Raw genomic sequence first — 144179 nt, 5'->3', positions numbered from 1 at the left:
AATTGCCAGTATTTCACTATCAGGACATGCCACACACATGAGGGCATGTCCTACCTTTCACATACAATGCACCCTGCCCGCAGGAGTACCATGGGCCTATATTAGGGATGACTAATATGTAGTAAAGGGACGTTTTAGGGACTGGCAAGTGTGTGCACTTGCCAAGTCGACATGGCCGTCCCCGACTGCACACAGGCTCTACAATGGCAGGCCTGAGTCACATTTTACAGGCTGCTTCTGTGGGTGGCACAATCAGTGCTGCAAGCCCACCAGCAGCATTTTATTTACAGACTCTGGGCGCACATGTTGCACTGTACCATGGTCTGACAAGTAAATCAAATAACTAATCATGGAATCACTAATTCATAACAATAATTTACACAGTGAGCATATGCACTTTAGTACTGATCAGCAGTGGTAAAGTGGCCAGAGTCATAAAACCAACAGAAACAATACCAGAGGAAGGCAAAAAGTTTTGGGATGACCCTGCAAAAAGGGCCAAGTCCAACAGTATTTATACAAGTAATCTGTTGATATGTAAAAGGCTAATTCTGTGGTAATTCCGCACATGTTGACTGCTATAAAGTAATGATAGCACAGAGGATTGCTGTCTATTTAGAAAACACCTCAAAACAAAGTCTTCAGTGCAGAGAAAATGTGAAGCTTGTATGCCGCTGTTCCTGAGAATATTTGAGAGTGTTATTAACATTTTAAGGATGCTAGCCATTAAAATAACATATATCAAAATCTAGCAGTCGACTAGACTGTTAAGCTAATAAAGCAAGTAGCCAAGTCCCTCTCAGTGGTTTCTGAGATCAAGAGGCACATGGCAGGTGTCAGAAACACCATACACTGAAATAAAATGGAATATGTAACCATAAAGATAACTGTAGGGATTATAGTCCTGTAAGGCATGGAGGGCTGCCTCGTATCTCACAGGTGCAGTAGAGGTACCGCGGACTCCCACTCCACACAGCTCCTGTTGTGCATTTCTAATGAAAATGCTTCCAGGGCTTTGGCAGAAGCAGATGCACTTGGAAGTGCAATGCCAGTAAAGCCACCAAGTGATAGTGGTTCACTCAGTCCTATTTTTTGTTTTTTAGAACCTCGCAAATAATGGTTACATTTCTGAGACTCAAATAATCACTGGCTCTTATGTGCAGGGAGGTTCGCCTATGCCAGTGCTTAATTTGAAAAAAAGAAAGTAAGGGCCAGGGCCCTCTTCGGGAGACCACTGCAGCTTGCACCATCCATCGCCCCAGAAGACACTGCCGGTGACATACTAAAAATCGCGGGCAGATTTACAGGAAGGTGCCGCAGCGTGGCACAGCAAGCCCTTTGGCTGCGCCATGCTGCGGCACTTTCAAAGCACAGGAATGCACCATATTTACAATGAAATGTCACATTCCTGTGCTCTTCCCTGCACTGGCGCACAAACAGCTGCCATGCACTGGCACAGGCACCCTTGCACCATGCAGCAAGGATACTTGCGTCATGAGATTGGTTTTGTGCAGGAAGGTACCTGTGTGTGTCTTTTCCTGTCCTTGTAAATACAGCCCCTTTACACTCAGCACTTTACGCGAAACGGGCATTCCAGGGGTGTTGCTGTGGGTGTTCCTACACAACACCCATGGAACCAGACATATTTTCAGATTTACGAGGATTCGTAAACCTGGAAATGCGCCAGAATGCTACCCCACCTTAGAGGTAGCATAGCGATGCACAACAAGGAGAAATGTTTTTATTTCTCCTCGTTTTTTTTCTCTTTCAATGCGTGCTGCATTCTACAGCACACATTGAAAGAGGAAAATGCCTGTAGTGATTGTTTTTGTGTAGGATGCGGCACTTTCTTAAAGGTCAAGGTCATGTCCAAGAAGTGTTTTAACCGAAGGAGTGGAGCAACACCTCCACCTGGCTTTAGACTCTTTTATCATACTTTTCCTTTTCAAACCAGTATTTGGAGAGGAGATTGTGGCAACCACCACTATCCTCTGCAACCAGTAGAAAAGTTGTCTTAATCCTTGGAATTTCTCCGATGTCATACCTTAAATTGACTCTTTCCCCATACCATACCACACAATTTTTTAAACAATTTAAAGTGAAAAAAGGTGCCCACATTCTTCCTCATTTAGTAGACCCAATTTGACAGTCAGCTATATGACTAACCAAGGCCTTCCATTCCTCACACGTTGGTTGTGTTTCTGAAATCCATTTTGAACAGATATCTCTCCATGACATAACCATCAAGATACAAATTAATTGGGCTCTACTCTTCCCCAAACGTACCCTTTCCCCATGCAGTGTTCTAGAAATAACTAAAGAAAGGCTTACCGGAATGTTTATGCCCATAATTTTAGTTTGTGTTTACCCTAATAGCCGGACACCACGAAAAGAGATGAACATCATCCGTATTTTCCATGGCACACTTCGGGCACTGCCTCTTCTTGCCTTTTTGCATTTTGCCGCACAATTAGAAAGAGGAAAAAGCCTCTTGTGTTTGTTTTTGTGCAGGAAGGTTTCTTTTTCTACACAAAAACATTCTTCCCCGCAATACAGGAACCCTTGCACCATGGTGCAAATGTGCCTGCGTTGGCACACGGCTGCCCATTGTACGCTGGTGCAGGGGAAAAGGACAGGAATGCGCTGTATCTAATAGATGCGGCTCATTCCTGCCCTTTTCTTTTGCCTTAGGGCAGCACAACAGCAAGGCCTGCTGCCATAAATGAGGTCCGTAGTTTTTCCCACAAATTCTGATCTAGTAAGGCAGCCGAGCCACACTGCTTCAAAAAACGAAAACCTATTTGAAGGAAATTCAAACAAGGGGAAATGTGTCCATTTCATAGTAACAAATAAGCATTGCATGTGTGCTACAGTGCACAGCATACATCTCGAGTATGAGACCGATCTGAGTTTGTCTATACATCCTGGAAGGCAATGCTTCCAATAACAAAGGGGCATATTATCAAGGGGGTTTATCTCCGCTTTTTTGGCTTTAAAAGCCAAGAAAGCGGAGATAAAATTATCTCCCTATTACCAAGCTGTCGCTAACACCAGTTAGTGACAGCTAAAAGGAGATAGCGACCATCTTGGGCCCCGCTTTGCATGTCAGTGATATTTATCACTAATGACATGCAAAGTGGGCGTGCCAAGATGTTAGCGACTGGAAACAGTCCCTAACATCGCTATCTCCTATTACCAACTTTTGGAGATATTCGCGCTAAGCGCGAATATCTCCAAAAGCTAACACCTGCCCTGAGCAGTTCTTAGCCATGTTATCCAATGGGAGGTGGATAACATGGCTAAGAGCATTTGCTCGATAATGCATGAATATCGCTGACTTTTCAGCGATATTCATGCATTGCGGCCGTTTTTTATCGCATTTGAGATAAACCTTGCTAATAGCAAGGTTTATCTGCGATAAAAATCGACGATGTGCGGCGATAATTTTTGTCTCTAAACAAGTTAGAGACAAAAATTATCGCTAGTTGTTGGTAATATGCCCAAAAATTCCAATGCCATAGAGCACACTCTCACCTGTGCACCTTGTACAAGGCAGCCGTGTTTGAGAACCGGAGCAGGGAATGACACTAGGACCAGATAACGATTGCAGTGAGCTAGTTCCCCGGTGCATAACATTGCATAGCAACACATTTGGTAACTGCGCTCAATTATTAAAAAATATAGTAAATCTGGACCTTATTGTTCTAAATTGGCCCAAATCTCCCCTGCTTTGTTCATAGCTTGGAACACATTTCAGATAGTTAGCATTGTGTAACTATTTGAAATTGGAAAGGAATATTTATACTTTTTACTCCTTTGAACATGTTTGAGAATATCGGAATTTAGCAAAACCTGGTTTGCAATTGAGCAAAGTATTCTTTACATTCAAATGATTGAAAATCTTTTGTAGTCAAATGCACAAACGATACCTCCAGCACTGTACATGGCTCTAGATTGGAGCTGTCTTCCTGTGTTTAAGAAAATCTCATTATTTGCAGCAAATCCTGCATTAACTCAGCATTTCCGAGATCTGGGGCCATATCTCCATATTTTTTTACTTCAGAAGCATAGACTGGAAACCACTGCTCTGTATTTCCCAGGTGGTTGTATTCAACTTAGACGTTATCTGCGGGGCTGTGACTGGACGTAATGCTGCTGTCTATATTCCATGCTTTAACTGTGGATTCTCTCCCTCCACCTCCGGAAAGCCTCCACACTGTCCGAGTACAGGAAGGAACTCAAGACCAGGCTATTCAGATGACCCGAGCACTCAATGGAGCTGCCCCTCCCCCAGCGCCTTGAGACCCTCACGTGTGAGTAGTTGCGCTTTACAAACCCTGATTGATTGATTGTTTGATTGAACTCGCTGAAAATCTTGAAGGTAGTCCCCGAGCTACAATAGAGCCCAGAAACACAGATCAAGAACCACAGGTCTGTTTCGGAGTCATGCTGTGTGATGCTCATGTAATAACTCGTACAGCTAGACAGTTAAGGCCTCATTTATGGGATTTTGGCGTAGGACAGTGCAGCAAGTCACCTTGCTGTGCTGCCCTGCTTCAAAGTGAAAGGGCAGGAATGCACCATATTTATCCAATACGCTGCACTCCTGCTCTTTTCCCCTGCACCGTTTCAGCAGCCTAGTGCCAATGCACACACCATGGTGAAAGGGTGCCTGGTTTGTCAATAGGATTGTTTTTGTGCAGAATCCTGGGAGGCTTTTTCCTCTTTCTATGTGTGCTGCAGAATGCAGCAGACATGGAAAGAGGAAAAAACAAAGGGAAATAATGTTATTTCGCTCGCTGTGCCTCCCATAGGGAAGTGTAAGGTTTTGCCGCATCCTCAGGTTTACATGGTTTTGAAAATCTGAGCAGTCTATTACAAAAAAAGAGCAGCAGTGGAAAAACTGACAACTGCATAAGAACCTGTCTATAAGTATGGACAGTAATTGGAACAATATTACACAGTGCTACCACACACTTAACCCCTGCTGCCATGAGCTACAAAGAAGCCCACTGCCTAAGCAATGACCTACAATGTTCCACTAATGTTTGGCGCACACAAACATTTGAAACAAAAATCATTTGAAAAAAAACACTCATTTGTAATTCAAAGAAAAAGAAAAAAAATATTTAGGACATTGGTAAAATGCACTTGTTTCTGACAATATAGTAGCTGTCGGAGCTTTAACATCAAACAGAAAATATACAAAAAATGGGCATGCATGAATTGTAGCAGAGAAAGACAGATTGGCGTGTGTACTACGTGAAGGCCATCGTGCAGGACCATAGGAAATAGATGACAAAAAGCATTACTTTTTCTGAATCAGTGGGCTAAGTGATAGCAAGAGGCAATGCAGGCACCCTGGTGACATGCTGGAATTTTCTCAGCAGTGGTGTCAAGAAGTGAATGTTACATCAATCTAGTCTATAAAATATACAATCAATTAAGCAACATGGTAAATGAGGTCCTTGTCTGAACTCACCCTTTCAGGCAGGGCAGTCTAGAAAGCTGTACAGCAGCCTTGAAATGTGTGGTAGGACCCTTTGTCACACAGTGGTTGTGTGGACCATGTTAAGAAAGTGCCATGTGCTGTGCAACACCAGTGTAAATTAGCATCGTTCACTTCTAGTAACACATGTTCAACACATCTGTGTAAGATAACCTGAATGAAAATAAGGTCTGTATCTCAAACTATGTACTTATGTCAACTTCCATCATAGATCATCATTTACATATTTACATTTCTTTGCAGAGGGACTAACAACACCTCTGTCCAGCAGCCTTCCCTGGATGGCCTATCTGTTGGTGATTACTCCCTGCCCACAATGGACGATGACAGCTTCCAGCAACTCTTGGACTTAATAGAATCTCTGTCTCTAGTCAAGGCATGGGATAATGGCATCACAGGATCTCCAGAGTAACCATCACCAACAGGACATTCCTCAACTGCCAGTCCAAGACCAGTTGCGTACTCTGAAGACCCCAAAGTTGTCTTCCATCGGTGAGTGGTAGGAGTCCAGTGAGTGTCCAGTGATATAGTGTGTGCGGGGATGTAGACCATAGCCGGCAGCCTAGAGTGAGTCCTTGGATGCCTCAGTCCTAATAGGGATTAAGCATGGGTGGATTTCGCAGATCCACGTTCCGCGAATTAGCGGATTTGTGGATTCGCAAAATCCACGAATTTGCGGATTTGCGGATTTTGCGGATTTTTTTAATGGGGGGGTCTTCTGTGCGAGTTCAAGTGCCTCTTGTGTGTATAAATTAACCCTGGGCGAAGAACTACGCTCCGTTCGCGGAGTTTGCGGAGTTTCGGCAACTCCGCGCTCCGCGGAGAACGCGAAGTTGTCGAATACTCCGCAAAGTGCTGCGTAGCGTAGTTCTCACGCGCTCAATAGCATTTTCGCGTGCGCGAGGATGCTTGTCGGTAAGATCGAGTTGCCGAACACGCAGAAACTGCAATCTGGCACAGAATAACTCGCGAACACGTTAGTAGTGACCGGAAATAAGGGGACGCGAGCGGGCAGGACAAACCTCATGGGTAACTTTGCGCGCTACACATCCCGAGCATGCAGGCAATCAATCAATCAATCAGGATATTTGTATAGCGCGCTACTCACCCAGAGGGTCTCAAGGCGCTTGGGGGAGGGGGGTCCGCTACTGCTCGAACAGTCATGTCTTGAGTTGCTTCCTGAAGCAGAGGTGGTCTTGGGTCAGGCGGAGGTGGAAGGGGAGGGAGTTCCAAGTCTTGGATGCCAGGTAGGAGAAGGATCTTCCTCCCATGGTGGATCTTCGGATGCGTGGCACGGCGGCGAGGGCGTGGCTGGTCGATCGTAGCTGGCGGGTGGGAGTGTAGATGGTCAGGCGGTTGTTGAGGTACCTGGGGCCCAGGTCGTGGAGGGCCTTGTGTGCGTGGGTGAGGAGTTGGAACGTGATTCTCTTGCTGACGGGGAGCCAGTGAAGGTCTCTCAGGTGTCCGGAGATGTGGCTGTGTCGGGGGATGTCCAAGATGAGTCGTGCGGAGGCGTTCTGGATGTGTTAGAGTCTTTTCTGGAGTTTGGCTGTGGTTCCGGTATAGAGGGTGTTTCCGTAGTCCAGTCGGCTGGTGACGAGTGCCTGTGTGACCGTCTTCCTGGTTTCGGTGGCGAGCCATCGGAAGATCTTTCGAAGCATTCGTAGGATGTTGAAGCATGATGATGAGACGGTGTTGACTTGTCTGGTCATCGAGAGGGAGGAGTCCAGGATGAAGCCCAGGTTGCGTGCGTGATCCGTTGGTTTGGGTGCGCTGCCCAGGGCAGGGGACCACCAGGAGTCGTCCCAGGCGGAGGGTGATGATCCAAGGATGAGGACTTCCGTCTTGTCTGAGTTCAGTTTCAGGCGGCTGTTCCTCATCCACTCGACTACGTCTTTCATCCCTTCGTGTAGGTTGGTTCTGGCGGTTCCTGGGTCGTTGGTGAGGGAGAGGATCAGCTGGGTGTCGTCGGCGTAGGAGATGATGTTGAGGTTGTGTTGGCGTACGATGGCTGCGAGGGGGCTCATGTAGACGTTGAAGAGGGTGGGGCTGAGTGATGATCCTTGTGGTACGCCGCATATGACTTTGGTGGCCTTGGATCTGTATGGGGGAGGCGGACTCTCTGGGTTCTTTCAGTGAGGAACGAGATGATCCACTCCAGCAGGGCTCGGATGTCGTCAGTGGCTGCGATGAGGGCGGTCTCGGTGCTGTGGTTGGCGCGGAAGCCGGACTGCGAGTGGTCGAGGCTGGTTGGGCGAGCGCAATTGGTGATCCACTGTGTGAGGTTGTTGGCTGCTTGGTTGGGGTCCGTTGAGCTGGCGGGAGGGTTCTGGCTCAGTGAAGTGGTGAGCTGGTCGGTGGTGATCTTGTTCCAGTTCCTGCGGGGAACCTGTTGCGGGTGGTGGTGAGTCGTGGTCTTTCTGAAGCTGAAGTGGACGCAGCTGTGGTCTGTCCAGTGGAGTCCGGTGGAGTGGCTGAAGGAGATGTACTTGCTGGAGGAGAAGACTGGGTCAAGCGTGTGTCCGGCGTAGTGGGTGGGGGTGTTCACCAGTTGCATGAGTCCGAGGTTGGCAAGGTTGTCCAGCAGGGTGGTGGTGGTGTTGTCGTTGTTGTTCTCCAGGTGGAAGTTGAGGTCCCCTAGGAGGATGTAGTCAGCTGAGGCGAGGGCGTGCGGGCTGATGAAGTCTGCGATGTCTTCACTGAATTGTGTGCGAGGTCCTGGGGGTCTGTAGATGAGGGTGCCTCTGAGTGTGGTCTTGGGGTGGGTGTGTATCAGGAAGTGAAAATGTTAAGCGGCTGTGAGGGTGTCGTCTGAGTTGGTCGTGATGCGGATGGTGTTCTTGTGGACGATGGCGATGCCTCCTCCAGTCTCGTTGACGCGGTCTCTCCGGGTGATCTTGTATCCGTCCGGGATGGCGACGGCGATGTCGGGCGCTGAGGAGGCGTTCATCCATGTTTCCGTGAGGAAGGCGACGTCTGGAGATGTGGTGTCGAGCAGGTTCCAGAGTTCCACGGCGCTCCCGAAGACGAAAAATGGCTCGAGAACGGGTCAAGCAAGCTACTACGCATGCTCGCGGAGCTATGCGTAGTTCGCGGAGTGCAAGTGCATCTTCGCGTAGCTCCGCGGAGTGCGGCTACGTGAACTACGCCCAGGCTTAGTATAAATGGTCAGAGACCGATCTGAGCAGTAGATGAAGAGAAAGAAGCTCCTGGTCACAGGAACAGCACAAGGATTGCGCTCGTGAAAGTCAATGATGCAAAGGCCTCTATCCAGCATCACAGTTGATTTTCGACGGTAGATTTGGGAAGAAGGCACACCTGCCCAGCCTCGACGACGCTCATGATTGTTTTTGGGCTGATGAATGAGTCACTGAGTTTGAGCTTCAACTAGTTCCAGCGACCATGTGTGTGTTACTATGCAATCGCCCCGAAGGGCGCAGGGGTCCCATGAGTGAGCTGTCCATCATTGTGGGTAAATGGCGGGAAGATGGTGCACACCCGAGTGTGTGAATGGGGCCAAACGGGCAGGGCTTCATGGGAGTTCACCTGCCTCTTGTGTGTATAAAAGGTCAGAGACCGATCAGAGCAGTAGATCAAGAGAAAGAAGCTCCTGGTCACAGGAACAGCACGAGGATTGCGCTCGTGAAAGTCAAGGATGCAAAGGCCTCTATCCAGCATCACAGCTGATTTTCGACGGTAGATTTGGAAAGAAGGCACACCTGCCCAGCCTCGACGATGCTCACGATTGTTTTTGGGCTGATGAATGAGTCACTGAATTTGAGCTTCAACTAGTTCCAGCGACCATGTGTGTGTTACTATGCAATCGCACCGATGTGCCCAGGGGTCCCTTGAGTGAGCTGTCCATCATCCTGTAACTATTTTAGGATGGCGCCGGAAAGCTGCCAGCGCCATCCTAAAATAGTTACTAAATTAGCTTCATCAGGAAGCACTAATAGATAAAATAAAGCTTCCTGTTGAACTAACTTAGTAACTATTTTAGGATGGCGCTGGCAGCTTGCCGGCGCCATCCTAAAATAGTTACATCAACTTCAAGCTTGAAGGCTTGAACTTTTGCCCCCCGGATCCACCGCTTGCGGATTTTCTGTAAATTTGCGGGAGTTCGCGGATTGCAAATTTACCGAAAATCCGCGAAAACCGCGAGCGGAACGGATTTTAATAGGGATACATCTGCTGCAATTAAAGGCACCTATCTATGGCTTCATAGAATGGATGAGTCCCTGGCTGACATTGCTGGTGTCATGAGGGAGAGGGAAGAACAGCAGGCCTCAAACTCTGACACCAGTGCGGTTGCCACCAGGCTGAGGACCATCATTAACATCATGGCATCCAGTAGCGGTCGGCAGTAGGTGTTTCTATAGGGCGGTGACGTGGGCAGGAGGAGGGGCAGGGTGGGGGGAAATAATGTATGGATTACGGAGTTTTACAGGTAAGTAAACATGTAAATACATAAAACGAATTTCGTTGCGCACACTGCATCACCAAATGTGATGCAGTGCGCGCAACGAAATTCGTTTTATGTATTTAAATGTTTACTTACCTGTAAAACTCCGTAATCCATACATTATTTCCCCCCACCCTGCCCCTCCTCCTGCCCACGTCACCGCCCTATAGAAACACCTACTGCCGACCGCTACTGATGGCATCTATGGAGCACAATTTGAACACCTATATAACAACAATGACTGTCCTCTATAGGGATGTTGTTGCATTGTTGAGAAGCCATCAGTGCCTTGTCAGCGCTGTGCTACCTTTCCCTGCAGGCACAGACAAATGCTGATGTGGGCAGGGAAAACACCTGATGTGCGTGTGCCTCAGATGCTTCCCAGAAAAACACCACCAGCTGCAAGGGAGGCACAACACCTATTAGGGGAGGAAGATGATAGATTTCATAAGTTTCCATTGCCAAACTACAGATACCATTTTTCTGTGCTTCTTGGCCAGGTTCCTAGTGGCCCTGTGTCTATCATCATGCCACCTTCATAGTCACCCAGCAATGTACCTTTCTGTTTGTGCACCTTTTAATCGCATCCACCTGTAGACTGTTAAAGAAGCCTACCTTTCCTTATGGCAATGTGAACTTCCTCACCTAAATTCTCCTCACCTCTATATGTCACATGACATGTCTCCCAGATGGACTCAGTCTGGACATCTTTTGCTCATAATCAATGTTGGTGTTTGTCAGCGGGTCGAGAGCTGTCCTGTAGGTAGCCCCGTAACAGACTTTCCCTCTCCTCAACAGGACTGGGCTGGCACCTTTAACAACTGCCTGAGCTAAGATGAGGCCAGCTCCGCCCCTGTGACACTGCGTCAGGACCGGCCTCGTCAGAAAGAAAGGCGGACACGGAAGACGCCAGTCTGTTCGTGTCCAGGGACTGCATCGCGACGGACCAAGGAAGGAGTGCAGCAGAAAAGGACCCAGAGGATGTGACAAGAGTGAGCGGTATCCACGTCAAGGTCCCGGGAGCTGAAGCGGTCTCGCCGAGTGAAGATACATCTATGAGACACTGCACACACAAATTGCTGCATAGAAGAAGAGCCCAGAAGCAGACACATAACAACACCTCCCCAGGGGAAGATGCCATGGGACCCTCATGCACATGATCAACAAATGTAGTTACCCAAAATGAACTTCATGTAGTACAATGCTTACCAAGTGGTCAGTGACAATGTTGATGGAGGTTCCAAAGGCAGGTGTGGATACATTCATGTTTGGAAACCAGTCAAAAACTATGACTACTTGCACAATGGTGCAAGTGTGTGGCTGCTACTGGCAGGCCCCACTTTGTTCTAGCGCAGCCTGTAATCTGTAATGCTAAAACTATTCCACCTATACTTGCTCTGTCACTTTCGCAAAGAGTGCAACAGTACTATGTTAACTGTGACCGGAGGAAAATTTTAAAAAGAGCACCCCTTACAGTGTCTAATGTTCTAAAAGCCATCACACTTGAGTCAATTGTCATGTAGACTATCATTTCTCCATAGGTCTCTGACAAAACAACACTTACCTACAAAGCAAGCAGGTCAATACCCACATCAAGTAATCAGCATTAATTTACTCTATGCTAGCAAAGCATAATTAAGTGTTTTTTTATACTTACGACAAATCTAATGTAACTACACCTATCTAGCCTAAACTAACTACCCTTAACACTACCTTATAGTATACTGACTTATCTAAAACTACCTACACCTATCTAACCTATCCTAACAATACACATACACAGCACAATACAGAAAGCAACCGCATCCTAAACATACCCTATGAACACATTTAAGTCTAAACAAATACATTTTTGTTTGGTATTATTTTTTTTCTAAAACACATAAACTAACCTACACTATACCTATCCTAAATCCTAACCTACACTATGCCTTAATTACTATAGCTAATTAATAACATGCTAACTAATGGGGAAAGAGAACAGTCAGAGGGAGAGTCAGATTTGCGCACTGATGCACTCTATTACCTCATGTAGCTTCAGCGAAAAGCCATGCAGGCTTGACTGCTCACCCTCAATTCTTGCCATCTGGATTTTTAGTTCCTGGATGTCTTTAAGGGCCTGTGCTTCACATAAGGAGCCTATGACAGAGATTGTTTCTATGGCCTGTGTGACTGGAACCGAATGGGCAGATGATAGTCCTGGAATGGCCTGAGGTATATCTGTCAGCTGTTGGGCCCCCTCCTGTTGTGTTTTGCCCTTTGACTGTCCTTGTTGTTCCTGCCTGTCTGCGTTCCAGGTTTCGGCTGCATTTCCTTGTTCATACAAGGTGCCCTTCTTCTTGTAGGCCTTTGTGACATGATGGATGAGGAAGTAGTGCTCCAAATGTATGTTATACTACTTTGCCCCTTCAGCTGTCATGTTGACTGGGGAGGTAAAGGAAATATGTATCACCTAAGTTGAAAATGTACATGATGTCTGCAATAATAGGCTACCATTTTCTGACCATTGCATGTGGCAGGCCAGCTCAAAAAATGTTTTGAGAAAGAGATATGAGCAATATACATCATGTACATTTTTTTTGTTCCTGATCAAACAAGGGAAACATACTCAAGTGCTGGTAGTGTACGTATATAATATGGCAATGTCAACACCAATGTACACTCATGTAACCATATCTATCCTGTGACTGAGTACACACATATTGCTGGGACCACATGGAATCCAACACATGGTCCACATATGGGCACTTTGGGGTTGGTTTTGCAGCCTGCAACTGTGTTTGCATTTGATCATTAACTTATGTGAAATCACTTGCGTCAAGCAAGTACAGGTAGAGTGTTGCTGCATTGGATTACTCATCTGGAGATACATAAGTCAACATACATTGCTGTATTGAGTGACTCTGTGCCAGGTAGTCAAAACATAGATGGTGGGTGGGTAGCTACCTCCCGTAAACATACCTGTTTTACACTTCACCAATATAGACTCAGGCAAATACCAAGAACGATAACATATAGCTTCTGGTATACAGTTGTAGCAATACCTTGGTGACCTTAACATATCTTAATGTATGAACACACATTTCAGCAAGGCTGCTTTCTTTAATGCCCATTAACAATTAGACTATGTATGTCAGGAGTGTGTGCGTGCATGCGAAAATACTCATTTGTACAAGTACTTTGTGCTGTATTTTGTAGGTAACCTTGCATAATGAGACAAGGGTGACACATTGGTGCTAGTTAGTAGAAGTGACGCCACCAGTACGTGAGAAGTGTAATGGGCTCTATGCTGCTGAAACAGTGCATACCTGCATGTGGTCCTTTCCACATTGCAAAAATGTGTAATCCCAGTGATGTCGGAAGTACAAAGAATTTCTTTCAAGAAACCCCAAAAAAACAATCTAACATCTAAAGAATGGAATACACTTAAAAATGTGAGTCAAGATCAAAGCCTCACTTTTCAAAAAGTAGATAAGGGCGGAGCCCTTATAGTCATGGACACTGAATTTTTTTCAATAGAAGTGTTACTGACCATGTGAACAACAGCGACATTTATCTTCCATTAGAAGGAGATCCCACGCAAGAGTACCAACAGGTCTTGCAACATATACTAGATCATGCCTTGTCAATGAAATGGATTAGTCAAAAAAAGCACACATTTTTCAACTTAAAATTTCCAAGAAGACCGCAGCTATATATGTTGCTGAAAATCCACAAAAGTCTCACAAACCAGCCATTCAGACCCATTGTTTCGGCGTGCGGGTCCATCTCGGAACCTATCGGTAAATTCATCGATAAATTTCTACAACCCTTAGTTCAAACCAGCGTAACATACATCAAAGACACTACAGCTTTTTTGAACATGCTGAAAACTGTAATTTTACAACCAGGAGAGACATATTGGTTATGTACCATTGACGTTATCGCGTTGTACACATCCATCCCTCATAAGGAGGGTATTGAAGCACAAGAATGGCGTCTATTGAACAGCGATCTGGAAGAGCACCAACAAATTTTGATTTTGGAATGAATGCAATTTTCATTGTACCACAGTTATTTTGAATGGAATGGAATTTTTTTTAATCAATCCAATGGAACATCTAGGGGTTTTGGGGGGGCCCCCTCATATGCGAACATTTTCATGAACAAATTCGAGACAGAGCATATTTTGAGCAATATAAACTGGACAAAAGGATTAAGGTTGTTCAAACGCTTCATCGATGATATTTTTTTGATTTGGCAAGGACCTAAGGATCAATTGGAAAGGAACATCGCCTGATTAAATTTGCATAACCCGAGAATCCAGTTTACACATACCTGTTCTAATGAAATGATTGCATTTTTGGATGTACAAATAATGTTAACCAACTATAGCATCAAAACTAAAGTTTTTTATAAGCCTACAGATCATAACGCCAGCTTGTTATTTCAAAGCTTTCATCCTGACGCCCTTAAAAAACATCTACCAACATCACAATATATCAGACTAAAAAGGATTACATCCAATACAGAGGATTTACAAATTGCACTGCAGTCACAAACCAGGAAGTATGATAAGAGAGGCAACCCTTCAGATGTTTTGCAGAATGCTTTGGATAAAGTAAACAAAACAAACAGAGAAAAGTTACTTGAGTCTAAAGTAAAAACGAGCAAACAAAAAACGGTGTGTGTAATGAAATATTCAACGGAATCATGTCAAATTAAACGTACTATCAATAAACATTGGCATCTCATTCAAAATGAACTTGATTTGAATAACCTATACAGTGAAAAGGTAACATTCGCTTTTCAAAGATCAAAAAATCTTAAAGAACTGTTGAATACGCCAAAAAAGGAGAAACACAAATGGAAAGAAATGTTAAAATGTTTGAATTGTATCCACTGTAACAACATAATAACCGGTACCATTATCATGTATCCTACCAAAGGATATCCCATCGAGTTATGCCACACCAGTACTTGTGACACGTCGAACTGTATTTACGCCATCAAATGCCCATGTGGCAAGATTTACGTTGGGCAAACCGAAAGAAAAATTAAAGTTCGTATCACAGAACACAAAAGCAATATCAGGCTTGTCAACTTAAAATCCTCTCTAGCATGACACTGGAAAGAAGCTGGACACCAAATCTCACAATTAAAGTTCTTGGTTCTGGAGACCATCTCGCCACGCCAAGACATGGACCCTGGGAAACAAAGATTAAGGGCAGAATTTTTCTGGATCAAAAAATTGAATTCGAACCATCCGATTGGTCTTAATGATCGTGTGGAACATGCTTGCTTTTTATGACTCTGTTGGCATATATTACATTGACTGAGGAATGACTCTGATTCCCGCTGTTCCCTTCTAATCAGTACATCATTTTAAATTTTTATGTATTCTGGCTGAGTATTAGCACATTTATTTTCAAGAGGACATGGTAATATTATTTTATTTTGTGTCATACTGTTCCCGATTTGAAGTATCGCCGCAATAGTCTCCCAAGACAACGATTATCTGCAGCGTTGTGTTTTGACTCCATTACACTCATGTCACATGGTGGGGGCCTCTGGTAATATTTGCGCACCCATTGGTTCAATTCGCGATCACATGACTCTTGTTCAACAAATAATAATCCTGTTTGTAAAGGGGTCTGGATAACATTGAAACTTTTCGAGGCGCGGTGGCGTCCGCATTTCGGTAAGTTTATCAACGTGAATCATTGCGATTATTTGTCTTGGCATATTATGTTGGGTCTTTGAATACTCGCACGTTGCTCTGAAGATGAGGGTGTAGATATTATGTAATCGAGTTAACGTATCGAGCATAGTGTGGGTCAAAGAAGTTAGATATTGCTAGTCACGATTTACTTTTGTTTAGCTCATGGTACAGTTTTGTTTATTTCAAGGCACTATTTCTAGGTGAACAGTATTTATATTTTCTTTTCATGTTTCTTGACCTTTTATAATTGATGTTGATGTCTAGCATTTCATTGTACAGGAGTGACTAATATGGTCCTGTTTGTCCCTGATTGCGGACCCCTGACGAAGGGTCAGATGTATATGACCCGAAATGCATTGGGTGAAGTAACAAGGATATTTTAACATCAAAATTGTGACATAAGAATCTACTTATGCACACAAGGAAACGATGTTGACACTTGATGGATTAATATTCTGTTGAAAATTTGGAACTGGATAAATAAATTGATGAACCAAGGATAAGAAACCTTGATGTTTCCAATTTGATTTTGCGCTCAGCCTCGAGGATAGATCATTCTACCCTCAACACTCACCCTTTCCACATTGCACCACAATGACCATCTCCCTGCCATTGTATGAATGCCTCCCAGAAATTGGACATAGGGTATATGAGGCCATGTGTTAGGCCCTTCACTGCATTTCCATGTGCAGACGGGTAATGTGCCCAATGCACTCCAACCAAATCTGTTTGCACTGAGGTAGAACTCCTTACATTCTGTCATTACCTGCCAAGCCAAATGTCCATACCCTGCCATGTGGACATCTCCACTCACAATGTGCATCAGACAGGCAGTCTGATGATGAATCACCTAACACCATGGTAAAATAGAGTTGCAGGCCTCATCCTTACAGCCTCCATGGCATCTGTGTAAGCATTACACTGTCATCCCATCTCACATATATTTTGTATGGACTACTCTAAGGGATGCTCAGGTACCACTGAGTCTGGATTACAGCAGTCATACCTCAGGTTAAGTGTTGCAAAAGAGGTGAAAGAAAGTAAATAATTCCTAGTAATAATTTGCTAACACCCTTACAGCAACACATGTTGAGATATCTTGTGTCCTCTGCAATAACTGTAATCAATGATTAGGAATCACTTTGCCTTTTTACAACAACATTTGCAGCATCTATCATAGGCAGAATTGTTGGCTTGTTCAAAATAGACATTTCAATTCACACAGAGCTACTAGACCGGTAAGGACCACAAAATATTTTAGTTGGCATGAATGTCTGATGGTGACTATGTTCTTTTCTACTGAACTCATTTTGAAGGTGACTTTAAACGTTTGCAGCATGTATGAGCATAATATGATGCAAAAAAACAATAGTATATGTTGCATTTCGACACACACTTACTGTAATTCTAATTACATGTGACTGCAATGCTGACTATTGGTAATGCTGTTGGGGTAATAGGTTCCACCTCGCCAGCACAAGACTCATGTTCAAATATGGACATAGGCAGTCATACTGTGTCCAGTCAAGCTCAGCCTAGCCCATTCCACCTAGCTGCAACTTTTGTTGATCTGTAGGTTGTAATGTTTGTTCCATGTTTTGGGTGTAAAACAATAGAAGATTTGACCATCTGTAGAGCCAAATGATGGTACATGTGCCATAAGCATCCAAACAGTAGGTGAGTAAACATCACAATACAAGGTAAAGAAGCATAATTCATGTGGAACTGCATACATTGCCTCTACATGCAAATTGACAAACGTCCTTGTCCACTTAATATTTTACTGTTTACAATTCAGTTGTATTTTTACACTGACTATAAATTGGTTACAGGTGATTTATATACCCCCATACACATTACAATGTTACAGCTATCAAAGATCACTAACAATCCTTACAGTGCTACAACCATGTACTATTTACACTTACTGGTAGCATTGGGATCCCTGAAGGTCACAACTTTGCTTGGGGTGCAGGTCCACCTCAAAACAGTAATTTGAACATTGCTTTGTGAATATTGCAAATACACATGGTCTACATATCATAAACAGTACTATGACAGTCCAGTGATCTGGTTTATTTAACACGTTGGACACACATTTGCATACATTGTCTCTATACTTGTGATGCAGCTAGTCACCTTACATGGCAGAGGTGGCTGGATGTTGACACTCAGAGATACCTCACATCACATGCCTGAAGCATGCCTCAGACTTAGGAAGTTTTATTTACTGCTGGGCAGCATCATCTCAGGCCATCTTGCACCATGACGCAAGGGGGGGGAACCCATTGGCCCTAGGCTTGGCAAAGTAGAGCTGGTATAGAAAAGGACAGATATGCCATATATGTAACATGGTATGGACAATATCATACTATTTATTTCACTGGTGCACAGAGGTCTGAGTAGCTTCAAAGCATGCTACCTTAAAACATAGTGCAAGGGTGTATACATTTGAAGATAGTATCACATTTCTATCCTGAATGGTCCACCCTCAGGAACAAATAAAATTGTTAAACTCTCTATGCGTGCTGAACAATGAAGTACACATAAGAATGTTAACATAATAGGAGATTGATGATTACTGTCCCCCTTACATGTCACCTGTGCAGGGTATTTAAAAAAAAGTTCATGCTCTGGACAAGGACATATGGGAAATCAGGTCATGTTTACAAATTGTAATTGTATTGGAATTGCATTTATATAGCACTTACTACCGCTGACGAGGCGTCAAAATGCTTTTTCGGTGAGTAGCACGCTACTCCGGGACCCATAAAGGATTAGTGTTGAATTAGTATAGTGAAATATGAAAGTAATTTAGGTGGTGGACAGGTTAGTCAGTTATTTTGATTCAGAAGGATAGAAGAGGAAAAAAGGTTTGTATTTATATAGTTCTTGCTACCCCTGAGGGGTTGTTGAAGCGCTTTTTTTGGTGAGTAGTATGCTACTCTGGACACCCATATAGAATTAGTGGTGAATTAGTATAGTGAAATATGAAAGTAATTTGAATGGTGGATATTAGTCAGTTATTTGGAGTGAGAAGGATAGCAGAGGGATAGAAGGGGGTGTTGAAGCAGTTTTCTGGCGAGTTGCACACTACTCCAGACCCATAAAGGATTAGTGTTGATAATTAATAATGTTATTCAGTTATTTAGATATCTTAGGCGGCGGAATAGAAGAGGGAAAGAGATTTGTATTTATATAGCGCTTGCTACCCCTGATGAAGTTTTGAAGTGCTTTTTTGGAAAGTAGTACACTACTCTGGAACCCATAGGGATTAGTGTTGAATTAGTATATGAAATATGAAAGTATTTTCAGTGGTTGATATGTTAGTCAGTTATTTGGATTGGGAAGGGTAGTGGAGGGGTAGAAAAGGGAAAAAGGTTGGCATTTATATAGCGCTTGTAACCCTGATGGGGTGCTGAAGCATTTTGTTGGCGAGTAGCAAGCTACTGTGGAATCCATAAAGTATTAGTGGTGAATTAGTATTGTGGAATGTGAAAATTGAGAAGTGAACATGTCAGTCTGTTATTTTGATTGAAAAGGATATTGGAGGGATAAAAGAGTGAAAGATATATATATATATATATATATATATATATATATATATATATATTCACTAAAAAAACCATAGGTTTCACACCGGTTATAGTTAGGAATTAGCATTTAAAAAACCTATTAAATTCACTGAAAAAACCATAGGTTTCACACCAGTTATAGTTAGCTGGAAATTTTACTGATATAAAACCATTGAAATTCCCACGTTATAGTTAGTCGGACTCACTATAACTTGCGCGTGCAATGCACTGCTGATGACATCACATATTACATCACTCATGACATGGTCAGTGACATCACTCATGACATCACTGATGACACCATCCTTGTGACACAGTCACAGACCTTCTCTCAGTGTAAAGTAACCCTTGAGACACATATTCAAAAATAGAAACTGAAATTTTTAAAAAATGGACATACCTATATCAGTTACAAAAAGCAATTCTGTACTTCCACTATCTATATACACATCCACTCATTCACCAACAGTTCTATATAGTCACTCATACATATACTCACTCATCATATGAAGAGATACACCTATACATCCTGTTACACACCGACATTCATCCAAAAGTTACTCACAGACATATTCACACGTGCAAATAAACTATTGAACAACCATTTATTTGAATATAGAGTTATACACACACTTCCACCTTACTTCTATTGAAAATTACACATATTTATTCTCTTAAACAATCACTTATAGAAACACATACTTATTTAAAAAGGAAATCTTACAATCTCTTACTCTCACATATACTCACTTATATACATCAATATTCATATATACTAGATTAAAACATATGTAGTTACTGATAAAGACACTAGTGAGACAGTCATTCACTCACTAACAAACACATATAGACACTCATCCACCCATACAGTCCTGTACATATGCTGTCTTCAAAACACATACAAACAAAGAGTCAGTCACTCATGCATCTATGTGCTAAGTAATACCCCCACCAAACCATATAGACACTCATACTGATACTAATAATAATATCAAATAACCCATATACATACGCATGTTGCTACTTATCAACACATGTAGCCACTTATACACAAAGTGAAACACTAATATATGTATTTAAATTTTTAAACATAACTCACTAATATTTATTTTTCAGAAAGACACATATTCACTGGATGGTGTCATCAGTGATGTCATGAGTGATGTCACTGACCATGTCATGAGTGATGTAATATGTGATGTCATCAGCAGTGCATTGCACGCGCAAGTTATAGTGAGTCCGACTAACTATAACGTGGGAATTTCAATGGTTTTATATCAGTAAAATTTCCAGCTAACTATAACTGGTGTGAAACCTATGGTTTTTTCAGTGAATTTAATAGGTTTTTTAAATGCTAATTCCTAACTATAACCGGTGTGAAACCTATGGTTTTTTCAGTGAATTTCATAGGTTTTTTAAATGCTAATTCCTAACTATAACTGGTGTGAAACCTATGGTTTTTTCAGTGAATTTCATAGGTTTTGTTAATGCTAATTCCTAACTATAAGTTTCACTTTATAAATAAGACTGTTAGCACTCTAGTTGTTCTTTTTAACACTCTGGTACATTCTGTCATTGGGCTACAGTTGGGCTACATCTAGTTGAAATTTGGGCTACATTTACAATTTTTGGTCTCTGGTGGCCATCTTTGGGCTACATTGGGCTACTTTGGGCTACATTTGGGCTACATTTTGGCTCTAACATATATTAAGCCCAATGTAGCACAATACATATTTTTATAAAGTTAATTTTTTTACAAACCACTTCAGAATAGGGCTACCTGTCCCTACAATTTTCCCATTTTTTTTTTTTAATTTTTGGGGGGAGCGCTCCCAGAGCGCGCCCCGGAGTGCGCCCCGAAAAGCGTATTTCTGAAAAGCGCCCCCGGGCGCGCTCCGAGGAGCGTCTCGTGAGCGCCAATATCGCAAACGAAAACATGATTGTGACGTTCGCGTAGCCGCGACCGCGTGATACGCACGGCGTAAGCGCACCCGGAAGTACTCGCGCGAATACGATCGTGCAACGTAGGCGTCTGACACGCTTACGCGGCGCGCCTCTGGCCGCGCCCCGCGGCGCGTCGCGTAAGCGCGTCGGGTCATGTGACCAGAAAATAACACTTTTCATTGGTTCATAACAGTTTTGGTTTCATAATGATGAAGCCCATGGTCATGTGACCTGTAAATAACACTTTTCATTGGTTCAATAATTATTTTTTTCTAAATTTAGAGAAACCCACCCATTTCTCTCACTATTGATTTTCACTTGGAGAGAGCAAGAGGTGTTTTGTGAATTCTCTACTCATTAATTTTCCTGATCTACAGCAATGGCTGCAAGGGAGTCCTCCAGCAGTGATTCAGATGGATTTGTGCAAGAGGACCCTCCTCACCAGAAAACAAAGAACCACTTCATCTGGAAATTTTATGACATCCCTGAAGGACAAAAAAAAGTTAATGCAAGTAAAGTAACTTGTAAAATATGTGGAAGTATTTTATCCAGAGGCAATCCTCTAAAAAAATACAGCTTTGGAAATGCCAATTTAATTAGGCATGTCAAAAGAAGACACCCCAACAATTACTCCAGGGAGAGTGTCAGGGAGCTGGCAGAGAAGGCACGAAGAGATGGCAGCAGCACCTCCACTGGTGGAGCAACACCTTCAGGTTCAACACGTGCAAGAATGGTCCCTAACATCCAGCCGGTATTTGCAGGAATAAAATGTTTATGCACAAACTGTGACGAACTACTCTGTTACGGGGAGCAGAGCGTTGAACTCATTGCAATAAAGAAACAGGAACACCAATGCTCTCCCCGTCCCTAAATTTTCTCATTTTTTTGCTCCTGTTGAGCATTTTCTGAATCCCTGTTTTTGTTTTTCCCCTGAAAAAAAACCAAAAAAAATATAAAATCGTTTCAAAAAGTATAAAAAAAATATAAAACAACAAAAACAAAAAAAAGTTCTTTTCAGAACTACCTCCAATTTATAAAAAAATGCTATTTTTTTAAAAAAAAAAAGTGCCATTCTTTTTCTCAATCGTACGCTCACCGGTGCGCGTACCAGGCGCTCCCTCGGCGCAAATTTTAAAAAAAAAATTTTGGGGGGCCCCGTACGGCTTTTTTATGACCCCCACATCAAACCTAGGGGGTCAGGGGGGGTGTACCCTGCCCCCTTTTGCTCATTTCCCCCTTTGATTTTTACCACCTCAATCCTACCGAGGTACAAGATGGCGGCCGCTGCGGACTGTTTCGAATGTTTACAGACACCCGAGAGCCAATCAGCTTTCCATGCGCACCTCGCGTGTCGCGCCTGGAGCGCACTCCGGTGCGCGCACCTGTGCGCTGCTATAGATATATATATTTTTTGGGACCTAAATTACTCAAAATTCACTGGAGCACATATCTTGAGACATAGCAAAGGCACATCGGGCTACCAGTCCCTACAATTTTGCCAAATTTGGTGGAAATACATTCAGCCGTTCGGGCTAAAAGTGACATCGACCGCCCTATGGAAATTAACATGGGGAAAACGCGTTTTGGGACCCCCCTTTTATCTCGGCCCCCGCTTAACGTATCCCCCCCAAACTTTCAGGGAAGGACCGGAACCCCGCGAGGCCATTTTCAGGAAATTTTCAGGCAGATTCGTCAACCGGCGCCAAAGTTATTCCAAATAGAATTTTCAGATTTAACATTGAAAAAAATCCTAACTATAACTACCTACTGGCGACCGCCAGTAGGTAATATATATATATATATATATATATATATATATATATATATATATATATATATATATATATATATATATATATATATATATATATTCACTGAAAAAACCATAGGTTTTACACATGTTATAGTTAGGAAGTAGCATTTGAAAAACCTATGAAATTCACTGAAAAAACCATAGGTTTGACACCAGTTATAGTTAGCTGGAAATTTTACTGACATAAAACCAATGAAATTCCACGTTATAGTTAGTTGGACTCACTATAACTTGTGCGTGTAATGCACTGCTGATGACATCACATATTACATGACTCATGACATGGTCAGTGACATCACTCATGACATCACTGATGACACCATCCAATGAATGTGTGTCTTTCTGAAAAATAAATATGTTTTATATATGTATATATAAAGGTTGATGGAAGATAAATGTTTAAATTATTGTCTTAATTAATGTTTTTTTTATAAAAATTGATTGGTTAACTGGCTTATTAAGTGTATCTTAGTGAATACATATATTGGCAAGTAATATTTAAATATTTAAATATATGTATCAGTGTTTCACTTTGTGTATACGTGGCTGCATGGGTTGGTGAGTAACTACATGTGTGTGTATATGGGCTATTATATGTTTTTTAGTATCAGTATGAGTGTGTGTATAGTTTGGTGGGGATGTTACTTAGCACATAGATGTTTCAATGATTGACCCACTGTTTGTATATTTTTTGAAAACTGCATTAGTGCAGGACTGTATGGGTGGATGAGTGTGTATTTGTGTGTGTTAGTGATTGAATGCCTATCTCACTAGTGTGTTTATCAGTAACAAGATACATTTTAATCTAGTATATGTGAGTATTGATTTATATAAGTCAGTTTATGTGAGAGTAAAAGATTGTAAGAGTTCCTGTTTAAATAAGTATGGGTTTCTATATGTGATTGTTTAAGAGAGTACATATGTGTAAGTTTCCTTAGAATTAAGGTGGTAGTGTGTGTAAATCTGTATATGCAAATAAATGGATGTTTATTAGTTTATTTGCATGTGTGAGTATATGTGTGAGTAACTTTTTGATGACTGTCAGTGTGTAACAGGATGAATAGGGGTATCACTACATATGATGAGTGAGTATATGTATGAGTGAATATATATAAAACTGTTGGTGAATGTGTACATTTGTATATAGATGGTGAAATTACTGAATTGGTTGTTGTAACTGGTATGGGTATATCCACTTTTTTTAAAATGTTAGTTTCTATTTTTCAATATGTGTTTCAAGGGTTACTTTACACTAAGAGGAGGTCTGTCACTGTGTCACAAGGATGGTGTCATCAGTGATGTCATGAGTGATGTCACTGACCATGTCATGAGTGATGTAATATGTGATGTCATCAGCAGTGCATTACATGCGCAAGTTATAGTGAGTCCAACTAACTATAACGTGGAATTTCATTGGTTTTATGTCAGTAAAATTTCCAGCTAACTATAACTGGTGTCAAACCTATGGTTTTTTCAGTGAATTTCATAGGTTTTTCAAATGCTACTTCCTAACTATAACGTGTGTAAAACCTATGTTTTTTTCAGTGAATTTCATGTTTTTTTTGAATGCTAGTTCCTAAGTATGTAATCACGTTCGTAACTAGATAGTGTCACCGCCTACACGTCCTGAGAAGCGCATGTAAAGTCATGTGACTTGAAAGCAAGACTTCCAATTGGTTCTTAGTAGTTTCTGTTCTGAAATTTACACGAAGCACTCCACCCACTTTCCTCACAATCTTTTCTACTCTCAAGAGACAACAACGTCGAGCATCTTCCGGAAAAGTTTGCTGAAATGGCTGCCGTTCTGCATTCATCTTCCGAATCAGAAGGAAATGAGCGACCACCGTTAAGAAGAAAAAAGGAATCTTTCCTTTGGCAATTTTTTACTTATCCTGAAGATCAAAAGAAAGTGAATGCGCCAAAAGTAACCTGCACGATATGCAATTCGGAGCTCTCAAGGGGAAATCCAAATAAAAAATATTCCTTTTCTATACATACCATGCAGCGGCATGTTAAACAAAGGCACCCTGAGCATTATGCAAAAGCATCGACAAGAGCCCTGGCCACGCTATTACCATCAGAGGTGGCCAGCACATCTTCTGGTGGATGACCTGTATCTCCATCGAGTGCTGAGATGGACTTGAGACCATATCTTGCGAAGGTACATATGAAATGCAACCAGTGTGCAGAAATTCTTTTGTATGGAGAGCAGAGCCTTGTTCTTATTAAACTCAAAATTGAAAGTCATAAATGCCCCAAGAAAAAATAAATTTCTTCACTTCATTTTCATACTATTACATACTGAAAAATGTAGTACAAACTTTAAGAAATCGAAAGCATCATACGACTTGTTTCCAAAAAAAAAAAAAGTTATTTTGAGAACTAACTATTTCTACCAAAACATGCTCCAAGAGCATCTTATGACATGTTTTTTCGCCGCTTCATTGTAGTGCGCGACCGGGTGCGCGCACCCTCCTATCGCGTACAGGACCTGACACTTGCATGTGAAGTCATGTGACTTCTAAACAACACTTCTAATTGGTTCTTGGTAGTTTCTATTCTGGAATTTACACGCAGCACTCCACCCACTTCCATCACTTTCTTTTCTACTCTCAAGAGAGAACAACGTCGAAATCTTCCCGAAGACTTCGCTACAATGGCTACCGTTCCGCATTTATCTTCCGAATCTGAAGGAAATGAGCGACCACCTTTGACAAGAAAAACGGAGGCCACGCTATTACCATCAGAAGTAATCAGCACATCTTCCGGAGGACGACCTGTATCTCCATCGAGTGCTGAAATGGACTTCAGACCATATCTTGCGAACGTGCACATGAAATGCACGAACTGTGGAGAACTTCTTGTATACGGAGAGCAAAGCTTTACTCTAATTAAACACACAATTGAGAGTCATAAATGCTCCAAGAAAAGTTAAATTTCTTCACTTTATTTGGATAGTATGACATACTGAAAAATGTCGTAGCAACTTTAAGAAATCAAAAGCATCAAAACACTTGTTTCCAAAAAAAAAAAAAAAAAAAAAAAGTTCTTTTCAGAACTAACTCTTTCCACCAAAACATGCTCCAAGAGCATATTATAAGATGTTTTTTCGCCGCTTTATTTTAGTGCGAGACCAGGTGCGCGCACCCTTCTATGGCGTACAGGACCTGACACTTGCATGTGAAGTCATGTGACTTCTAAACGAAACTTCTAATTGGTTCTTGGTAGTTTCTATTCTGGAATTTACACGCAGCACTCCACCCACTTCCATCACTTTCTTTTCTACTCTCAAGAGACAACAACGTCGAACATCTTCCCGAAGACTTCGGTACAATGGCTACCGTTCCGCATTCATCTTCCGAATCTGTTGAAAATGAGCGACCACCTTTGACAAGAAAAACGGAGGCCACGCTATTACCATCAGAAGTAATCAGCACATCTTCCGGTGGACGACCTGTATCTCCATCGAGTGCTGAAATGGACTTGAAACCATGTCTGGCGAAGGTGCACATAAAATGCAACAACTGTAGAGAACTTCTTGTATACGGAGAGCAAAGCTTTACTCTAATTAAACACAAAATTGAGAGTCATAAATGCTCCAAGAAAAGTTAAATTTCTTCACTTTATTTGGATAGTATAACATACTGAAAAATGTCGTAGCAACTTTAAGAAATCAAAAGCATCATAACACTTGTTTCCAAAAAAAAAAAAAAAGTTCTTTTCAGAACTAACTCTTTGTACCAAAACAAGCTTCAAGAGCATATTAGCTGATATTTTCTCGCCGCTTTCTTATAGTGCGCGACCGGGTGCGCGCACCCACCTATCGCGTACAGGCGTCGACACACGCATGTGCAGTCATGTGACTTTAAAACAACACTTCCAATTGGTTCTTACTAGTTTCTATTCTGCAATTTACACAGAACACTCCACCCACTTCCCTAGAAAACCAGTTTATCGAAAAACTTTTAAAGCCTCCTCTTATGAAATATTCGACATCAATCACATAGCAGAGTACTAAATAGCACTATATACACTCCGTCCCTTAATTATAAGAGACTTATTGCTATGTAAAAGCAACTTTTGTTTTCACGCGATAATGTGAAATGCTGAGCCTATTACATAATTTTATTTCACATATATGTTACTATTCTCCTTCGAGCACTAACACCGTAGAAAATACCACCAATAGCGGTGATATTTTTTACACCGAGAACGGGCGATTTCTATCGCTTAGAGCCCTTACAATTATAAAGTTTTATTTCCTAAGTCTCTGATCTCCAACTGTGCAACTTAGGTCCCCTGTGTGTCGTAATAAGGTCCATAAACAAAAACTACAGGGCCAGCATTATAAACATGCACAGAACCACAAAACGACAAGAGCCACCATGTTGATATATATCCTTAATATAATAAACCTCTGAGAATAAATACATATTTCCGTGGCACCCCATAACACAAATGTGGCGTCCTCTGACTCTGCTCCAGTACCAAACACCGTAACTCCCCGCCCCCCTCACTTTTCACTAAACTCCGCACTCCACCCCACCCGAACGCCCTATTACAAACCCCCAACCTACCCTCCCTGCCCAAACCCACCATGAACCTCAAACCGCCCCTAGAAAACTTATAAGACACAGGATTACTAAAACTCAAAGAATACGCAACAGGCAGATAATGTAAATAGTACATAAAGGCACATATTTTTTCCAAAATACTATTTAAAAACATGTTCTATTTTTTATAAATCTATCATGCATCTGACCCTCTAGAACTGCTTTCAAAACGTGAACTATAAACCTCTACTTTTCATTTTCAAACCATACACTTTCATCTGACCCTCTAGAACTGCTTTCAAAACGTGAACTATAAACCTCTACTTTTCATTTTCAAACCATACACTTTCAATTACATTATTTTTTTTTCCACAATTCATGTAATGTTACACACCTTTTCTAAAATACACCAGTCCCTATCATTTATAAGGATTTATTTTCAGTCTTCATCAGTGACACTTTCTTCACATATAATAGAAATCACTATAACTTTTTAAACGACAATGCTAACGCGGTAAAAATAACCCTTCATTTGCTTTCCTTTAAGAATGCACACTATGTACCCCACGCATGCGTTTCTTGATCTTTGTATTTGGCAGCGATTACCGACCTTGAATCGGAAGGCATGACCGCCATTGTCACATTTAAAACTGAACGTTGCATCTGCTCACACACATATCTTTCACTAAGCTAACATTCACAGAAAACAGCATTGATGTAAAAAAAAATGACCTTGCTTTACAACTCCCTCAAATCACTCCCTTATTTTTTAACGCATCCTCCAGTTCAAAAAAAGCTACTTTTTTGATAACCACTAAGCAATATATAAGTGACTAGACTCCTAGAAAATGTATCAAGTCATTCTGCTCCTCTCCACTGCATAGCCGGCGACCTAATTCTGTGGAGTTGCTATACAACCAGCGGTGCTGCGCCGTTTCCTTTACCATCTTGGTAAATTCAAAATGGATGTCCCTCCTGCCTTCGCAAACGAGCCGGGCCACTTAGAACTATTTCGACAGAGAATGCTTCTGTACTACGGCACCTTACCACTCTCAACTTTGAATACTTCATATCGATTATCATTTCGATATTCGTATTTCTCCTGTGTGCAGCCTGTGTTTCATTGCCTGAGCTGTGATTTCACGTGGGCCCTGGATTTATGTCTCTGCAATTTGGTACCTCCTGAACCGAATTACAATCACCTCATGAATCCGTTACTTGATCATGAACAGCTTTGTTACAACGGAGGGTTTATGGCCTTTGCAGCGATACAAGGAGTTCTGGGTCATTGGAATATATTCGCAGCGGCGCAAGATTTCCTAACAGAGAGCTACATCGAAAACCCACCGAGCTGCCCTATGATGGTAAAAGACGCTCCAATAATGACAGATCATGAATGCTCCTTTCATCTTCTCAATTGGATGGCAGACATGTTTTCAGATGATAACAATGATTTCATGTTAGAGGCACTTGCTGCATACTTTGCCTACACAATGGACGGTTAACTCTTTCCTAACAGCGAGCTACATCGAAAACCCACCGACCTGCACTCTGATGGTAGAAGAGGCTCCGATTATAACAGATCATGAGTTCTGCTTTACTCTTTTCCATTGGATAGCTGACATACTTTCAAATGATAAAACTGATTTCCTGTTACAAGCAGAAGCTACCTATTTTGCCTAAACAATACTTCAATAATTCTCAAACAAGCCATTGACGTCCTCATTTCCTTTTGGTTTTCTATATTCTTCACGTTCTTTTCCATATTTTCTTTTGAAGAACAGACCTATTTGCTTTACTAACAGTGGACATTATGATTTCGTGTTGTTTGACAGCTGATTCATAAAGTAATGATGTATAACCACTTGCATTTTCATATATCGTTCCTAAACTGAAAGGCCAGAGACCTTCTTCCATTTATTAAAATATAATATACTTCCTTATAAGAGTGTACAATGTTTTTTTCCAACTATATTCATTTTTCTACAACTATAGCGTTTGTATTCCATGTACTACTGACAATACCAATTACTGTGTTTTTTGCAATTTCTGTACTCATATTACATAATGATTTGCCTTTAAAACAGTACATTTCTAAATAAACATTTCAAATATTCACGGTTTCTCTTTTAATCCATAATCTCAACTGAAGTGATTTCATATTGAAAAAATATTCATGGGTTCCACATAACCCTAACTGTAGTCACTGAGGACCTTATTTATGAAGACCTTCCGCCGCCGGTGCCTCATTTTTTAAAATGGGAAAAAGTAACGCACCGGTGGCGCAAGGCCTTCATAAATAAAGTCCTGAATGTTTTCTTTTCTCGACCTCACTTACTGATACTAGAACCTGCAAGCCAATTACGGCCCGTGAACTCTTTCTTAGTAGGTCGCGCACCGTAAAGACAGTTATACCACTGTTAACATTTTTTTTACTGTTACTAAGCACCGACACAGTTCCGCTTCACTCAGAGTTAATCACTGCTCCCATGCTTCTACAGGCCAGACGCTATGTCGTATTTCTCTCCTTATCACCCTTTCATCTCCACAATAACAAACAGTTGTCCGCCTGCCACCAAAGAACAGACTCAGATGCAGAGGCACCAAAGAGTGAACCCATCACCAACTGCCATCTCCGGCTGTTTCCATGGTTACACCTCATTCTGCACCTTGCTGAAGGCACAGGTCAAAAGTTCATGTCTTAACGTTCTACAACAAACTGAGAACACTATTTTCCCTCCAGAAACACCTGCCAATACACAGCTCTGTTACATATCTTGTTTTTTCACACCCACTAGTACTTTTCGTTTAACATAAACATTAACCTGTTCAATCTCCACTTGTTACAATCAACCAATCATTTTTATTTTTTAAACCACACCCAGCCTCTTCCTTTTTCTTTATTTAGAATTTCAACTTCTAACTACCATTCCACTTCCAGAACCGATCGGAGGACGACTACAAATCCCTTGAAAATGAAGGTCTGGCTAATAGGACACAGTTATATTCACTGGAGTGAAAAATATGCAGTAAGCAGACGAATTTGCAACCTCAGCTTACCAAATGTACACATAACATGGATTTCCAAAAGAGGATTGAAATGTCACCAATTGATTCCATTGGTGAAAACTTTTATGCATCTCCCAGAACCAGACCTTATAATTGTGCACTGTGGTGGGAACGATCTAGGCACAATCACTGGAGTAGGTCTGGAAATGCTTCTAAAAGACACCTTTCGACAATTGATGACACTTTTTCCTCGATCTGCCTTGGTATATTCCAATATATGCCAAAGACAGAAATGGAATTGGTCCAATCAACATTGTACACAATTTGAGAAAGCAAGGAGACATGTAAATAAATCTGTTTCTGCGTTCCTCAGAGATTATAGCATGGGTTCTATTTACCACAACAACTTGCGATACCACATGCAAGACGTCTATAGGAGAGACGGTGTTCATTTCACAAATGAGGGAAACAGAATCTTCCTCTGCAACATCAGGCTCTGCATCGGTACTTACTTATAAATGCAGAAAACACTCAATTAACACAAGGGCTCTTTTCAGAGCCACCTTATATCTAAGCACTCAAACTTTTGATTTATCTCCATTTTCACACTCTTGTAAATAGGTGTGCACGACCGGGTGCGCGCACCCCGTATTTTTTTCGGGGAAAATTTATATCTTTTCGCATTTAAGGGCATTACTGCACACCCCGAGAAAAGCTACGCAGCAAAACAATCTCTAACTTCTCCCCTTTCCATGTTTCAACGCTTTGAAATGAACAATATATTTACTCGCAGTGACAAAATGGCGGACAAAACTTCCTGATTTCCTTCGAATCGAACGTTAACAGACGTCACGCAGCCAAAACAAATTCCGCTCACGCGCAGCCGCTTGGGTGCGCGCACGTGTGCGCGCCTATAGATATATAATTGACTTTAACTTTAATTTTCTCAACAACTACTGAACGGATTTACACCATTCCAAAAAAAGCGTAATCTGCGAACAAGACTCTACAGTTTTGGCAAATTTCTTATAAATCCATTCAGCCGTTCGACCTGTAGCCGAGTCTAAAGGTCCTATGGAAAATAACATGGAGAAAACACGTTTTGGGACCCCCCTTATATCTCAGCCCCCACTTGACCAATCCCCCCCAAACTTTCAGGGAAGGAGCGCAGCGGACCGAGCCATCTTCTTTGAGAAATTCGCAAAGACTCATCCACCAGGGCCAAAGTTATTCCAAATAGAATGTTGAGGATTTGCTATGGAAACTAGGTCCTAACTATAATTACCTACTGGCGACCGCCAGTAGGTAATATATATATATATATATATTTTTTGATTTAAGGTCATAGCAGTAGGCGGAGGCTTTTGGATGAGTAAAATGGGGTTGTGGAGGGGAAGTGTCAGAGGGAAGAGTTTAGAAAGGTTTATTTTGGGGGATCGGTATAGTAAAAGAGGTGTCAGATGATCTAAGGAGAGGTAGAGTAGGAGAGAGTCTAGAAAGGGATATTTTGGGGGTCATAGCAGTGGTATGGGGTTTGGGATACATGAGAGAGTGGATGAAGACAACAAATTGTATAGGGTGAAAAATAGGGGTAGTGCATTGGAAAGAGTAGTAGAAAGAAGTTTAAGATGAGTCAGAAAGTTGGGCCAGCAGATATGTTGATAGAGGTAAAGGCTGAGAAATAGGATAGTGCATTGGCAATGCTAAATTAGAAGAAATTATTAAATGTATTGATCCATAGGTACATTGAAAGTATATAGATACATACAGGAGGCAAGTATATGTAGATTAAAGATATTGATAGAGGTACATGATGAGAAATAGGGTAGTGCATTAAATATGCTTTTTCAGGAGAAAAGTAAGAAACACACAGGTCCAAGTACATAGAAGGTACATAGATGCACAATGGAAACAAGTACATTGAGACCAAAGATGCACCGGATAAACTCCTGTTTTCAATTGTTATTATACTTTTTTTTAACCACATAATTATTCTACATGTTTATACAAATTATTACACAAAGATAGGTACATATTTGTACTCAAAATAAATGCTTATATACAGGGGATATGCTGAAAATTTCTGTTGGCATATGGTGCTTATGTGGGGAAGAGCCAATTCTTGAGTAGTTTTCTGCAGATAAGGTGGCTGTCAGTGGATCTTATGTTGGGGGTAAAAAGTTCCATAGTTTGGCTGCTTGAACAGAGAAGGATGTGCCACACATGTTTTTTTCTTGTATCTTGGGATTTTGAGGCGAGGTAGCCCTTTAGAGTAGAGGTTCCTTTGTTGGATGTGTTTGGTGATGTTATTGCTGATGAAGAGTGGTATCATTCCATGTATTGCTTTGTGGGTGATTCAAAGCAGCTTGAATGTGGATCTTCTGGCAACTGGTAACTAATGCAGGGCTTTCAAGGCAAGGGAGAAGTGGTCTCGCAGTTTCATATGCAAGAGTAGTCTAGCAGCCGAGTTCTGAATCCATTGTAGTCTTTTCATGGTAGTTAAAGGTGATCCATAGTAGAGGCTATTGGAGTAATCGAGTTTGGACAGAACAAGGGAGATGGTAGCTTGGACCTTGTGTGGAAATCCCAAATGAGCTAAAATTCATTGCAGCGTTTTTATTGTGTCAAAGCTTAATCTTGATAGTTTGTCCACTTGGGCAGTCATTAATAGCTTGGAGCAAATGGCCATTCTGAGGTTTCTTACTTCCTTCGATACTTAGTCGATGATCCCAGTTTATCAGGCCAGGCGGCAAGCGGGTCATAATGTTTCCAATCACCGCACATGAGTATTTCCATTTTGGATGCATTCAATTTGAGATGACGCAAGTCATCCACTGATCCATGGCTCAGAGACAACTGAAAATTGGGGATTTTCCAATGTCTTTGGGACATTCCATTTAAAGGAGCATTTGCGTGTCATCTGCATAGTTATAGCACGTGAGGTGAAATTAATTGATCAGTACCCGTATTGACTTCATGTAGATGTTTCAAAGCATGGGCGCGATGATTGAGCCTTGAGGGACTCCTTCTTTTGTGGAGTATGGTTTGGACGAGAAAGGTCGGGATATGGATGACATTAGTTCTGTTTCGAAGGTAGGACACAATGCAGTCTAGAGCGGTCCCCTCTATGCCGGCTTCATAGATTCTTTGTTTCAGAGTGTCATTGTCAACCGTTTCAAAGGCAGCCGGGAGGTCCAAGAGGAGTAGTGCGGGAACCCCGTTGCATTCTGCTGTTTTCTTTAGGTCATCCCAGAGGGCAAGGAGGGCAGATTCAGTGCCTCTTCCCGGACGGAATCCAGTTTGGAAGTCTGAAAGTATGTCATTCCCTTCAATGAATTATGACATCTGGGCGAACACAGCTCTTTCTTTTTTTTTATAATATTTGTATTTGTATTTTCACATTTACAACCTTTGACACTTAACATGTATAGTCTCTTCATGTTTGTTCTCGCAGGGGCCCTCGTCATTGAGTTTTGGCTGTCTGTTTAAATGGGGTTTTCAATTTGTCTATATCTACCTGCGCTTACTTGCCCCTCTGATTTTTAAATATTTAACATAAAACTGGTAGGTACTTGCGATTGTTCTGAGATTTTCAGACAAATCACACATACCATATAAGTATTGCCGCCTGTTTTAGGGTTGACCGTCAGCCTGGTGGGGGTGCATGAATCTACTGTCTATCCAATCTCACTGTCACATCCGCTACAACGGCCTGCCTCAGCCGCACTTTTTGTGGAGTTGCCCTCCTATTAGTGCAGACTGATTTTCGTTGTTCATGGGGGTTCGTATGTGTTTAGAACTTGTCTAGGGTTGCCCACAACCCCCTGTTGGGGTTCTTCCTTGGTGCGTATCTTAGCACTGTGTTGTCGGCTCCTCTAAGGAATGTCACCCAATTCAGCCACCCCTTGAATGTGGCTTTGGCTGTCTTTCCATTTGGTGAGCACTGTTTTGGCTGCTGTCGTTAGGAGGAAGTCTAAGAGGTTTCTGCTGCTCTTTCTATCAGTGTGCCCAGGAAAGGTCCATTTGTAATGGGCCTGTAGTTGTCAGGTTTCAGCGGGTCCAAGTTTGTTTTCCTCAGTAAAGGCCGTATGTGTGACTTTTTGAGTTCTTCTGGAAATATTCTGGTAGTTAAGGAATCATTGATGTTTCTCCTTACTGGAGTGGCAGCAGATGTTGTTAAAAGAATTGTCTTGAAAGTTTGTGGTGGACACGGGACAGAAGGGCTGCCGGCAGGCCTGCTTGCTTTGACCAGCTCCATAAATTCATTGTGTTAGATGTGTTGGAAGGAACGGAGAGGCTGGTTTAGTGTATTCTTGTATTGTTGTTTTGTACAAGGGTTAGTGCTGGTGCTTTGTTTCTATTTTAAGAATGAGTCCAATGTGTCTGATTTATCTGTGCAATGATTTGCCAGTTTGTCTGTGAAATCTTGAGTAACAGGATGAGTTCATTTGGGGCAATTTGGTTTGCAAAGTTCATTGAGTATTTTATAGAATTCTTTACTTGCACATTTAGCATTTTGAATTCTGTCTGAATAGTACCTTTTCTTCGTTTTTTTTATAGCTGACTTGTATAATCTGTTCATTTTAACTTTAATTTTAATTACAAGTTTGACAAATACATGCATGTTAGTCAAATTGAAAACACCATAACACCTTGAAGAGCCATCTGGGGTAGAGTATAGCAATTAGACGGATGTACACTGGATTTTTGTATCCTATCACTCAAATGGTCTGCCCCTTACATGTAAAACAACAGTTTTAATTAATTGTGCTAGGGACAAAATTACATGCAGAAGGTATATATACATACATACCTACAGGGCCAACAACTCGGAAACCAAGGTGGTGTAGGAGATCCGCCTTTCAGGACTCCGCATCTGTCCATCAATGCTTAAGCTGGTGGAGAGGGTCGCGGACCCCAAAGAGCCAATACATGTGCCACCATGCCCTCTCCCTGTACTCCTTGCATTCCTTGGTGGGGTAGCCCTGGCTGGCCCTACCTCCAATGCCATCATGTTTGGTACATAATATGCCAGGAGCCAAAGCAGGTCCCAAACTCTCCATCGGAAAGGTTTTTTGCCCTACCCTTCTCCAACCCACTCTATAGACCCTAAAAGCAAAATTAACACCCCTTAACCTAACCCCTACTCCTAAATTAGTAATCCCCTAAATGGATAAATGCCCAATAATACAATGACAATAACATTTGCAAATACAATACGCAATAAGCCCAAGACAGTGACAGAGCAGACACCGACAAGACCAAAAATCAGCACAAACCACTCTACAAAACACCTCCAACACTCAGAACAAACTAACAGTCTGCAAAGTGAAAGTGAAACTAACTGTCATACTCCCTAGTGTGCAGCCTGTCACACCCATTGTGTAATTACCTGGGTGTATTCTACCCATTTTTGACATCTGCATCATATGTTTATGACGCATCAGAACTAAACTGGCCAATGTGATGTTCCTACACTGGACATTAGTGCTTCTGCTGTCATTTCCATATATTGGCTTAGATGCATGACATCTGATCAGTGCAGGGGTTGCAATGCACTGATCAACAGGGGAAATGCATGGGTTGTGATCAATGCAACTGGTAAATGTGCTGGTTCAAATTTAGAGGCCCTTGTGATGCTGAATTAAACTTCTTGAGCAACCTGTCATTTGGCAAGAAGTGATGTGACGCCACTTTGCAGCTTTGTGTGACAGAAGGTAGTATCCTTGTCGTTAATCGAGGTGGTTGTAAGTCTGCCATGTGTCTTTCACTTTATGAAAGGTGAAGCAGCATTTCCACGTGGGGCAACAGATTGCCCATAGAGTCAGCATGGGATCATGGAATGCATGTAAAATCCCTATCATCATGCAATGGGAAAAAGTATGCAGCATGGCAGCACAGCAAGGAAGACAGTAGTAGCTGAAGGATCACACATCAATTGTCACTGCCATAACTAGAGTACACACCTGATTGTCCCCTACACTTATATGTGCATATTAAGAAGGCTCCTGGGGCCTATGTGCAACGCTATTGTATCCCCAAATCACGCTAGGCTCTCTATTCATGCCTGTGGGGGCAATCTGTCATTGTGACGTGACACAGATGCAACACACACTTAGGGAAGCTCAAAGACAGTCTGGCACACCCTTACTACAGTTTATGCCCCACCCAGCAAGTACATTTCCAGCATTTATGAACACAATCAGGTGTAATTCCAAATTGCATCATGTTTTTGTGAGTCAACCATGTCTTACGCACAGAGCTAGGCAAGGTCTTCCATGTAATGTAGTGGCACAGGCACTTCAGCACTTAGGGGGATATGTATAAACTGAGTTATGGGGGTGTTCCACAATACAACATGGTACATCTGTGATGTACATCTTAAATGATAGTACCTCTCCAATCCAAGGCCACATTGTATAGCCCTGTGAGTGCTCATTTATCTTTTGTGATGCAATGCTTTAGAAAACACTGTGTTGCTTTACTCAGCCCAAGAGAGAGGTTCCATGGCTTGTGTGCCATGTGACACACATACATGCCCTAAGGGCCCTAAGGGCATGTATGTGTGCCACATGGCACAGGTGTACATGCACAGATGTGCATGTACACAGGGATTCGTTATTTACCACGAAATATTATTTCATGGTAAGTAACAAATTCTTAAGGGCCTGTGGCACTTATTTCAGTGCCACCTACATCTAGATTTACTGATTCGGTAACTTTACCGAATCGGTAACTTTACCGAACCGGTAAATTTACAGATTCTGTAAATTTTAGGCCCCCTACATATCAAAAACCAAATACCGGTCGGTAATGGCCGAAATCGGCTGATACCGACCGGTATTTGGTGTCCTACATCTGGCCCCTATTGCAGTATAACATGAGACAGTGTGGTGTGAAGTCTCAAACCTAACTCAGAGATATCTACTGTTCAACCTTTTACTGAGGTTCCCTGGTTAGGATAAAATTATGAATCGGCGACAAAGGTGTTGGGGAAGAAATTAGGACCCCTTCTTCTCCTGTACTACTTGTTATGTCGACATGCTTCAGCCGTGTAATTAGCCCCACCTAGGGTCATGCTGGCCTTCTTCAGGATTAGCAAGCCCTAGTGTAGAACACTCCCCTTCCTGATTAGTTGCCAAATCTTCAGAGAAGTGTTTGTGATTCAAATGTGATAAATATAATACCAATAATGACTTTGCTTGTCATTTTCTGTGTAGACACTCATGTTTGTTACTGAAAGACATAAATAAAAGACTTAACAAACACAACATAACACAAAGAATGTGATGACAAATCCTGTGGTTCCCAATGATGCTTATTCATGAGTATGAACACGTGTTTCAATTTTTACACTACTTATCTATATAAGTAAGAATGGAAATTTGTTCTTCTTACCGAGTTTCATATGTTTAGGTGCTCACATTAGAGCGCAAGAGGGGGCACCCCCTGTAGTCACAGACTGTAGAAATTGCCAATTAGGGAACAAGAAGGACATTCTGTCAAATTAATTATCCTCATGGGTCAGCGCTTGTTGTAGGATTATGATTTTTCTCCACAAGTTTGTCATTCATGTACCCAGTGTGCTCGGTAATAAATATTTGTTTTGATATCATCAGGTTAATTCTGCCTGAAAAGGGTCAAAGTGTAGAGATAAAAATTTAATTAGATAGAGTTGAAACATTGGAATGATCTGAATACTCTCGATGTGGGGTAGCTGTTCGTCTCGCACATAAATGCATTCAAACATTGAGTAAAAATTGCTACCTTTAACATTTATCCATTTGCCCTTAGGTTAGTTCAATTGTGTGGCCGCTCTGGCGGTATATTAGTTCCGATGTCGGGAGGTGGAAATAAAACTCTGTCTCCCCCCCTTCTTATCCCGTTTGAATACCCACTTGCTTTCTGTGTGGCTGGTAAGGCTGTGTATTTGTGCCAATGTCAGGAGGTGTAAATAAAACTCTATCACCCCTTCTGCTTCTCCCGTTTAGATCCCCACTTACTTCATCAAGGGATTGGATACCTCTCCTGTCAATGCCGCTCGCAGTTCCGTGTAGGTACTGTGGGTGGTTTTGGTGCTGCTTTTTTACCTCTTCCGTGGTCCTGCTGGATCTGAGTACTTCTGGGTCGCAGTTACTAACACTTTCCCTTTCTCATCAATGTTGACTAGACCATCAACCTGACGAAGGTTGGTATCACTAAATACCTACTTCCTGTCATGTGTGGACTTTTCACTGCCCCATCTACTGTAAACTGGCAGCAGTACTTCATTGCGTTTTCTGGGTGTCCTCCATCTTATTATGATTTCACAAGAGGTATTCCTTAATACTTTTTTAATTCATGTGTACTATTTGCTGGATGTATTAGTCAAAAATGATGTAGATACTGTGTATTATTAGCAATGATTACATTCACCATTTGTGCACATTTCCATGTTGTTGTGTACTCTAATCATGGCTATAGTTGTCACAAAATCGTGTATTATTTGCAAATTAAGTCAAAGTCTCATATCTATGGTTATAATAAAATAATTATGATATTTATCAGTGAGACCATCGCCTATTCGTTCTTCGCCTCAGCATTGTGGCTTCTCTACCACTCCTGGTAACAGGGATGAGATTGATTAACCGGTTCTCTGTTCAAATCTTAAGATTACTTAATTGATGCCATGGGATTTCATTGTTTAGTCCATTAATGTCACTCCGAATTCTGTAAACCCATTTTGCACTCATAAAAGTAATATTTTCTTAATGATGCCAGTGTTGGGAGAAATGAATGGTTTGTCTAATACCGCCTAGTGGATGTCTTCTACTTTATGGTTGGCTTCTACAAAGTGTGCCGCAAGATTTGTTGTAATCTTTTTGCACTTGATGTTGATTTTATGTTCTGTGATACGTATTTTCACTTTTCAGGTGTTCATCCCTAGGCACAAACGGTTACAAGGGCACCAAATGAAATAAATACAATTTTCTGACTTACAATTAGTGTGTCTGGTTTGGACCCAAGAGTTTCTGAGTCCTACTACAACTGTCTTTGTTATACATGTAAGTGAGCTGACCCCGCAGCCTCTGGGTGGAGTATAACCCGACACAAGAGGTAGTTTCCAAATTCTTGGTTGTTGTATCTTTTCTTGAAATTGTGGTCTCGTGTGCACCACCATGTCTCCAGCACTATTTTGTATGAAAACATAGGAGTTGGGACATGTAAAGCATTTCAGTTGATGAGCCTCAAGTTCTTTGCGATTATTTTTTTGATGTAGTTTTGGGCAGTATTGTAGGTGGTTACACATGTTATCTTATCCTCCTCTATCTTTTCTTTGACTTCTAGTAGGGCCTCTCTGTTGGAGTTCCTGACCCTCCATTGGACTCTGTCCACAACTTTTTCACGGTAGTCCCTTGCTCTCAATTTCATCTGTAAGTTTTCTGATTCACGTTTATAATCATTTATTTCACAACAGTTCCTATGGAGACACAGAAAATGTCCTAAAGGTAGGCTCTCATGGAGGGACTTGGGATGGAAGCTCTTAAAAGAAAGGAGATTGTTCCTGTCCGTACGTTTATGGTAAACCTGTGTATTTAGTCTTTCTTCCTCTGCTGTGATGGTATCTGCAATAACATTAGTTCTAGTACAGTGCTGCCATTCTGGATGCTACTTCATTAGTGAGACATACTACAATGAAGGGCATGTCTCAGGTATGGACATATTGGGTGGTTTGTGTTCCAACACTCAGGGCCCGATTCACAGAATGAACTTAAGACTCAATCCTAAACGTACTAAAATGTGGGTTTTTCTCAGTTTAGGAGTCCTAAAGTTGGGAGTCCTAACTTTACTCCTACTAAATTGAGAAAAATCCTAATTTTAAGACTTTTGGTATTCACAGAAGGCATTTAGGAGTCCTAAAGTTAGGAGTCCTAACTTTACTACTACTAAATTGAGAAAAATCCTTATTTTAAGACTTTCGGTATTCACAGAAGACATTTAGGAGTCCTAAAGTTAGGAGTCCTAACTTTACTACTACTAAACTGAGAAAAATCCTAATTTTAAGACTTTCGGTATTCACAGAAGGCATTTAGGAGTCCTAAAGTTAGGAGTCCTAACTTTACTACTACTAAACTGAGAAAAATCCTAATTTTAAGACTTTCGGTATTCACAGAAGGCATTTAGGAGTTCTAAAGTTAGGACTACTAACTTCTGTGAATACCGAAATGAGTAGGTGCCTTCTGTGAATACCAAAATGAGTAAGTGCGTTCTGTGAATACCGAAATGAGTAAGTGCATTCTGTGAATACCAAAATAGTTGTAAGTTTAGGATTGAGTCTTAAGTTCATTCTGTGAATCGGGCCCATACTGAGTACCATCTGAAACCGACTTTGCGGGTTTTGAGCACAGCAAGATTTCTAGCTGTGTAGCACTGCACTGCTCAAGTGCGTGAGGAGAGGTATGGTAATTTTGGATGTTAATTTATGGCTAGTCTTCCCTATCCCATGAATGAAGTACAATGCATCACTTTGCATCTCTGCATTGGTAGATTCTTTTTGATCACCTTGGCCCCATGTTGCTCAACAGTTCGGTCGACATGATTGTTACATGTTGAGGCCTACTTCTAGTTGAGAAGATGGGAGTGGTTTGATGTTTACAGTGACTGTGACATAAAAGCCATCACTATGAATGAGTTCAAAAATGTACCTTTAATGTTGTCAAATTCAGTGAATTGCTGACATATTAGGCATCATGTAACCAAAAAGTTACGAAAAATTATTCAAAATGTGGTTGCGTTGCCGCCGATGAGTTATTGCATATTAGATCTCTTCTCTATTCTCCTAATCTTCCATTTGCTCATGGTCATCATGCTCCAAGTCCCAGGGGACATTAATATGCACACAGATATTGTGGAGGATGGCGCATATCAGTATTATCTTGCAGACCACAGGGGCAAGCATAGCAATAACCACCTGACATGTCCAGGCATCTGAACCTTTACTTCAGTACACCAAAAGTATGTCCAACAACAATTTGGGTCATGACAAGTGCCTGGGTGTACTGGCGTTGGGGTTCCATGTGAGGATGTGAAATTGATGTCATGACCCATGGTTGCAGATGATATCGTTGATCAGCTAGAAGTCAAGAAAATAACAAATGTTGATAATTAGGCACATTGTGATAGCCACATTATTGTCCATACGTGTTATGTGTACTTAGTAACTCATATAGATTTCTTGCAGTATTTGACGAAATGTGTTATATATACTGTTAAACATTGGGTTACACATGTTTCTTCCAGTTCTTTCTGTCTTAGAAATGTTGACTGTGCCCTGATAGTTTGGACTCTTTTTGAAAAGTTATTGAGTACTCCATGTTATCTTCTCTCACTACATGAGCAAATTGCCAAAATATTTAACTGATTTTCTCCTATATGTTCATTCCTAGGTAGGTTGTGTGGGCCAGCATGTTGGACAGTCACACAGACGTTGTGAAACCTCGGATGCAGTTACTTGCCTACATAACATTGACACAGTCTTTGAATTTTTTGCTTACTTTAGATTGTGGTTTGGCTGCGTACATGCGGTGTGTTTCCAATACATAATAGAGATAGTTGTATACTTTGTTTTCAGCCTTTAGCTAATAGCTTTTGTCTTGCAAAATTGTGTTATGTGGTTTGTCTTCTTATATCACAGCCACTGTGTCATTTCCTATGCCTCAGTTGCAAAAGTACAGGGATTTTGACAGATTCCAGCCTTCATGGTAAGAATTCTGCGAATCGTTTTTTTGAGTGTTCAGAAAATTGGCGCACAACTTGTTACGGTAGGGTAGTGGTTAATAGATTCTTGAAAGTATATTTTGGTAGGTGCTTCTTGGCCAGAGGAAAAACCTTAACCTCTGTGAAGAAAGAAGGACAGAGACCTCCTTTTCAGTGAATTAGGCAAAAGGTCCAGAGCACACAATATGTATCAATAGACTGGTTTGTCTTAGAGTAGTGATAGTAGGGATAGACCGGGCAAAGCATATAGTTTTCAAAGGTTTTATTCACCCACAGTGTTCCCCACCTGGGAATCACTGTAAATACAAAAATAATTTGCCTCACTGCACACTTGCACCTTTATGATTATGTAACGTGTATCTTGTTATTGACCTACTTTTACACCGATTGCGCCGAAAGTCACGACACATTGGTTCTATCCCTGACACTAGGCAGTTATATTACTTTTGGTTAATAAACTACAGCGAATGCTGGAAAAATCACTAAAGAAGTTTTCCTGTTCCTACCCCTTCTGTGTTGGTTTACACTTCACAGGTGTTCCTTCTTACCACATATAACGCAATTGCATTTATTTTGACTTCTTAAGTAGTATTCGATTATTTTTTTCCAGCCCTGAAGAGTCACAGCCATATGTTGTGACGAAACACGTGTCGGCGTGATTTGTATTTACAGTGATTCCCCGGTGGGGAACACTGTGGGTGAATAAAACCTTTGAAAACTATACGCTTTGTCCGGTCTATCCCTACTATCACTACTCTAAGACAAACCAGTCTATTGATACATATTGTGTGCTCTGGACCTTTTGCCAGATTCCAGCCTTTGCTTGCTGCTTGCCGATGATGCATCAAACATTGACATTCCCATAAACATCATTGCTTTGGATTTATGTTAATATTTGCATCGGGAAACCGACCTTGCATCTTTTATGTGGGGTAAAGCTAGTTTAAGTGCAGCTTTTTTTCGATGCAGGAGTCCAAAAACTGACACATTTGGACAAATCTGTCGTCTTTTAAATATGGAGTACTACTTCTCCCACCATTGTGTCAAAATAAGTGGCACAACTCTGGCTCAAGCCTCTCATAAATTTACCGATAACTGTCGAATCTCTGAAGAACCATTGCTGCAAACCTGAAAAATGAAATGGCAACAAGAGTTCAAAAGATAAGTGCATTAAGATTCCCACCAGAATAGGATTAGAACAACATGAATAGAAAATAAGTGCAGGGGGTCATAGTCCAACAAAAGATATGGCCGAAAAAAGGCCGATAAACTGGCGATAATTGCCTATTGCACCCCTTGGTAATATGCCCCATGAATCTTTGGTCATTCTGGCAGTCACTGAGTACAGCATGAGCTGTGTATATTAAAAACCATACACAGAAAGCAACATGATTCAGCAACCATTGCCAAAATACTGTAGCAATAAGGAAAAAAAGGCAAAGCTTCCCAATAAAATATCGCAGGGAATTTCATATTATGAGTTCTTCTATGGATAATAACCCTATTTGCAAGTTAAGTAAATATTTTTCTAGTCAACCTCAAAGCTGGGGAACCAGGTTCTAGTCTCAGCAGGGACGCTTAACATCCTGTGATTCTGGGCAAATCACTTAATCTCTCCATGCCTAACAAAATTAATGTATTCATCTGTAACGCAACTGGTGCTCGTGTAAAGTGGTCTGATACCCTCCAGTCGAGTTTGTGATACACAAAACAAAAATAAAATCCTCCGGACAGAAAACAAAAAGATGCAGTGTGTTAGCTGCCTTGCATCCATTAAAGCAAATCATTACAGTACTGTTAATCAATGTCCTTTAGCCTTCATAGGTTCATAAAGAATAAAGTATAAGCTCCTATGTATGTTCTCAATGTCGCAATATAGAGAGCATTATTTGAGGAAACTCCTTACAGAAATGAAGTCTGATCTAGAATGCTTATCTTCATGTTAAAATGTAATGACAAGATATACCATAGGCAACGGCATGGACAAACTGCAAGCACACATATCGGCCAAACACTTTGATGAAAAGGAAATCCAAATAGGCCTGCTTCAAATGCTGGCCAATTGTGTTATTTTAATTGATACCAGGCTGCAGAAGTTGAACTACATAATTGATTGAGCCTACGGCTAGGCTATATATCACATACAGCATTGTAAATGCTCCCTGCTACTTGATAAATTAAATACGGTACCAGAGATAATTCAAATGATGCTGGATAATTTGAAAGCATAGACTGCAATATAGCAGCTAAATACTATCAAACTCACACCTCTAATTCGAATCATTTGAGTAGTGAGAATTTCACAGCGAAACAAATGCAAACGACTGCAGCAGTTCATATTGCCTTTGCTTCATCACAGAGTTGTTTTAAATCCTATCACTCCAAGTTTTCACTCAACAGCGCTAATTGAATTAGAAGCCACAAATACAAACTATTTGATCAGGAAAAACCTTCCGATCTTTATTCTGTAAAAATTGGAAACAAACAAATAAGCAAAGAAGAAAGAAGCGAGAAAAGACTCAAAGCAGATGGACTCATCAAAGAGCAAAACGAGTTTTCCACTCCAATGTTTCAGCTTCTTCCTTCCTTTAGTATTTTAAGATTGTTTGAAATCCACAAGGTTTAAATGATTGACTTCAGGCTGGTGAAGTTTCTTATGAATTAATGAATTATTGCTGATATGTGGTTCTTGGATCGTGTATGGAGGCCATTCACTGTTTGGCCCATGTATTGTTTTCTACAGCTTTGCCATTGGCACTGAATCATATAAATAATGCATGTTGATTGACATGTAAGACTTATGCCATAGGTTCTTCTTGTAATAGAACGTATCACCGATGATAGTTGTAAATGGTACTCACATGTGCTTTTAGTATCACTACATAAAGGGTTAACCGATAAAAGTACTGGGACCTGGGTATTAAATGTTGCAGGGAAAAGTAGTCCCAGTATACACTTTTAAAAGAACAAAAACAATTCTATGTGCTGTACAAAAGGAAAGTATACATTGAATTTGTGAGGGATGTTATTTATTCACATCCTCATCAAAGCACATATGTGAAAAAAAAGTTTCATTACATATGAATGTTGTGCCCGGAAGAGAGGGGGAGGTTTGTGGTAGTGGGGAAGGTAAGTGGTTTTGTGAGGATTGAAGTTGTGTAGACAGTTCAAAGGGTACGGTGTAGTCACAAAATCAACAGTTGACATCCCATAGGCTTATCATTAGGCCACATAAAAACTTAGACAGTTGGTAACCATGCCCATACAGTAAAACACAGTAACAATGATCTGTTGTTCTTGGGGTTGGCAAGATATTCAAAAGTCAACGTTTCCACCCCGAGCAGATTAGGCTGAATTCCACCTTACTATGGGGTCTTTCTCAAACTAGGTTGTGTGGAGGCGGGGAGTGGGGCACCAGTGAACAGCCCTACATGGAGGGCTGAATTGAAAGATGAAGGGCCCACAGGCTCCTAAAACCAGAGAGCGCACTGGAACATAAGAAGGAACCGTTGGTTTCCTTCACCAATGCTGATTAAATTAGTATACTGGTCATTGCATCTGAATTTCTGTCCAAAAGTAGGCACACTATTATCCACACGAGGGCATACAGTCGCTCCTCAGCGGTTCAGTTAACTTGAAACTGACAGGCCAGTGCCTGAATAGTGGGAAAGAACTGTTACCCCTCGGAATCGGGTTACAGTATTGGATTCTAGATTCCGGTTATAGTAATCAGGATTATTTTAAGGTTTCGCCTGGTACAAATTGGCCACTATTTGAGTTTTGTTTTGTCTTTCATGATGTTAAGGCTTTGTTTTCAACCTCTTTGTGCAGTTTTTATATACCACAAACTCAACACAAAGTAATTTAGCACTTTCATGAGCACCAGTTACATTATACAAGGTCACATTTATTTTTCATAGGCACATGTGAAATTAACTGATTTGCCCAGCAACGCAGGCAATTCACATGAGAATTACACCTGGTTTCTCAGTTTCTAAATAGGCAGCTCTGGCCATAACATCACATCCTTGGTGCAGGGAGGGTGGCAGGATGAAGCTGGGATTGGAACTCTGAGCCTGATTCGCAAAGAGCCTCCATGCTTGTGGCGTAAGCTCTGAATTTATGGGAAAGTTAACACACTCGGGGTGGAATCTGCTCAATGAGAATTCTTATTTCAGATATTCAGCCTGAGTGCAGAGACTCCCCCATGACTGAAGGGCCTCTTCCACGAATGAGGGGGCCTTTGTGAATCCGGCCCTCTATTTATTGTCCATTTATTTTAGACATATTGCTGAAAATTGCATCAAAACACACCAATTTTCAAACCTTTTCTAGGAGTTCGTACACCTCCAACCCTCCCCTCATAAACATTGGCCTTGCTCATGCTTGGATTCCCCTTGTTGTCTAGTTTTCAAAAATGTACATGTCTGCTAAGTTTCCCTAGGTGCTGACTGAGCTAGGGCTCAAAATCCACAGCTAGGCACATTGCAGAAAAAAGGTCAGTTTTTATTGGAAAAATGTGATATGTTTACGCTATGTTTTGGGACGTTTCCTGTTGTGGGCACTAGGCTTAACCACTCAAGTGAGGTACCATATTTATTGGGAGATTTGGGGAAATGCTGGGTGGGTGGATGTTTGTGGCTCCCCACAGATTCCAGGACTTTCCATCACAGAAATGTGAGGAAAATGTATTTGTTTTACAAAGTGTGAGGTTTGCAAGGGATTTTGGGTAACAGACTTGCTGAGAGCCATACAAGTCACACCATCCTGGATTCCCCTCGGTGTCCAGTTTTAAATGTACAGGTTTGTTAGGTGCTGTCTGAGCTATTGTCTGAAACCACAGTTAAGAACATTGCAAAAAAGGGTCAGTTTTCAGTGAAAAAATGTGATGAGTCTACATTGCGTTTTGGGCCGTTTCCTGTCGCCGGCACTAGGCCTACAGACACAAGTGAGGTACCGTTTTTATTGGGAGACTTAGGGGAACACAGAATTGTAGAACAAGTGTTATTATCCATTGTCTGCCTTCCAAAGGTAAGACAGTGTGAAAAAAAGAAGACAAAAAGAAGACATTTTAAAAAATGCCCTCTCAATCACTTGCTAATATGGTAACCACTGCTTCTAAACTCCATATCTTGTTCTCATTTCGGAAATATATAGGTTACCTTGGTATATATTTTTAACTCTTTATATTTTACCAAATTAATTGCGGTATAGGCGGTACACAATGAAAAACCATTGCAAGGTGAAGCTCAGTGTTTGGCTTTGGGTACCTCAGGTTCTTGGTGAACGTAGATGCCCTATCCCCACAACCATTAGGGTCCAGCGGACATAACAGCATATTGCTGTAAAAAATGTGCCATAGCTAGACTATGATACAGGTGAAAATTCAGGCACAAATGGCAGTTTTTTTCAACTCAATTTCAATATTTTAAAATTTCAACAGTTACTTTCTGTAGGATAACCTTGAAGGATCTTTGCAAATGACCCCTTGCTACATTTATACGTTTGTCTACTTTTCAGCAATGTATAGCTTTCCAGGATTCATTATTGGTTTCAAACCCATTTTTACTACTAACTGGGAAGAGGTTAAAGCACAAAAAATAGGAAGAATAGGCTAAGTCGAAATAAAATGCCAAAACATTGTAAAATGTTGGCTTTCTGACAAAAGTCTGCCTGTTCTTGGAAGCTGGGAAGATGATTATTTTAGCCCAGCATACCCTTCATTGACACCATTAGCAGGGAAAAAAACAGAGGCTTTCTTCTGCAGCAATTTCTTCCTAACCCTCCACACACAAAAAAAGATAAATTCATCTGGATAATGGCTAATTTCTTGATCCTCTCTAGGGGAATCTGCAAACCCGGGTACCTTTAGAATCCTCCTATGTTGTAAAAAAAGGATACAAATTTGAAATGGATACCTTATGTGGACAAAACGTTATAGGGGCCTAAGAGGAAACTACCCCGAATAACGAAAAAAAGGCATGGCACGAGGGCAAAAGCCTGGCAGCGAAAGGGCTAGATCTGAAAGTTGTCCCTCTGGAACCTATCATCCAAGTCCATTACCTTGTGGAGCAAAAAGTCTATATCTTGTCCCAAGTCCGCCAAGCGATTTATTTTTATTTATTTATTTATTTAAGCTTGTACCGCGCACAGCTACCCACAATGGGTTTCCCGGCGCCAGGGATAGACTGTAGAAGAAAAGAGAATGTCACCTTGACTTAAGGCCTCTGCCGACTATTGGTCACGCTTAGTAAAGAGCAGGGTCTTCAAAGCCTTACGGAAGCGGAGTAAGTTGGTCTCAGATTTTAATGCCAATGGGAGGGAGTTCCAGTATTTAGGACCAAGAGTGGAAAAGGAGCGGCCTCCCATTTTTGCCAGCTTCCATCTTGGTACTGTGAAATTGCCAATGTCCGATGACCTTAATGAGCGCAGGGGTCTATAGGGTTTTACCAGCCCCTGAACATATACTGGGGCGCTACCCTGCTTAGCCTTGAACATATAGCAGAGTGCCTTGAATTTAACGCGTTCTGGGATGCTCAACCAATGGAGGTCACGCAAAGCGGCAGTGGCTGAGGTGCGTCTGGGGACATTCTTTAGCAGGCGCGCGGCCGCATTTTGCACCACCTGCAGCACATGTATAGTGGCTTTATCTGCGCCCAAATAGAGAATGTTGCCATAGTCCAGGCGTGATGTTACAAGTGCCTGGACTACAGTTCTGCGAGAGGAGAGGGGGAGCATCCACAAAATCTTGTGAAGCCATCGCAAGGTTGAAAAGCAGATGGCTGAGACCTTAGTAGCCTGTTGTCTCATAGTTAGCCTGTCGTCAATAATGACGCCCAGGTTGCGAACTGCAGTAGATGGTGTAGGCGCATTTCCCAGTTCGATGGGCCAATGGCGAGGACCCCAAAGATGTTTGTTCTGTCCCAGAATGACCACCTCGGTCTTCTCCCCATTCAGCTTGAGACAATTTCTCCGCATCCAGTCGGCCACAAGAGTGAGGCCCGACTTGAGTGCGGAGATGTTGTTTACGTCTCTCCCTGACAAGGAGAAGACAATCTGGGTGTCATCTGCGTAGGAAAACAGGGTTAGCCCAGCTTGTTCGACTATGGTTGCCAAGGGTTTAACATAAATATTAAATAATAAAGGGCTAAGAATTGAGCCCTGGGGGACGCCGCGGGTGGAAGGACAAATGGCGGAGGCAGCTTTAGAAGAAAACACTTGGAAGCTTCGGTCACTAAGGAAAGACGCCAGCCAGGCCAAGGCCTGGCCTGCCACACCTAGAGATTTCAGAGAGTCAATGAGGATGGAATGTGACACGGTGTCGAAAGCTGCGCTCAAATCCAGCAGGATGAGCGCCATGGTGTTTCCCTGATCGACACCGTGCCTAAGACTCTCTGTCACCCCCAGGAGGGCTGTCTCGGTTGAGTGCCTAGGCCGAAAGCCCGACTGAGAAGGATGGAGAAATCCAGTGTTTTCAACCAGTTTGGAGAGCTGAGAATTTATATGTCTCTCCAATATCTTTGAGAAAATTGGCAACAAAGATATAGGGCGAAAGTTAGCAGGATTTGAAGGATCTGCACCCTGTTTTTTTAATAACGGTACAACCATGGCGTGTTTCCAAGGTTGTGGGACATGGGCCTCGCTCAGAGAAGCGTTGAGTAATTTAATGATGGGGGATGAGTGAGGGGGTCTAATTGTTTTAATATTTTGGCCGGGAGAGTGTCCTGTGGGGAGCCCGATCTCACACTATTTAAACAGGAGAGGAAAGAAATGGCGTCTAAGGGCTGCCAAGTAGTGACTACTGCATCAGTGTCATTGTTTTCCAATTTTTGGACTATGTCAAGGGCAGTGTACATAGTACCTGGAGGTGTAGTGAAATTTTCATAGATAAGATCAACTTTATCTATGAAGTAATCCGCTAAGGACTGACACTGAGTGCCATCAAGTGCCGGGGGAGGAGGGATCGAGTTAGCACCAGTCAATTTTTTGACAACAGAGAATAGCACCTTTGGGCAGTTTTGTGCATCAGTCACAGTTTTCCTTGTGTAGTTTGCTTTAGCAGTTTTACAACTGTAGTGGTATTTTTTTAAGGCTTCTTTATATGTGGCTTTACGTGAAGGAGAATAGCCTTGTCTCCATTTACGCTCCAAGGTCTTACAATGTGAGCGGAGGCTTTTAAGTTGTTCCGAATACCATGGAGCAGGAGGGTGGTGTGAAAATGCGGGCTTTGATGTCATTGGAAGCGCTGTATTGACTGCAGTGGTTAGCCAGAGTTCAGTGGCGCAATTGAGAGCGGCAGTTCGTAGTTCAACACATGGAAGTGTTTTGATCAGTAGTTTATTGAGTTCTGGCAAGTTAATCTTCCCCCAATTCCGAACTGGCCGCGTAGTTTCCACCTCAGGTCTTATTACTGTATCAGCCATGTCATAAGAGAAGGGGACAGCTAAGTGGTCGGACCAGGTGATTTGTAGGGCTTCACGAGAACAATCTAGGGACAGGTTAGATAGGATCGGGTCCAGTAAGTGACCGGCACAATGAGTGGGACCTGTGTTTAGAAGTTGAAGGTTAAAAGCTTCCAGAATAGGGAGAAGCTGATTCCTATTAGGGCACTCATGGTCGTCTAAATGTATGTTTAGGTCCCCTAAGATTGTGAAATTAGGCGCTTTAAGCAGTACTGGGGCTAGGAAGTCCGGTAACGATGTTATCCAAGGGCTTGCTGTCCCAGGGGGACGGTATACCAGTAGCCCTGACAGCGTAAATTGGGGGGTAATGGATAATTTAAAAAGGGCTGATTCACAATCTTTTTGAGTGGTGTCTACCAATTTACAAGTGTATACATTTTTGTAAATAATTGCAATTCCTCCACCCCTACCGGAAACTCTATCCTGACGAAGAATGGCGTAGTTAGAGGGAATGGCGTCTGCCACATCCGGGCCCGAGCAGTCTCTGAGCCACGTCTCGGTCAGGAATATAGCATCAGGTTGATTTTGATCTAGAAAATCGTGGATATTGTATCTGTGTTGTGGTAAGGATCGGCAATTTATGCTCCAAAATCTTAAGAGGGGGCGAGTGGAAGTTGTCCTAGAGCATACCTGTCTCTTTCGTCTGCCTTGATGTTGGAGGGATCTGCATGTGGTAGGGGTTTTTAGTGAAAAGTTGCAGCGAGGACAGCTGAACTTGTGAGGCGGGAAAGGGTAGGTGGAGCAGTTATTATTGGGAGCACCACGTAGCGCAAATAACTCTTCGGAGGAGTATGTAAGAGTCATGATGGATATAGTGGCTTTACTCACCAATAAAGGGTATGCCAGAGCCCAGAGCCCAGCCTAGCGCGGACGAGCGCAGACGGGCAGGACCCTCCAAAACATCCAGCCGATAGTCCACTGTGTCCAGGGAGGACATTTCCTGGCTGAATGGCCCTCAGCCAGGAGAGTTGCCACCATGAATCCAGGGCAGTGAGTGTAGAGCAGATGGCTAAGATTTGGTTTCCATGCCAGCATCAGATGCCGAAATTGGTTCTGATTTGGAGATGGAATTGAGTTTGCTTTTGATGCTTGATTCATATTAAATGTGGGGTTGCCATGTTCAGTAGGGCCATTGGAGCTTGTGGGGCCTGCATCATAGGGACTGGTGACTGATTGGTGCCTGAATTCGCTGAACTGGGACCTGAACTGGAAAATCTTCAATATGAGCTAGATCAGAGGTCTTCAAACTTTTGTAGGTTGAGCCCCACAGACACATTTTTCAAGATGTCGGGCCACCCACCACCTGAAAGAAATTTATGGACTCTGGTAGACTACGTATTTGACCGCCACCCGCATATCCCCGGCCATATCCGGCAAATAATGTTCAAAACAATAAGAGTGTTTAGTAAACTGCAGGATTGTGAGTGGGTGTGGTTAAATGACAGAGGATTTTTACACAGCTGAAAAACAATTTTCCAAGATAAAATGTGTGCATATTGTTGTTACTAGGATGCTTTATTTTACACAAGACATAGATTGATAATAACACCCCCAACATTAATGTGAAATGTGTGCCTATTTTTCGCCACAGAGATGGTCAATCCGTGGATGGATTTTTGGTACTGCCATCCTCAGGCTGTTCTCCACATCCACTAAATTTACAGCGAATAATATCTGTGAAATCCCCCAATTTCTTATTTGTGAGGGCCCTTTTTGATCTAAAAAAACTTTTTATGGTTGTTGCATTAAACAAACACATTTCTCTGCAAATAGTAATAGACTCTCCCACATCAATCACATTCAAAAGAAATGATAAAAAACAGTATTCACAAGAATCTGTTTGGGAATTATTCCAGGCCATCAGGGCAAAAACAACAGAGCTGTATCTATCAAGGAGCCACCTGAAAGGCTGGATTGCAGTGCATGTAAATGTGTACTTTTGTATTTTAGGATGAAAACTTGATGGGGCACGACATGCCCATACTTGTGTACAGGGGCGCAACTAGACCCAAACCTTGTGGGGGGGACTAACACTCTCAGCCAGTGATGGCCATAGCACTAGTCGCTTACAGTGCAATAGTATTTGTGGCACAACCTCCCCCATTTCCTATATCTATGATTTCCCTCACTACCACTCACCAACAGTGTACCTTATTCTCTATAGCACCTTTCTGACAACATTTTTTTATGGCACTACTCATAGTTTACTCAGACTTTATAGCAGGCACATTATCCCTCTGTGCTGTGTGGGTGGCAGGAGTGCCCATGTGAGTGCACAGTGAGCGATGCATCTGTGTGAGAGTGAGGTGAGAGGAGTGACTGCAGGGTGAGTGAGGTGACCATATGAATTTGGGTGTGGATGTAAGTGAAGAGTGGGATGAATGAATGTATGGTTAGTGATGGATTTGCTTGACTGACATTGCAGATTGAGCAGTGTGGGGGACAGGTGAGTGAAGTGTTACATGAGTGCAGGTTGAGTAGTGTGCTTGTGTGACTGCAGGGTGAGGTACAGGGTGAACAACACAAGTGCATTGTGAGTGCAGAGTGATCACTGTGAGTGCAGGTTGAGCTGGTGAATGCTGTGAGTGCATGTGGATCGATGTGAGGGCATTGTGATCGTGAAAGTGAAGGCCAAGAATGAGGAGAGAGTTGTCTGATTGCATGGTGCGTTCCCAGATACTTGAGGTAACTTAGCATGTTATTGATAGTGGTGAAGGGTTTCAGATACAAGTTAAACTATTGGTATTATGGCATTAACCAGGGCTTGAATGTGGAGGAAATAAATAATGTGCTGATCCTGCAACAACTTTCAGTTTTATCATTAGGGTGCCAGCTCAATATTTCAATTAACTATTAAATAGGCTGTATTTTCAGTACTTAGCTGTGCGTACCTTGAACAGAAAAGATAAATAGAAAGCACTTTTGATTTTGTTCTATGGCGGCCTGAATGATCCTTGACTGATAATTAAAGGGGACAAAGACAGAAAAGTCACGTTACAAATGAATACAAACTTCTTTATTTGTAACCTGTATTTAGTGTCAAGACAAGCAATTTGCAGGCTCTTTAAACCACACATGGCATTTTCTTTTGGCAACTTGAAGCCATTTTAGTCCTGTGGATATTGTGCTACTGCCTGTGTAATTTTAAAAGAAACATGGTCTCCTTTCTGGGAACAGGAGGGGGTTACATTCCTAGGGATGAAATGATTCAGCTGTAGTGAGAGGCAAGGAGTCTCTTCTGCTATGAAACCAAACACGAAGTAACAGAGAGTCCAAAGTGCACTGTCTGTTCGCTCACTTTGGTTTAAGCAATGGAGACTCCTTGCCTCACACTGCAGCTAAAGCATTTAGGAATTAACCAGCTCATTGGAAAATAGATTGTTCTGGCTATTTGAGCTAGTGCTCTGTTCTGGAAGTTTATTTCTCCTTCTGTTACTTTGGTAGTTTTATCGGAATCAAGGTTTGCTGTGCTTGGAGAACGACAGAGGCACCTCCTGCAATTGTCTTTTATTATGAATTTGTAAAATTCTTCCTGCATGTTGTCAACAAATTGTTCTGCTGTGCTCAGCCAGTGATACGTTATTGCTTTTTTATATGTTCTCCAGAAAAAAAGATCTCTAAAGCTTGTGTCTCATTGCAGGTTACTATGCAAAGGCGATATACTGGAATGTATATCAGTTACACATATCTGGTGTTTAAAATTACTTATGGGTGTACATTCAGTGCCGTGATTGCTTTGGTTGTGCCCCCATGTTCTGAAGTTTTACTGAGTTACTTTGCTAGTCTAAGTAATAAGATCTGAAAGATGATTAGACTGCTTCAGGAAGGTTAGCTCATGGAATTAAAAAAGAATGAGCACGTCGTGCCCCATTGAGTTACCCTCCCTCCCCCTCCCTCCAACCCTCCGTTACTGCCGAACCCCCAGCCAATTCCAACCAACCGCACCCCCACCCCCTTTTAAAAAGCCCCCTTATCTGATGTAGATATTATTTCAGCAAAGTCCTATTGCCAGGCGACGGAAAAACTCAGCAAGCAGTAGAATGCAGGAACTTTAAGCACGTGAATTTTGTGGCGCTTCCTGCAATCTCTGCTGCTGTCCCATCATTGGTGGAATGCCAGTGGTGACGTTTCTACCTGCTGATTAGCTGCTGCTGCTCCTGAGGTCTCCTATCAAAAATCTCCATTTGAAATGGGTGACGACTTACGATTGCAGCACAGTACAGAATAAACAAAGGTAGGATTTTACAGTGAAGTGCGTGCCCCCCTGTGATGGCGTTGCGCCCCCCAAGAGGGGCACGCCCCACAGATTGAAGAACTCTGAGTTAGATTCACACCTTGCATTTGTTCATCTTCATTTACTCAGGATTTTGTCTACACTCCATCTTCCAATGTCCAACTTATAACAAACGTGATAAAGAGTCAACTTTTTAAACGTTCCCTGTTTTTCAATCAATTGGAATACCTCATCTGCTTCCTTGTGAAACACTAATTTTACCTTGTGCCATCTGACCTTCATTCTGAAAATCAACCTTTTGCATTCCACCAACATCCTTTACATACAGCTGGTTTATGAAACCCTTTCTGAGTAAGCTTTGTTTGTGCCAGCATGCTGCTTCATCTCTTGATCATCACTACAGTATTTTGCATACCTCAGGATCTCTTCTAGAGCCTTTGTCTACCAGTAAATATTTTTGTTTGCATGTGCATACTGACTTATGTTTGTAACCCAAGAATGAACTGTGATACAAACTCCCTATAACCCCCTATTTGTGATGTTCTTGTCCACTATGCTGTTTAAACACATGTAACAATGTTTCATAATAAGCATGGACTGACTACTTAGCTTTCTGAGTATTCCTATTGATCTTTATCTAATCAATGTTCCTCACTGGAACTTTTATCATCAAAAAGGCAATCACCTCATTGTACTTTGTCATCACCATAGGTGAGGGTGCATAGGTACAAGCATCTCTTGGGGGCTCAATATGTGCCCATTGCACAGCTATATTACATTCAGCTATAAATTCACTCTGTACCACAATCTCAAAGGAAGTCACCATTCAACATTTTTACAAACCTTTCAACTTGTGTATACTACAGGACAGGATTCTCTCTCAATGTTGGAAATGTGTTCATGGATGCCGCAAAATCAGCTCTGCTACATGGTACATAAACATAGTCAAAATGCCCTTCAACTGGTTCCTCCCTAATACGGAAAGTTGGAGCCTCATATTCATTTGGAGGGAACTGGGGGTGACTTACTGTTTTCCTCTGTAACATCTGAGTCTTTCTTTTTTTGTTTGTGTTTATGTGCCTACTTGCACTCAAATCTGTCCAAATCGCTCCTTTACTAAATGCACTTCATCAATCCAGCAATGTGTGATTTTGTTCCTGACGATCACATGACCACAAATGCTTTGTCATTTAACTGTGCCATAAAGTTTTTCTGTAAGGGAACACTCATAGTGAGTTCTACCTCATATTTACCTGCCGATTCGGCAAATATTTTATATGTGGCAGGTGTACATCCCGTGATATCCGTACTCAGATATATTAGCTTATTCTCCTGAATGGATTGAATAAAATGAATTGAATCAATAAGTGTGAAAAAATGAAAAGAAAAATGAAAGGATTAAATTACGAAAAAGTATGAATAAGGATATGAACTTAATTCATTGGATTCAATGGGCTGTGCAGCTTTGCGGGACCACAGGGGGTTCCCTTTGTGGTGGAATGTGGGTTTCCTGCACCATCTCTCTGTTACCCAGGGACACTATGGTAACCTCCACACTGTTCTCAAAAATATCTGGGTCCATTTGCTTCCCAAGCATTATTCTAGCCAACCCCGGTGACTGCCTACTGATGAGGGGCTGTGCCCACCTGGGACACTTGACATCTCCTTTTTTTTTTTTTTTTAATATTTTTATTGAGAGTTCATACCGGTAAATACATATTCATAAATGCGTACATAAATACATAGATAGAAGCATTACATTATATCGTCAGGCGAGAAAAGCAGAAAGAATACTATACAGTACACAGTCAGTTGACATGTTAAATAACTACACAGCCAGTAAATCATTCGTTTGTAGTTTTGCTGTCCTCCAAGTAGCCACTGGGGCCCAGAATCGCTTGCCCATATCCCTTAGCTTCGTTCCCTTTAAATCATATAATGCTTCCTCAATATTATGTATACCCAACATTCTACACAACCACATTTGAAAAGTTGGGGCTTCTGTATCCTTCCAGGCTGCGCAAATTAAAATTCTAAGGACTGCTACGGAAATAAAAACTAAAGCTTCGGCCTCCGTACTCATGTTTAATTTCACATCACAACCAAATATTATCAAGGTTGGGGATAGGTTAATTTTGACGTCGAGTAGCCCCTCTAAAAACCGTGTTATTTCAATTTTAATAGTTTTTAATTTTTCACAGCCATAGAACATGTGTATAAGATCTGCTGTACCATTTCCACATCTGGGGCAGTTACTATCTGTCGCTTTCCCCCAAGAGAATAATTTTTCGGGCGTATAGTATAAATTAAATAGTGTTTTAAAATGTTGGGCCCTGAGATTCGAGGAACGTAGAAGCCTCTTATCCATATCTAGCGCTTTATCAAGGTCTATTTCGGGATCTCCCAATTTTTTGGACCATGTGGTTTCAGTTTTTTCAATATCGTCGATTGATGCGTCGTTAAATATTTTATATATATCTCTAATTCTATGGCCCCCTGACTTCAAATACTCAATTAGTTCGAATTTCCCAAGCTGAGTGATACGTGGCCTAATTGCTTTAATTCTATTTACAATCTGTAGGTATTTGAACCCTTGATAGCCTTGTAGTGAATATTGGTGTGTGAGTTCTTCAAGCGTTCTACAGTGATCTCTAATCATTATTTGCCCCAACTCCACAATACCATGGCTCTCCCAATGACGCCACGTTCCATCCCTACTAAGATTTGGAAAGAGTGTTGAATTCCAAAGTGGTGTGCGGTAATGGATAGTGGGTATATCTAGTGCTTTTTTAACAGTTTTCCATATATACCATATACCTTCCAACGTCTTGTACCCAATTTCCTTATAATAACTCCTCTGGGTCCTCCTTAATAAAAGCCCTACGGCTTCACTTCCCACCAATAGCTGAAAAATTGATGGTATCACCGCCTGCCTGAGGGTTGGGCCCCCCGGATGGAGTAGGATAGCCATGTCTGCCAGGAGACATGCAAAATGATAGCTCTTAATATCTGGCAATCCCAACCCCCCTCTATCTTGTGGTAATGACATATATCTATTAGACCTCCTTATTTTACCATATTGCCATAAAAATTTCATGAAAATTGACTCAAGCTTCTTAATAATTTTCTCGTCAATTTTAAATGGGATTGACCTTAATTTATAAAGCACTTTAGGAAACATTGTCATTTTTATGACATTAGCCCTCCCAATCAGTGTTAACTTTAATGAGTCCATTCTTTTTAGATCTGTTTCCATAGATTTAATAAGAGGGGTGTAATTGTCGTCAATTATTTTACCTGGTTCTGCGTTTATTGTAATACCCAGGTAAACTACAGATTCTACATATCTTCCATCCACCTTGGCTATTTTTTTAGAACATAGTACCTGTGTTTTGTCCACATTTAGTCGGTAGCCGGACACATATCCAAAATGACTGGTTATATTAACAACCTCCCTCATTGCTAGCTCTGGATCTTTTGTAATGACTGCTAAATCATCCGCATAGGCGAGAAGTTTAGTGTGAAACCCATTTGATATTACTGGTTGGATAAGTGCACTGTTCATTAATTGTGTAATTAAAGGGTCTATGTAGAGCGCGAACAAGATTGGAGAGCATGGGCAGCCCTGTCTCGTACCCCTTGTTATGTTGATCCTATCTGATCTTTCCCCCATTGATTGAATTCTTGCCGTAGGTGATGAGTACATAGCCTGAATGGCTTGACAAAATCTAGGGCCAAATCCCCTTGCCTCCATAACCTTCCATAGGAAACTCCATCTGACGCGATCAAATGCCTTCTCCGCATCGAGGAGGATCATTGCAACCTCCTCCCCCCTAGCAGCACCGATGTCAAATAGTGTAATTGCTCTCCTAATATGGTTTGTGGTTCCTCTTCCTGGGATAAACCCATGCTGCCAGGGGGAAACCAAGGACGCAATGATCCCTCCCATGCGAGTGGCCATGATTTTGGCATATAGCTTGTTATCACTGTTAATCAATGATATTGGTCTGTAGGAGCCCGGGTTGGTCTTAGGTTTCCCTTTTTTGTGAAAGATTACTATATTAGTTTCTTGCCAGGACTCAGGTATTATTCCGGTATTCATAACACCATTGAATAGATCTAAGAGCATTGGTGTTGTTTCCTCCCTTAGACTTTTATAAAGCTCTACTGGTATAGCATCTGGGCCCGCCGCCTTTCCGCTTGCAAGATCTTGCAGAGCTTCCAATACCTCTGACATTGTAATATCTTGTTCCAGTAGATCGATCTGGCCTGATTTTAACTTACTACCCATGTCTAACCAGCATATATTCGGGGCCTCTGCAGCTGCTTCCTCCTGATATAATTCTTGATAAAATTTCCTAAACCCCTCCAAAATTTCCCCAGGTTTGTCGTATATTTGGCCCTGATATTCGATTTGTGTCACAATGTTCTTACTTGCCACCTGCCTAATTCGCAGGGCAAGAGCTCTACCTGCTTGCTCACCAGTTTCGTAAAGGCGTGATCTTTGTGCCTGATAATATGCTGCCGCCTTTCTTGCTAGTTGTTTCTGGATCTCAGCTTTTATGGAGTTTACTCTATGTAGGCTCTCGACAGATTGGGCACCTGTAATTATATCTTGTCTATGTTGTGTCTCTGCCTCACTCAATTTTCCCATCAATGCTTCCCTTTCCCTATTAACCTTTTTCCATATGTTGGTGGTATAACTTATAGTCTCTCCTCTTATTCCTGCTTTGAAGCTATCCCACACGACTCCCCTTGATGCACTATACCTATTAGCATCAAAAAAGGACTGGGACCATATTTTCATATGGGTGATGTAGTCGGCATCCGCTAATAATTTTTTATCAAATGACCAGGGTCTAGGAACCTTGTATGGTTTATTGATGACCATATTTAAGACTAGGGGATTATGATCAGACATGATTTTGGGAAGCTTATTTATTTGTACACTCTTAAGTAGGGTAGTCGAGATCATGAAATAGTCCAATTTCGAGTATTTATTAAAAGGGTATGAAAAATAAGTAAACCCTGGGTCTCCAGTCAGTAAATTTCCCCAAACATCGTCTAAGCCATGTGACTGCATCATTGACTTGATTGCTCTAAACACCCTTGGCTTCCTACCTATATATGCGCTACCATCCATAAAATTTGCAGAGATGTTAAGGTCGCCACATAATACTATCGGGGTATGCCAATCAATTAATTCGTTTTCAATATGGCTAAAGATTTCTGGCTCGTCTGTGTTGGATCCATATACTGTGCAAATAGTGAAACCTAAGTTCATTTCGCAAATTGCCCATCGTCCTAATGAATCCGCCTTACTCCTTTTGGCGCCCCCTAACCCCACTTTGCCAATTATGGCCACACCTCTTATCATAGAAGTCTGGGATGTACATGACAGCAATTCATAGTTTTTAAAATTCAACCAATGTTTTTTGCACCAGGGTAAGTGGGTCTCTTGTAGACATATTAAATCTAAGTTTATCATATTTAGATATTGTTCAAGCTTCCCCCTTTTTTTCCAATCATTTAATCCTCCTATGTTGAGAGATCCAATACTTAGTTTAGGCATAATTAATTTTTAAAAATTTCCATAGCATCAACCTGTCCAGATAAATGATGCATACGCAATATACATAATACGAGCATGTCCTTTGTTTCAATTTTACTCTTTCATTCGAAATCACTTTAGCAGTACGAACTCTCTTCAGTTTTTTATTTTTTCCCCCCACATCCCCCACCCAACCCGTTTCCCCCCCCTCCCTTCCACACCCTCTTGCCCCCCCCCCTCCTGCCACCCTTTGAGGCAACCTGGGTTTAGACTCACCCAGCTGTAGGTGGCCGTGTGTTCCGCGCGCCTGGACCTACCACCTGGCCTGATACTATTTAATCCTAATGAGTGTCAACCTTGACATCTCCTTTGAATTGCCATTCCTGTTTACACACAAAGGACTTCAGAAGTGCCTTCCCTCTAGACCTACACTCAGGGAAAAATGTCCTCTTCTTTTCCGGTGCGGGGATGGGATCCCTGACCCACAGCTTTTATTTTTGTCCACCCACACCTTCCTCCAGTGAAGACCTTGCCCCCCTTCTGGAGACCTCTTTCCCAGACCTTCTTGTGGACCTTGGCATTGACCGGTGGTCCACCTCCATAGCAAGCTCCCCGGGATCATGAGCTTACGATCAAGAAGGAACAGATATGGAAAACAAAGACTGAACAGGTGCCTTTGTGCAATTAAATTACACAGCCCCTGGTAATCCTTTACTTCACTGCCACTCATCCTGCCATCCAGTGCCCTGCAAAAGGAATCCACAAAATCCACCCAGGCCTGTTGGTATAGTTTCTGACGGCCTCTGTATTGCTGGCTTGTCTTCTCTGGGGTTAGACCAAACTTCTCGATCATGACCTCATCCTATCACTCCCTCTAGGGCCAGTAGGGTGTCCCTCCCTTTACTAGGGATGTGTCTCTACAGACTGGCTACCCAATCCTCTTCAGGGATCTTGTGAATCTGTGAAGCAATCTCAACGGCCTGAACCCATCTGACTATGTCATCTTCCACCACAAAGTCAGAACCCAAATCCTTGGGTATGTGGACAAACCTGTCAGAAGGCACTGAGGAATTGCTGCCACCACTGAAGTCTTTAGGTCCATGTTAGAAATGGGATCCCTGGCTGGCCAGGGCTTGCGCCAAAGTCAGTCAGAGACCACCACTCCTAAGTCAGGGCAAGGGAGTTACACGCCAAGATAACCCCTGCTCACCCTCTAGGTAACGTGGCGCGAGCAGCAAGGCTAAACCTGGAGGCGATATGAGTTAAGTATTTGCGCACGCACCCCAGCAACAACACCCAAGGCCCACCACAAAGGAAACTCCACACAAGGTTATATGTAAAAATAGCCTTTGTATTACACCAAAACACATTAGATAAAACACACACTTTACAACTTTACACTTTACAATGTGCCAACAGGCACGGGCAGAATTTACAGGGGATATGTACAAGACAGGGCCACAAGGACCACTGTCAGGAATCAGCACTTTTAGAACTTAGCACTAGGTAGTATTAGCACTTAGAACATAGAATAATAAATCACTTAGCACAATATAGAACACAACCAGTAACTACTGGTAATCAGGTAAGTACCACCTACGCAATCCTAACCACCTTAGGAACAGGTCACACAGGGAACCAGGACCTCACTAGCACCACCTGTACTAGGAGAAAACAACCAACTAAATATCACCATACATTTAGGGGTATAGACTTGGGAACAAAACACATGACGCCTAAACACATTCAGAGCTGCAGATAACACATGATGCACAAAATACATTCAGCGGTGTAAGAGCAAGGCACATGATGCATAAAAACATTCAGCGGTGTAGAACAAGGCACATGATGCATAAACACACATTCAGAGGTGCAGGTGAGGAAAACACATGATGTATCAACAATACATTCAGAGGTGTAAGAACCAGCAACTACGCAACACAGTCACGTAAGCCACAACTTGTGGCAGTCCCAATGTCAGGGTCCTAAACGGAGCAACTGCCCACAAAGTGCTGGGCAGCTGGATACACTGTTGGGCCACTGCTGGAGCCTCGCAGGCTCTGGCCAGAACAATGTGGGCAAGGAGGGAGCCTCTCAGGGCTCTAAAACATCAAGGGGCGCAGGGAGCCTCTCTCCGGCTTTAAACAAACGAATGGCCCCAGAGCCTCTCGGGGCCCAAAACACAACTGCGGCGCTTCGGTGGAGTCCCCCTCCTGGGGACTCAGGAAGACAAATGGCAGCAAGAGCCTCTCTGGGCTCTAAAATAAGTGGGGCTGAGAGCCTCTCTGGCTCGGGTTAGAGTCCCCCTCCTGGGGACTCGAATTACACAGAAATGCCCCCTTTCGCTGGAGTCCCTCTCGGGGGACTCGGGAGATACTGGCCGCCTAGAGCCTCTCAGGCTCTCAACAATTACAGGCACAAGGTCGCGCTACGGGGGAGGGGCGGACACCGACAATGTGTCCCGACGCCCCTCTCCCTTCACTGCCACTCACCGGGTGTCTTCGCAGCAGCGCGGGGCTCCTCTCCCCTCGGGGACGGCGGGGCTCTTTCCTTCGCGTCTCTCCCTCGCGGCCTGGTTGCGGGGGCGGGACTTCCGGCTGCCTCTCCCGGGCCGCGCAGGGATTGGCCGGCCCGGCCCAATACTTCCGGGTCGTCCCGGGCAGGAGTGGGCTCCCTCGTGATAAATTAATATCTCAGGACGGGGCAATGCCGGGTGGGCTCCGGCTCCAATTTCAAACCCCGAGCGAGGTGGGCACTCGCTCGGCACAAAAACAGCGGCAATGTCCCGGGCAGGGTGGGCACCTGCCAGGGGAATCTAGAATCGGCAAAAGCGGCGTGGGCAGCCGCGGAAGGACAATGACAGCGATCCCAGCGCTTAGCCGATAAATAAAGTGCTTCTGAGGGCTAGGGCTGCAAATAAAGTGCTTTCAACACTTCAGGGGTAAAAGAAAGCGCTCTCCAGCGCTAAGGGCCACAAGGAAGCGCTTCCAAGCGCTAGAGGCAAAGTCCAGGCCCCAAAGTCCCTAAAAGTCAAGCCAAAGTCCTTGTGGGGTCCATCAGCAAGCCAGGGGCTGGGCAGGGCCCAGGGGGGGCAAGACTTCCCCTGGGCCCAAGCAGCAGCATGCCCCTGGTAGATCCAAGTCAAAAACAAGAACATTTTCATGGGGTCTTTTATACACCTTTTCTTTTGTCTGTAGGTGCACGGTGGGGGCAGAACCAGTCGCAGCTGTTTTGTGAGCACTGTTGATTGCTCAACCACCCCTTTCATTCATCAGGCAGGCTAGGGTCATCAGCCGTACCACAGGGGGCGGAGCCAGCATTGTGTGGGGGAAACCCAGCCTCATTCAGGACACAGGCGCAGCCCCTCCCTCACATCAGCATGCTAATCTCTCCATTCACCACCGGCGCAGACCCACACAGCCTTCCAGGAGCCAGGCTCACCAGCCAGCTCCAGCCAATCACACGCCAGGCATATTTTACACTAATATGCCAACTCCTAAAAGTGGCGCTTCCGCACAAGACACATACATGCCACATACATCGGTACGAAGCATTCACTCTCACGAGTTCGCACATACTAAACTTGAGCATGCACGCCTCACGCATCAGGAACTACCAGGGACACAGACATTCCCCATGCATTCCTATGGGAGAGCAGGCCAATCTCACACACGCACTCAGGGAGCGCACGTACTTTACACTGCGCCACAGTGTCAAAGTGCGCAAAGACCAGAAATCACTATCACTGGGTCACAACCACAAAGCAAAAAGTTCAGGGGTGAACCTGCAAAAGGACCAAGTCCAACAGTCCAAAATCTATATTGTGTAAACAGGCCCGCTTGAAATACAACCTCCTTTTATATAGGCGGAAGAAAATTGTGAATATCAAACAGAAACAGTAACTGAAGGATTATTTTTCACCGCTGATTAAAGTCCTGATAAAGTTCAATGTACGAAACGCATTGGCTGAATGTTCTGGTTGCTGGATCGTATAAATTTTTTAAGGAATTGAATGAAAATAATAAGGACTTCTTTTCTAATCTTTATCTGTGTGAGTGCACTGTTCCATCTTTGTTTTTTGGATGTAGAGATGACCTTACAAAGTCTTTATGCATCCTACTTACCTGGAGGTATTCCATTGGTCTCACACAGACATGTGCACTCCCTTTGTCAGATAATTGCCTTCAGAATGCGGCATGTGCCTGAATCCTCTGAGAGCCACTAAAGTCGAACCCAGTGTTCAGCTTCTTGTCTGTGTTCCTCCCATCTGTCTATGATTAGGCACAGCTGATCATAGACACGCCAGGCAAGGAGAATGGCATGAATGCTCCTACATCACAGACCTGCATATCTCTGCATGTAGTGAACTAGAAACCCAACACTGAGAGCTTTTGGAACCCAGTTCATTGTCTGAGGCTGTCATTTATGTCAAACATCGACAAACAATATTCATGCTTTACAGTTGGTCACAGTGGATTCTGTTAATCCACATCCAATTAAGTGTATAACTGTATAAGGGGGTTTGGCTTGGCCTTGTGCGCTGCCCTGATGTGGGGGCTGCTCATTCACAGACTGCATCAGGAGAGTTTACCCACGCCGACGTTCTGCGGGCGGGCCTTCCTGCCCTTCACTGCTGCTAGCTCCTGAGACTGCCTATTTGCCCTGGACCCCGTGCGTGCTAGGCCTCGCTCCCATCCTTGCATCCCTGTCACAACGCTCCCGGCAGCTGCACTCCTCTGTCAGCACCTGCATTGCCACCACAATTGATGCCCCTTGACGAGTGCTCCCAGGACTCCACGTCTGCCTCTATCACCGGGCTAGAACTGTGATTCTGGTGCCATGTGCTGCAGAACCGCTGCTTCCCTGTTTGCTGGCTAACCTGACGGCCCTGGAAAACTTGTTGGTACATCTTTGTTCCCTCCTTCTGGTGTCTTCCTGGGTGCCACCCCTTACAATCTCTGCATGCCCTGTCTGACAATCTTGCATCTGCGGACATTGTTGGTCCACCACCAAGTGGTGCTTCCTACTCGCCTTCCTTTTGGCTAGGTGACATGGGTAAAGCTGACCCCGAACAGCCCAGGCTCACCTTCGATCAACGCCGCCAGAAGCACCAGGAGGATGCGACCGCCGACTGAGGCGATTCAGCTCCCACTGCTGAGATGGCCGCCTCCTGGCAGGACAATCTCAAGGCCATCATGTTGGAGGTCAAGTCTGCCATCTCTGGCATCGCTGCACAGCTGGACCAGCTCTCCACATGCCTGGATGTGGTAAAGTCACGAGTGGACTAACATGACAACCATCTCCTGTATTCTGAGACAAGGATCTCTGACGTTTGAGGATGTTGCCACCCAGGATCGCCAAGAACTACTCCAGATGGACAAAATCCTGGAGCTCAAACGTACCAAAAATCGATGACCCAGACTTATTTACACTGGTGTGGCACCACATAACATCTCTCGGCCTGGCTGCGCTTCTTTGGGGGGACTTTAATGTCGCGCTCTCCACTGATCTGGACCGTTCGGGTCCTCATACTTTCCATCTATGCGCTGCGGCCCACCTCAATTCCATTCTCACCGAAAACTCCCTTTATGCCACGTGTTAGACCTGGCATCTTTGGAGTGGTTTCCCCTGTCTTTTTTCCTCTACCTCATGTATTTTTGATGCTGTATTTCGTGTTTGCTGGTTTAGATGCAAGTGCTCCCTGAGTAAATTATAAGTGTAATTGGTTATCCATGATTGGCATATGTGTATTACCAAGACGTCCCTAGTAAAGTGCACTGAGTGTGCGTGGGCTGGTGATTTAAATGCTACTAGTGGGCCTGCAGCACTGATTGTGCCACCTACATGAGTAGCCCTAAAATTGTGTCTCAGGCCTGCCACCGCAGTGCCCGTGTGCAGTCTGTGAACTGCCATGTCAACCTGGCCAGTGTCCCCACTGACCAGACCTAACCCTTCCCTTTCTGTACACATTAGGCAACCTTATGGAAGGCCCAAGGTACCCCCCTGGGCAGGGTGCAGTGTATGTGAAAGATAGAGCATGTTCTAGTGCAGGTGACATGCTCTGGTAGTGAATTACAACCATTTTCCTGCATATTTTACCATAGGAGCAAGATAAGACATAAAAGTCAGGTATCCCTGAACTCAGAATTTAATAACATATCTTTTAGGAAGGGTGGTTTTTAAATCCTGTGTTCGAGAACAGAAGTGTTCTCTTGTCTGACCTTTCTGTTTGCCTGGCCTGTTTGTGAATTGGCTGTCTGGTTTGTGAGTGACAGGGGCTGGGTGGCTCCCAGAGGCTGAGTGGGCCATCCCTGGGCTGAATAGCTCCATCTGCATCTAGAGTGGTGGGTGGGGGTAGCACCTGGGCCTGAATAGGGCTGTGCCTGCCTTCCACAATGCTGGCTCTACCTCCTGCTAGCCGGCTGACGACCCTGCCCCTTTCTCCAAAAGAAAAGGAGAAACCAGGAAAACAAAGTGCTTAAGGAACACCCAGAACAGGTTCAGACCGGGCTCAGAGCCCTCCTGCACAAAGGGAACAAAGACGTTTAGGGGTATAGGACCCCAGACTACAGAAAATTAGATCATCATGGACTCAAGAAGGAACCTCTGCCAAGGAGAAAGCTGGAAGACTGAAGAGGAAGGACTGTCCTGCTGTGTACTTGTGGGCTGACCTGCAGTTGCTTTGCTGCCATTGAGAGGGGAAAGACTCTGCTTTGTGCTGTGTCCCCTTGCTTGAAGATATCTCCAAGGGCCTGAGTTGAGCTGGCTCCTTGTTAAGAAGTCCCAGGAACAAAAGGACTTCACCCCCAGCTTCTACTGAGAGAGTTCTGTCCTTCCTAGAGTACTTGGTCCAGTTGTGGTGACTCTGGAAGTTGAACATGTTGTTTGGGAAGCTGGACAAGGAGAAAATAAAACTATCTGCACATTATCACGCAGTGCTTGCTTGCAGAGCGCATCCCTGACAGTGCGAGGAAATTCCAGCCACTGCAAAGACCAAGATCGTTGCAGTGTCTGTTGCCGCTGCAAGAACCAACGCACCCTTTGCTTGCGGAACGCATCGCTCCGGTGCGGGAAGAGTACCATCGCTGCGAGTATCGTCGCAGAGCCTGTTGTCGCTGGGTGAGATCGCCGCGCCGCTTTCTTGCGGACCGCATCACGTCACTGCGAGTGTCATCGCAGAGCCATCGCATCGAGGGGCCGCGAGAGGAGAATATCGATGCTGCTCTGTGCATCGCCTTCGCACCTGAGATCGTCGCAGTCCCGAAGATCATCGCATCGTACCTTTGCGAGACGCTTCCTACGAATCCTGCGCACCGGAATATATACAAGGTATCGCATCTCTCCCCATACAGACCAGAGTCACCGCAACACGCCCGCTGCATCCAGCAGGGTTGTCGCATCGCCTCCTCAGGGTCTCAGGAGCGACACATCACTTGTTTTTCAATGCTGCAGCTTTTACTTGGAACTTTTGTCTCATCTAAAGGTACTTTTGGCTAAACGTGACGCAACTGTGTATTATTTTAACGCAACCTTAAAAACTCTTTTGAAATTATATCCTTGAACTGTGTATGTTGGATTTTTTGTGGTTTTGGTCTTGTTTAGTTTGGATTAAATACTTCTATTTTCTAAACTGGCGTGGAGTCCATTTGTGGTGTTTTTACCGTGTTACTGTGAGTTTTGGTACAAATACTTTACACATTGCCTTTGATAAGCCTGTCTGGTCCTGCCAAGCTACCAAGGGGGTGTGCAAGGGTATCCCCTTACCCTGACTAGAGGCTAGGGCCCCTATTTGTCACGAGAACCGACCTGTGCCAACTAGAGACCCCAAAATCTAACACCACTGGGCGTCATTTGCGCCCCAAGGCTCGCGAGGGCACTTGTGTTACTGGCACCCATGGCTGCTGGACCCGGATAGACCTCTGGATCACCTCCTCCGATGTCCTGTCCATGCTCACCTCCCCCAATCACATTGCACGCACTCTTTCTGATCACTCACCGGTCCAGCTACGCCTTTGTCTCCCCCTCTCTCCTCGGCGTGCGTTCTCATGGAGGCTTCCAACTAACGCGCTGGGCAACTCAGTTTTCTTTGATGAAATCCAAACAGCAATCATGAATTATTTTGAACTCAATGAAGGCTCTGTGGAGTCTCCCTCCAAGCTGTGGGAAGGCTTCAAAGTTGACATCCATGTCTGGAGTCTTACAGGCCATCCGTAGTACGCTCGATAAATTGGAATCGGAAATCAAATCGCTTGACTACTCCCACACCATCAGCCCTGGCCCTGACTTGCTTGCAGCAAACACACAGAATTCACTGAAGAGGCCAATAAGGAGCTCTCCTTCCTGGGCAGGGAGGCTCGAGCGTGCCGCTTTGGTGAGGGAGATCGCCCCGCCGGGACCCTGGCCGACCTGCTTCACCCACCTCACACTGCATCTTACATTACTGCACTTGACAGGACAGTGGCACAGATCGTACCAAGTACCCTGCTGAAATTCAGTCATGTTTCACTGTTTTCTACACGCAACTATACACAGCTAACACCCTTCCCTTGCCAGACGTTTTTGAACAGTACTTTGACACCATTCAACTTCTATGGCTCAAAAATCACCATTGGGAATATCTTGATATGCCCTTCTCCAAAGTAGAGATACTCACAGCTATAAATATCAAGCCTGGTGACAAGGCCCCTGGTCTGGATGGTTCGCCTGTATCTTTTTATGAGAGTCTTGCCCGGATTTTAATTCCACATTTGGCCTCTATGTATAACAAATCATTCGAGTCCGGTTAATTTCCTCCATCGTGCCGGGAAGGCATGCTGACCCTTCTTATCAAACTGGCAAACCTCCCGAGCTTCATGACTCTTATTGCCCCCTTTCCTTTATTAATACAGACAACAAACTCTTCGCCAAGCTGCTTGCTTCTCACCTTCTCCCTCTTATGCAACGTATGGCCCTCCCGGACCAGTCTGAGTTCATTCCCGGATGTGCGACCTCCTACAGCATTCGGACCATTTTTTCCGTATTACATCAAATCAACCTGTCACTCCCTGCATTTGCTGCCCTGCTTGATGCTACTAAAGCCTTTGATATCCTTGAATGGTCTTTTTTATTTTCACTTCTTACGTGCCTTGGATTTAGCCATGGTCTCATACGTAAAATCTCACTCCTGTACACCCTCCTCACTGCTCGTCTCCGGGTTAATGGTCAAATATCCCATCCCATCCCCATTGCGCGCGGCACCCGTCAGGAATGTCTGCTTTCACCCACGCTTTTCGCCATTGCGATGGAACCTTTGGTGGCCAGACTTCGCCAGCACCACACTCAGAGGGGCATCGGTTCACGGCCTGTGCCCTCCTAGTCTCCATATATGCAGACGATGTCACCTTATACGTCCAAAACCCTCAGGACAACCTCAGCCCTCTAGTGCGCGAGATTATTAGGTTCAGGGGTTATTTGGACATACAGGTGAACTGGAGCAAGTAAGTCCTGTTCCTTCCTACCGACGCCACTGTGCCATTCACCCCGGATCACCCTTTTGTGTGGGTGTCTGGCCCTACTCGTTACTTGGGTATCTGACTGAGTAGGGATGTGGACGAGTTGTGGAGGGCTAATTTGGGGCATGCGGATGACTGGCTTGAGTCCAAAGTCCCCCATTGGAATCAACCGCCTCTATTGTTATTGGGACGGATAGCAATCACCAAAATGGTGTGCTTCCTAGGTTTTATATTTATTTCTTGATGTGTCTGTTCTCGTTACTGGCCTTTTTTTTGAAGGGTTCGTTCGTTGCTCATCTCGCTTATTTGGCCTAGGATTACTTATGACATCCTCACCCTTCCGATGTCGTGTGGCGGTCTTGGGGCTCCCAAATTTAAACTCTACGCATTCTGTGCTCGGGCCAGCTTCCTGCATTTCTGGCTACATGCAGCTCCTTTTCACGCCCATGTTGCTGTGGAGGCGGACTTGGCCGCCTCGTGGCGGCTCTTGACTGCCTTGATCGCTTCGGCCCCACTCTCGCACCTGGTCCTTGCCTTGGGCCTGGGAGGGACTGCGTCACTTTTCTAGCTCCCCCTACTCTCAGCAAACACGATGCCTATTGTTCGTCATCTGGCGTTCCCTCCTTTTCAGCCCTCTGATATGCCCAAGCAGGCCTCCTGCTAAGGGCTTAACATGCTGGCGGAACTTTACCCCGGGAACACTTTTTTTTTGCTCGCGGACAATTCCAGTCAGAAGGACACCTTACTTTTTTATCAGCTTCGGGCGATCTGCAGGGAGTTACATCCCTCATTCCCTCAGCCCCTCCCCTCGATGGCTGCTTTTGACTTTCTGTATTTGTCCTCCTCTCCTCAGAAGTTGGTGACCAAGCTTTATGGCCTCTCACTTGTGGCTTCCTCTCTTTCTGCTGAGCGCGCATGAGTGGCGAGGGCAGCGGACCTTGGCATTGAGATCACCCAAGCTGACTGGCTTTATTGCTGTAACCAGATCACGCGTCTGTCCCCTAATTACTGCCTGCGCCTCATCCATTTCAAATAATTACACAGACTCTATCGCACTCCCATCCATTTACACAAGCTAGGGGTCATTCCCAGTGACAGGTGCTTGCGTTGCTCCACCCCTGCTGCAGACTTCTGCCACCTTGCATGGCTCTGCCTCAAGGTCTCTGACTACTGGCGAGAGGTCTGTGCCGCCATTTCCGAGATCACTTCCTTCATGGTTCAGCCTGACCCCCGCTCTGTATTTTAGGTTTTGTTAAGTTCTGCCCGGATGCCTCTCGCCGCTTGACTGTTATGCTGCTGGTCCTCGTGCACCGCAGTGTTTCCATGTGCTGGGGCCGCAAACCTGCACCCAAGTTCACTCACTGACTTGAGGACGCCTCACGCTGCCAAACCTTACTGTCTGAATTTTCGGACTTTATGCCTGCCAGATCTCATCCACTCGCCATATGGGGTCCCCTGGTGCCCTTTCTTCTTGCCCACACCCACACAAATCAAATGCCCTCTCCCGCACCCCCTGCCTGCACTTTGCCCGCGGAGGTTGGCGGTGCTGGCCTGCAGTCCACTCTTCCCCTCTCCCCTCTCCCTTAGCTTGGGCCTGCTCCTTCTCCTACTAACTGTGCTCCTCCATCCAGTTAACGTTTTGCACTCTGCTGTCTTTGTTAACATATGTAATGTGATGCAGCCACTTGATGTGTTTTATTTACTGGAACAACCTTATCAACGTTCTCTGTATATAGGCGCATGGTGCTATAATTTGGTGCTTCTCTGTAATCTGAAATTGCAATTTCTTTTTCAATAAAGGTTTTTTAAAAATAAAAATAAAAAATGTGTATGACTGTATAAGAAGAGAAATATAGTATAGTGGTGAAGAAAAAAGTTATATGTAGGAGTTACGCCAATTTAATAGTAGTAGTGTAAGAAATTGGGTCTCTAATTGGCAGAGTCTATGCACCCTGTCCAAGTAGGGACGACAATCCTAGTTAGGGTAACCTAGATACACACTAAAACATAACCTGTACTAAACCTCTGGTAGCTTGCCACAGAGCAATCATACTTATCTCAAGAGGCAATGTGTAAAGTATTTGTGCAACACACACACAGCAACACAATAAAAACAACACAAAAATACTCCATAGTGAAGTACTGTGGCTCACTGGTTAGAGGCGGCAGACCCGAGAGCAGAGGACGGCCCGGGACCAGGGTTCGATTCCTGGCGCGGCAGGTTTCTGGACCAGGGTCAGCGGACTCGATAATTCTCTCGCCTCTGTGCCCACTCTGATCAGCGATCACACTCGGCAACTCTGGGCATTAGCTTGCCTCATCTTCACTAACGGCCCCACCAGACCGCCGGGGATGCCTGGTCTCACCCTGGAGATACCCATTAAGGGACCATCTCTCAGGGAAGCCAGGAAGGGTTTCGCAGCGGTCGAAGCGCCTTGGGACCCTACGGGTAAGTAGTGCGCTATATAAATGCCTATACATTTACACATACATTACATTTACACATTTACATACAGGTTTAGAAAAATTGCAAGTATTTGTAGGAGAAAATCAAGATAAAAATGACAAAAATCTAATATGTAGAGTCAGAGTTATTAATTCATAAAGAATAAACCAAAAATAGTGCTTAAAATTCAATAGCACTAAGGTGTTACTTGAGGTCTAGCTAGACCTGGGGTAAATTCAAAGTTCAGGCTGACCAAGGTGGAGGGCAGGCCGACTTTAGGACTCAAGACAGCTCCCACTGACAAAGAACCTTGGATGAAGCAAGCGTTGATCTCGAAGACTCGATGTGAGAAGTCACCACGTCCTAGTCGATCCTGTGGATGGAGGCAAAGTGTTTGCGCTGATCCACACAGTCAATGAAGGCTTCAGTGCAAAACCCCTTTGTGATGCATGTACTGCATCGATGTTGAGCCATTCTGTCCGTCGACGTCGATCCTAGCAGTCTGCTGTGGTGAAGTCATTGATCGACTCCTGTGTCGGTTGAAGGGAAATGTATCCGTTATGATCGATGCAAAGTCATCATTGTGTCGATTTTGAAGCAAAATCAGCTGCAGAACCCACTTCTAAGGTCCAAGACTGGATTGGGACCTCAGGCAGAGGAAGACTCACAGATGGCAGATTCGAGCAGCAGGGTTATTGGACGTCTTTGATGGCCCTGAGACTTCAGAACAGCAAACAACCCTTTGGTGTCACTCTGGGTACAAGAGCAATAGGTCCAGTCCTTGTTCTCAGCAGGGGAGACATAAGCAGGCAGGAGGACAGCACAGCAAAGCAGAAAAGCAATTCTTCCAGAGCAGCAGTCAAGCACAGTCGCGATCTTTGTAGCACAGCAGTCTTTACTCCTGGCAGAGTTATCCACAGGTCCACTAGTGTACTGCCTTGGTAGGCTCAGAGCCCAGTACTTACACCCAGGTGTGCCTTTGAAGTGGGACATACTTCAAAGCAAACCCTTGAAGTGCACAGGACCAGTGTTCATAGACTCCAGACTATCAGAAGGGGATAATAAGTGATTTGTGTGAGAAACAGGACAATGGCTGTTCAGGTGTAAGTGTCAGCTCCTCCTCTTTCTTCCTGTCCAGGAGGAGCTATCAGAATGTAGATGAATGCAGATGAGTCTTCTGTCACACCCATCCTTCTTGTGTTTGTGGCAGCCTAGATGGAATGCACAAAGTGTAGCTGTCACCCATCCTAGATGTGTATTGGAAACAGTCAACAATGCACGCTGAGCAGTAGGAGCAGAAAAATGACCATTAAAGAGAATGTGTCATTACCATTCCAAAGATAAAAAACATGATGCAGTTACTCCTTTCGGATCAGAAATTACAGCTTAAAGGTGTTTTAAAGCAATTCCCAATGCTAGCCTATCGGAGGAGTAGGCCTCATAGTAGTGAAACACGAATTTAGCTGTTCGTCACTACTAGGACATCCAAAACTTACTGGTGCATGTCCTACCTTTTACTTACAAAGCACCCTGCCCTTAAGGCTGCCTAGGGCCTACCTTAGGGGAGTCCTATGTGTAAGAAAAGGTGAGTTTAAGGCTTAACAAGTGGTTTTAAATTCCAAGTCGAAGTGGCAGTGAACTGCTCACACACGCCTTGTAGCTGCAGGCCTAAGATTGGTTTGAAAGGCTACTTGTGTGGATGGTACAATTACTGCTGCAGGCCACCTAGTAGCATTTAGATTAGTCGGCCCTGGGTAGATGGTATACCAATTTACAAGGGACTTATACATCAATGTTCCCATGTTTAGGGGAGAAGCACATGCCCTTTAGCGCTGGTCAGCAGTGGTAAAGGCCAATAAAAATAATTCAGCAACAAGAGGAGGGCAATTAGTTGGAGATCACTATTCTCTGAGGGCCATTTTCAACAAATAGTAACACAGCAAATGTACATATATAGCACAATTTTCACTTTTTATTCAAAATGTGTGTTTGAAAGTTGCCCAGCGTCCAGAGTTGACACAGCTTTATGCCCAATAAACATAATTTGCCAAAGAGCCAGCAATGCACAAACGTTGATAATATAGTTTTTGCTTTTTTAGCATATGGTTCACAGTTTGTATGGCTCGATGTTTGTACAAAGGGTATTGACAGCTAGCACATGTGTGTCTATGAAACATCTTCAAGGCTATGACACATATTTAAGAATTTAAAATGGGTAGAAAGCAAGGGGTGATTAGAAGTGTGTGTCCCAAAATCCGTAATAGAATTTATTAAGGTGCCCCAAAACCATCAAGAGCCCATCATTTCCTACTCACTGCAGCTGATGGACTGCTACCTGAAGTGCAGAATTTTTCAGCAATCAGTGACACTTTCCTTGAGCAAATAGTAACACAGACAAATCTGTATGCAGAACAGTTTACCAGTGACATCATGATTTGCCTTTATATGCAATGTCACAGTCATGGATTCAACTGAGATAGTGTAAACGAAAACGTTTGGGTATTAAATGCATGTAGAAAGTACGGATGGGCAGAACTCAGCTAGTTTTATTCCTCATAACTGCGCAGAGTTGCACAAAAATTCTGCAAGTTTCTTCAGAGTTCCACCCATCTCTACTTGCCTTATTATTGGGAAAATGTGCAGCTCTGGCAGACAAAACAAATCTCCTGCCTAGGAGCAGAGTTAAAGCTGTGAAATACACAAACACACAAAGGAAAACATTGAAATGTCACACATAAGCAAACCGCTGTGTTGCACAAGAAGCAATTTCTAGTGAGCAGATGTGGTGCAACACATTGTAGGAAGCGCCTCCCAAAACTAAATGCCAGGCGGCTGGACTACTGAATAGCCACCAAAACCCAAGAGCCAACACTTGTATGGGTAATGATGGTACCAACCCACCTCTAAGCGTGAATGCCCCTCTACCAGCTGAGAGACTGTCAAAGACAAATTTACCCTGACTGTCTATGAGTAGAGGCATGTCTGTGGGAAGAAACAACAACACAGTGCCTGCGAAGGAATCAGATATGGAGAAGAGAGGTAGGGTGGGCAGAGACATAAAAGAAGGGCTTAACAACAAATGCCACATGAGAAAACCCCGCCTACAGTCGCAGATGAAGGACTAGACCGCTACTAGTCTTAAGAAAATAGAAAAGTCTTTCTTGAAGGTTTTCCAAATATAAACATGCTCTTCCCGAGTCCTCCTGAGTCTTGTATTCTGCAAGTAGCAAGCAATAGCAACTGTACCCCTATCTTGGCGATGCTTCAAAGTAGTGTTATACATATCAATGTGGACCCCTAATTAATCTGCATGTGCAAACAACACACTGCTTTGCATGAATCTCTATTGGTCTGGAGTACCCCATCAACATGGAGTGAAAGCAAAGTCAAATATGCTTATCTGATAATTAAATAACATATAAAAGGCAACACTATTGTACGACATCCACGATCAATACATGGCACATGACCTTCCCACAGTTTTATGTTCACGGTGAATTTTAAAACCATGTTACCTGCACTGTGCTGCCGATGACGTGGGGCTCACTCTCAATTCAGGAAAGCCAATCAGAGCTCCTTTCTGAGGCTAGACTGCACCTAGACTGTACCAAAGGGTTCAGCCATCGGATGGCACAAATGCCTGTCATGTTTCATATCCCTCTCTCCTCAGCCTTTCATGTTTCATATCCCTCTCTCCTCAGCCTTTCATGTTTCATATCCCTCTCTTATTAGCCTCGCCTCGTCCTCCCTGCCATACAATGACTTCACAGGGCTGTCCTGGAGCTATGTGCATGTGAAACTACTGGTCACAGGTTATTGGTGCTCATTTACTTGTGGTAAATATGATTTAATCTGGAGAAGGTAGTTTACCTTAATTAGGGTCTGGTGCCCGTAAACACCACTTCATGGTGATCTGCAGTATTTTTGCCAAACTCTGCGCTCCTAAAAGAGCGCAGTGTCAAAATCCACTGGCGGAGCGTAGTTTGCCACTCACCCCTTGTTGAAAGACCCTACTACATATTTCGTATTCCCATTACATATGGACTCAAGCAGAGCCATTCATTTCTTGGAGGTATGCAAGGCCCTCAATATTGTGCAACATTTACCGTGCCCCTATCATCTGGACTCATTTTACCTGTGGCAGAATGGCATTCGGAAAAACAAAACTGCCAAAATGTGCACAGAAACAAAGTTGAAGTAGCCTGAGTCATTGGCCCTTTCCCTCACGAGCATGGGAAGGAAAAGCCTATGTTAGGCCAATAAACCACAGTGTTTTCTAATGTACATATGACTAATTATGTAATTGTGGATATTGTAGAACATTAATCAAATCTGTCAAAGCCTTCCACTTACATGTTTTTGCAGCATAGCCTCAACTACCCAAACCAGCCTGTCACAACTTTCAATCTGCAAGTTTTCCTCTTTGATGTCATTGGAAAAAACTTTTCAGGTATTGCTTGTACCACGTATATAACATCCAGGAGGATGATTTGCATTGCAAATGAACCTCTTAACCCATATAAAGAAGGTGTGAAGGATAGGGTTTAGTGTTGAAAAAACTTTGTAAAAGATCCTGTGAATTTTGACAATGAAGGAACAGCATTTTGAGACAATGGACTGCCTCATTTCCATAGTTTTTACCTACATAATACAACTGAAGGTGGAAAGGTGGAGAAAGGAAAAGGAAATAATGAAATGCTCAGTTGAACATCCATGTCTTGAGTCTTTTCCGGAATTCCAGCAGAGATGCTGAGTTCCACAGGTGAAGTGGGCGTTCTTTCTGGAGAGTTAGGCGAAGGAGCGTCCTCCACTGCTGCTTTGGCAGATGCAGGGGTTGTGGATGACACAGAGTGAGGCAGAGTGCAAGTGTCTGGAGGGAAGGCGGTTGTGGAGGGCTTTGAAGGTGTGGATCAACATCTTGAACTAGCATCTCTTCTAAATAGGGAGCCAGTGGATATTTTTGAAGTGGGGGGTGATGTGGTCTGTTTAGGGAGGTCTCGGATGAATGTGGCCACTGAGGTATGTATAGTTTGCAGTCTTTTGAGGAGGTGGGTGGTGATCTCTATAAGTGTATTGCCGTAGTCCAGTCAGCTAGTGACCAGGCCTTGTGTGACAGTGCATCTGGTGTTGATGGGGAGCCACTTGAAAATCTTGCGAAGCATGTGAAGGTTGGGGAAGCAGGCGGATGAAACTGATCTGTCTTCCCATGGTGAGCTTGCTGTCCAGGATGATGCCAGGTTGTGGTTGTGGTTTGTTGGAGTGGGTGCAGGTTCTTGTTTGGGGAGACACCAGGTGTTGTTTAATGGGGAGGTGTTGTTCCTGAAGAACAGCACTTCTATCTTGTCAATGTTGAGTTGTAGGCAGTTGTCTCTCATCCAGTCGGTGATGTTCGTCATGCACTGTGGAAGTTTCCAGAAGATTATTGTTCTCCAGATTTTCCATGAGTTGGAGTTTGATAACCTTCTTGAGGACTTTCGTGGGAAAGGTGAGCAGAGTGAGCAGAGTGATGCCCAGTAGTTCTTGAGTTTCTTGAGTGGGGCTTGATTCTGCATGCTTACATTCTTTAAGGAATGTGGGTGTGATGATGGCTGCATGGAGATGGTGGTTAGCTCTCAGCAGGTCATCTCTCTCCTGAGTTTGAAAGTGTAGTGGGGAAATGTTAGAATATTGGCCTGTTGATGCTCATGCAATGCCATGTTTTAATTAGCATTTGCTGCACCATTTTCATTTTAGACTGCAGTTTGCATACTGATAAAAACTAATCTTTCCTAGTTCTGAGAAATGCCCTTTGCTATGTTTTGTTTCTGCAATAATAGTCTGTTAGTGCCAGCGCATAGCTTTCCCACTCGATAAAGATCCTTTCCCACCTGTCTGGCCGTTTGATTGCAGCGAGGGTCGAACAGCCTTGGACTGTGCTGGGTTGTGCAATTACGAGACAGAAAACCTTGTTTGTGCCTTTCACTGTAAAATCTACATCTGCCTGGAAAATTCCACTGTGGACATATTCTTGTCTAACCATGACATGTACAAAAGTATTGCTATGCTTACTGTTCCTTGGTTCCCTCTGTAGCACTCTCTTGAGGCTGTGTAGGCGGGGCCTGCTCGGAGTGTACATGAATAAACAGTTATTGGCATATATTCTCCACTATCTCTTCAACTCTACATTTGGTACGGTAGACTGAGAGGTGGTCAGTGGTGACCCGGGTGGCCCTAAGCATGTCACTTCCTCAGGAAGGGGTCTGTGGGTGCTCCTAAATCGATGGACATCATGATGGCTGAGGTGTCCTGCAGAGTGAACTGGACCCAGGTGGAGAGCGGGTGTTCATAATATTCATTTATGAGGTTGAGGTGGCTGAGGAGGTCGTGGGTTGGGGGGGTCAAATCTTTTGTAGATGGTGGAGAGCTTGTCATGGAAGAAGTCAGTCAGGGAGTTGCAGAGTTCCTGTGAATTGGTGATAGGCTGAAGGACTGGAGATCTCTCTGACGATTTTGAAGAGTTTCTGGCATTGGTTGGAGCTTGCTTCGATGTGGACAGCCAGGGTGCTTCTTTTTGTATTTTTCAGGAGTGGTGGTATTTGGTGAGGGTAGCTTTAAATGTTATTTGGTCCGTGGGCTCCATGCTGGTGAGCCATTTCCTTTTCAGTCACTTGCAGTAGTTTACAGGTGCGCTTCATGGTTCTTGACCATCCGTTCTAGGTTGGTTAAGATGTGAGGGCTGTAGGTGTTGAGGGCGTCGGTCCATTGGCTATCTGAGATCTTGTTCCAGCTGTTGTGTGATGTGCTGAGCAGCTTGGGGGCGGTGCCACAGTCTCCATCAATGGTGAAGTGGATAATGGTGTTTTCAGTCCATTTAAGCTAGGTGACATAGCTGTTCTTGATATTGTTGATGTCCATGAAGATTGGGTTGAATGTTTGTCCTTCAATGTGAGTGGGGTTGGTGACCAGTTGGGTGAAGACGATGTTGCTAATGCTTTTGAGGTGGTTGGTGGTGTTGGTATCATTGGGTTCATTGAGTTGAAAGTTCATGTCTCCGAGGAAGACGTAGTTTTTTGAGTTTAGGGCGAGTGAGGTAATGAAATCGGGGAGGGCATTGCAGAATCTGTGGCAAGGACCTGGAGGTATACAGGCAACTGTGCCTCTGATGGTAGTTTTCCTGTTGGTTTGGGTCTGGAAGACATTGTGCGCAGTAGTTGTGCAGTGGATGTTTTCCTTGTGAATGATAGCAATTCCACCTCCAGGCTACTTGATGTGGTCTTGGTGTGCAGTCTTGTAGCTGTCCTGCATGAATGCAGGGTTGAGCCATGTCTTGGTGACGAAGATGACATCTGGGTGAGGGAGGTGATGGTATCACTAATCTCTTTAGCATTCTTGCAGAGAGATTGTGCATTGAGCAGAAGGCAGTGGAGTTGGTTTGGATTGGTCATGAAAGGTGTGGTGGTGGCTGCCATGCATACTGGAGCTTCAGAGTTGCAAGTGACGAAGCAGTGTTGGCAGGTGTTAAGGTCTCTCCGTGGTCTGGGGAGAGGTGTAGCAGCAGATGTTGTTGCAGAGTCCTCGGTCAAGGGCTTGGAGCTCGGCATTGGTGTATCTTCAGGTGTTGGTGGATCCAGAGTTCCTGGAACTGCATGCAGTCCAGGCAGGGACGGGCACAAATGGGCTTGCCTTCGGCTCACCTCCTGGGAGGTCGGAGGGTCTAGCAGGAGGCCGGAGGGCACGAAACGGGAATATTCAGTGTTAACGGCGAGGAAAAACAGAACAACAAGAAATGTAGCAAAAGCAAAATACAATAAAGAAACAACAGAACAGAGAGTTACAGCACTATGGAAGACTCAGTACTAATGAGCAATCAGTAGCAGTGAGGGAGCGGCACACTGACCAAGAGGTGACCATATAAAAAAGTAAGGAGTCATCTGGGTTCTGTAATGTATGAAATAGCAATAAGATGGTAATTCTGTGAGTTCTCTGAACCTCAGCCAAGTAGTTTCGGAAATTATGATATTTTGCCTGGTGTACCCCCAGATGTTTGACTTGGCTAGTTTTGATTACTGTAGAACTTGGTGTTCTTTATCCTTGATAACCAAAGGTAGAGTGCCTGTGCTCCCCCTTTATACATAATGGAATTAGCATACCTAGAATACGGTACAAGAGTGTACCTAGGGCCTGTAAGTAAAGTCATTAGTGGGCTGCACTACGCTATGGGCTAGCCACTGCAGTGACCGTGCAAACATGACTGCAGGCCTTTCTGTGCAGCATTAATTCTACAAAGTTGCCCTGTTAAAAATAACCCTTTTCGAAACGCCTAAAAACTTCATTTTAAATACATAGTATTAATGAGCCACCCCTAAATGGGCGTAAGGGTTGGGGTTGAATTGTGGGGCAGAAGTGACCACGGGTCACACCAGAGGTATCTTTTTATGTTCTTTTATTTAAACCTTTTTAAACCCCACGAGGGGGGAGAAAAAATCAGGATAAACTATAATGTCAACAAAAAAGTCTATTACAGAAGACAACAAAAAGGGGTTTGGACAGTTTCTTCCACAGCTTCTTCAGGTTGGTCCTCGGTCTCTTGGGATCTCGTGGTAGCAGGGTCTTTATGGCATCTCTCTTTGGCCAGGGTGTGGAGAAAAGAAAAGTTAACGTTGGGTTTCTGTCTCTCTCTCTTTAAGTGCAACCATTTCCAGATGTCGGAAAGGGAGGGAGGGAAAGCGTGAGGGAATCACAGCGGTGAAGGATTAAGGTAACACATTCATGATCTAACTTCCAGTGCCTCCCCACCCCCCACCAAAACAATCCCCTCAGAGGTAGTCACCTCAAGCCACGACCCATGTCCAGGTCCATGGCATTGGGACCCTGGGCATCCTCTCCCTCCTGCGGAACACCGAGATTGATAGCAGTGTACAAGATGTTCTCCGTGGTCTTTGTCCCTCCTTCACGCTCGTCCTCTTCCTCCATCCTTGTTTGGTCTTTCACTCCTTGGCTCCATCTTAACCACCTCCGTCTGCTCCTTTCTCATCCTCTTGCGCTCTTCGATCTCCGTGGCCATACCCTTTTGGGAGTCCCCATCCGATGACATCAGGGGCTCCTCCACGGTGCTCCTGGCTGGCCGCTTCCAGTAAGCCTCAGCACTGTCCTCCTCACAGTAGGTCTTACTTCCCAAAAAGCAGGGTGCATGATATCTAAAAGTAGGACATATAAAAGTGCAATGTGCAATGCCACAAATGTCCTTACAGTGAAAATACCACAAAATCTATTTTTAGCACAGTTGGTTGTTGCATCGGAAAACATTGGGGTAGAAAATTTCATTTAATAATGTTATCTCCCCGGGCGTGTCCAGCAGCCGAAGGAAACGGCCGCTCATGAACGCTGTTCCAAAACCCTCACACCGCATTCCCACAATATCGGCTCTCAAATCTGGAACTGAAGCATCATAAGACATTAAATTACAGTCAACCTTGTAGCAGCTCTGAGGGAGAGTATTGAGTTAAGCGTGCCTGTCCCGGCGGAGGAGAAGAAGAAGAAAGTGGCGGCACCCAGAAAATCATGCGAGACCAAGAAGACATTACTGGAGCCCACAATCAGAGATGAGCATGAGCAGGGTGGTGAGTGTGTGACGCATTGTTTCTATGCCCAGTGGAGCAGGAGAGGTGCCAAAACAGCCCAACGTGACCGACCACAATGGCCGACGTGAAGGAAGCAGACAGTGCTTACGGAGCCCTGGCAAAGTGAAATTTTGTGCACCTTGGAGCAGGAGGGGTGCCGAAACAGCCCGCCCGGACCGAGCACAACAGCAGATGAGAGGGGAGCAGACGGAGCTTACGGAGCTCCCACTGAGTGAAGGTACACACGCATTAACATCGCACTGACACAGAGGCGGCCCAAAGGAAAAATGAATGGCAGATTGCTACAGTAAAGTACGGACAATTGGAGGGGGTGATTAGCAATGTTTGAATTTGGCAACGAAGCAGCAAGGTCTACTGCTACAACAGTTGATGAGATATTTGTGAAACTGCACCACGCTAGAACCAGGCCTGGCACAGAGAAGAGAGACCTCCATGTTGCTCAGACCCTCTCCTCAAGGTACAATCATGAAAGTCACCAAGCACACAGCCTGATAGAAAATACAAGGAAAGACTCATATACCACAGAACAGAGAAGTGGAGAAATCACGTCACACTGCGGGAACCCCTTTAAAACAGGCCCCACTAAAGCTAAGAAGCACAGTGGCTACACAACTCGTGAGATATATTAATGAAACACAACAGGTCGAAAAGGGCCAACTGCCCCGAAGCTGGGACTACTGCATGAGTGACACAACCAAACAGCCACAGGAACAAAGCGGGCGGAAAAGGTGGGAAGGCCGCACTGCAGACCAAGCTAGATAAACATGTGTGGCAAAAAGTGGGGACGAACCAGAGACGGTAAATGCAACCGCCCAAGCTCAAGCCCAGACCGCTACCGGGCAAAATCTAAACTCACCCTCCAGGACATAATGGCAGCTATCAATAATGCAAGCACCTCACTGAAGTCGAGACTGGACACAGTAAATATCGAACTCTCACTCATGAGAGCAGATCTGCACAACATGGATGCCAGAGTTAAAGATGTGGAAGACGCGAATAACGCAGTATCTACAGACACAACCCATCTGAAAGAGCAAGTACAAACACTACAGACCAAACAAAAACTGATGGAAGCACAACTGGACGATTATGAAAGCAGGACATGCCAAAATAATGTATGCATCCTAGGAGTGCCAGAAGGTGCAGAAGGGCCAGCAACATACGTCTTTGTAGAAGAGTTCATTACAAAGCATCTTCAACCGAAAGGCCTCTCAAATCACTTCTCGATTGAACATGCTCACAGAGTACCAAGAGGAAGGCCGAAACCTGGAGTTTGGGGATAGAGAAATCCTCTTACAAATGGCCCACAGCGCCCCGCCAACCAAATTTGAAAACAGCAGGATAACATTTTTCATAGAATGTACTATCAGATTGCAAAAGCAAAGGTGGAGTTTCCTGGAGGTAAAGTAAGCACTCAGGGAAAGCGACATCAACTATGCACTGTTATGTTTGGCAAAACTACAAGTGGAGGCGGAAGGCAAAACATGGTTTTTCTCAACACCGGAATAGGTGTGGGAATGGCTGGAAGGATGGAACCTAGTAGGAAACCACATCAAGGATGGACAAATGAGGCAGAAATGGAACTGGAAAAAATAACCTCACAACACTCTAAAAGACTCAGATCCAGGTACTGGAGACACTGACATAAAAAAGGAACAATGAAACTCCTGAGAAGAGAATGTGCTGATCAGACAAAGTATTGACACTCTGGCACTTCCACTAACACTGAACCAGTATACACTGTAGTGTGTCAGGTGTGATGAACACCAAAGTACATAAACTGAAAACCACGCCGAGACTGGTAACGAACAAAGGGTAAGCCACGAATGGTGGAAGAGTGACTCAGGGTTACTGATCAGTCTAAAATTAATACAACTGTCTTAAATAAGGGGCTGTAATGGAATGGGGGAGTGTCCAGCATGACTACGAACCCTAGGTCTTATGGGGAGGGGCAACAGGCAAGGTGCAAGTTTGGTGGGTATCAGATCAAAAACCGCCAACCTTAACAGAGAACTATTTACAGACACTGTCACATCATACAACATCTAGACCTATATTGAGGGCTACATATGGTGACATTGCCCTTGTTGCCAAGAATGACTCCAGTTGCGTCCCACTTGGCTCCAAGGTAGCAGGAAAAAAGAGAGAGAGTTTGATTGCAACAGACCTCTACCCAAATATTGTGACAAAATCGGTTAAAAGCACACTTAGAATGTAAACTTAGAATGTAAACGGGCTGGGAGATAAACTAAAAAGAGGGATAGTCCTGCAATATCTCAAGTGCCAAACCCCTGACATTGTATTTATGCAGGAAAATCAACTAGTGGGGAACGCGTGCAAGGCCATGAATAGATGGGGATATAATTTAGTAATACACTACGGTTTTATGTCTCGCTCCAGAGGAACAGGCATACTGATCCGCAAAACTCTCCCGCTAATAATACTGAGGACGTGGGCCGACCCACTGGGTACATTTGTGGCAATATGGGTAGGAAAACTGATCAACCAAATATCAGCCTATGCCCCTTCAGTGCTTCATAAATTAGCCTTCATTGACCTAAGTAAATTAATCCTGGCATTACCACTCGGAACTCTAATGTTGGGAGAAGACTTAAACATGACAATGAACAACCACATGGATAGGCGGCCACCACAAGCCCAGTCATGGGATAATATGCCTCTATCAGACTTCCTTGGTGCCATGGGCCTTACAGATGTATGGCTCCACCTCAATCCTCACACACTGCAATTTATGTTTCACTCTTGAGTGCACAACAGCCTGTCCCGCATAGACTATATACTAACACACATGACATAAATCAGCAGCTATAGAGAAGCCCGATGCCTAGCACGCAGTATATCGGATCACTCCCCAGTCTGGGCTACTCTCACTTTTGAAAAATTTCACCAAAGGACCACACTAAAACTCAATCATGGCTTCTTAAAATACCAACTATAAGGGAAAATCTTGTGCATTATTTAGATCTCGACTTTAAAAAAAATGTGGATTTGGTCAACTCAGCACAACATTAGAGGAAGCCTTTAAAATGGTGTTAAAGGGCCAAGCACTCTCACTTGAGGTAGGAAAAAATAAAGAATGGAAGGGAAGAATAGAACAGCTAGAACAGGAAATTAATAAGGGAGAAGACAAATACATGCAGGCCCCAAATGAGTCCAATAAACACAACCTAGACATCAAGAAAACCGAATATAAAGCTCTAGTGACGGAGGCAGTCAATGCCAAATATAAAACATTTCAGCATAAACTATACGAAACAAGGGATAATGCAGGCAAACTCCTGGCCAGGTTAGCTAGAACAAGCCCAGCGATGGGTACCAATATTAAAAATAGATGACCCGGAAGGGGTATTAGAGGCATTTTCTGATCACTTTGAACAGCTGTACACACCAGCCTCCAAAACCTCTGCAGAGAATTCTAGAGAACTATTGGTTGACATTACCCTGTCGACTCTATCCTCTGGCGACCGGGACTTGCCTGAGGGAGATCCCACAGAAGAGGAAATATGCTTAGCAATCAGCAGTATACGACCCGGGAAAGCAATGGGACCTAACAGTCTCCCATTTGAATTCCTGAAACTCAAGGCATCCTGGGGAGCACCCTATCTATGGGATATGTTCCTGGCAAGCAACAAGAAGGGGCCATACCAGGTGATGAAAGTCCAGCTTCCATAGTTGTAATACATAAAAAAGATAAACCAGCCAAGAGCTGTGACTCCTATTGACCAATTTCATTAATAAACGCAGAGGCCAAAATCCTAGCGAAGATACTGGTGTCTCGCCTTATCCCTATCATCTCAAAATAATGTATTTAGACTATTCCAGTTTTATGCCCGGCCGCAACACAGCCTTGAATATACTCCGGCTATCTAACATGCTGGGGAGAAAGGACATGATCACGGAAGACGCAGAGATACTCTTGCTAGAGGCAAAAAGGGCATGTGATACTATCAAGTGGCCATACCTCTTCACGGTCTTAGAGCGCATGGGATTCAGCCCTAAATTCCTAAAAGGGTCAAGCTCCTTTACACAGACCTCAGGGGGCAAGTGAGAGTAAATTACCACACCTCACTGACGTTCCCATCGAGGAGAGGAACACGGCAAGGGTGTCCCATATCACCGCTGATCTTCTCCTGATGCTAGAATCCTTTTCAAACTGGGTAAGAGGAAACCTAATATTTAGAGGGCTAAAGTGGGCAGAAGGATATGGGGACAGAGTATCCTTGTATGCGGATGACATCTTAGTATACATAGCATCACCAGTGAGACCAATCAGTAGAATCCTCCACATATTCACAAACTTCAGCAAAGAATCAGGCTTCCCCATTAACTGGTCCAAATCAATAATATATGAATTTCGAGTAACGAACCAGAAACTACCATCCAAATGTGAAGCCTCAATCCCAATAGATGGTTTCCGCTACATAGGGATATACATTACCCCCAAACCAGCGCTCTTCTACACTAAAAATCTCATGAGCCCCTTAAGCCGATTGCAAAACGATGCACAGCACTGGAGAGAACTATCACTGTCTTCACTAGGGCCAGCAGCACTTTTTAAGATGATGGCATTGTCGTGCTTCCTATATGTCCTGCAAAACAGCCCATTTAAGGTTCCTGAAATCTACTGCAGAAGCATAGATAGCAAAGTAAGAACATTGCTATGGGATGGACAAACCCCACGCATTGCTACATTCAAGTTAATGAGAAGCTGATACACCCGGCGGGATAGCCCTGCCTAACATATCGATATATTACTGGGCATCTCAACTACTAATCATTAACCATTGGGTCTACCCCTCGCAAACTGAACCCGCTTATCAGATGGATAGGCTATTGCTGGGAAAATAGGGTTACTTTGGGGTCCTATACATAAAATCCAAAAAAGGAAAATACATCACCCCTACAGCCCTCACAATTAATCTATGGCAACTAACCAGCAAAACACTAGGATGGCAAGCGACAATTACCCACGATTTACCATTATGGGTGGCTCAACAACTAAGCAAACTGGGCACACAGCCATGGTTTGACAAATGGGACACCATATGCATCGCCACAGTAGGTGAGCTGAGGAAAAAGGGAACCATAATCCGATTCTCAGAACTAGAAAAAGAGTTTAGCATGGCTAATCAGAAAGTGTTCTGATGCATGCAAATCCGTCATGCACTCGTTACAGCTATCCCAAAAGAGGGGGAGGCGGCAGAAGCAGCTCTACTTGAAGACAGGCTACTGTTAGAACCCATGGTACTGTTGTATACATTCCTCATGGAATGTGGAATTTTGGCTGTCTTCTGTGTCCAGATCTGTGTAGCTTTCCCACTAAGCATGGGTGAACTCTCGCGAATTTACAGATACAATATCTTGGTGATACAATATTGCGGTATGCCGCGTTCACTTACCATCATTCAGCGTTTGCCGAGTAGTTTTTCTCAATATTTTGCGAGTGCTGCACCATTTTGGATCTTTCTGCGGGATCCGCAGGAGTTTGGCGACACATCGCAAGAGTTTGCAATTGCGAACATGTAGGTGCAGCGGGCAGCAACAATCTCGCAATCGCGAATTTACAAAATTTGCAATTCTGCACAAGAAATCCACTAGCAAGCAGCATAGACCTTCTGAAAATGATGATTTTTATCAGAATACCTCCTCAGGTTGACATTTGCCTGCACTTTTTTTTGATTTGAGGCCTTTTGATTTTTTGGATCACTTTTGGATTAGAAATCAACTTTCACAAGTAAGTTTGTTTGGGGCATTACATTTTCTGTTCTGCAGAAAAACGAGTTTTGCAAAACTGAAAGCACTCAGCAGGTGCAAAAGTTCACTCATCATTAGTAACCATTCCCTGTAGTACTTCCTGAGGGGCCCCTCCAGAGTTCAGTTGCCTATGTTTGTTTGGGGCATTACAGTTGCTGTTCTGCAGAAAAACGAGTTTTGCAAAACTGAAAGCACTCAGCAGGTGCAAAAGTTCAAACTCATCATTAGTAACCATTCCCTGTAGTGCTTCCTGACTGGTGCCCCTCCATGTGAGAAGTTGGCCTGGTATATAATGCTCACTAATTCTAGTGATCACTTTGTACCATGCCAAGCAACCCTTATGATGATCGGTTGTAAGTCAACCTTATAGACAAGTTATCCAAGTGGTAACGTGCACAAAGCAGTCTTAGGCTAAACTCTGAAAGGCATGTGAAGCCAGCTGTATTACCATACAGAACCCCCTTGAATACCAAATGAAAGGACACCACACAGATATATATTGAAAATATATATAGATTTATTAACTAAAAGTATCCCCTGGACTCTTTATGAGCACAGAAGCACAAGCGTTAAACACAAGACAGTTTAAAATACACAAAAGTTGCACAATATGGATGAGCCCTAGGGGTCACCTAAACCATATACTAAGAAAGTGGTATAAGAGATACCAATCTAAAAGGAAACAGGCCTAGGGCCTTGGGAATCGCTGGAGCTGTTCGGGACTAGCAGTGACTAAGTCGGGAAAGGCCAGCGGGACTCGGGTGCAGTGTTTAAAGTGCACGCACTCACCAATGCAAAGTCTATGGTGGGTAAAAAGTACAAAGTTAGTTAGTTCGGAACCTTCCGAGTGACCTAGAAAGCTGAAACTTGAGACACAGGCCCTAGAGATGTGTACCAGTGTAGAAACACTGGCGGAGCTGAGTTACCTCACCCACAGGAAGCGGGTGCACAGGGTCGAAATAGTGTCGGGTTTCGTCACGCTGGTCGATGGTGCTTGGAGCTGAAGATGCTGCAGGCGGCTCGAGGTGAAGAGTTCCGGTGGATCCAAGGGTGGATCGGAAGTTGTGAAGACCTGAAAGCAGAGGGGACAATGTTCAAAGTCACTAGCCAGTGACTACCGTGGAACCAGATTGGAACCAGGCGATGTCGGGTGCAAACAGGCACTGAGGTGTAGTTTCTCTCTGCAGCCACGTGGACACCGGGGGTCGAGGACATCCAGGAGTCGGTCACGAGCTGTCCTACGTAGGTTTCTCGCTGTTAGCGGTGTCGGCAACTTGATCGGAGCAAACATGCCTTGGCTAATGCAAGCCATGCAGGAGTTGAAAAAGGCTTCTTACTCGGACCAGCAAGGTCAGAGCGGGTGCTCCTTTTTACAGGCGCTACGGCATGTCTTAAGCAACCAGGCCCGCAGTGTAGTTCTTCGGTTTTGTCGCCAAGATGGCCGCTGACCACGTGGCTAGTGGCCAGGATGGCGCGTCAAGTGGCACAATGCAAAAGGGCCCCACGCAGATCGTGGAGATGCTGGGGGGGCTGATCTTCGATGCAAGGGCTGCTCGGTGGTGGGGGCTCTCAGTTCCCAAAGCACAACGTCGTGGATGCCTCTGATGCTGCGCAGTCAGCTCTTCAGGGGTCTTCCAAGATGTCCGGTCCCACGTCTCTCTATGCATCCACGGGTCCCTTCTTTGCAGGGACTGTGGATCGGGCTGTGAGAAGTCTGGGAGTCTAGGTCTTGTCAGGCTCTGGGCTCGGGCTCCAACGGGAGGCGGCGGCAAAGCAGACATCGATTCGCTGGTTGGTACCTGCTTTCACAGGGTGGCCACTCCTAGGCCACAAGGGAGATTCTCTTCAGTCTTCTGTGAAGCAGAATGTCGAAGTCCAGTCGCCTTCTTCGTTTAAAGTTGATTTCAGGATGATCTGCTGTGCAATGGCACTGCTCCCCCTCTTATTCCCAATCTGAGGGGTGGATCACCTACTAGGTCCCTCCTCTGGGTGGAACCAGGAAGGGGGGTGGTTACACCCCCTTTCCTTTGTCTAGCTCCTCACCAGGCCTGGGTCTGGAAAGTCCCAGGACCGGTTTGGACTGGCTTATGCACAGGGACAACTTGTGTGCCCCGGGCATGTCTCAATCTATTCAGCCCTGCCCTACCCAATACACAAAACCCTGTCTGGGGTGGTGCTTGCACCTCCCAAGGCAGGAAACCCTTTGTCCAAGCCTCCCTCGCTGGAAGGACTCCCAGCAGCAGGAGGTCAGACTTGTGTCTGTGGCGGCAGCATCCATTTTGTGATGCTGAGGCTCTGGTTAACTTTAACCGGGGTTAAGGCTACACACATGTTGTGTCCCTCTAGAAGGGTGGAATGCTATCCCCGTCGACAGAACTGTCGAGGGGATAGTATTCCAATTCGTATGACACCTTACTCAACATGTTTTGATAAAGCCAAACCAAAGTTAGCAAATAACCGCGAGGATTATAATGCACTTAAGAGTATATGGTATGGCAATATCCCGGAACAGCTTAGGGAGTGGTTCCCGACAGCTGCAGACAGGCTCAGCTCATGCTAGAGCTCCATCTCACATATTTCCAAGCACTCTGCCTCCAGGATTGATGAGGCCTTCCATAGGAGTGGCTGCTAGGAACATATGTGTCCAGTTTAAGGTTAGATATTGGGATACTATACCTAAGTAAGAGGTGATTACACCAACTTACCCCAGCTGAGTGATCAGCCAGTTGTGTCAAATATGGAGGCCAGGCCAGGGGTGGCACAATACATGCTGCAGCCCCTGGTAGGCCTTGGAAACACCTATGCCCTGGGTACCTAGGGTACACTGTTACAGGGGCCAATAAGGTGAACCAGTTCCAATTCGTAATGCACCTAGGGTGCACTGGCTGTAATTTAGAGAGAGAACAGCAGGCTGTGGGTCTGATTAGCAGGCCCACAGCCACATTAAGTCATAAACCAGTGAAGCAAAAAGCAAACATTTGGGGTGACCATAGGATAGCAGACCCTACTCTCCTACACTCCAGAGCTCAGTTGCTAGTTGCAACAATTCTATGACCCTGCTCTGACCCTCACAGCAGGCTCAAAGAATAGCTACAAGTAGGCCACAAAGGTCCTGGAAAAAAAAATTGCACTGCAACAGAAGCAAATTACAGATAAGGAAGCAGGTGCCAGACTGGAATTTTAAAACAGTGACACATTAATAAATCAACCCCAAATTAATTCATGTCAGTTGAAGCAGGGCAGGTGTGCTTGCTTCCCCCCCCCCCATAATCTACAGTGATGAACCAGAGGGTGGCATTGATGTACCAGAGGGTGGCATGGGTGAAACAGGGTGGCAGTGGTGAAACAGAGGGTGCTGTAAACCTGTAATGATGAACCAGACGTAGAAACAACATAGTCGCGACCGTTGCGAGCCGACAAGTAAGTTCGCAATTGCGAACTGGTACAAAACCCTCGCGAACTGGCAGAAACCCTTGCGAACACAAAAAAAGAAATCCGCAAATTCTTTTGGGGCAGGTGGGGTGTTACAAGTTGTTTTTTTTGTTCTAGCTATTTACCTTTTTAATGTTGGAATGGAGGGTAATTGTCCAGTTACATGTTCTGGAACTCGGGGTAGGACGTCCTTTAGTATTTGTGTTGTAGGTTTTTGAGAAATAGTGCTAGCTTCCTTAAGAATCTCCCAAAAATCTCTAACTTCTATTTCTGCAATGTTAGGGGGTGGTTATGTTTATTAACATTTAATACAGTAGTTTATTTAGTTGTAGCCCTCCCATAACATGCATTTGAATAATATTTGCTACATTTCCAAATAATTGTGGTCACTGTTTTTCTTGGGTGTAGACATATCCAATATAGTGTAAATAAAGCTTTCCTTTTTGAGAAGTGATGAATTTTTCACCTTCAGTCATTTTGATGTGTTAACTGTTATGAGAAATATATATAAAACATGTTACATATATTATAATTTTTTTATTATGTTACAGTATTGTGAAATAAAAATATACTTACACAATTTAATATGTAGAACTTTTTTGATACTTAGATGCTTTCTGTTGGTGCTTAGCTTTAGTGTTTTGTTTTCATTTCGGTAGAAAAAAAAATATTTTTAATTCATTTGTTTAACAGTATTTTCTGTATTTTGGGGTTTGTGCGGTTAGTTGGGCGTTTGGCTTGGGATTAATAGTTATTAGATTTATAAAATAATTTTAACAGTTGTTTCCTCATTTGGGAAACACTAAATAATGTTCGGTTAAACATTTTAAAAATTATTTTTACCTTTAAAAATATGATAGTATAAGATTTGTAAAATATATTGTATTTAAGGTATTAATTAATGTTCTTATTTTATATTTTTGTTTGTAAAGAGGAATTAACTTTGTGGTGTTAATTATGTTAAAGTTATTTCTTTTTATGTATAACTTTTTTTAACTTTAATTTGACATGTTTAATACATTGTGTGTGTTTGTGATATTGTTTATACTTTTTTGTTTTGTATTGAGTCATTTGGATTATTTTTAAGGTGTAGATATTTCGGTTTGACGATAAATATGTGGTCTATATACGAGCTGTTGTGAGACTCTATACTGTTTCTTACTTTCCTTGCTGGTTTTGGGCTGATGCGCACCAGGAGCCTGTGAGGGTTTGGAGAATTGTGCAGTGTGGCCACTTCTGTAGTTTGCTATAAATTCCAGAGCCTTCAACTTAACCCTGCAGTGGAGGAGACCTTCTAATTTACGCTGGACTGCTTCTACCCAGCTAAGTACATTTATGTTTTAGTTTCAAGGGTGCAGCTCCTCTGCCATATAGAATACGTGCAATCAAGCAAAAAGGGGAGAAGCATCGTGTCAGGCTTGCTCTGGTGGGACCGTCATCCCACAGCTCTAGTGAAATCACCCCAGCCCGACCAGCACCTTCAACTTTAGACCCCAAGCACAGCAACACCCTGGGAAGGACCCCATGTCCCAGGGTGCAACGCTCGCCACCACCTGCAGCTGATTGTCAGGGGGAGAAGTCATCATTGTGGGCGCCTTAAGCAGTCAGTGTCTTTGCGGCGTGGGATGAGCTTGAAAAAACCCGGGCCAAGGCCGGGCCCGTCATTGTCCATCATTTCCCGGAAGAGGCTGGGCTGGGCAATCCCTCTAACACTTGTAGCACCTGATACAGGTTTGCACCCACAAGGTACTGATACTGATATGAATCTTATATTGCCTTTTGCTTTTATTCTTTCTCCTCACTAACTGTGCTGTACTCCGGTTGTCCAGTATTCAGTTTCTCTCCTTTGGAACACATTTTTTTACTGCTTGCACTCCTGCTCAGTGATCTTTTTGTTTTTTCCCCTCCATTACGCTAGTGAATTGTGAATTGCGTTATATGATGCTGCTCTGAGGTGCTACCAATAATGACTAAATGCAAGGGAGAGACAGGCGCATTGGACGCTTTCATTGTGAGGGCGGAATCTATGATTTGCCACGAGATTGAACTAACTGAGAGGCGCCTATCGTTAGACCCTGTATCCTTGCGGAGGAACTCATCTGTAGGCCCCATTGGCCCGGGAGATGCATCTTCAATCCGCTCGCATCCTGTTGTAATTTGGTCGCAATTAGGTTAAGCATTAGCAGAAGACATCCTGCATTTTGTGGAATCCATTTTGTATTTCTGTCAGCCATTTTGTGTGCCATGTGCTTCCATGTGCTCGCCATGTGCTCTGTCCTACCTTCCTGTTAACTGCTCATGAATTCTGCCTAGAGACGAGATATATTTAGCATCCTCCACCTTCGCACATGCTCAGTTGAGCTTGCAGCTGCTGTAGTCTGTAACTGTCAGGATGTGTCCACCAGAATTAGCAAACTGTTAGCTCCTCCCACTTGCTACCTGTACACTTTCTGTATGACGTTATATGTACCAACAACCAGCATTTTGTACTTGTACCACCTTCATTTGAGCCCCTGTGTGTGTATAAATGGACCAAGCTTCTTCCATTCAGTGTGCTACTTCATACATTACCAAAGTGTGCTGTGTGAATGTAGTTCCACCTCATGAGGTTTAATAAACTTTGTACTTTCTATTCCAGTTTCTGTTCCAACTTCTTATCTATGGTCTGAGGACTCTGTACAGAGAAGGGAGAACCCCTAGCACTGGTAGGCCTTGCTGAGGCCCACTACCACACTCCCATCGTCCATAGCCAGCATCAGCCCGCTCCGAAATCTGACACTTCCCCTACGGACTTGCAATCTGGATCGATGATAGCATCAAGGTCGCAAACTATTACTCCTCTTACCAAGGACACTGAGGACAGTGATGACAAGCAGTGAGAACTTGCAGAGAAGTGAAGGAGAGGGGCAGGCATCCAAAAACCCAAACAGCAGAAGCGGATCTGACAAATTAATCCTGAGATGCCCCAAAATTGCACTATTGGCACACAAACGGATGTTGCACCTCCAGTATGCAACTCTCTTTTGCATACTGCATTGGATTTGGGAGGGCTACTGCGGACTCAGTTTGCGCTCAATTGAAAGAACTGATTGATAATAGCCTTGCCCCTCTCAGGGGTCGCCTAGACCATTTGGACTAAATTTTTAGGAAAATGATTAGCTCTAAAGGGCTCCTACAGTCTGTTCGGGAGAGCATGGGCCATGCAGCACCTCTTACTCATGCAATAGTCCCTTAAGAAAGGTATACACTCAAAATATTGAGTTTTTAATATTGATTTGCATTAATATTGATTAAAAAATATATGTAAACAAAAATATAGAATGGACAGAATATCGACAACAAAAACTATAGAATAGACAGAATATAGACTACAAATATATAGAATGGACAGAATATAGACTGCAAAAATATCGAATTTGAGGTAAGTAAGTTAATATCAATTTTTAAAGTGTTTTTTATGTTAGTAAATGTTTGAAAAGTGTATATTTGTTTTATTATTTATATTAATTAATTTGTTTTATGGTATGTCATTTTTGCGTAACATAATTCTGTAGCGAGTTGTGGGTTTATAGGGAAATAGGGTGGGAAGTAATGTAATTATAATTAACTAAATATGTTAATTTATTAATTGGTATTTATTTTGAATTAATTGTTAATTAATTATTAATTGGTAATTCATTAAAATATTATTGGTAACTAATTTTAATTAATTGATAAATATGTTAATTTCAGTAATTTATTTTCTGTAGCGGGTTGTGGGTTTATAGGGGTATAGGGTGGGAAGTTATTTAATTATAAAAAATAAATATGTTAATTTATTTATTTGTATTTATTTTGAATTAATTGTTAATTAATTATTAATTGTTAATTAATTATTAATTGGTAATTAATTAAAATATAATGGGTAATTAATTTTAATTAATTTATTAATTAATAATTATGTTAATTGTATTAATTTATTTTCTATAGTAGGTTGTGGTTTTATAGGGGAATAGGGTGGGAAGTAATTTAATTGTAACTAATTCAATTTTTAAATTCTTTTTTTTAAATTTTAATTATTTTTTCATTGTTAATTCATTTATTGTTAATTGGTATATCATGTGTATTAGTAGGTAATTATTTTTAATGAGTAATTTTTATTTGTATTTTTAATTGATTAATTAATATATTATATAAACGTGTTAATTATTTTAATTAATTTGTAATTGGTATTAATATTTATTTTATTTTTATTTATATATGAAGTATTTACTTTCCCTACTGTTGCACTCACTGGAGTGGGAATAGTAGTTTTTACCCTCCTGCTATCCAACGCTTTCGCTACTGTTGCACTCACTGGAGTGGGAATAGTAATTTTTACCCCTACGCTATCCAACACTTTCCCTACTGTTGCACTCTTTGGAGTGGGAATAGTAATTTTTACCCCTACGCTATCCTACGCTTTCCCTACTGTTGCACTCTCAGGAATGGAAATAGTAATTTTTATCTCTACGCTATCCAACGCTTTCCCTACTGTTGCACTCATTGGAGTGGGAATAGTAATTTTTACTCCTACGCTATCTGACGCTTTCCCTACTGTTGCACTCAACGGAGTGGGAATAGTAATTTTTGCCCCTACGCTATCCAATGCTTTCCCTACTGCTGCACTTTCTGGAGTGGGAATAGTAATTTTTACACTCCCTTTATCCAACGCTTTCCTTACTGTTGCACTCTCTGGACTGGGAATAGACATTTTTACCCCTACGCTATGCAACGCTTTCCCTACTGTTGCACTCTCTGGAGTGGGAATAGTAATTTTTACCCTCCTGCTAGCCAACACTTTCCCTACTGTTGCACTCACTGGAGTGGGAATAGTAATTTTTACCCCTACGCTATCCAATGCTTTCCTTACTGTTGCAATCTCTGGAGAGGGAATAGTAATTTTTACCCCTACGCTATCCAACGCTTTCTCTACAAAATGTTATTTTTATTTATATTAAATATTTATTAATTTTAATGTTATTTAAGTATTTTAAGTATGTTTAAGTTAGTTATATTTATTATTTCATTAATTTTAAATTACTTTTAACTATTTAAAACATTCAATATTTTGACTATCTAAATTTTTTACAACAATATTTTGGATTCTATATTTTTGTACTTACCTGTTTGAAGATAGAAAGTCGATATTTTAGCATTCTATATTTTTCACTCGATATTTTTGTAGTTCTATATTTTTGCCATTGCCATCGATATTGTTTCAGTGATTCCTTTAGAACAAGTACTGGCTAGGTTAACGGTTATCGAGGATATGTTAAAAATTAATAATAATGGACCATGTGTCCCCGACTTTCATTCCTTTAGTATCAGATGGTAATCCTTCGGACCCAGTTCCACAGGCTAAGTCCCCCTATGTACAAGACATAGTGCCCAGTGGTCCTAAGACAACTACTGGTCTAACATATAACCTAGCTCCTGCTTATGCAAAGCCCTGTGTCATCGCTTTGTCATCTACCTTGCCCACAGTTCATTGGGCTAGGGAGGAGGTTAGGCTAAGTCTGCCCCCTGAAGGTACTCCATTAACCATAATTTTGGCAAATGTACCACTTCTTACACCTCAGGTAAACAAATCATGATAGGCATTGAGAAACAAGTTTCTCTGGTGGCTTAGGGACAAAATCTAGACTAACAGAGGCCTTGTTTAGCGAGTTTAAATCGTGAGAAGAGTAGGCTGGTTCGGGGGAAGGGAGAAAACAATCTCTGGGGACTGCATTGTTCTCACCTTTAAATCTCCAAAATTCGTGTCTCAGATCTTATACAGACTTGATAGCGACTATATGCTAACAAGAGGAATAAATGTTCTGCCTTTAGGATATTTTTATGCCCCAGGGACCCAACTCTACCAGCGCCCTCATAAGAGACCTATAACCATTAAAATTCACCATCAATTCAGCCTACCGATACATAACAGATTTTATATACTCCTGTCCTTGGAAGATATAGATTGACTCTCACACCCAATCCTGTTGTTCAACGTAGAATAATAGAATCTAAACTGGCCAGTGTAATCACTTCCGTGTTCAATGGGACTTTACGCCGTCATGAGTCACGGGCAGTGTGTGCTCATGAAGGCATGGAGCTGTCATGCAACTGCGACTCTGCTCACGCAGCACTAATTCCCCGCTTGTGTGGGTGAATTAGTGAGAGGGTGGGGTCATGACGGCTCCACATCGTCATGAGCACACGCTGCCCGTGACTCATGGAGCTGTCATAAGTAAGGGAGCACCATATCCACCCTCTAGCCCCGCCCAAGCCACGGCGGAATTCGCACAGTGACGAAAAGGTTAAAATTGGCTTCTGTGGACCCAAAGGTACCTAATCAAAATGTTAAAAGGAACACTGAAATATTAGGGGTGAATTCCACTTCTCAATGTACGGGGTCATATGGTGATGCCAAACCTGATAGAGGAATATCTGAGGTTCACATTGTACCCGGCATTAATAAGCAGGGACCTCAACCAATTATTGTAGACATTCACCCTGCAGTCCCTACAACCAATATTGCTTTTCATCCTAATATAGCCTCTGTTAGTATCTCTGTTGTGGCTGAGACTGTGTATCCTTTATTATTTCACTCTTCATCAGGGTTGCCTATTCCAACCATTGACAAGAGGCATCCTACCAGCATAGAATTTTGCAATGGCCTAACTATAGCTAAAAATAAGGCAAATATAGGTCTAAACATAATATCTTGGAACCTGACGGGGATACATTCTAAATTGCAAGATCTAGACTGTCACACATTTGTGGAACCTAATGATATCTGCATCTTTTAAGACACTTGGGCAGTGGTTAAGATTCATACATATGGTTATGCTACCTACAGTGTGGAAGCAAAAGCTCCCAAAAAATCTGGCAGAGCAAGTGGGGTATTAATAATATTTGGAAAGAATACTATAGCTTGTAAATATAAACAGCTGCTAATAGAAACTCCTGATATACTGGGGATTCAGCTCACTTTTCGAAAAGGTTTTAATTTAACTATATTCAATAAGCAGACACAGAACCAGAAAGCATGAGGGCTTGTAATGGGAGGACCCCCTTTGAAAAGAGTAGCAAAACCACCTTTAAACATAATAATAGTTCAAGTGTCATCGATTACTTTCTCATTGATGTCAGAATGTGGTCACTGATTGAGGATATGACAATAGCTCCAAGGTCAGATAGCGATCATAATCCCTTGTTGCTAAAAATGAGGGGCTCTGAAACTGGGCAGACATCCAACTGGCTGCCTGTGCAGGGTGGATGAACTTCTTATAACTAGCAACTGCTGACGAGGGACCTGGCCCAATGTAATTACCAATTGCAATTTATATACCAGGATTTATGAATTCTTTGTAGTTTATTTCAAGGTTTTTAAGTAGACAGGACTGTGAACAACTAGGTGCACCAACCCCAATACTCTCCATACACAATTATTTTTTTGAAGAACTCCAAGAAGTGCTTACAAAGGAAAGTTCAGGTGGTAGACCTGCCAGTAAAATAACTAATAGTTGGCTTAACCCTGAATGTAAATCCACTAAGACTGCTCTCCAGCTAGCTAGAAAGACCGATAATCAATCCAGGGTCGTTCAAGCATGCAATAAATATAAAATTGCAATATCAAAACCAAAAAGAGAATTCTCAGACAAGAAATGGCATGAACTTGTACTAGCAGCTAATTGCAAAGATATACGTCTGTTTTGGCACACCCTCAAAAAGGGCACCTTGGATATCTTAAACACCCCTAGTCATCACATCCAGCCGGAGGTTTGGGTGAGCATTTTATCCCTCTATATTCTAAGATCCCAGATGATAATTGCATCCATAGTGCAAATAATGAACAAATTGATTTGAATATTTTCCCTGATATGCCAAAGATCAACAAGGTATTGGTCTTTAGTCTGGATGAGACTATATTAGCAATAAATAGTTTTAAGGCAGGAAAGGCCCCTTGTCCTAACCAAACACCGTGTGATCTTTCTAAATCCGAACCTATGGTTTGGGCTCCCTATACAAACACCCTAACAAATTGTATATTGGCTAGAGAGGTTATCCCTTCAATTTGGCGGGGAGCTGAGATAATCACTATACACAAGAAGGGTGACATGTCTGTCCCAAAGAACTACAGACCAATAAGTTTAATAGATAACTTGCAAAAGAAATGTGCCCGTCAAGATCTGGATAAACTCCAGAGCTGGATGGAGAAAAAGAAAGTAATGTCCCCTTATCCAGCAGGCTTCTGCTCTAAAATCAGCACATGTGGCCAGGCTTTTAGATTTACTCTCCTGGCTTGGAAATATGTGCTATTGAGAAAACAAAAACTTTAAGTGGCACTTGTCGACTTAAGAGCCACATTCGACTTGGTGCCACATAAATTGTTGTGGAAAGTAATGCGTGATCTAGGGGCCCCAATTGGACTGGTGACTCTGAGAGCCAGACTCCATGAGAACAATTATGTTCAGGTCAGACGGGGCACACAAGGCGAATTAACTGATAAAATACCAATACAGCGTGGGGTGCACCAGGGATGTGTGCCAGCCCTAACACTTTTCTCCTTTTTTTGTTTTTGTTTTCTCAATAGCACATATTTTCAAGCCAGGAGAGTAAATCTAAAAGCCTGGCCACATGTGCTGATTTTAAAGCAGAAGCCTGCTGGATAAGGGGACATCACTTTCTTTTTCTCCATCCAGCTCTGGAGTTTATCCAGATCTTGACGGGCACATTTCTTTTGCAAGTTATCTATTAAACTTATTGGTCTGTAGTTCTTTGGGACAGACATGTCACCCTTCTTGTGTATAGTGATTATCTCAGCTCCCCGCCAAATTGAAGGGATAACCTCTCCAGCCAATATACAATTTGTTAGGGTGTTTAGGGAGTTGCAATAATCAGAAAGCTGCAGCATTGTCCATAAACGCAGCCAGGGCAATAAAGGTATCAGAGATTCCATGTTACCAATTGTTTTAGTCCCAAAGTAAAAAAAACTGTGGGATTAGGGGTTTGTTATGGGTACTGAAACGAGTGATCTGGCAAAGATATTTTCGGATATCTTCAATTTATTTATACTGATAAGCCCTCATATCTCTGCTCCGTACAAAGCACCACTCCGAGCATTTGCTTGGTACACTTCAAGAGCTGGAGTCAATGATTGAGTATAGGACTGCTTAAAGCGTCTCAATATTGATTTTGACCTATGGACAAGACCTAATAGCTCTTTTCCATCTGTTGCTCCCAGCCTAGTGTATCACTCAGTCTTATGCATAGATAATCAAAACTTTTTACCCGCTCTAAGGGTTCCAATCCTCATTTAATTTACCCTTAATTTTCCTAAACACCATAAATTTTGTCTTGGTAACATTTAGTTCCAAACTCCTGCTCCTGCAGAAATCCAAAAACTCATCCACAAGGACTTTCAAACCCATTGGGGTTGTAGAAATGAGTAAGGAATCATCTGCAAAGACCAGGATTGGAACCTTAATACCATTCAAGGCAGGAGAGTCATTCTTACAGTTCAATAACCTGCCGGCCAAGTATTTGATAAACAAGGAGAAAAGTGTTAGGGCTGGCACACATCCCTGGTGCACCCCACGCTGTATTGGTATTTTATCAGTTAATTCGCCTTGTGTGCCCCGTCTGACCTGAACATATTTGTTTCGGAGTCTTTTGGACATGACCTAGTGATGGCCATCCCAGAGGGTTATAAATTACTGCAACAAGACCGACCTATACGCAGAGGGGGTGGACTTGCTATTGTCTGCAAGGCCACTTTGCCCTGCACGATCAAAGCCCTGTCTGTAGTATTGGACTCTTTTGAGGCCCCGCATTTCTCCATCCTGTTTGCTCCCTCGGTTTCCTTCTCAGGAATCCTTATGTATAGACCCCCTGGCTCCAGAGCTACGTTCACTGATGACCTTCTCAGAATCCTGGAACCCTACTTTGGCAATTCCCATCTGTCCATTCTTGGGGACTTTAACTTTCATTTGGACAACACAAGGGACCCGGATACCATCAGGTTAGTGGACGCACTAGCTGCCTGTGAATGCATACAGCTGGTCAACAGCCCTACTCATCTGGCGGGCCACACCCTTGATGGAGTCTTTACTAACGACGACAGACTGTCTGTTGACACCCCGGTGCCTCTGGTCTGGTCAGACCATTCGGCGATCCCTCTCCTGATGGCCCTTCCTTTAGAAGGAACATCCGATTTGTTCCCCACTACCAGAGGTCCAAAAAGGAGCTTTAAGAACATCACCAATGACACTCTTGAACCATACATAAAGAAGTTCACCTTCTCTTCCCTGGGAGATGTGGAGGATGCAGCGGTATTGCTCTCTGACTCTATCACAATAGCGGTTGATGAGTTGGCTCTCCCGTCTTTTAGATACTCGGCTCGCCGTAAGCCCACTGCTCCGTGGTATACGGATTCACTTAGACTTCTTCGACAAGGCTGTAGAAGACAGGAAAGAAAATGGAGGAAAGCATGAGATCCTATTGAAAGGGAATTACATAAGGGTCTGCTTGCCGATTACAAATCTAGTGTTATCAGGGAAAAGCAGCAGTACTTCTCGAATCTTACTACCTCCCTCACTTCCTCCAGGGAGCTTTTCAAGATTGTAGACTCCCTCTGCTCCCTACAGGTCCCAGATCCAGTTGTGGGCTCGCAGAAGCTCTGCAACAACATATCAGAGTTCTTCCATAAGAAAATTGAGGACATCTATCTTGCGCTGGAAACTCAGAGAAAGTCCCTAGCCGACTCCTCACTCCAAACCTTGAACAAATTAGAAGCCTGGACTAGAGACCACCCGGATAGTCTAACGGTCTTTCCACCACTTACTCGAGAAGAACTTAAGCTTCTACTCGATAGGATAAAATCCTCATCACCTCCAGACCCTTGCCCTTTGAGGATATTGAAGGAATGCAGAGCGATACTGCTCCCGCCACTCCTGGAAGTTATGAATGGTGCTATAACCCAAGGTACCTTCCCCTTAATATGGAAGAAGGCGATAGTAAAGCCTCTACTCAAGAAGCCCACACTAGACCCGGAACAGTTGAAAAATTTCAGACCTATCTCACTGCTACCTGCTCCTGCTAAGATCCTTGAGACACACCTCAACGGCCATCTTACCGCCTTCCTGGACTCATCTGGGTATCTTGACAGCTCCCAGCATGGGTTCCGAAAGGCGCATAGTACTGAGACAGCTCTGACTATGGTGGCAAATAACATCCGTAGGAAGGTGGACGCTGGCCAAACTACTGTATTGGTGCTACTGGACCTCACAGCGGCGTTTGACACCCTGTCTCCATCAAAGCTTACATCTCGGTTGAGGGAGGCAGGGATCTCCGGCATGGCTCTGAACCTCCTGCACTCCTTTTTACAGCACAGGGAGCAAAGAGTCAAGCTTGGTGAGTTCCTTTCCCCTGCTATGTCCTTGCAATGTGGGGTGCCACAAGGGTCTGCTCTCAGTCCGACCCTATTTAACATTTATGTCGCCCCGCTTGCAAGGCTAGTAAAATCTCAGGGGATGGAATTGGTGTCATACGCCGATGACACCCAGATTATGGTGTCACTGGCCCACTCAGTTTCATCATCTGCCACCAACTTCAGGATCTGTATGCAGACAGTCTCTGACTGGATGCTTCAGAATTCCCTGAAGTTGAATGGCGACAAAACTGAGATCCTGGTCTTTGGCAAGGACCAGGATATTTGGTCGGATGAGTGGTGGCCGGCCTCACTGGGAACCTGTCCATCTCCCTCCCAGTCGGCAAGAAATCTTGGGGTAATTTTTGACACCTCCTTATCCATGACTCTGCAGGTCAACCGTAAGGTGGCCACCTGCTGGGGAGTGTTAAAGATTCTCAGGAAGATTCTTCACTATCTCTCTCCCTCAGCACGTAAACAGGTGGCAGTAGCATTGATAGGTTCAAGGTTGGACTACTGCAATGCGCTTTATGTAGACTCCAACAAGGGGCTCATTGAGCGATTACAGGTAGTTCAAAATGCGGCTGCTCGTTTTGTCTTAGCACTTCCCAAAGCTTCATCTGCTACGATGGCCAGAAAGAGCCTTCATTGGCTGCCCATCCATCTCAGGATCTCGTTTAAGATCCTCTGTCTTGTCTATAAAGCTTTGGCAGAGGGTTCTTCTGATCCCCTCGGTGCCCTGCTGGCTCGCTACCAGCCTGGTAGATCTTTAAGATCTTCAGAGATGAATTTGTTGGTTATCCCACGTGCCAAAAGGGTTTGTTGGGGAAACAGAGCTTTTTCCATTGCTGCTCCCAAACTATGGAACTTGTTACCTCTTGAGATTAAGATGCAACCCTCTCTGTCTTCCTTTAAAAAGGCGCTCAAGACCTGGTGTTTTGTCAGGGCATATCCGTAATTAGGATTATTCTCTGTTATCTGGTATCATTTGGTCAGGCGCCTTGACGCCCACCTGGGCTTAGTTGCGCGTTAAAAATCGTTTTTCATTTCATTTCATTAAAGGAGGTTTTGAACATTGGTGGTGCAAAAAGCCTCCCCTGGTTCAAGCATGTTGCAAGTTGGCTTACAACTCTTAGTATGACAGAACTATGGGAGCACCCAGAGAAGGCAAACAAAGATGATTACTCAAAGTTGAAGATCAGATATTGGGCGGCTGTGGATAAACGTTATGTCACCAGGCCAGCAAATGGCCAACTAACTACCCAGTTCTTATGTGTCAAGCCATGCCCCTCCTTTGAAACCTTTCTGTATCTAATCACGCCACTGCTTGCAAAAAGTCTATGTTAGATTTAGGTATAATAACCTTCTACTATGGTTCTCTAGTGATCAGACTGCGGGATTGTCTTTAGAACCTTGCCCTGCATGTGCTAAAACTTTATAGACAGAGGAGCACATTCTTTCTTTCTGTAAAAAATACAAAAAGATCTGCAAGAGATGGATATGACCGACCTGTTTAAACATTTGAGCCATGCAACACCAGGTTGCCTACAGAACCCTTAAGATTTATACCACAGGACCAATAGTTTACGCGGCCAGTTGTTTTCTATTGTCATTATGGATCACAAGGGAAAAGCTTCTGCATACTGATGGTGCCAATCCTTAATTCTAAAAATTAAAACCCCATGATTCAAATCAATTTGCCGGCTTTAATGAATTGTAAGCTGCAAGCAAAAACCTTTTTACTATTGTTACCCTAGTATCATTCTCTTCAATTGTATGTTGTTTTATATGCCATTATTTAATACATGTGGTGATAAATGTTTTTAGAACTGTTAGCTATACACTTTTATAAGGTTTTTAAATATGTCTGATGAGCTTTTTTTAATTGTTCAAATACTTTTTAGTATTTGTATTTGCATTTGTATACTTTGATGGTTTAAAACAAACTGAATAAAGGTATTTGAGGAGAATATGTGGTCTATATTTTTGATTTTGATATTTGTGTAATTTTTAATGTTGTGCTTTTAAAAAAATAAGTATAGTATATATATATTTATGTTATCGTTATTTGTGTCTCGATATTTTTGTGTGTTTAGATTTTTAGTGTTGATATTATGTCAGTGATTCAATGATATTTGCCAAATTTAGCTGTATATCTATTTTTAGAGGAATGATTTGACTTGTCCATATGGCAAGTTATATATAAGTAGTGTTACAATAAATTAGAAGATAGTAAAATGAAGACCACATCGATATAAGATACCCGTTTTGTAAGATAATAAAATGTCTGCTATTGTACAAAAACTATGAAGGGCCCAAATAAAATAATCAACATTTATGAATTCTTAGTAGCATTGCAATGGGCTGTTATGGACTGCCCTCTAGCAGTCCACTTCACAATTAATGCAGTATGCTGTCATCTGGGAAAACCGTGAAGCCAAATCTTGAAGTTGAGATTGGACCTCTGAAGGGACTCTCTGCCCTGGCATAGTTGTGGTTGCTATTGAAGTTAAGGGTCTTTCAGCCTTGTGTTGCTTTCTTGCTTTTTGTACACTATTCCAACGGTCTGTTTTTAGATGGTAAAGTATCAATGCAGTCCCGCAAGAATAGTTTGTATTTGTACCCCTTGACAATGTCTTTTAACAAATTGTACATTGTGCAAATCTGCTTACTATGAACTCCTCTTAAAAATGTTTAAGATAGATAAATAAGTATGTTCTTCTTATTTTTTTGTTGAAAAGTGTAATATACAGTGATATTCCTTTGTTTCTCAGTGACTTGATTTTCAGTTTTGTATTAAAAAAAAGTGTGCTTTTGTAAAGTTTTAAAAGATTGTTGTTCTTTTTTATGGTAACGATAATGGCAACTTCGGCAGGAGGAACTCAAAAATTGTGCACTGGAAAATGTGCAACATATGAAAGGGAAGAAAAAATGTGCAGTATGATTTTATGCAGCATTGTCAATAGTTGTAGCACACTGCTGACCAGCACTTATAGAAATATGTGGTAATTCCTAAAAACTCTGTAGCCATATCTGGTATAGTAGTCTGCATCTCTGAAGGGACTTTCTGGCTGGGTATTGTTGCTGCTGCCACTGATGTAGATGGTCTTCCAGCTTCCCTCTCGTAGGTCACCAGTTCAAGACATTTTCTATGATAGGTTTTAAGATAATATAAGATGGACATCGTCCTACACGAATAATTTTTGTTCATCCTTCTAGAGAGGTTCTTATCATACATTGTGCATTGCACTGGTTTTGCAGCAGCTTTTGATTTCTCATGTGTTTAGGTTGTAATGGACAGTGTGATCTTTGTTTGGAAGTTATGTTGTGTTTGTGATTTCAGATGTTTAAAGTTTTTTTCTTTAACCTCATAAGTGCTGCGCCCTGTCCAACGGCCGACGGCACCACTACCTCGGGAGTGCTGCCGTTGGCCGTTGGACGTTCCAGCTGCACCTGCGCAATGGAATGTTCAGCACTGGAGCTGGACATTCCATAGCAGCTAAGGTGTTAAACTGTTGTTTTTTTAAATTTGTTGTTCAAATAAAGTTAAACTAATATGTTACTAAACAGCTACACTCTAACTTTGTGTAAAATATGTCTGTATATCTGTTTTACACTTTGTCATTTGTGTACATGACTCCTCATGTCACTGCTACCTCTGGTGTAGCTGTGAAGAATGAAAATGCATTTTTGATGTAGTTATTTTGACAAATGAATACAAAGAGGAAAGTTGAATTAGTATCTTACTAAATAGGTACACTGAAACTTTATGCAAAATATGTCTATATATGTGTTTTATATATACCCGTTTTTCCCAGTTTGTCTTTGTTAATGGCACTCATAGAATCACACCAGCACTACATGTGCAATTATCAAGGACATCCTTTGTCTACCGATCTACAAAAATGCCTTCTGGCATAGTACTAGGTGAGAGATGAAATCCCCTTGGCTTTTGAGAGTATTTGGGGGACAAGTATGCTTCTTGTTACCTTCAACAAGTTCCACACAGTCAGTTTGCTAAGAGGGTTTTGCACGCCATGCCCCTATTATGCACCACTCTGCAAACACGTCTCCTGGCACACTACTGGTTGGCAATAAAATTATCTTGCATGCTAAAGGACCTCGAGGACCAAGAAGCCCTATTGGTACTTTCTGTAAGTCCTACTTAGTGAGATTCCTGAGAGCTGATCAGAGGCCCTGCCCCCATTCTGCAAACACCATTGCGACTTTAAAAAACATGGAAATTCACTGAAAAAAACAAAGCTTACAGGTAAGTCATAGTTAGGAATTAGCATTCAAAAAACCTTGGAAAGTCAAAGAAAAAGCCAAAGGTTACAGGGCTATTATAGTTAGGAAATAGGATGAAAAAAACGTAGTCACAAAAAAAGCAAAGGATATAGGGACATTACAGTTAGGCTTAGCTTTCACATGCACAAAACGAGAGAAATTCAGCAGTTATAGTTACTTGAGCTAACTATAACTTGCGCCCCGCAATGCACTGCTTATTACCTCACATATTATATCGCTCATGACATGGTCAGTGTCATCACTGATGACATCGCTGATGCAGTGCATTGCGGGGGAGTGAATTACAGTTGGCTCAGAGGAAAGGGTTCTCAGATGGAGTTGTCACTCTGAAGATGGAAGCATATCATTACCATTAAAATGCCATAGTCTTCCAAGAAACAATTTGAGGGCAAATGCCCAAATAATGCATAATATAAATTGCAGCCAACTATTGGGTAACTTATCTAATGACATTGTTCAATCACTGTCTCACATCCTTAGTATTTCCACCTACCTTGCAGGGCATTCCACTTCATCCACTTTTAAAAAAAGGTTCTCAATTTTTTGATTTAATGTTTCGAATTCTCTAGAATGTTTCAGATGTTATCTCCAATGCTTATGTATGAAATTGATAAATGCATTGCAAACTTTTCTTTCTTACATTTGTGGTAATCCACAGCTGAGCTCTGTATTAAGATGTATGCTATGCTGTATCACTGTCTGTAATATATCCATTTTTTGTGCACTTCTTTCTGTTCATTTAATACTATGTTTATTATTTTTGCACATTGGGGTGAGGTTGATACAAATACTTTCATGCCTTGCATCTTTTTGTCTTTACAGGCTCCACACCTGTATAACAAGTGAAACCTTCTTACTGGAAGTAACTGTACGATACAAATTGAAGCATGCATCCATGCGCCGCAATGACTTTACTCTCACAATACCCAGCTTGGGCTTCGTGGTAGGAGAGGAGTAACTCATATATTTAAAAGGATCACCTTTTATAAAAAAAATAGATTTTGTAATTGCCATAGATTGCCTTGTTGGTGTGAAAGGGCTAGTCTCCCAGATAAAATTCCCACTGGGGCCGAATTGCAACTTTGTTAAGCACATTGCAGCCATATCGAGCAAAGGATACTTTAATCCCATCTGGAGCATATGCACACTTGGGCTGTATGGTAACCTGTTTTCGCGATCACATTTACCTTTAATTACTATTAACCATTAATGTTTCATATGTTTATTTGCTGCGAGAGATGACAACATATATGTTCACTGAAAAAACAAAGTTTACAGGACTGTTATTGTTAGGTTCACATTTCACTCATATAAATCCATAGCTATTCAACAGTTATAGTTACTTGAGCTATCTATAACTTATGCCCCAGCAATGCACTGCTTATGGACTCACATATTACATCACTCATGACCTTGTCATTGACATGACTGATAACATCGCTGACTATAAAAATAAATTCTTCCTATATATACCACTATTTCTGATTTACTCAATAGGGGTTATTAGAGGTATACAATGTATGATAATATATTTTTTTTAAGTGTAACTCACTCAAATAGCTGTTTTAAGGCACAACAAATCTGCTGATCTTCTCCGTGGATAAGCTTGAAAACCCATCAATCCACATTTCATTGGACACATAGGGACCACAGCTTTTATTCCTATTAAACCCCACCAAAATTTCAAACTTTATTAGGAAAGAATGAAAGGAGGACATAGCTTAGATGATCTGCTGTTTTCACTGTTCTAACAGTCAACAACTATTTACAATAGCTGCAGCATCAACACCTGCTGAAGATCTGGTTCTGTTACAAGAACAGGGGATTGAAGAACATGCAGCACCATAGAAAAAGGAAAGTAAAGTGACGTCTGGCGATACTTCAGTATACCATCAGGTGAAAAGGAAGTTTCTGTGAAAATTGTGGCAAAGAACTTTCATGAGGAGCGGCAAAAAAGTACAGTAATTGCACCTCTTCCATGTGAAAGCATATTGAAGCAATCCCTGGCAAAACATACCACAAGATGCCATGTGAGAATGAAGCGAATTCCATCCGTTAGTTTCATCTCTGACTGTTGAAACACCATCCACCTCAGCAACCATAACAGTGGCAGCTATGGCCCTCAGTTTTGCGCACATGAAAAGCCATTGTTTATGGTATATTATGCCGGTTGAACTAAATGCTAGGGGCCAGATTCACAAAGGTAAATTTAGATGTTTGCCATAAACTTAGACCAGAGGTCTAAGCTTATGACTTTAGAGATTCACAAAGGGCATTTATGTGTGCTATCTTTATATCCGCTCTCAGGCCAGATCTCCACCACGAGTGTGTGTGTAAAGATAGTACTCGTAAATGCCCTTTGTGAATTCTCAAAGTCGTAAACTTAGGTGTCTGGTTTAAGTTTAGGACACACGCCTAAGTTTACCTTTGTGAATTGGGCCCAACACCTGTTGCTGAGTATTTACACACTGTTAGCTCATCCTTGCTACCTTTTTTTTGTTATAACCATCTAAGTTGGATAGCTTTATTTTTTACCCTAATATTTTGTCAGTTGCCATGGAACTGGTTTTGCAATTGTTCAGTTCCACGTTATTTGGGGTCATTAATCCTTTAAAATAATTTTTTAATAAAGACTGTTTTTGAAAATGTGTTAGTGAATCCATGGGTGTATCAGTGTATATATCAGTTAATCCTAGAGCGTGTCGGGGTGTGTTTGCCTATAGACCTGGCCTATGTTGACTGACTTGCCTACATCAAGTGACTTAATGTATACCTAATATAACCCATTTAACATTTGAATAACTTGGTAACAGAACGAAGGACTATTTTGATATGATAACCACATTACAAATTCGGATTACAGAAATTAGGTAATGCAAATTACCTATGAAGATATGAAAAAAGAATAACGGACAATCCATCATAAAACCTGTAAATCGATATTCATGCATTATAGTTGTCCACTTCCAGTGCTGATGATTGAATAGGGAATGAGTGGGTGCTAAATACCATGCAGAGAGAGAACTCAGCAAAATCAGCCTCAAAAGACATATATAACTAAAATACAACATACTATATTCAGAGGATTCAAACAATCCACTCTGAACTCCAAGCGAAACAGCAAAAAAAATTTCTTGAAAAATGCATAAACAAATCTACAGATGCATTTTCAGGTTCTTTCTAGGATTGACCCTATTAACTCCAAAAAGTGCAAGTACTGATTATAAATAGTGAAAATCGAGTTCATCTTCACATCGGAACGTCATTGATGTTTATAAAAGGCTCACACAAGTGATCCTTATTAAGGTCTGACATTTAAGCATTTTAACATAATATTTTTTTTATTGAGCAATAGAAGCAGAGTATTCCATCCGTATTACAAAACATGACAGGATTAAACAAGATACAGATTCGGTAAAAATGACTTAGCGATACACAGGCGTTTAAAACAGCTGTGGTATCCCTTAAATAAAACAAAACTCAAGCGTATTCATTATGCATGTGCAAATACTTAGTGAATAAACAACTGTAGTATTATAGCAGAAAGAGTAATATCCTAAGAAATCTTCCTGGATCATGGAATAGAGGCATATATTACTGCTATACTGGAGTGGGTAGACAAGGGGGTTTCAATAATGATCCTACTAAAACTTTCAGTGACATTCATTATGAACAACCTTGGTGTCCTGCTAGAGAGATTACAAAAATGTGTGGTGAGATGCCTTGTGCTGAATATGAATCAAATAACTTCTTCAAAAAATGTAATTAAATATACTATTGAAGGTAGCTATAGTACCACAGGGATCCTTAGTGTCACCCACGCATTTATCACTTTAAATTATTCCAATTATGAATATTGTTGCTACCTCAGAGTTTTTGTTTCATAACCTTTGTTGATAATAACAAACTACCATCACAATCAGGGCAAATTGGGAATAGCATTAGATATTTATTTTCTGCCTAATTATAATTGAGAAGTGGTTGACAACATTTTGATTTAAACCCTAGCAAAATTGAACTCTGTTGTAGGCAGTATATAACAAGACATTAGAGGAGTCTGTTGCCTCATCAACAAGGGCCACTGTCTTTACCAGCTTCTAAAGACATCAATCTGGGAACCATCACTGTTGAAGAACTGACTTTGGACCACAAAACCTCTGACTTGGTAATTTGTGAATTCTTTTATCTGCAGAGTATGGGGAAAAACATTCTTCAAAATCTCCCTCAAAGAATACAACCTGGATTTTATATCTTCCTGGCATCAATTAATAAGAGAAAGTGTCTGTATTTAAAGTGTTACAAATGCTAAATCACAGAACTTCAAAGACTGCTCAACAAAGCTGTAATACAGTACTCAATTGAAGTAATCTCAGTGGTCTGGCTTAAAAGCTATATTAACTTGCTTACAGTAGCAGATACAATTAAGTGGACTTTCTTCTGAGTAGTACACAGGGCACTTAAATCACTAAAAATATTTTCTTTACCATGCATTGAGTTTTAATGGTAGAGCAGAAATTGAAGATTTCTGATGTGCTATATCCTATGGAGCAAAAATCAAGCGAGGATCATTTAAGTGCAGCACAGCTCATGTTTGATATGTATGTATGGTGTGAAGACCAGGCAATTCCCAAAATAGTCATGTTCAAAATCTCATGGATGATTGGAATGATAGGTTTTTCCTTCAGTTGCACCTAGAGGTTGTGTAATAGTAAAGTTTCCTTTTGCAACCGTTTTCTATGCAGCAGTTCGAACTGTATGGTGTGGCTGTGGGCCTCTTTTGATTAGGAAAGATTTTCTCTTTGGTCACATTGTAAGGCGTGATAACCCTACAGTAAATGTTTCCACATTCCTTGTGTATTGCAATACACAGGAATTAACCCAGCACATTAGAACCTACACAATAGAAGATGTTGTTCTTATATTTGATCATATCGACACAGTAGGTTTAAACTGGTAAGGTCCTGAGGAATCAAACTGAAAAATAAATTAGAAGAAAAACACATGTTGGTCTATTTAAGAGATTCAAAATATATCCAAAGATATCAAACCCTGACAACGCATAATCGCACCACACTGCATAAGACCAGAATGGCTTGGGTTGAGGACATTGATCAAAATAACAATTCCTAGGCAACGTAGGGGTCCTGTAGGGATATCAGGTACAAAAGCACGTTGATAATAAAAACACAAATTGTGTATGCAGTGAAACAGTGTACAGGATGACTGAACTAGTGTAACAGGTTCATATAAATCTGATTTATTTAGAATGTATTACAAAGAATATTTTTAATTTAAAAGCAAAAACATATACACAGTCAATCAATAAAACAATTAATACATGGAATGTCAACATATATACTCCATCACATTTAAAATCTATTTGCATAAATAAGATTATACATTTGTAAAACACAACAACCAAGTGGGTAAAAGCGGAATCTCTACGCGCGTTTCGGCGTTACACACGCCTTCTTCGGGAGACCACTTAAGATTTCTAAAAAAAGGGATAATATGTATAAACAAATATATCTTGCACCTGTACACTGCTATGATTCACATTTACTAAATAAAAAAGTCAGAGACTGGAACGAAGAAGCTGGTTCGTGCCAAAAGAGAAGAAAAACCACATCACCAAACCCAAAAGTGCAAGGATGCAGTTGCATTCAACATGAACATGAAGGATTTGTCTATAATAGACCAAGGCTCTAGGATGGTGATGAGTGAAAGAAAAATAAAGTAATAGCTCTAGATAGAGGTGATAAACTACATAGTAGTGTGCAGTACCGCAACCAGTGATGGTGACATGATGGTAATGGGGCCCTTACCTAGAATTTCATAAAGACATATGCAAGAGGATTAGTTGCAGATGTTAGGTCACTTAAGAACACGAATCTTCTGCCGACCTTGAATAGGTTGAAATAATAAGGATTTAGTCATGCACAAAAGAGTTAATAATTGCAAGGTTTAAGTTGTGCTGCAGATTAAACATATTTATCTTGCGGTTACCTATTGGGTAGAGGACATACCAGACATAACAGATGATGATTGGGTGGAAGCCTTGGCTAGCCCCTGAGGTGCAGCGATCTCATTGCGCTACCGACTTATACAGTTTAAATATATACACTGTGTATACTATACTTAATTCTGACTTTGGAAGATGGGAGTCATCCATTCCCTTGTATGCTTAAGATGTGGGGTGGAAGAGGAGACTTTCATACATACTGTGTGGGGCTGAACCGCACTGCAACCATTCTGGCTGAGGGTTGTGGCTTTCCTGAACAAGGTGGTGTTGTGGGATATACCTCTCGAGCCAAAGCTGCTTTCATTACATAGTGCCGATAGTATTGAGGGAAACCGATACAAACACCATTTATTGTTTTTAGCTTTCACCATTGCTAAAAAGGAAATTGCCCAACAGTGGAAAAGTGTGTCTCCTCCACAGATTGGTAGATGGAAAAATGCCATAGATGAATGTATGAATGATGAGATAGCTGTGTTCCAAGCTTGTGGATGTCCCCAAAACCATACAAAAATATGGCTGTGGACGGCGGATTACAGGGGCATAGAATTACCTCCCACATCCCTTCAGACCCATGATAAGCTGTAACCCCTTGATGAGATCGATCTTTTTAGAACCAGGAGTATCATTTAAACCTTTCAGACCGCATATTCAATTGTTTGATTATAATTTGGAGGGATCTGAAAGTAACTGTGAAATTATGTTATTGTTATATATAAAAATGACGATCAGATACATACAGTGTTACATATATCCATCAAAAAGTATCCTCCGGGTCACGACCCGGCATGTACCATGTAAAATCAATAAAATATATTGTTAAAAAATATATCCCAAAAAATAGATATTAGAGTCTTGGCCTAAATAAAAGTCTAAGGACCCGATTAGGTGATTGGGGGCCTGACCAATGGACCGCCGTATGGCAGTCGGGAGAACACCGCAAAGTGGGGGGCATCCCTACCACTGCATTACGACCCCACATCAGGCAAGCAGTATTGTGACAGTGGTGCCATAGTGGCAGCATGTTTCTGCTCATAAAAAGAGCCTGAATCACATTCCACCACAGTGCAGTGCCTCTTGCACATGAGGTGCACTGTGTACCATGCACCATGTCATGCATGGCACACAGTGCATACACAACAATGCAAACAGAAGACAGCACAACATGTCCCCCATGCACAGTCCCAAATGGAAAAAATTGCCCTGTATTTGGGCCCCTTCTTTGCCTTTCCACTGTTCTTTTCATGCAGGCTCCCCGCCATGAGAAGAAAGGTGGAAAGACAGGTTGAGATCAGCGTGGCGGTGCCAACATCAGCACAGTAGTGCCGGCATTGGTACCTCCATCAAGATCCTGGTGTTTGCAGAAGTCTTGTGGAGGTCCGACCACCCTCCTCATAATCAGGTGGTCAGACCACTGGGGGGACAGCGGTTGGACCACCACCCATGGTACGTCAGTCTCAAGACCGCCATACTCATAATCAGCACCCAAGCATTTTATGGTAACAAATTTGAAGCAATGGAATTACTCGCCTTCGGACAAATTAAAGTTTTCACATTGACAAATCAATGTAATATGAATTATATGACCTCAAACTCTTCGCGCATTTTAATGCTCTAATACTGTGAATAAAGACCTTCCTACCCTTCATTTTTAGGAGAAAACCTTATTGGAAGAATTCCCATCTTCAAAGAGAAGGACTGGAGTTTGGAGACCCCTTACTTGCCCTCAATCACAGGACCTTGGAAAGGTCTTATGAGGGCAAGGGAAGCTACCCTGTTGCTAAACAAATAGAGATGATCTGCCTGCTGGGGAATAGCTTTACTACATATAAAACCATGAAATGATCGCCATAAAATATACCAAAAACAGCAGAGTTTGCCTGGAAGAGTACTAGCAAAAACAGTGGTGACCTAAGTATCGGCTGAGACACTGAATGAAAGTGGGGAAAAATATTTCCCACTTGCCCATAGCCTTATTTACAAGAGGCTTTGCCAGGATGTTTTAGAAGTCATGAAGCACAAGTAAAAAGATGTTGCTGGAACTTGGAAATTTTACATTTTTACATATATTTAATTTCAGGACAAGGTGCAATGGCTATCCTACGGCAACACATCCTGTCTGGCTATGCTTTTTTTGTTGTGACCCGCTCAGAGCCCCTGCAGGGTACAAAACAGGGTATCTAACTTTGTGAATTACTGACTAATTTGGTTTATGAGCCCTGTTCCATTAACACATTTCAACTACAAGAAATGTTTTGTAGACCTAGATGAAATCACAAGAGTGGGCACAGGAATGAAGAGTGTTGAACAGCAAAGCAAAGTTGTGATGATAATCTTTAAAGTTGTCCCTCTCTCTTAAATCTAAATTTAAATGAATTGCCTAAAACTGATTCTTAAATGGGACTGTGAAATGGTAAATTATACACCTGGCCTTGTAGAGACCTGCTTGTCCTTGCCTCATAGAGCATTTCTGACTGGAATAGCCCACTCAGCCCTTGACTGATCTTGCTCCATCTCTGTTCAGCTGTAATCAGTCTGTATGTCCCAGTCATCCATATATCCTACGTAGTAAGCCAACAGCCATTTATTTTCCAACCCCACTCTACTTCTAATCAGCACTGCCATGGTCCTGGTTAAGTCCAACTTTGCTTTCATTGTGTAGCTGGTTCTCATTGTTTTCTGTGGAATGTTATCTTAATAAATGCAAGACTCTGATCTCTTTATCCCATATATATCTTTTTGGTGTCATTCATTCACTTTTATTCCTTTGAAACAAATTCTTATGGAAACGGTACCCTATGTGTTTCTTAACTGTAAGGTTATTTTGCTGCTGCTCTTAATGTATAATATGCGATTTTCTCTGAACCAAGCATTGCTGTTTGTGGCAAGGAACAATGGGTATTCGGATAAACCATCAGAAAAAAGAATATTGTGATTCAAAAATATTGTGTCAAGAATATTGGGTCATAAAAATATCATGGGCAGGAAAAATCAAAGGTAAAAATATTGTTTTTAGTGTGTTTTTCAATATAGTAATAACAAATATTGATTTGGAAAACATTGTTGCATTTACTATCGTTTTTGAGTGTTAATTAGTATGTAATTTATGGTAATGTGTTTCATTGTATATGTTTATTATTTTATTTGCATAATATTTTATATATGAAAATGTTAAATGTTTTATTTTTAGTTGAATATTGGATTTTAGTAGCGGAGTATTAGGTTTTTAGGACATACGGGTGGAGAGATTTTTAACAAATTTGTGTTTACATCTAAATTTTATAGAAATACTTTTAAATATATGTTAATATAATAATTCATTATTTAAAAATGTATTTGAATATATTAATATTTTCAATATGTTTCAATTTTATGTTGATATATATTAATGATATTAAATATTTTTGTAAGAAAAAATCAATATAACATGAATACATGCTAAATAGTTAAATTGAATACTTAGAAATATTTTATGTTCAAGTTAAAAATGTTACATTAAAACCATATATATCCACAATGAAGTTACTCCTTTTGGAAACCGAACTGCATAAACAAATAGCACAACTTAATGAGAATATCCAAGAATTTAATTCACGCACACTATGAGTACGAGAGAGGTTAACTTTTTGGATGTTAAAATTACAAAGGATGATCAGAAATCAATGCTCCTTACAGACATATATACGAAACCCACTGACCGCAACAACACCCTGTTATTCACCAGTTTCCACCCCAGAAGTCTTATCACCAACTTGCCTTATTCGCATTTTCCAAGGATCAAAAGGATATGTTCTAATGAGGAGTCATTCTACACTCAAATCCAAACACACCGCTTAAGGTTCACTCAAAGAGGGTATCCACCCGAAGTCTTGAAACAAGCTGTTGACAGACTAGCGATCTTGGATAGACGAACGTTGCTCAACCCCATGTGTAAGCCACAAAAGCAAGGAATTACGTTTGTGTCGAAATATTCCACAGCTTCAAATAAAATCAAAACAGTCATTCTGAATAGATGGGAACTATTACAAAATGAAGCAGACTTTAATGGCATTTTCATGGAGAAACCTATTTTTGCTTACACCAGGGCTAAGAATCTGCTAGACATCATGCGAACTTCTAAACAGACGGACACTATGGATTTACATAAAGGCTCTATGGGTTGCTTGAACTGTATACACTGTAATAATATTATTACAGGTAACATTCTAGTACATCCTTTGACGGGCAACAAAATACAATTACGTTTTACTGGAGATTTTAACACTACCAACATTATCTATTGTTTAAAGTTCCCGTGTGGTAAACTTTACATAGGTAAAACAGAACGTAAATTTAAAGTCAGGCTCACTGAGCATAAAAGTAACTTCAGAACTAAAAACAAGACCACTTCTGTTGCCAACCATTGGGTTGAAGAAAAACATAATATTGCGCAATTAGGAGCTCAGATTATTGAAGTAGTCAAGAAACGAGAAGGACAGAACAATCATGCCAAGCTCTGCAAAGGGAGTTATTTTGGATTGAACATCTGGGTACTCTTATTCCGCGTGGTCCCAATGACAGAATTGATTACAGCTGCTTTCTGTAATCTAGTTACACTGCATATACACACATAAGACACACCATGCAAATAACACCTGATACATATTAACATTAGACCACAATGCAGGGTAAATACATTTGAATGTGGAGGGACAAGTGGTATCTAGTCTGTTGAGTATAGACAGGATTAGCAAATAGTGATGATGACAGACACGACAGTTACGGTAAAACACCATGTCATATATTCGATGTGACTACTTTAGGTAGAGGATAGTAAATTGAGAATTTGTGTTCTCCATATGTTATGTCAACAATATCCTTGTAATCGGATGATATGATTAATAAGGTACATACATCAAGATATGTTGATACCGAACTGATTGCCATACAGTACACAAGTAGTGGTATTTTTTAAATTTATCTGGACCTATGACTTTGTCCCCTTCCTCTTTGGAGTCATAGTATGGATCAATGACATTGTACGTTGCGTCAATTTGTATATATGTGAATAGTATTTTGGGTGACAGCATATCGCTACGTATAACCTGCAATATTGTACTGTTTGTATAATTAATTAATATTGATCTAATAATGTCACGTCCCTTGATATTCAGGACTTTAGTAATTACGATTATTAGATTGTAACTACTTTTAAGTACAGAGCCTAATCTAGTTCTTATTTTCTACACACATGATGTTATTTCAAGAAATATGACGCTGATAAAATGTTGATCTGCACACATAACACAACACATCCGGATAGAATAAATTGCACTAGTTTCTTCGTCAATCTTGAATTTATGACAAGTGTCATAGTACATACAGGAGGAATTTTTCGTCAGTTGTTATCAACTTTGACATCACAATGAAACCAAGGTACATTTGGTAAGATAACAAGTTTCACTATCTCATTGATCTTTCGCACAGTTGTTTGACACCGGACTATGCAGTTGTATGCCAAGCGGAATACAGGTTTCGTCTGCTGTTAACATCGGGTACATAATTACTACAACTAGAGGAGTACTTTGGGTTTTGTATCCTGTACATATTTGATATGCGAACTACATGTCCCATCATTCCTAGTGTAGCTCACATGGTCCATATGTGGACGGGAACTACTTAAAGGTATCCGCGGTTCGTCGGATTGAGCTCTGCAGGAGTAGACACAGATTAGAAGCCGGTAAGATAGTCTTTGATTCTCTCCAAGTCCTTAGTATGTAATAATTCCGTTTAACTTTGATAGTGATGATATCCCCATTACATTTCCTTCGTAGATATTGGCCGGTGACTAGAAGCACATAACAGCGGTATTACCACAGAGTTAACTCTGTTTAGCACAAGAAGCACCAAGGTATATGTGTACATGATTTCTTATGTATCTCAGTTAAATACTTAGTAGATTAACATAGTGGCTGAGTATTTTCACGTTTATTGCATTTTAGAATTCTCACCCTTACCGTTGTTAATAGAGGAGATCGATGACACTGTGGCTTCTGAGCTCAGCCAGTAGGTAATTATTTGTGATACATATTCGTTCTTACTGTTGAAACGAGGTGTTTCAGCTTCCGTAGCAAACTTATGTCTCAATAAGTGTTGTACTCATACAGAGTGTATTTAGATCAGGTTCTTTTTTATGACCGTGCATCTGTTATAGCAATGTTGAAGGTATAGATATACGATTTTTACGTGACCTCTTAAAGTTCTTAAAGTAGTGACATGGCATCTGTGTTTTCTATTGCGTCTGTTTTGTACACATTGATGATGTGTTGTCACCGTATTTTTTACATTCCGTATAGTAACATCAGGAACTCACAGAAGAGCAAATAAATATGTCCTATATCGCTTGAGACGTAAGAAGTGTTACATCCCTCTCATGATTAGTCAGTTCATGAGTGACTTTATATACAGGATTATTCGGGTCACATTTCCGCGTGCATGTTGGCGCTAGATCAGACGTGACGAATGCAGAAGACACATAGTCCTCAGTAACGGGGTATAAGGTATGCATCATCATTGCATTAGTGATTATTTGAATTTAGATCATGTTACATGTATACTTAGCACTGTTCACCTCAGATGTTGTGTAGAAATGACCGTTGGGTAATAAATCATTACGAGGTTCATTTGAAAGTGAGGTGACAGCAACGTGTCACTTGCTTCTACATTACTTGTGACAATTTTTGGTTAAAGTTCATCATGTATCTGAATATTTTCCTGTGACATTGGTAGCACACATATCACATTAGTCTAATATGTCTGTTTAGTTATGAATTTACTAGTCAGCACAACTACGCTTATGTTAATTTCGATGGTTGTCATCTCACTATCATGTTTTCTATTTCGTATGATATCACCTTGGGTGAAGATTGAGAGTTAATCCTAGGTGGTTGCTTATTTACAACAGATAATCTGGTAGACTTCACTATTGCCCAGAATCAGGTGCATAACATCATAATGATGCACTGGTCGTGTGTCGTACTGTTAATTCATTTAGGAAGCATCCCCCTGATGTGAAACAATAAACATGGTAAATGTTTTTGAGAATATAATATGAGGTATTGACATCTGATGCTCCTTTTATTTATTTTTTCGCAGACACTTGCCCCTGAAGAAGGGAACAGGGTTTCCTGAAATGCATAGGGCGACATCTCTTCGCAAGTCTAGTGACCGAGAAAGAAAATGATGTAACGTGTCCTCATGATTATGTACATAGGAACACTATGAGTGGTTGCATTCATTTATTTAGAGAAGTAATGTGCAGTCTAACATAGGCATCCCAATCAATTTTTGTTTTGTGTAACAAAATAGTTGTCACCTGATTAGAACCAAATAGAAAATAATGGTTACAGATCAGAATATGTTCTATTGCAAATAAATGTGTTTCTTTGAAAGAGAAAATGTGTTGATTACATACCTTTCAGAATATGTAATTGTAAGAAATTGTGAGAAATATTCTCCCCAGGAACAGTGCACTCTGCATGTAGGCCTTGCTTACATTTCACTAGAGCAAGTTAAAAATGTTACCTTAAAACCATATAGATCCACAATGAAGTTACTCCTTTTGGAGATTGTAGCCCGTCGCGGGGTGGAGCGAATCTGGCAGAGTGAGCCGGTATTCAATACAATTTTATAACGGAGTCCCAATCGCTTTCAGGTCCTTGCACAAAACCACCAGTAATCCAAAGTTTAACAAAGGGGGTTTATTGACCTCATAAACCTGCCGTGACGCGTTTCACCCTTAATTTAAATAAAGAATGTGTAGGGGGCTTCTGACCCTCTCCACACTGCCCGGGGGACCACCACCTCCCCTGTTAATATGGAGGTCTGTTGCAGACCCCTGGCCTTCAGCTATTTTCTTGAAGGGAGGGAGCTGCATGGTCCCCCCTCCTGGAGCCCTCCATGGCCCTGGGGACTGCCACCTCCAGGGCTTGCTCCAGCAAAGTCCTGGGTGCCCACCCCCGGGATATTGCAGTTTGCAATGGCAGGGCGGGAGCACAGCTATCCGCCCTGGCTTTGCAAACTCTGCTTCGCTTCATGGAAGCAAGAGCAGAAAAACCTGCTCTCGCCTCCATGAAAAGAAGCAGATTGCTTTTGGACAAGGGCAACTGCATGTCAGCAGCTACCCTTGTCCAAAAGCAATGCCAGTTCCTGCAGAAAGCGGGTAGCCAGCTGGAACCGCAGGGGCATTGGGGCACCCGTGGTCCTCAACATAACTGGCCTCAGGAGGATGGCAACATGCCCCCCTCCCTTTTTTTAAAAAAAGGAAAGGCCGGACCCTTGGACCGAAATCGGCCTATCTTTTAATTATATTAAAAAATGGCCTAGCCCCGGGGATGAGGTCCCCGGGGCCAAAAATGGCCCAAAGAAGTGGGCCTTGCAGCCCCTTTCTTAAAAAAATAATGTAATAAATGGCCCAGCCCTGGGAAATGGGGGCCCAGGGCAGAAATCAGCCTTGGGAGAAAAAATGGGACAGGCCCTGGGGGATTGGGTCCCCAGGGCTCAACAAGGATCAAGGGAATGGGCCACACAGTGCTCATTCCTAAAATAGGGAAAGAAATCGGAGGACGCAACTGCCAAGAGGCCCCACCCCCTCTATGACTCTGCAAATGCACCTCCTAGAGCGATCTGGGTTAGGGGATGAAGTTCCCTTTGATGGTAGAGTCTTAGGGGCCAACTAGTCCTGTTACCTACAGTAAGCCCCAAATAGTGGGATTGCTGAGAGGTGGTACCAGACCGCACCCCTTTTTACACCACTCTCTAAACAGGCCTCTTGGCACACTGCTGGACGGGCAATGAGGTCCCCTTGTGTCCTGAGGGCCTCAGGAGTAAAGGAGACTTCATCCCCCGAGCAGCAGTGCACCATGGCATGGAGGGAGATCCGGTGGGGCAAGAGGGCGGGCACAGGATGGGCAGGGTGGGGGCTGCTAAAAAACTGGATATGGATAATTGGAGGTAAGTAAACAATTGAATTAATAAAATTAATTTCGTAGCATGCACTGTATTGCATTTTGCGATACAGGGCGCGCTACGAAATTCGTGCCCCACCTTAACTCCCTCCACCGCCTGCAGCTTGCAGAGTGTTGTAAAAAGTGGCCGTGGCCTTGGACCACCTCTCAGCAATCCCACTGTGTGGGGCTTACTAGAGATAACAGGAGGGCTAATTGGCCCCCAGGAAACATTAGGAGGTAGGGGGACTTCATCTCCCAACCAAGGGGCCCGTTATGATGTCGTGCGGATTGCCCCCGCCAGGCTGGCAGTGGGGTGGCCTCCACCAGCCTGGTGGGGGCAATCCGCCCGACATCCACTCTTGATTTCCCCCCGGGGGGAACCTCGGTCAGACAGAAAGACCGTCTGCCGTATTTTCCGCCCCGGTCGCCTTGCGGCTGGGGAGGAAAAGGAATAATATTGTGGCGGTGTCTATCAGACACCGCCAGCCATATTATGATTGGCATTTTTCAATGCCTTTCCGTGGCGGCAACGCCACCACGGAAAGGCATGCCGACTTCACTCTGGGGGCCCCCTGCGGGCCCCCAGAGGGCCCGCCATCCTAAAGATCGCCCAAGAGCGCACCAGGAGTTGTGTTTGCAGAGTGGTTGAGAAAGGGGGCATGGCCTGTGTCCATCTCTCAGCAATCCCACTGTGTGGAACTTCCTGGAGGTAGCAGGTAGCCTAGTTGGCACCCAAGAGCCCCCAGCAGCAAAGGGAACTTTATCCACAAACAAGAGCATGCCTAGAGGCGCGTTTGCAGAGAGATGGACAAAGGAGTGTGGCCTGGTATCAGAACTCAGCAATCCTGCTTTCTGGGAATAACTGAAGGTAATAAAAGGGGTAGTTGGCCCCCAAGGATGTCCTTGGGGCCAAATACCCCTCTTGTTACCTCCAGTAAGTCCCATACAGAGGGATTGCTAAGAAGTATTCAGAGGCCATGCCCCCCTTTCTCTACGACTCTGCAAACGCGCCTCCTGGCATACTACTGGTTTGGGGATGAAGTCCACTTAACTCCTGAAGGACTTTGAGGGCCAAGAAGCCTTCCTGGTACCTCCTGTAAGTCCTACACAGCAGAATTCCTTTACGCTGGTCTGAGGACCTGTCCCCTTTCTCCATCACTCTGCAAATGAAGCTACTAGTTAAAGAAGCATTTGGAATGTAATAGGTCTCCAATTTTTGAAAGCTACGGCTATTGGTGTTGTAAATGTAAACGTTTTTTACTAATGTTTTTTGGGGTGGAGTGCAGAGGATGTACATTGTGTGTAGTGGAATTATGCGGCATGTTGTGCAGTGAAATTATAAGTATAGAAAGTATGTGGGATTTAGTGTATAGGAATTATGGAGAGTAATTATGTGGTATGGTAGTTTTCCAGCGCTCCTAATGAAAAATTGTCTCACCAACGCTACTTATCTCCACAATACTCACCATTAATCATGAATTGCTTACCGAGGCCCATAAACTAACGAGACAATTTTTGAGCGACTGAATCATGTGACCTAATTAATCAGAACTATTCACAAACTATTTAAATAATTATATACAACTGCAGTTTATCATTTCTTACCATGGATTTAAACATATGACATTTAATTAAGTTACTAAGGCGAATGGATTAACTGATGGTAACTACTAGACCATGAATAAACAAGACCAGTTTGTCATTTCAAAATCTAATTTTTATTACCTTTATTATTCAAAGAAAGAGCATTTTCAATCAACAATCTTTATTTTATTAGGAAAATGAAAGCATCATTTTTTATTAAGGAAAAGACTTATTAGTCTGACATTTCAAAGGCAAATCAATTAGCAAGAATTAAAGCAAAATATAAGTTTCCATTCCCTAAATTCTATCTCCTTGTCTAAAACTTGTACCTAGAAAGAATAATCTTTAATTACTGCTGTCCTTACGTGCGCCAAAGAGTCCAACAGCACGTCACACCCTTCAGGAATCGGGTAACAAGAAGATCCCCTCCTGCCCATGGGGCCAGGTTTTATGCCTTTCTAACTAGCTAATCTTCTCAAAATTGTACGCATTTCTTTGCATTCGAGAGTTCCCATTGGCTGTCTTATGTCAGACCATATTGTGTCATCACCATTTTCAAACCAAGAACGGGCTCTTCTTTAGCCCTATTGTCCTTTGCTTTCGTATCATTTTACTTCCTCGAAAATGTAACATTTCACTTGAGGTACAGTTCATGACTTCCTTGCCTTGGCAATCGTGCCGGTTCCTGTCCTTGAGTTTTTTCTCTCCAAGAGCACGTGTAGCACAACTTATTAAACTGCATTTTTCTGACAAAATTGTTGACGTGGTAAAAGTTTCCACTTCAGTGCAAGGCTCCTTTCGGGCCAGGATTCGAAACGCCATCTTTTTGCAGGCCTAAGGCCTCTCTCAGAAATTATTATTTAAACAAACACAAAACAATAATTAATTAGAGAATTGAGACCTATTCTGTCACCCACCCCTTTGCTAAATATTAACCCATTAATTCATGTTACCTAGCTGAGCACACAAAGCAGCATTTATATCTACCTTCTTCTTTTAGGTAACAAGGATTCTCCACAAGCCTTTTGCCACAGGAAAGACATAACACAAGCACACAAATAAGCACATGCCATTAATTAAACAGCCACATTTAATACCGACAAAGACAATAGACAAGGTTAGTGTATTATTTTCCACACACTTGCCATTGCAACATAGAGCATATAAATTAGTCCCACATGTTTTCTGAATGTATGTATGCATTTTAAAACTAAGTTGATTAATAAATTCAACACATGCTTATTAATACAGCTACATTGATTATAGAAGCTTAACTTTGCGAGTTTGAACAACATTTCATTCATCACCTCGCTCCCTCATCTAGTGATTTCAAAATCACCAAACAACACCCAAAACTTTAGTAAAATTTTAAAACTTAGAACATGTTTTGGACAGTCATTGTATTCGTTTTTCTAAACCTTTGATTCAGCAGTTTGTCTACAACTCTCATATTGAGCTCTTCAAAACTCTCCTAGTTCTATTTCCTTTTCTTGTTCTTTTCTGAGCTTTTAAATTCTTTTCTTTTCCCTTACATATTTCTTTCTCTTGTGTATCATGCAACTAATTTTTAACGAAAGTGTCACTATAACTATAACTATTACAGAATAAAGTATTTTACCAATGATTGAACTGTCAATCTCTTGAAACCACTTTCTGATTGCTGCAAATCTTTTGCTCAAACGTTCTGAAAAATTTTAATCTTCTAAAGGTTCTAACTCAGTATGTAATTTAGTAATATTCTTGATAAACATCTCTATGTTCCTGCTCTTATCTGGAATGTATGTACAGGAATGCTGGACATGTAAAATTCCACAAACTCCACCCTCTTTTGCAAGCAGAATGTCTAATGCAAGACGGTTCTGCATTACCATAGTCCTCATAGAAATCAGTTCTGTATCAACTAATTGAAATCCACTTGCAGTGTCTATTGACAATCTGTCAACAATTGTAGACACTTTTCTGATTTTATTTGCATTCAGGGTTATTTCCACCATAGGTATTATTGCACCAAATATGTCTCCCATTATTTCTGAAAAACTTTCCCTCCTGCATATATTCAGGTGTTTGCCAATTTCAAATAAACCTTTTGTATTTCTATCTACATGAAAAATCTTTGGAAAAACTAAACCAACATAGCAAGTCCCATACCAGTGGTCTGGGATATTGAAGTAAGCTTTGTTCCTCCAAACAAAAGACATTCCAGGAAAAATTGGATCTTTGCCTCCTTTAAATCCACAACCTCGATAAGTATCTTCACATTGACTAGCACCTACAAAGTAGTTATCAAAGTGAGTATTATCTCTTCTTATACAAAGTTTTCCACTAACAGGTTTATCTATGTGAATTGCTACATTTTCATTTCTACCATTAAGCTTTTCATCCTCATTCTGTCAAAACTTAGATTTAGTTTGTTTCAGTATCTCGTTTCTTTTGTAAATTGCCCTTCTCTCTTCAACCATGTTTAAGAGAGATTTTTCCTCCATTCTCAACTTGCATGTTAAATTGTTTCTAAAATCATACTCATATGTTCAAGTTCAAGTTCGGGCATTTGTATAGCACACTACTAACCCGGAGGGTCTCAAGGCGCTTGGGGAAGAGGTTCATTATTTGTCGAATAGCCAGGTTTTAAGTTCTTTTCTGAAGGAGATGTGGTTCTGAGTAAGGCGGAGGTCGGTGGGGAGTGACAGGAAGGAGAAGGATCTGCCACCCATGGTGGATTTCCGGATGCTTGATTGGACGATCTTAGTTGGCGGGTGGGTTTGTAGAAGGACAGTCGAGTGTTGAGGCATTCGGGTCCTACTTTGTAGAGGGCCTTGTGTGCGTGGGTGAGAAGGCGGAAAGTAATTCTTTTGTTGACGGAAGCCAGTGGAGGTCTTTTAGATGTCCGGTGATGTGATCTTGGCGCGGGATGTCTAATATGAGTCTCCCTGGCGGGTTTTGGATGCGCTGGAGTTTTTTCTGTAATTTTGTTGTGATTCCGGCGTAAAGTGTGTTACCATAATCCAGTCGACTCGTGACCAGTGCATGGGTGACTGTCTTTCTTGTCTTGAGGGGGATCCAGCGGAAGATCTTTTTGAGAATACGAAGTACGTTGAAGCAGGAGGACGAGACGGCGTTGACTTGTCTGGACATCGAGAGAGAGGAGTCTAGGATGAAGCCAAGGTTACGTGCATGGTCTGTGGGTGTGGGTGCTGTGCCCAGAGTGGAAAGCCACCAAGAGTCATCCCAAGCTGAGGGGGAAGATCCTAGGATGAGCACCTCCGTTTTGTCTGAGTTGAGTTTTAGGCGGCTCTGTTTCATCCATTCGGCTACTTCGTTCATGCCTTCGTGAAGATTGGTTTTGGCAGTGTTGGGGTCTTTGGTGAGGGAAAGGATTAGCTGGGTGTCGTCGGCGTAAGAGATGATTTTGAGGTTGTGTTGACGCGCGATGGAGGCGAGAGGACTCATGTAGACGTTGAAGAGGGTGGGACTGAGTGAGGATCCTTGAGGTACGCCGCAGATGACTTGGGTGGCCTCTGAGTAGAATGTGAGTTCATTAGTCACTATAAAAAATTCCCTCATCTGTTTAGCATGTTTCAGTTTATTTAGACTATTGTCAACTTTTAGATTTGCAAAAATCTCATCATAATTAGAGTAGTAACACTCCAGTCGACCTGTCCGATAAAATAAACTAGCTATTACACTACAGGTGATGCCATAAGTAAGAGGAAGCATGTTATAAGTAACCCCTTCTGAAACAGAAGCACGTAGTTTCACACAAATGTAACAATCATTCACATCCATCACCTTAACATATTCAGAGAAAAGTCTTGAAAAGGTATTACTAGAAAAATCACCAACAGATCTATCTTGGTGGATCTCTGGTTTGTGCTCAATGACTTTATTAGTCTTACCTACTACATCATGAATAACTTGTTTAGCCTCAACTTTACTAGTCATATTAGCTTTATACATTTCTTTGTCAATTCCAATAGGAAAAATGACAGCTTAAATTAACCAAACCAACATTATTAAAATCACACAAATAGAAGACATTTTGCAACATCTTCTTAGAATAAAGCATCTCCAATTGTTGTTAGTATTAGGCATCTTTTACTTTGAGACAAGAGCCTTTCAAAATAAATTAAATTAAAAAAAAAATAATTACTAATATACACTAATATACACCTCCCTTTTTACTTTTTTTTTTTAAATTAAGGAATCCTCTAACAGCTTTTCTTCGACCTTATGTCTTACATCAATGTGTTTTTCCAGCTAACACAATTTCTTCAACCTTGTGTCAAATATAAATTCAACCTTATGTGAAAACAAAATCAATCATTATCACTTGTGTCATATAAATCTTCTTGGCTACTACTTTTAACTTCCACTACTGGTGGGATTATAATATAAGTCCATTCAGGTGACTTATACTTTGATTAGGCTTTAACACCCTCTTTGCTCTACTGCTAATCACTTCTATTTTCTTTCCTGCTTGATTTTTCTTATCTGAATCACTTTTCTGACTTAAAATGTCATTAACCTGTTCTCTTGACTTGTTCACTAATTTGAATTTCAGACTCTCATTCTCATTTGGCCAATTATCTCCTTTTCTTGAGAATTTTTTCTTTGGCTCCGTTAGATTGCATTCAACTCTCCAAGGTCTTTTCCTTGATCTTTTCACTTTGGATTTATCATCACTTTCGTCTGTTTCGCTTCCTGAGATATCAGCTTTAGATTCAGATATTTATTTACTCGGCAGCTTCAATCTGTTAGGAACATCATCCTTATAGCTGGTACTTGGTAATCGTCTTCTTTTTCAATTATTTCCAATCCACCAGTTTGCATTTGTTGTAACAAGTATCACCTGTCTTGCCTTCTGCCACCTGGGTACCAGACAGTTCCTTCTTCAATGAACTTTTGTCCTCACCCACTCTCCTGGCAACAGATCATGAGCTTGTTCTTTTCTTTTGTAAGTACTTCAGTTCCCACCTGATTGAACACAGAAGTCACCACATCAGAAAGGTTCTAGCAGTAATCCATACTTGCACTATCATTTATACTCAGTAGTTTATCAACTGGAAAAAATGCTTGTCACATGACTCTGCCCATGAGTATCTCAGGTGGGCTTAGACCTGTTTTTCTCTCTGGAGTACTTCTCAAAGACATCAAAACAAGTGGAAGTGCATCAGTCCACTTCATTCCTGTAGCTAAACACATTTTTGCCAGCCTGTTTTTTATTGTACCATTGACTTGCTCAACAACATCTGATGCTTCTGGTCTGTAAGCACAGTGTAGTTTTTGTTTTATATTCAATGCTTCACAAATCATTTGTAATAATCTGTTTTCAAAATGTGAGCCACGATCAGTCTCAACCGTCACCGGAAATCCATACCTAGGTATGATTTCTCTTAAAAGCAATTTTCCCACATTAACTGAATCATTGTGACGAGTTGGGAATGCTTCCACCCATCTTGAAAACAGACAGATTATCACTAACACATATCTTAATCTGTTATGGGGCGGCATATCAATGAAATTCATTTGTAACCTGGTAAAAGGACCACCCTCCCGTCCCAAGCTTACAACTGTTTTTCTGTTCGGATTGATCTGTTGAAAGATCAAGCATCTATGACAAAAAGATTCTGCAATTATCCCGAATTTTGGATTGTACCATGTCTGCCTACACAACCTGATCATTGAATCTCTCCCTAAATGTCCTGATCCAGGATACATTTGTGCCTTGTCAGCAATCATGCAGTTTGGCATTACTGGCCTGTCATCTTTGTAAACCCAAATCTCATCTTCTTCTCGCTGTCTACAACCTGCTTTTAACCACATGTCTTTTTCCTCATCATCTGCCTCATCTTGTAAATCTTTTACTCCTTGCCATGTCTCAACTACAGATGTTAGCATAAGTGAGTTCAAAACATGCTCATTGTCTTTTTCCCGATTAATGGACATATTATTCTTTGCACAGAATTTAGCAATTTCATCAGCATATGCATTTCCTTTTGTCATGTAATCGTCTCCCTTTTTGTGAGCTGTACATTTTACTACAGCAATTTTCTCTGGTAGCTGAATACCATCAATCAGCCTTTTGATCAATTTTGCATTCCTGATAGGAGTTCCCGCAGAAGTTAAATAACCTCTTTGAGACCAGAGCTGGCCATAGTCATGGACTACGCCATACCCATACTGACTATCAGTCACTATGATAATTTTTAACCCTTTTGCTCTTTCACATGCATGATTCAAAGCGATCAATTCTGCTACTTGAGCTGAACGAATTCCTTTGAGACAAGAAGCTTCAACTACATCTGCAACTGTACAGACAGAGTATGCTGCACTCAAAATGCCTTCATCTGTTCCAAAGCATGAACCATCAACAAAATAAACAAAATCTGATTCAATTAACAGAACATCTTTAATGTCCTGCCTAGGTTTGGTGCAATATTCTAAAACATCCAAACATTCATGATATATGTCATATTCGTTTCTGATTTCTGTTACAGTACCATCAGGCAATAATGTGGAAGGATTTAAATTCACACATCTTGCAATTGAAACATTATCTGATCCCAGAATAATTTTTTCATATTTTGTCAATCTGTTGCTTGTCAAATGCTGTGTTTTGCTTCTGGTGAGGAGAATCTCAACTGAATGGGACACATATACTTTTACAGGAAACCCCATTATTATCCCTTCACTTTGTTTTAAACGTACGCTTGTTGCAGCTACTGCTTTTAAGCAACCTGGTAATGCTTTTGCAACAGCATCAAGAACAGCTGAGAAATATGCTTTTGGCTTTCTCAGTTTTCCATGTCTTTGAATCAAAACTGATAATGCACATCCTTCCCTTTCACTGCAATACAGCTCAAATTATTTTTCGTAGTCTGGCATTCCTAATGCTGGAGCTTCACACAGACTTCTTTGTAACTGCTCAAAAGCCTCTAACTCAGTTTCTGTTAGGGTAATCAGGTCTTTTATGTCTGCTTTAGTCAGTCTCGGCAATGGCTTTGCAATTACTGAAAATCCACTAATCCATTGTCGACAATAACCTACCAACCCTAAATTCATTCTGACCTGTCTCTGTGTTTTTGGAAGTTGCATTGCTTGGATCATTTTTATTCTTTCAATTGTCACATGTCTGATTCCTTTTGCGATTCTGTGACCAAGATATTTTACTTCTCGTTTACAAAACTGTAATTTTGCAGGAGACACTTTATGTCCCTCATCTACCAAATGATTAAAAATGGTAATGGTATCTGTCACACAATTGCCTCGTGTTTTTGCAGCAACAAGGAGATCGTCAATATACTGCACTAATGTTGATTTTCCAGGTAAATCTAGATTTTCCAAAGATTTCTTTAGCAACTGATTTAAAATAGATGGACTCTCTGTATACCCTTGAGGGATACGACTACATGCTGGGATACGCTGTTGGAATCTGAATGCAAACATTTGTTGGCTTTCTAGATGCAATGGAACAGTAAAGAATGCATTACAAAGGTCTATAACTGTATACCATTCTGCATCATGCAGAATCTGATAAAGAATTACTGTTGGGTTTGGTACAACTAGGCAACATGGAACAACTATTTGATTAACCTTTCTCAGGTCTTGAACAATCCTGAAAGTTCCGTTTGGCTTTTTGATTCCCATAATCGGTGAATTACATGGACTGCTCTCAATTTTTAAAACACCTTGTTTTATAAATTTCTCAATTACAGGTATGACACCTTCAATAACTTCTGCTTTCATTTTTTTCTGAGGAATATTTGGATAATCTGCTCCTTGGTTTATTGTTATTTTTACTGGGTCTACATGTTTCATCAAACCCATTTTGTCTCCAGATAAATCCCAAATTTTAGCATCCACCATCAACATTGTTAATTTATAAAGGCCATCTTCTTGAGTTTGAAGCTCAATACCATCCGGTGAGCAATATATTTTATAGTTCATCTTGCAAAGGATGTCCCTTCCTAACAAGTTTACAGGACTGCTGTTACAGACTACAAATCTATGTTTGTCTTTAAATTTACCAATTTCAACTTTAACTGGTTCTGTTAAATCTGTTTTAATCTGTTGATTAGCTACACCAACTACTTGGATCGAATCCCCAGAGAGAGGTAGGTTTTCTATTTCCACTGATCTACCAGTAGAACGGGTAGCACCTGTATCCACTAGAAAAGTGATTTCTACATCATTCACTTTACCATTTACAAATGGACCAGACTGATCTACCTGAAGAGTGGCTCCAAGCACACACTCTTCCTCCTCTCTCAGGCACCATCATAAGTAATCCTCAGAATCACTCCCTTCATTTTCTTTCAACCAATATTGTTGAGAAACATTTGACACATTCACTCTTGGCAATCTGTTTCTGTATTGTATCTCTGCACATTTACACAGTTTGGAAGTGGCGGTTGTGGAATCTGACTCTGCTGATTCACTACCTGTCGCTGTAGCTGTTGCTGCTGATTTATCTCATTTAACTGTCGCTGTAGCTGTTGCTGCTGATTTATCTCATTGTGCTCTGTGGATTTAATGATGCATTTTTGAAATTTCTGGACGGATTCTTACATTCATGCTTCCAGTGTCCAATTTTGTAGCAATTAAAACATGGGAGTCTCTGCTTTAACTCTTCAATATTACCCATCAATTTTGGCTTATTATAATTACCTTTACATTTTCCTTGATTCTGGTGAACATTTTTATTTTCCAAAGTTGCAATTTGTTGTTCAGCTACTTTTACCTGTGCCCACATAGCTTTTTCTTTTAGCTTCTTTTGTTTAGCATCTATCTCATCACTGCAGTATTTTGCTTTTCTCAAAATGTCATCAACTGAGAGTGATTGCCAACCAACTATTCCTGATCTAATCATCTCACCACTTTCCGGTCTTAAGCCATAAACAAATCTGTATATGAAATGGCTCATATCCTTTTCACTCAATTTCTCGTAACCACTGTATTGTTTAAATACCAGCAGTAATCTTTCATAGAATGAATGTACTGATTCTTTTGGCTCTTGATTTGTTCTGTCTATTTTAACCCAATCTACTTCTTTTGGGGGAATCTTGTTTTTCAGCCACACAATCACCTTATCATACAGATTTATTACATCTGCTGAAGGTGCACCTGTTACTCTATCTCGAGCCGGTTCTTCTTTGGGCCAATCTATAGAAATTTTACATTCTGTCCAAAGATCTGATGGTACAACAATGTCAAAGAATCCATCAAGATCAATCCACAGAACTTTTGAAACCTTAACAAATCTGTGTACCTGGCGATACCATTCCACAGGTTTTTCTCTCAGTCGAGGAAAATCTTTTGTAAACAGTAAAATGTCCTGTCTTGTCCATGGAACATGTACATACCCTCTGTCAGCTATTTCTCTCATGGGAAACTCAGTTGCTATTTCTCCTTTTTCTCTTCTGTCTTCCTCTCTTTTCTTTGTCCATTTCACTCTCCATTTGCTTAATTCACCTAATCTTTTTAGAAACACTGTTAATTATTTTATATGAATTATTCTTCCTGTGGTGTTCATATTTTCAATATCTTTTTCAGAGAAACCTACTCTGTAATGTTTCTGCAAATTTTTCTGTCTACTCAAATCTATTTCTAATTCGGCAGCCATTTCCTCTAATTGATCATACTTTTTTTTCATTTTCCATTGTATACTTTTACAAATAAACAATAATTGATCATCCTGATATAGCTTTAAACTATCAGATCCAATTGTGCCAATAATCAATTCCTCCAAATCCGCTTTCAACTTTGCAACATTAAGTAATTTAAATTCTGGGGTCTGTGGAGTCTGCGTTAAATCTATTTTATGTATGCTCTTTTCTGGAGTACCAGAATCAGATCCTGCAACAGATGGAGTTTGATCATTTGACAAACTTTGATTAAAAGTTAAATCGGGCATCATTTTCTCTCGGTGAATTTCTGTTAAATCTGAATAAAATTTTTCAGCCACTTTCTGAATTTCTGCATTTAATGGAACAGTCAGAGCTGAATGTCTAATTTCTCCTTGATCAAAGACTGGAACAACAGGCCCAATTGGTACTGGTACTGTTACTGCTTCCATGCTTTTAGTTAACTTCTGTATTAATTCATATTTTGATCGAAAATATTCTGAGGCATTTGGTATTTCCTCACATCTTTCAGTTCTCATTACATTTCTTTGGATTTCATCATGGTCAGCGACGGCTACCGCCCCCCTCCGTGTCTGCCCACAATAACCCGGAACACAACAAAACGGAAAATGATTTGTCTTTGGAAGACGGGGTGTCGCAAGACCCCCGGCCGTATTTATTTAGATACAGAATAATAAAATTGTTAAACAAGATATACAATTTTTTATGCAAAATTATTCAGAAACATTTAGATACATTTATATCGACAATTGTGATCGGCTAGCCTTAACAAGATTCTAATACAGCTTGTTTCCTAACAGAATCTAACATCCTCATCTGAAAATTTTGCATACTAACATTGACGGCGATATGGCAAAGTACCTAACCGGTGTCAGGTCTTACAAGCTGCGCCCTTACGCAGGTGCGCATGCGCAGCCGGGCCCGTTGATTACCCGGTCCACCCCTGCAGCCGAGCCCGTTAATTACTCGGTCCACCCTTGCAGCCGAGCCCGTTAATTACTCGGTCCACCCATGCAGCTGAGCCCGTTACTTACTCGGTCCACCTATGCAGCCGAGCCCGTTAATTACTCGGTCCACCCCGTGAACTTCATTTAACCAGTGAAGGAGGGCCCTAACTTGCGTTACCAGCTGCCCCTGGAGTTCTAGGAGGGGCCAGTGACCACTCCTCCCCCTGGGCAAACACCTCCAAAGGATGATGCCGCCCCCTAAGACCTTAAAAATAGCTGCTCACCGGTCATGACCTTACCGCATGACCAACACCCTAATAAATACGACGATCTGTGGAAAAAAGGACTAAAGGACAGCTACACTATCTACAACACATATATGACATTCAATCATCAGCTACTATGGGAAAAAGGGCCTAAACACAGAAAACATTAAACAATTACATTTTACATCTCTTGAAATACTTAATACATGACATGTATACACAATTGCGTCTATACCAACAGTCTACTGACAATTCTGCTTCAATTCAACATCCTAGGAGAAATTAGGTTAAAAACAGGTATACATAATGTACTACAAAGCTTTGTTCCAGGGACGGTGGTTGGGGAAATTTAGGAGGCCCGAGTGCGGGGCATGACCAGTGTGGGGGAGCGTCAGGCGACAAGAAGGGCCAACTGAGCGCTCCCACCTCCTTTATTCCCAGGGACGCGGGGAGAGGGTGGGCTGCCCCCTCCCCTACCCCCTCGACGCCCGCCCCTCTGACCTGGAAGACTGAACCACACCTCCGGATCAGGGGTCGGGCGCTGGCCGACCGTTGGTGTGGCGCACACCTCCCGCGTACCATTGGGCGCTGGGAGATCACGCCCCCACACCACCGGCAGGCATGGGAAGAGGGGATCGCAGTGCCGCCATGCAGGCAGGGGGGCCAAAGGCCCCCCCTTTTCACATGGTCAGCGACGGCTACCGCCCCCCTCCCTGTATGCCCACAATAACCCGGAACACAACAAAACGGAAAATGATTTGTCTTTGCAAGGCGGGGGGTCGCAAGACCCCCCAGCCGTATTTATTAAGATACAAAATATTAAAATTGTTAAACAAAATATAAAAAAATTTATGCAAAATTATTCAGAAACATTTAGATACATTTATATCGACAATTGCGATCGGCTAGCCTTAACAAGATTCTAATACAGCTTGTTTTCTAACCGAATCTAACATCCTCATCTGAAAATTTTGCATACTATCATTGATGGTGATATGGCAAGGTCGCTAACCGGTGTCAGGTCTTACAAGCTGCGCCCTTACGCAGGTGCGCATGCGCAGCCGGGCCCGTTAATTACCCGGTCCACCCCTGCAGCTGAGCCTGTTAATTACTCGTCCCCCCTTGCATCCGAGCCCGTTAATTACTCGGTCCACCCATGCAGCCGAGCCCGTTACTTACTCGGTCCACCTATGCAGCCGAGCCCGTTAATTACTCGGTCCACCCCGTGAACTTCATTTAACCAGTGAAGGAGTGCCCTAACTTGCGTTACCAGCTGCCCCTGAAGTTCTAGGAGGGGCCAGTGACCCCTCCTCCCCCTGGGTGGACACCTCCAAAGGATGTTGCCGCCCCTAAGACCTAAAAAATAGCTGCTCACCGGTCATGACCTTACCGCCACAGGCCAGGATTGTTACCCGACAATCTGGCCTCCCCCCTTCCAACTCCTCAGAAAGGTCATGTCCTCTTCGCATATCCCTCTAGCCATGCTAAAATGTTATTCAACCACAGGACGTTCCCTGCCTCAGTCAAGTGTACCCCGTCCTGCAGGTAAAAATGCTCCCCCCAAATACACCCATGAGGAATCGTCTGCAACCGGGGGGCTCGAAACAATTTTTCCAACTGTGTGTTGATCCTCTTTTCCGAGTGATTTAACGCCTTGACCGAGTCCCCCCCTCGCCACTGCCAACGAGGAATAAGTTGTGACCAGACTACAGTGCAACCCGCACAAGTCCTAGCAACTCACCCCGCAGTGGATTCGATCTCATCTATCAGGATGCATCTCCCCAGTTTGGTCAAGTCGTTCTCCCCCAGTTGAAGTATCACCACTGACAGGGGGGGGCGGGTTGCTGCAATAATAACTCCAGAAAGTAATCCCTGAACTGCCGAATACCCAGGCCTCCCCTCCTGAAGAATGAGATGGAGAACCCCTCCTCTTACGCACTTCTAATCTTGTCACCTGCAAGAAATACATTTTTTGCACGCCTAACATAAGAGTGGCCCACAACTCAAGTCACCAATGTCCGACGATCTTCCTGTTGCTTTTGTTGCGATGGTGCTGTCTTCTGCCGACATTCGGCAAGTTCCTCTCCCGCGTGACAGGTTTGAGAAACTGCAAAACCAAGAGATACAAGCGTGAGTCATCCAGCTCTGTCACAAAATGCCAACACATACATAGCGTGTGTAACACTCCGAGGACCACCTCCCAATCCTTTTAACCTTTTCGGCTGGGAGTCCCCTTACCACTGCTTCAGTTGCTGCCCTGATTCTAAAAGAATGGGAGCCAAATTCCACGGGATCCAAGCCTGCCTTTCCAATAGTTAAGTCCAGGACCTTCCTAAACTGGTACATAGTTAAAGGAGTACCATCCATGTGACACAATAGTGCCCCTCCGGGCGTCCCGTCCTGCTGCCTCCTAAAAGCCTCCACATGCAAGACTGGGCAACAAGGGTTGGTCCAAGCACGGTGAAGCACTATCGTTTCCCCCTTTCCCTCCTGGTCGGTCTTCGATCTTTGAATCGTTACACACATGGTGTCGGCATGGATCCCCACACAGGCCACTTGTAGGCCACCCTCTTTGTCCACTTTGGACGCAGCTACTAGCTCGCCTAATCTCAGGGCACCATAAAACGCTAGTGTGAACGCCACCTTGAAAAGCAGCACCTATCAAGGGGAACTACAGACATCAGGAAGAGGTAACAACGGGGCTGTAAGCCTGACCAGCCCATTGGACTTTCTCAAATCTGTTGAGTGTCCCTGAATGCGACGCCAGCCCCTCAACGCTTTGCGCACTACAAACGTGTTTGTAGGGTCCCTCACGCCCCTGGCCTGAGCAAAGAATGAAACAGCAGTCCTGTGTCTGTTTGCGGCTGCCACCGAGCACCCTTCCCTGTGCATCAGCTCTAGGTATGCAACAAAACTGTCCTTCCGTGCCCAGTTATTCTCCCAACCCTGTCCAAGGAAAGTACAGTAAGACAAGAAAGCCCCATTCGTATGCTGTTCTGGTCTGTGGGGCTAGGCTAGATGCCACGAGGTACGGTAGTCTTGGGCACCAATCCGCCAGAGAGCAACCGGGAAAGGTGCTGGCGATGGGTCCGCTGCAGGAAACTGTTCCTGAACACCAGCATTTTGAAGCGAGAAAGGGCATCAGCTACATTATTGAGAACACCTGGCACATGTTTGGCTCTGAAGGTCACGTTCCATTTCAAACATTGTAGCACAATCTCCTTTACTAAGCGCAGTATGAATGGGCACCGCGCCGCTTGCTGGTTAATGCATTCTACCACGCTCATGTTGTCCGACCAGAACACCACTGACCGATTGCTAAGGTGCACCGGCCAGACCATCAATGCCACCCATATCGGGAACAATTCCAGGAAACCAATGTTGGTGGTTAATCCCCACGATCCCCATTCCTCGGGCCATTTCTGGGTGTGGGGGAGCGTCAGGCGACAAGAAGAGCCAACTTAGCGCTCCCACCTCCTTTATTCCCAGGGACGCGGGGAGAGGGCAGGCCGCCCCCTCCTCTTACCCCCTCGACGCCCGCGCCTCTGACCCGGAAGACTGAACCACGCCTCCGGATCAGGGGTCGGGCGCCGGCCGACCGGTGGTGTGGCACACACCTCCCGTGTACCATTGGGCGCCGGGGGATCACGCCCCCACACCACCGGCAGGCATGGGAAGAGGAGATCGCTGTGCCGCCATGCGGGCAGGGGGCCAAAGGCCCCCCCTTTTCATTCTCTGAACTGGAGTTTCAGCATAATTTCTATGTTCTCCAGATGTACTAGAATTAGTTCTTGTTTCTACTCTCTCAGGAAATTTTGCATTATTCGGATTTAATCTAGGTGGAGTCTCATCATCAATTTCCCTAGAAGGAGCACTTGGAAAAGTTCCTGGAGGAATTCTCAGGGAAGACCATGAACAAACTGGTTGATAAGGTGGCGGTTTCGATTTTGTAATATAAATCTCTTCTAAAACCGGATCTTCTAATTCACTATCTTCACCAATATTATTTTTCTTTTCAGCACTCTTGACCAGATACCTCACCAAATCTCACTGGATACAAACCATCACACTTATCTGCACGACTCCAACAACGCATTCTATCTTCATGAGTTTCTCTATTAATGTCTAATCTAGTGCCTCTTGTTACACCTCTGTTTTCTCGTTCTAATTCAAACTTCTCGTCCTCCCATTCAGCTAAAGCCTCAAATTGTGTAGGTCTAGGTTTTGGTACAAGAGTCATAATTTTTTCTCTCAAGTTTTTCAATACCTTAATGTTAAATGACCCATCTTCCGGCCATGCCAACACACCATCATTTTTGGTATATTCCATCCAATTCTCCATCCAAAGGCAAGTATGATAACCATATTCACCTAACATATAAGCTGCAGGTATTTTGTACTTATGAAGTAATCTTCCACCTCACGTTTCAATTTTCTTGTCATTTTTGAATATATTTTTCAATTTCTGAAACCATGAAAGCTTCTTTTCCTCTTTCATGTAATCATAATCCATGTTTTCAAAACAATTCCGCTTACTTTGAAAAAGATTGTAAATATTTCCTTGTTGTTCCACTACTCTAGCCAATCCGTGCGCGAAACTCATCAACAAGCCAATCAGGTTAAGTTACGTCACTATTCTGCTCAGCCAATAGAATTACTGTATTTTAGGATAAGCCAATCAGCTGCAAGCCTGCCTAGTCACAATACTGTGACGTATGTTAGCCAATCACAGAGCGACCCTAATGACGTATACTGCCACTGCAGCTTCACTGTCCTCGCTCTGCTCTGACACTGAAACCTCCTTTACAAAATTATTTTCACAGCGCCATATTTTACAAATTTTTCAATGGAATTCAGTTAGTAACTCCACAAAAACAAACCATTTGTCTGTTTCACTAAAATAAAGCGACAGCTTTCTCAATCATTCAAGTATTCTTTTGCGTGAAATAGACAACGCTTTTTTCACAGAATTTTTAAAATTCGTTGATAAAGTAAGTAGCCTTACCCTACCCTTCTAACACATGCAATCATACAGAAAGAATCCTTAATCATTCATACATGAAATTTCAGTAGGACTTTAACCCACCAATAAATCCTCACTCGCCAGTAAGAATAGACGACGCTGCCTTACCCTTCACTCAAGCTTGGATAAATTCTACTACTCTTTTCACAGTGATTTTTAAAACAGGACAAGTGTCCCTATACTCAAAAGCTACAATTTCATAGACAATCCTCACTATACATTTTACCTTACACACCTAAAAATCCCTAAACTTGTGCTGTACGTCCACAACACTAGGCATACCAGGAATTTTCACACTGCTGGAAAAAAACCTTTCAACTACATATAACAACTGAACAAACTTAACATGTTTTAGTCATCATTCCTATGTATTTATCATGTAGCATGTCAGTTACCATAGTAACCGTAACTCTGCTACCAAGTAATTGATCCAGCGCTCCTAATGAAAAACTGTCTCACCAACGCTACTTATCTCCACAATACTCACCATTAATCATGAATTACTAACCAAGGCCCATAAACTAACGAGACAATTTTTGAGCGACTGAATCATGTGACCTAATTAATCAGAACTATTCACAAACTATTTACATAATTATATACAACTGCAGTTTATCATTTCTTACCATGGATTTAAACATATGACATTTATTTAAGTCACTAATGCGAATAGATTAACTGATGGTAACTAGACCATGAATAAACAAGACCAGCTTGTCATTTCAAAATCTAATTTTTATTAGCTTTATTATTCAAAGAAAGAGCATTTTTAATCAAGAATCTTTATTTTATTGGCAAAATGAAAGCACTTATTAGTCTGACATTTCAAAGGCAAATCAATTACCATGAATTAAAGCAAAATATAAGTTTCCATTCCCTAAATTCTATCTCCCTGTCTAAAACTTGTACCTAGAAAGAATAATCTTTAATGACTACTGTCCTTACGTGCGCAAAAGAGTCCAACAGCACGTCACGCCCTTCAGGAATCGGGTACCGAGAAGATCCCCTCCTGCCCATGGGGCCAGGTTTTATACCTTTCTAACTAGCTAATCTTCTCAAAATTGTACACATTTCTTTGCCATCTAGAGTTCCCATTGGCTGTCTTATGTCAGACCATATTGTGTCATCACAGGCTCTTCTTTACCCCTATTGTCCTTTGCTTTTGTGTCATTTCGCTTCCTCGAAAATGTAACATTTCACTTGCGGTATAGTTCATGACTTCCTTGCCTTGGCAATCCTGCCGCTTCCTGTCCTTGAGTTTTTCTCTCCAAGAGCACGTTTAGCACAACTTATTAAACTGTATTTTTCTGACAAAATTGTTGACGTGGTAAAAGTTTCCACTTCAGTGCAAGGCTTCTTTCGGGCCAGGATTCGAAATGCCATCTTTTTGCAGGCCTAAGGCCTCTCTCGGAAACTATTGTTTATACAAACACAAAACAATAATTAATTAGAGAATTCAGACCTATTCTGTTACCCACCCCCTTCGCTAAATATTAACCCATTAATTTATGTTACCTAGCTGAGCACACAAAGCACCATTTATATCTACCTTCTTCTTTTAGGCCACAAGGATTCTCCACAAGCCTTTTGCCACAGGAAAGACAAAACATAACACAAGCACACAAATAAGCACATGCCATTTATTAAACAGCCGCATTTAATACTGACAAAGACAATAGACAAGGTTAGTTTATTATTTTCCACACACTTGCAATTGCAACATAGAGCATATAAATAAGTCCCATATGTTTTCTGAATGTATGTAAGCATTTTAAAACTAAGTTGATTAATAAATTCAACACATGCTTATTAATACAGTTACATATGGCTGAGATACCCGCCACCCCCTCTCAACACAATCCCCAAGGATGGGAAACCGGAAACGGTTCTGAACTTTTGGAAGGCGGGAGGGAGTGACCCTCCCGGCCGTATTTATTAAAATATGAAACAAAATCAAAAACATTAAAATAACAGTTTCATATTATGTACAATTTCATTTCCACATTACGATGTTTGGCTAACCTTAACAGATCTCTAATACAAAGGTTCTCCTAGCCGAACTACCATCCTACAAAACATTTGACTTGAAATTGTACATCCTAACGTTAAGGGCCAACGGCAAGGTCGTAACCGGTGTCAGATCCCTAAACCAGAAATACCCCCCCTCACTTGTGAGGGGAGCGACCGCACAGAGGCGTACCTCAAGTGCATCTACCAATTTCCCTTGGACTTGACGGGGGCCCCAATGAACTCGACGCCATTTAACGGTCGTCCGAGGACTCGTGTGAGGTGTCTAAAAGGTAGCGTAAACCCCCTCCCGAACCCCACACAACTTATCCCATCTGCCGTCGCAGATGTCCTGGCCCCGGGAAATTCCCCAGGAGGGCCCGTAGCCCCTCCTATCCAGGAAGGGGCCTTGACCACCTTTCCTTTCCTTCCGGCGGCCTATCCTTAGAAGGGACCGCCTCCCCGTTGAGGGGCCAATGGCCACCTCCCCCGAGCGCTCCCATCCGTAATGGGTGACGCCCCCCCATAGGGATCTTCCAATTACTGCTCACCGATCATGACCTTACCGCCCGACCAAAATAAATACGACAATTTACCTAAATTACTAAATTACACAACAACCATAACTATTACAAGCATGATTACTGATCAACACTAGCGTAGAATTACTTTATTTGAAAAAACATACTGAAAATGACCATTCTTTATTGCATACTCAAAATATCACGACAATCATCACAACCTGCAAGAAATAGAGTTATCACATCAAAACTTTATTAAAAACAACTAGCTGTCCTCAGGGGCTGGTGGGTGGGTCAAAATTGGCTCTTCGTTCCGTCTCGAGCTCACGTGCAGCGGGGAGGTGCAGCTTCAGAGCACAGGAACAAGAGGATGCTTTCTTGGCTTGTTGCTCCTTTTATCCATCTTCGGGCGGGCGTAAACCCGCCCCCGCCTGCCTCCGAGGGCGTGGCCGGCCGCGTCAGTGTCTAGGACAACCCACCCCAGGGCGGGAAAAGGCGCGCCCCGGCTACGCCGCTTCGGGCATACCAGCCGAGACTCGCCTCCCGCCCAAGATGGCTTCCCGGGGGGATCGTGGTACTCCACCATACGTTCGGGGGGACCGAATGGTCGCCCCTTTCCATATGGCTGAGATACCCGCCACCCCCTCTCAACACAATCCCCAAGGATGGGAAACCGGAAACGGTTCTGAACTTTTGGAAGGCGGGAGGGAGTGACCCTCCCGGCCGTATTTATTAAAATATGAAACAAAATCAAAAACATTAAAATAACAGTTTCATATTATGTACAATTTCATTTCCACATTACGATGTTTGGCTAACCTTAACAGATCTCTAATACAAAGGTTCTCCTAGCCGAACTAACATCCTACAAAACATTTGACTTGAAATTGTACATCCTAACGTTAAGGGCCAACGGCAAGGTCGTAACCGGTGTCAGATCTCTAAACCAGAAATACCCCCCCTCACTTGTGAGGGGAGCGACCGCACAGAGGAGTACCTCAAGTGCATCTACCAATTTCCCTTGGACTTGACGGGGGCCCCAATGAACTCGACGCCATTTAACGGTCGTCCGAGGACTCGTGTGAGGTGTCTAAAAGGTAGCGTAAACCCCCTCCCGAACCCCACACAACTTATCCCATCTGCCGTCGCAGATGTCCTGGCCCCGGGAAATTCCCCAGGAGGGCCCGTAGCCCCTCCTATCCAGGAAGGGGCCTTGACCACCTTTCCTTTCCTTCCGGCGGCCTATCCTTAGAAGGGACCGCCTCCCTGTTGAGGGGCCAATGGCCACCTCCCCTGAGCGCTCCCATCCGTAATGGGTGACGCCCCCCCATAGGGATCTTCCAATTACTGCTCACCGATCATGACCTTACCGCCACAGGCCGGATAGTTGACCGGCTATCCGGACCCCCCACAACAACTCCTGCCTAAAGGTCATGTTTTAAATTCTTTAGCCAAGCTATGAGGTCTCCTATGAGTAACTCATTCCCCACCCGGGACAAATGAACCCCATCCCCCAAATACATACTGTCCCCTTTGATACAACCATGCGAAACAGAATGCAGTGTACTTGAACGAAACAATCTACTCAATTTGTTATTTATTTACTTTACTGAATGATTCAGAGCAGAAACCGAAATAGCCCCCCGCCACACTTTTCGTGGGATCATATGGGACCATGCAATTGTGCACCCTGGAACTCTTCTTGCCAACCAACTTACTGTGGAAAGCATTGCCTCAAGAAGAAGTCGTCTACCAGTGGCCACCAAATCGTTGCCCCCAAGATGGACTATGATTATAGACGGCGGTGACCTTGTCCGCCCTAACAAACCCTCAAAAAAGGATTGAAACTGGTCAATACAGAGCCCGCCCCTTCCGTAGAAGGACACCCTGTACCCGTATTCCCCAGCCACGTGAATCATGTCACCTGCTTTGAATACGTCCGCGGCACGCCTCACGTATGAGTGGCCCACGACCCACACCTCCTTTTTCGGAGCCGGTGGTGTCTGACCGCTGGTCCCTAGGTGTCGGGTCGACTGCACAGTCCGCCCCGCCTCGTAAGCTTGCGCAACTGAAAACCAAACAAAAACAAGAAGCGTGAGTACATT

This window comes from Lissotriton vulgaris, chromosome 3_1, assembly GCF_964263255.1.
Source record: "Lissotriton vulgaris chromosome 3_1, aLisVul1.2, whole genome shotgun sequence".
NCBI classification, from domain to species: Eukaryota; Metazoa; Chordata; class Amphibia; order Caudata; family Salamandridae; genus Lissotriton; species Lissotriton vulgaris.
The sequence above is the reverse complement of the archived record's forward strand: the minus strand, read 5'-3'. Positions refer to the sequence as shown.